Source organism: Eubalaena glacialis, chromosome 4, assembly GCF_028564815.1.
Source record: "Eubalaena glacialis isolate mEubGla1 chromosome 4, mEubGla1.1.hap2.+ XY, whole genome shotgun sequence".
Lineage (NCBI taxonomy): Eukaryota > Metazoa > Chordata > Mammalia > Artiodactyla > Balaenidae > Eubalaena > Eubalaena glacialis.
Genome location: NC_083719.1, coordinates 186,171,895 through 186,305,189, shown reverse-complemented (window position 1 = coordinate 186,305,189; position 133,295 = coordinate 186,171,895). Strand labels below are relative to the sequence as shown.

General features: G+C 59.6%; 9 protein-coding genes and 2 non-coding genes across 24 annotated transcripts; 7 read left to right on the top strand and 4 right to left on the bottom strand.

Annotated features, from left to right (window-relative positions):
• The first annotated feature begins 19,613 nt into the window (after positions 1-19,613).
• On the top strand, positions 19,614-38,050 carry PWWP3A (PWWP domain containing 3A, DNA repair factor). The gene is made up of 14 exons (XM_061190888.1): positions 19,614-19,699; positions 20,585-20,713; positions 21,291-21,376; positions 22,474-22,544; positions 24,143-24,874; positions 25,831-25,938; positions 27,610-27,680; positions 29,009-29,085; positions 29,558-29,618; positions 31,068-31,143; positions 31,482-31,532; positions 31,959-32,395; positions 33,576-33,664; positions 36,591-38,050. Exons 2-14 carry the CDS (start codon positions 20,657-20,659, stop codon positions 36,643-36,645), a joined length of 1,971 nt encoding a protein of 656 aa, XP_061046871.1. The 5' UTR covers positions 19,614-19,699; positions 20,585-20,656; the 3' UTR covers positions 36,646-38,050.
• Positions 38,051-40,497: 2,447 nt separating this feature from the next.
• TRNAF-GAA (transfer RNA phenylalanine (anticodon GAA)) lies at positions 40,498-40,570 on the bottom strand. Its single transcript has one exon. It is a non-coding gene; the product is annotated as a tRNA-Phe (tRNA).
• Positions 40,571-40,681: 111 nt separating this feature from the next.
• NDUFS7 (NADH:ubiquinone oxidoreductase core subunit S7) lies at positions 40,682-47,521 on the top strand. Of its 2 annotated transcripts, XM_061190915.1 has the most exons (8): positions 40,694-41,055; positions 42,731-42,764; positions 43,518-43,586; positions 44,107-44,224; positions 45,526-45,705; positions 45,848-45,894; positions 46,699-46,787; positions 47,351-47,521. In XM_061190915.1, the coding sequence occupies exons 1-8, from the start codon at positions 41,040-41,042 to the stop codon at positions 47,446-47,448; spliced, it is 651 nt and encodes a 216-aa protein (XP_061046898.1). In that variant the 5' UTR covers positions 40,694-41,039; the 3' UTR covers positions 47,449-47,521. The 2 variants fall into 2 exon arrangements, with proteins under 2 accessions (XP_061046896.1, XP_061046898.1); XM_061190913.1 differs by lacking the exons at positions 46,699-46,787; positions 47,351-47,521 and adding an exon at positions 46,299-46,590 and having other exon boundaries at positions 40,682-41,055.
• TRNAN-GUU (transfer RNA asparagine (anticodon GUU)) lies at positions 40,703-40,776 on the top strand. The gene has a single exon. It is a non-coding gene; the product is annotated as a tRNA-Asn (tRNA).
• A 614-nt stretch (positions 47,522-48,135) lies between the features above and the next one.
• Positions 48,136-51,417, bottom strand: GAMT (guanidinoacetate N-methyltransferase). Its single transcript, XM_061190916.1, has 6 exons — positions 51,169-51,417; positions 50,031-50,176; positions 49,758-49,821; positions 49,403-49,470; positions 49,104-49,214; positions 48,136-48,545 (listed from the first exon to the last, which is right to left on the bottom strand). Exons 1-6 carry the CDS (start codon positions 51,347-51,349, stop codon positions 48,405-48,407), a joined length of 711 nt encoding a protein of 236 aa, XP_061046899.1. The 5' UTR covers positions 51,350-51,417; the 3' UTR covers positions 48,136-48,404.
• Positions 51,418-57,128: 5,711 nt separating this feature from the next.
• On the top strand, positions 57,129-77,731 carry DAZAP1 (DAZ associated protein 1). 8 transcript variants are annotated; one of them, XM_061190896.1, is made up of 13 exons: positions 57,137-57,321; positions 63,727-63,967; positions 64,344-64,384; positions 64,862-65,028; positions 65,307-65,372; positions 66,820-66,930; positions 67,778-67,826; positions 70,795-70,877; positions 73,176-73,329; positions 74,230-74,259; positions 74,359-74,499; positions 75,298-75,474; positions 76,841-77,731. In XM_061190896.1, the coding sequence occupies exons 4-13, from the start codon at positions 64,915-64,917 to the stop codon at positions 77,011-77,013; spliced, it is 1,098 nt and encodes a 365-aa protein (XP_061046879.1). In that variant the 5' UTR covers positions 57,137-57,321; positions 63,727-63,967; positions 64,344-64,384; positions 64,862-64,914; the 3' UTR covers positions 77,014-77,731. The 8 variants fall into 8 exon arrangements, with proteins under 8 accessions (XP_061046877.1, XP_061046876.1, XP_061046875.1 ...); XM_061190891.1 differs by lacking the exons at positions 57,137-57,321; positions 63,727-63,967; positions 76,841-77,731 and adding exons at positions 60,399-60,836; positions 62,592-62,677; positions 76,062-76,165; XM_061190890.1 differs by lacking the exons at positions 57,137-57,321; positions 63,727-63,967 and adding exons at positions 60,402-60,836; positions 62,592-62,677 and having other exon boundaries at positions 66,823-66,930.
• A 2,990-nt stretch (positions 77,732-80,721) lies between these two features.
• On the top strand, positions 80,722-82,550 carry RPS15 (ribosomal protein S15). The gene is made up of 4 exons (XM_061190928.1): positions 80,722-80,801; positions 81,197-81,282; positions 82,085-82,319; positions 82,405-82,550. The coding sequence occupies exons 1-4, from the start codon at positions 80,799-80,801 to the stop codon at positions 82,516-82,518; spliced, it is 438 nt and encodes a 145-aa protein (XP_061046911.1). The 5' UTR covers positions 80,722-80,798; the 3' UTR covers positions 82,519-82,550.
• A 10,028-nt stretch (positions 82,551-92,578) lies between these two features.
• On the top strand, positions 92,579-109,252 carry APC2 (APC regulator of WNT signaling pathway 2). Of its 2 annotated transcripts, none has more exons than XM_061190869.1 (14): positions 92,579-92,734; positions 92,871-92,961; positions 93,086-93,266; positions 94,140-94,248; positions 94,385-94,501; positions 95,152-95,229; positions 95,431-95,529; positions 96,082-96,472; positions 96,981-97,076; positions 100,988-101,127; positions 101,488-101,565; positions 101,711-101,827; positions 102,152-102,366; positions 104,199-109,252. In XM_061190869.1, exons 1-14 carry the CDS (start codon positions 92,594-92,596, stop codon positions 109,078-109,080), a joined length of 6,735 nt encoding a protein of 2,244 aa, XP_061046852.1. In that variant the 5' UTR covers positions 92,579-92,593; the 3' UTR covers positions 109,081-109,252. The 2 variants fall into 2 exon arrangements, with proteins under 2 accessions (XP_061046852.1, XP_061046853.1); XM_061190870.1 differs by having other exon boundaries at positions 92,594-92,734; positions 94,388-94,501.
• A 2,170-nt stretch (positions 109,253-111,422) lies between these two features.
• On the bottom strand, positions 111,423-117,266 carry C4H19orf25 (chromosome 4 C19orf25 homolog). 4 transcript variants are annotated; one of them, XM_061190920.1, is made up of 5 exons: positions 117,213-117,266; positions 116,877-117,008; positions 113,217-113,291; positions 112,853-113,022; positions 111,423-111,901 (listed from the first exon to the last, which is right to left on the bottom strand). In XM_061190920.1, the coding sequence occupies exons 2-5, from the start codon at positions 117,004-117,006 to the stop codon at positions 111,647-111,649; spliced, it is 630 nt and encodes a 209-aa protein (XP_061046903.1). In that variant the 5' UTR covers positions 117,007-117,008; positions 117,213-117,266; the 3' UTR covers positions 111,423-111,646. The 4 variants fall into 4 exon arrangements, with proteins under 4 accessions (XP_061046903.1, XP_061046904.1, XP_061046905.1 ...); XM_061190921.1 differs by lacking the exon at positions 113,217-113,291; XM_061190922.1 differs by lacking the exon at positions 113,217-113,291 and having other exon boundaries at positions 111,813-113,022.
• A 3,548-nt stretch (positions 117,267-120,814) lies between these two features.
• On the bottom strand, positions 120,815-130,885 carry PCSK4 (proprotein convertase subtilisin/kexin type 4). The gene is made up of 13 exons (XM_061190932.1): positions 130,724-130,885; positions 125,464-125,568; positions 124,004-124,096; positions 123,802-123,930; positions 123,648-123,724; positions 123,463-123,551; positions 123,116-123,288; positions 122,816-123,028; positions 122,413-122,513; positions 122,231-122,334; positions 122,044-122,161; positions 121,607-121,828; positions 120,815-120,941 (listed from the first exon to the last, which is right to left on the bottom strand). The coding sequence occupies exons 1-13, from the start codon at positions 130,727-130,729 to the stop codon at positions 120,815-120,817; spliced, it is 1,557 nt and encodes a 518-aa protein (XP_061046915.1). The 5' UTR covers positions 130,730-130,885.
• REEP6 (receptor accessory protein 6) lies at positions 126,947-131,315 on the top strand. 2 transcript variants are annotated; one of them, XM_061190925.1, is made up of 5 exons: positions 126,947-127,151; positions 129,934-130,027; positions 130,109-130,247; positions 130,453-130,621; positions 131,178-131,315. In XM_061190925.1, the coding sequence occupies exons 1-5, from the start codon at positions 127,037-127,039 to the stop codon at positions 131,213-131,215; spliced, it is 555 nt and encodes a 184-aa protein (XP_061046908.1). In that variant the 5' UTR covers positions 126,947-127,036; the 3' UTR covers positions 131,216-131,315. The 2 variants fall into 2 exon arrangements, with proteins under 2 accessions (XP_061046908.1, XP_061046909.1); XM_061190926.1 differs by lacking the exon at positions 131,178-131,315 and adding an exon at positions 130,854-131,168.
• The last annotated feature ends 1,980 nt before the right edge of the window (positions 131,316-133,295 follow it).

The window sequence follows — 133,295 nt, the reverse complement described above, 5'->3', positions numbered from 1 at the left end:
GGCTGTTCCCACTGGGGGGCTGGGGAGGGGTTCCCTGTCTCTGTGAAGCCCGGGGTGGGGTGTCATGGCCCCGCCTATGGAGAACATCTTCCAACCAGCAGAGCAGGGCCCGTCGGATGCCCCGGCTTACGGGACAAATTCCCCCCGTGAAGTGGTCCCTGAAGTTCTTTTTTTTCCATTGAAGTGAAACTTGCATAAAGTGAAAGTAACCATTTTCAAGTGAACAGTTCAGTGGCATTTGTTGTTGTACAACTATCACCTCTATCTAATTCCAGAACATTCCATCACCCCAAAGGAAGGCCCCCCCCACCGCGTCCCCATCAGCAGTGACCCCCTCCCCCTCCCCAGCCCCTGACAACCAGGAACCCGCTCCCTGTCCCTGTGGATCTGCCTGTTCTGGACGTTTCCCATCAGTGGGGTCTCACGCTGGATGGCTGCAGATTCTCGGTAAGCAGGCCCCAGATGCTACGGCTCACGCTTTCACTAAAGTTACCGGTCGTCTCTCTGAAACCCCCTTTCGGCCGACAGCCTGGGTTCCTACTTGCTGCACCTGCAGCCTCTCCGGACAGGGCCCCTCTGGCACACATACACATCTGTGTGCAGCACTGCCGGCTGCAGGGGGTCATCTGCGCTCCTGCAGGGCCCAGCGAAAAGGCGCAGGTGAGGCTGCGGTGCGCGGGCGGGAGGGAGGGCTCGCCGCACCGGGAGACCCTGAGCCTGGGAGGCCAGACCCTGGAGCTGCTGCAGGCGTGGGAATCTCCGGACGTAGAGCAGAGCTTTTGCACAGGCCTGGGCGGGAAGGACCAGGCTCCTGGCCCCCAGGAGCGCACCAGGTACGCAAATTGCATCACAGAAACCTGCTTCCAAACACGAGTGAAATCCATCATCTGCCTGGAGGTGAAAACGTAAATAGTTTCAAAACTGCGTCAGGGCCGGGAGACGGAAGCCTCCGTGTGCCGCCTGGGGCTGGGGCGGGGTGGGAGTGGGGGCATGTGGATGCCTACGGGTACAGAGGGACCCCCGACTCCCAGCCCCAGGTCAGGGCGGGCCCTGGTCCAGGGCGGAAGGATTAGTGGCTCTATGGGACTGGATGTGCAGTGTGCAGCGCAGGCCTTAGCCGGGCGCCCACTGCCCATGCGAGAATGACCCCTTGGCCGCCCCCAGGACAAACCGGGCTGACTGCTTCACAGGCCAAGGAACGCCATGCTTGTAAAGAATTTTCTGGACCTTTTATTATTGTTCTCACTATTATTAATAGGCTTTATTTTTTCGGACAGTCTTAGAGTCACAGAAAAGCTGCAAAGACGGCGCACAGTTGCCATGTGCCCTGCCCCCAGTGCCTCCCAATGATAGACAGCATCTTACCGTGTCCTGGTACGTCACTCACAACTAACAATCCCACGCTGACTACTGTGTCAGGGTTCGTTGAAGCCCACATGCTCTCTGCCCCAGGACCCTGAAGGGTCCCCCGAGACGCCCAGGCCTCCCGTCTCCTGGGCCCCTCTGGGCTGTGATGGTTTCTCAGATGTGCCTTGTTTGGAGCCCTGGGCAGTTGTGAGGGGAACGGGTCAGGAGTTATGTGGACGCCCCTCTCTTGGTGTTTGCTGGTATGTTTTTCATGGTCAGACTGGGGTGATGGCTTTTTGGAAGGAAGATCAACACATCATACGTACCAAGGGCCCATAAAAGCAATTTTTTTCAAATTTATTTTTTATTGAAGTATAGTTGATTTACAATGTTGTGTTAATTTCTGCTGTACAGCAAAGTAATTCATTTATACACATATATACATTCTTTTCTTTATATTCTTTATATTCTTTTTTATATTCTATCACAGGATATTGAATATAGTTCCCTGTGCTATACAGTAGGACCTTGTTGTTTATCCATCCTATCTATAATAGTTTGCATCTGCTAACCCCAAACTTCCAAATCATCCCGCCCCCACACCCCTCCCCCTTGGCAACAACAAATCTGTTCTCCATGTCTGTGAGTCTATTTCTCTGTTGTAAATACGTTCATTTGTATCATATTTTAGATTCCACATATAAGTGATATCATATGGTATTTGTCTTTCTCTGTCTGACTTACTTCACTTAGTGATAATCTCTAGGTCCATCCATGTTGCTGCAAATGGCGTTATTTTGTTCTTTTTTATGGCTGAGTAGTATTCCATTGTGTGTATGTACCACATCTTCTTTATTTATTCATCTGTCAATGGACATTTGGGTTGTTTCCCTGTCTTGCCTACTGTAAATAGTGCTGCTATGAACATAGGGGTGCATATATCTTTTTTAAAAATTAATTTAATTAATTTATTTATTTATGGCTGCGTTGGGTCTTCGTTGCTGCGCATGGGCTTCCTCTAGTGGCGAGCGGGGGCTGCTCTTTGTTGCGGTGCGCGGGCTTCTCATTGCAGTGGCTTCTCTTGTTGCAGAGCACGGGCTCTAGGTGCACGGGCTTCAGTAGTTGTAGCATGCGGGCTCAGTAGTTGTGGTTCGCAGGCTCTAGAGCGCAGGCTCAGTAGTTGTGGCGCACGGGCTTAGTTGCTCCGTGGCATGTGGGATCTTCCTGGACCAGGGCTCGAACCCGTGTCCCCTGCATTGACAGGTGGATTCTTAACCACTGCGCCACCAGGGAAACCCCATATATCTTTTTGAATTAGAGTTTTCTCCAACTTACATTCCCACCAACAGTGTAGGAGGGTTCCCTTTTCTCCACACCCTCTCCAGCATTTGTTATTGTAGGTTTCATAAAAGCACTTTTTAAATTACAAAGTTTTTAAGTGGTAGAAATTTTGGAGAGAACTCAGAAAAGAGAGCAGAAAATATCCACTAAACTAATTACACATATACAAACATATGTGTAAAATATAAAATGTATATGTATATATTTTTAAAATAAAATATATAAATTAAAAGGTTGAGACCATAGCATAATACTGCTTTTAAAACAAAACAAAACAGCTTTATTGAGACATAATTCACATATCATACAATTCACGTATTTAGAGTGTACAATTCAATGGTTTCTGGAATATTACATTATCAATTTTTTTGAAAAGCGTGTCAAATATATTTAACATAAAATGTGCCATTTTAACCACTTGCGTCGGCACCAATTCTTGGTATTATTTTTTAAAATTGACTATTTGGAGTTAGTCCCTATTTTTAATTTCCCACGCAGGGTAACAATACCTTTCTCACGAGTTTATTAGCCATTTGTAATTCTTTTCTTATCGGCCTCCTGCTCATCTGTACGGAACACCCCTTTTTCTTGGGGACCTGCTGATTCTCTGCAATAGGGTGATGAAGCCTTTCCCAGCAAAGCTCTGCAAACACCCTTCCTGGGCGACAGCACTGCCTGTGTCTCCGTCCTCTGCACTGCAGCCTGGCTCCCGGTCCTGGGAAGTAGGTCAGGGTTTCAGTTCATGGTCTACTTCCAAAGACTCTGGGAGCTGTTGAGAGGATGGTTAAAAGAACAACTTGGGAACGGTTGAACAATAAGCATTGTTAGTTTCCTGTTGGGCTTAGAGCTACACCGGCTGGTGTGCGGCGGCCGCGTGGGAACCGGCCGGCTGGTGGTTCTCAGTCCCCCACCCGGGGTCCTGCACTCATGGTGTCCTCCTCAAATGGCTGCTCGGCACTTTTGCAGCACCTCCTGGTGCCCCTACTCAGGCAGGAACATGTAAAGCGTTTCGATAAGCAGACTGTGGTTTTATTGTTTAGGACAGGCTGTCATTGAAGCATTAGGTCCTTGGAGCCAGAGGGAGCTGTGCGTGACCCTGAGGCTGATTATCTGGGGCTTCTCACTGTAGGGCCCCCGCGTTTCCGACGGTGGCTGGAACAAATCACCACAATCTTGGTGGCTGAAAACCACACAGCTTGGTTCTCTGACAGTGCTGACGTCAGGAGTCTGACTTGGGTCTCACGGGGCTAAATCCAGGCGTGGGCAGGGCTGGTCCTTCCAGAGGCTCCAGGGGAGCATCGGTTCCCGCCTTTTCCAGCTTCTAGAGGCGCCGCATCCCTGGCTCACGGCCCCTCTGCCATCCTCACAGCCAGCAGTGCAACATCTCCCGTCTCTCTCGGCCTCAGACCCTCCCGCCTCCCTCTTATGAGGACCCTCACCATGTGAAATGACATGTCCACAGGTCCTGGGACCAGGGTAGGGACACCTCTGGGAGCTGTGTTCTAACACCTGCTCTGGAAATTGTGAATGTTCTTTCTGTCTGGGCTCTCAGCAGCCATCTCCGTGGCCTTGAGACAAACTGTATACAAAGCTTTTGTGAGCTGGGCAGGCCGAGGGTCTGGGGAATGCTGGGCGTGGCCAGGGGGCAGATACAGAGAGCCCCTCCACCCCTAAGCCTCCCCCAGGGACCCAGACCGAGGCCCTCAGAGTGTGGGCCCTGGGAGACTAGATGGGGCAGGGAGCCACCTGGGCCCCTGCAGGCTGGCTCTGAGAATCCTGCCGAGAGAGGGGCTGCATCCTGGTGCCCGAGTTGGAGGACCGGGGAGCGGGCACTGCAGCGGCGTCAGTCCCTGCAATGCAGGGCCTGGGGTTTGGGAGCCGCTGGGACCACGCAAGCCTCTCTCCTGGTCCTGGCGTGTGGTTCCAGGTCGATCTTTGAGCTGCCCCAGCCTCTCTGCCGTTTGGAAACGGGGTCATTGCCACAGAAGCTGACAACCAAGGGGCGGGACCCCTGGCTGGGCTCTGGGGGTCAAGCTGGACCCGGGGCCTCGGCATCACTGTTGTGCACACAGCCGGGGGTGGGGCCCCCATGGGAGAGCAAAGCTTCCCCAGCGGCGCCCCCACATCCCGCAGCGGAGCTCCCAGGGCCGCTGCGGGGGAGCAGGTGTGCAGCAGGTGTCCCCGCGCGGGAGGTGAGGGTGGGCGCCGGGCCAGGTCCAGGCAGCGGGAAGGAGCGCGCAGGTGCCCGGCCGGCCCTTGAGATCCCACGCGAGATGCCCTTGTGCCTCGTCCCGACGTGAGAGGTCACGTGGCCATGTGGGGCTGCCAGGACAACGGGGCCTCGTGCCGCGTGCCCAGGAAGGAGGGGAGAGAACGGTCTGGGCGCTGGCGCTGGCTTCGGTCGCATGTGGACTCGCGTCCTTAAGAGTTCAGGTTTTGTTATCGATTGAACTGTGCCCCCCCCAAAAAGCTCAGAAGTTGAAGTCCTGACCCGGCACCTCAGAGTGGGACCTGAGTGGGAACGGGGTCTTTGCAGGAGCAGTTAGTTAAGGGGAGGTCACACGGAAGCAGGTGGTCCTAATGCAGCAGGACTGGTGTCCTTATGAGAGGGGATGTTTGGACACAGACACACAGGGAGGCGCCGTGTCCCCCGGAAGCCGGGAGAGAGCGGGGGTGGGGGTGGGGTGCAGGTGGTCCCTCGGCAGGAGCCAGCCTGGGACCCCTGATCTCAGGTGTTGTTTAAGCCTCCCTGTTCGTGGTGCTTTGTTACGGCTGCCCTTTAACCAAACACAGGCATTGATTTTTACTATTATTGCAGAAGACATGCCCATTGTCCACGTCCCTCCCTCACCGGGTCAGGGGAGAGCCCGGGGTGGGCACTGTCATCGGCTCGGTGTGTGGCTTCCCCAGGTGGCCACGGGGCTGGGCTGCATGGGGGCTGGGACCTGGCCGTCCCCACGCCTGCTGCTGGCTCCTCCCCCCGCCCCCCGCAGTCGGGCCTTGTCCCTGCCCTGCGGGGTGCTAAACCCTCCCTGGGAGTGATGGCTCCCCCCGGCTGCAGTCACGAGGCATCATAAAGGCCACCACCCTCGGAAGGGCCAGGCGCTGGCTTGACCGGTTCCTGGAACAGAGAGCTGACCCCAGCCTCTCCCTGGTGCTCTGCCCTCGCACACAGGGCGCCTGGACACCGTCCTTCAGCCAGGGCCACCCAGTCTCCCCTTGGTCCCACTGTCCCCGCACCTCTGCGCCCATTTCTCAAAACCAAACTCACTTTCCTTGTCGCTTCGGAATAAGTTGTAGATTTCAGAGGGGTTTTAGATTTACGATAAAATAATGACAGGAGCTGGGAGCCCCACACCTGGTTCCCCTTGTGCGGTACATTTGTCACAAACAACAAACTCGAGATGTGATGAACTGACACCCATGCTTTGTTCAGATCTCCTCGGGTTCCCCTGATGTCCTCAGGGTCCCCCGTGATGTCCAGGCCTCCCGTCTCCTGGGCCCCTCTGGGCTGTCACGGTTTCTCAGTCGTGCCTCGTTTGGTGCCCTGGGCAGTTGTGAGGGGGACGGGTCAGGGGGTTTGTAGAACGAGCCCCACAACTGGGGTTCGTCTGGTGTTTTTCTCGTGGTTATTAGCCTGGGGAGGTGGCTTTGGGGAGGTGGCTTCGGGGAGGAGTCCTTGGTCCAGGCCCGCCTCCGCGGGGTCTCCTGTGAACTTGGGTCACATGTCCCCTGGACTCAGGTCCTGGGGGGAGACCTCAGGACACACACCCAGCACCTCTGGCATATTTCACGTCATTGATAACCGGCTCTTCTGTTTTCTAACATTATTTCATTTTGGCATTATGTATGTTTTACTCGTATTTTATGACCTTTAAAAATGAAAGGATACCACTTGTATCTGCAATCCTAAATGAAATGTCTACTTTGTCCTGCTTTTGAACTTTAAAGGGAATCATACGCTGAAAAAAAAAATTAAAGGAAAATCTCAGATCTCAGAATCTGAAAACAAAAAGGAACATTTTTGTGTCCTTAAAAAAAAATACTCAAGTGTTTGGTCATTCATATTAAAAAAAAAAGTATGTGCCCTTCCTTGGATTTCAGAAGGAAATACTTCTTTTAATCGCTGGTGGCGTCTCTCTAGGACCATTTTAAAGGAAACTGTATGTTCTTTTAAACTGAAAAAGGCAGCACATCAGCTGAGACACCTTTAATAGAGATTTACCCACAGTCATGGGTCTCACTGGAGCAGTCCCGCCCCCAGGGGACACTGGGCGACATCTGGGGACATCTGTGGCTGTCACACTGGGGGGCTCCTGGCATTGAGTGGGTGGAGGTCAGGGAGGCTGCTCCACACCCCACAGTGGCCAGGATGGTCCCCACAGAGGATGAGCAGCAGATGCAGCAGTGGTGGGGGGGAGACCCTGCCCTAAGCTGACAGAGCGCTCCCCTGTGTGCATCTGTGTCCACATATTCCCTTTTTGTAAGGACACCACTGTGTTGGATCAGGGCCCCCTGATTACACCTGCAACGACCTTATATACAAACAAGGTCTCGGTCTGAGGTCCTGAGGCTCAGGTCTTCACACGTGGACTTGGAGGTCCGATTCAAGCCCCACACCCGCTTTCTCTTTGTACACTGGATTCGCCACTGCTGAAGGGTGTCTTTATCTTGTCAAGGTCGTCGGGATTCCAGTCCTGTCCTTGCCGGCACCTTTGTGTTGGGACCGTTGGCTTCAGGAGACGGGAGCAGCACTTAAAAGCTTCCTTTCAACTCGCCACCTCCATCCTGGAGACAGGCACTGTTTTTGGAGAGCTCTGAGGGCACCGTCCCGCCGCGACAGCCTCCCCGATTCCCGAGACGGTGCCCCGATGGGACAGGCGCTTTCAGGGAGTCCTTGCAATTTCCAGGCACCCAGAGCCAGCATGGGGGTGTCGGGGTCACTGTGGCGGTGGGGCACTTCATTTTAAGCCACTGCCCTCCTGAGGGGCACAGCGGTGGCCTGCCTCTCACCTGGAGTCCCGTGGGTTCCACCATGGCTGCGTTTTCAGGACGGCGCTTTTCTGTTGCTTCCAGAACCTCCGGTTGCTAGTAGAATATTAACGCCCTCCTTTATCCTAACAAGGACACGCGCACTGTCTCCAAGTAGGGGACTCCGACCTTGACACGGGTTTGCAGAAACACAAAGCGCTACGGGGTGTTAGATGCATTACTGGGCTCTGTCCCCACGGAGCTGGGCCCCATCAGGGACACCCCACAGTCCGGGCCCTCTGAGCTGCCTGCTCGCGGGTCTGCGCACAGGCGGACATCCTGCGAGCGCTGAGGTCGGGAGGAACCTGGGGTGGGGGGTAGCCAGGGATGCTCAGAGGCCCCCAAGTCTCCTGGACAGGCCCTGACTTGAGTGTGAGGGGGACGCAGAATCAGGACAGTGCAGCCCCCAAGAGGAAGGACCTGCCCATATCCCCAGGCCTCCCGCTCCCCGCCCCGCCGTGCGGGCTCAAAGGCCTTCTCCATGGCGTGTTGTCACACAGGTGTCCACTTGCCTCTGTCCACCTGCAGCCCCGCCGGCCTGGGGAGAGAACTGATTTCTGGAGCACTGCCTTCATTTTTTTAAATGCAGTTTCAAACTTTTTACTTGAAGTAATTATAGAGTCACAGAAAGGTGCAAAGAAATGTACAGGCAGTTCTGTACGTACTAGAGCACCCTTACTCCAGCCTCCCCAGCGGTGACATCTTGTAACCATGGCACCGAGATACTACAGCACCTAGATACCAGAGCACCCAGAGAGTAGCTAGATACCAGAGTAAGCAGATAGTAACTAGATTAACTGGATACTACAGCACCCAGATAGTAACTAGATCCCAGACACCAGGGTAACCAGACAGCAGAGCATCAAAGCCAGGCCACTGCTGCCGGCACAACCCAGGAGCCCGTTCGGATCTTGCCAGTTCCACGTGTGCATCTGTCTGTGTTTCCCTGCCATTCGGTTACATGTGCAGATGTGAATCACGGCTCCTCAGGTCAAGTTACAGAAGGACACGGGCCCCCACCACAGGCCCGCCCTCGCCAGGCCGTCTCTCCATCCTGAGAGCTACTTCTGCCACCTCGCACGCCCCCGAGGATGAGGCAAATTACTGAGCGGGCGGCAGCATGATTGAGAATACAGCAAACGCACTCTGTATCCAAAAAAAAGTTTATTTTTATTATCTTTCCTCTGTTTCCCTCACTCCCTTATATTCTGATGTATGGCGCTGTTGAAAGCAGGTACCAGAGCCTAGAATTTTCATACAAAAAAAAAAAAAAAGAAAAGAAAGAACAAAAGGGAGTGTTTACGGAAACGTTCACAGCTATATTGTACCACCGAGGCAGTGCGTCCTGGTGAGCGCTGATGGGTGACGTGGGGCGGCTCAGGGGCCAGGCCGAGGGCGTCGGCGATTGATGTCCCAAACGGTGGGAGACACACAGACCTGGGCGGCCTGGGAGAGGGGTGCACTCGGGGGCGTGAACAGGGCAGCAGCGCGTCCATCTTCCAGATGTGCTCGTCATCAGCTGGAAACTCGACCGTTCTCCAGCTCTTGTCACTCTGACGTGCAGTCGTGGGGTTTTAAATTTTTTATTGATCAGTTTCACGTTCAGAGAATGAAATTCTGGATGGTAGGGAGACCGACACCTCCCGGCGTCGTCCCACTTTGTTTTAGTAAGATTGTACAGTGAAGTCGTCTGCTCCTTATCAAAAGAATTAAAAGCCTAAATATACCACGGTTCGTGTCGTAAGCTGACCCGTGAACCGTGGCGAATATAAAATATGACTCAACTGAAACACTAAATGCTTGCAGTTTTTATCTCTTAGCCAGATCCATGACGGCCTATTCTGTCCAACGACAGACGTGTATGGACATGGAAAGTTGAACCCAAGCTTCAAAACGGCCCCAGTGTCGCTGGCGGGGGTGGGGGACGGCAGTCAGGGTTTCATGGGGACGGGCTTTCGGTTTGGGAAGACGGAAGGTTCTGGGGATGGAGGGTGGGGATGGCTGCACAACGGTGTGAATGTCCTTAGTGCCACTGAGCTGTGCACTTAGACGGTAATTTTAGATTATGCGTGTTTTACCACAATTTTTGAAAACTGCCCCCGTGTGACAATTAGACACAGAAATAAACAATCCTTCGAATCCACACGGTGGAACTGAGGGGCACCCGCCCAGTGAGAGGCAGGCGACAGTCACCGTGCCTCTGGTGTGCAGCCCGATTCCCGCCGGGGCCCAGCCTGGAGCCAGGAGCCAGGAGCCAGCCCGGTGCTTCAGTTCTGGGTTCCTCCTGCAGCTGGCGGCCAGGAGTGGCTGCCGAGCTTCTCGGGGACTTAGAAAGGCAGAATCCTTATTTCCGCTCAGTGTGTCTTGGGTGGAACCGAAACGGGGTTGGGGTGACCCTGAGAAATTTGGGTTCTGGGTGCCACATTGAGTGCTGGTTTGGACCCTGGGGGGACTGGACGGGGGCGGTCAGCGCTGTGTCCGTGTGGAGGAGTTGCAGACAAAGCAGAAAGTTACTGCCTGGAACAATGTGAGATAATATGATAGAGGACCTTGAAGAAAACAAAAGACGGTTGTAGATTACTGATGTCTGGGAGAAGAACAAGGAAACAGAAAAAAGGAAGAAAACAAATCCTCACAGCGGCGCTTTTTTGAAATGCAGATGACACTGTGCAGCCTGCCCTGAAATGCCTAATAGTTAAAATGAAAGGCTTTTTTAAAAAAATCAAAGGCAAACAGGATGGAAACTCAACGGGGCCTAATCCTTGACTCTTTGTTGAAGAGACACTGCAGCGCACCGCCCTTTCCTGGTCTGGGGACGCCGGGGATCTCCGTGGAGTGGAGGACAGAGCGACGGGAGAACTGAAGCGGGGCCACGACGGGGTCATGTTCCTGGCGGGGTGTCTGTCGCCCTCTCATGCGAACAGTGAACACACCAGGAAGCATCCCACATGGTACGGGAAATGCTTGCTTGTAGGGATGAATTTAGAGGGAAAAAAATTTTATGTGGTAAAATATAAAATGTATCATTTTTAAGTGCACAGCTTGGTGGCATTAAGCACATTCACATTGTCGTGCGACTGTCCCCACCATCCATCTCCTGGAGTCTTCCATCTTCCCAAACTGAAGCTCTGTCCCCATGAAACACTGACTCCCCACCCCTCCCCCAGCCCCCACCATCTACTTCCTGTCTCTGTGGATGTGACTCCTCCAGGGACCTCATGTGAGTGGAATAGGACAGTATTTGTCCTTCTGTGTCTGCACGCCTCTCTGAGCATCACGTTCTCAAGGTTCATTCACGTTGTAGCAGGTGTCAGAATCTCCTTCTCTTTTTATTTAAATTTATTTTTATTTTTGGCCGCGTTGGGTCTTTGTTGCTGCGTGCGGGCTTTCTCTAGTTGCGGCGAGCGGGGGCTGCTCTTCGTTGTCGTGCGTGGGCTTCTCATTGCGGTGGCTTCTCGTTGTGGAGCACGGGCTCTAGGCGAGCGGGCTTCAGTAGTTGTGGCTCTCGGGCTCTAGAGCACAGGCTCAGTAGTTGTGGCGTACGGGCTTAGTTGCTCCGCGGCATGTGGGATCTTCCTGGACCAGGGATCGAACCCATGTCCCCTGCATTGGCAGGTGGATTCTTAACCACTGCGCCACCAGGGAAGTCCCTCCTTCTAAGGCGGAATAACATTCCAGTGTGTAGATGGACCACATTGTGTTTATCCATCATCCGTCCATGGACACTTGCGTTGTTTCTACCTTTTGGCTGTTGTGAATCATGCTGCTATGAACGTGCGTATGCAAATATCTCTGAGTCCCTAATTTCCCTTCTTTTGGGTATGTACCGAGGAGTGGGATTGCTGGAGCATATCGTGATCCTATGTTTAAATTTTTGAGGACCCTGCAGACTTTCCACAGCAGCTATACTTTTTTCATTCCTACCAGCCACGCAAGAGGGTTCCAATTTCCCCACATCCTCACCAATTCATTATTTCCTGTGTTTTTGTTGTTGTTTAGTATTTGCCATCCTAATGGGTGTGAGATGGTATGTGTTTTTGAATTGTGTTCTTAGTAGTATCACCATGCTTAATATTTTTGGTATTTATAAAGGTGGGTTGGAAATACATAAAATGGGGATTAGAAAGCATGGATAATTTTCTTCTTATTCCATTGTCCACAACTGCAATTTTTTTCAAAGGCTTAAAACTACACACATTGATTCTCTCACAGTCCTGGAAATCAGGAGTCTAACATGGGTCTCACGGGCTAAAATCCAGGTGTGGGCAGGGCTGCATTTCTTTCTTGAGGCTACAGGGGAGACTCTGGTTCCTGCCTTTTCCAGATTCTAGAGGGGCCGCATCCTTGTCTGGTGACACACTTTTCTCTCCAAGGCCAGGGGTAGCTGGAGCGCTCTACAGACGGGATCTATGTTCTGTTGGGATTCCCGGGCCAGGCACTCCAGCTGCTGCCCCGTTAGCATTTCATCTGAGGTGCTAGTCCTCTGCCAGCACAGCCCCCGTGGATGGCACCAAGTCCTGAGCCCCGAGAATAACCATGTGCCAAATGCACACGGCTGGTTACTGAGGTGCATGGCTGGACTGTCTCGGGTCTCAGGCAGGAAGGTTTTGCGTGAAGAGGAAAACCCAGTTCCGTTTGCCAAAATCAGGTTGGGAATGCCAGGAGATGGCGGAGGGAGAAAGATGGGGTGGGCTGACATGGGGAGCTGGTGAAGGATGTCCCGGGACAGGCCTCCTGACCCCTGGGCTCTCCCCTCCTCCTGCTGTGGCCCCCGCCCAAAGGGCAGCACTGACCTACACAGGGAAATTCTGGAGGAAATCTGCCTGCTGCGAGGGTTGCCTTTCCCTTCATTTGTTCAGACACCAGTTGTCAAGCACACCCTGGGTGCAGGTGCAGGGCTCGTCCTGAGGACACTGCAGGGAGCAAGCTGACCCAGGCGCGGCTACTTCCAGCACTGCTGGCAGGGATGCAATTAGTCTATGGCCGTGGGCCTCACCCGAGGGGGATTCTGCTCCCCTGGGACACTGGGCCATGTCTGGGGACATCTGTGGTTGTCACGACTGAGGGTGCCCCTGGCATCGAGTGGATGGGGGCCACGGATGCTGCTCTACACCCCACAGTGCCTGCGACCTCCCCCCCCACCCCAGAAAACGACTGGCCTCAGCATCAGCAGTCACAGGGGGAGACCCTACTCTGGCGTTAAAGCCGGTCAGTGCACAATGGGGTCAGTGCTGAGAAGGGCACACGGCTCCTTCACAGTGGTCAGCGGAGCCATGGATGAGGCCTGAAGGCCAAGTGAGGAGTCGGGGCTCCCGGGACAGCTGGCAGTGGGGCAGCTGTGGGGATGGGGGTCAACACGGTACGGCAAAGAGCAGTTAGCTCAGCAGCACTTGACCACCCCTTGGGGCCTAGACAGAGGCGGACACAGATCACAGAAGAGCTAGCATTATGTTGGTGGCCTTAAAATTTTTTACGTTTTTTTTTTAAAAAAAGAACAATACAGAAGTAATACAGGCCTAAGGCAGCCAGACAAAGCTAAAGAACACGATGGAACCCCGCCTGCCCTTCCTCCAGTTCGGCCGTGCGCCCACGTCTGGCTGACGTCAGTACCAGATGAGCTGGGCCTCGGCTCTATGGGGACCTGGGCACATTAGGCTTTCATTGTTTTAATTAGTAGCTTGGTTCTCCTTGGGTTTCTTGTGAATCACGGGCGTCTTACAACAACCACGTTAATATTCATCTTTGTCAGATGCGGTCGTGCTGCACGCCTACCAAGTGCTGGCCGGGGCGCCTGGCTGCTGGGCTCCAGCTGGCTGGTGGGCTGGGCCGTGCAGGCTACTTCTCTGCTTTAGCTTAGCTGGTCCAGCTCCGCAAGGGTCTGGCCAATCCTGCCTCGTGGCTCAAGGCCCGCGAACGGGACGTCGGAGGTCCCTGACCCCCACCTGCTCCGCCATCTCCCGCCGTCTCTCTGTCTCTTGATCTCCATGGGTCCCCACCTCTCACGGCTCCTTTCCCTCTCCTCCCGAATGCAGCTATTTTCTCATGCAGAGGAGTTTAGCTGTCTCCCTGTGGGCCCTTTCATCTCACGTCCTCAGGGCCTCGCTCACCGTCCCCTAGTACTAATTACGGTATTTTCCTAAACAAGCCCAGTTGGTCTCTAAAATGAGTTCTGATACCAGCTGGTAAAATTAATTTTTTCCCCAACCATCCTCTACGATACAGTAACGAAAGACACACAGTCTCTTGTCGGCAGGAGGTCAGCGTCTCGGGTAGACGAGTATGTAGACAAATAATTACATTACAGCGTAAATCAGCGAGGCTTCGCACGGTGGTGCTGCAGTGACAAACACCCCGCAGCTCAGCATCTATAAACAACTAAGGTTCATTTCTCACAGACACTAGTGGGACTTGGTTGAACATCACCCCCCCAAATTCAGGTCCACCCAGAACCTCAGAATGTGATCTTATTTGGAAATAGGGTCTGTGCCGACGTAATTAGTTGAGATGAAGCCGTACTGGATTAGGGTGGGCCCTAAATCCAACACCTGGTGTCCGTATAAGAGGAGACACAGGGACACCTGGCAGGGAGAAAAAGCCATGTGAAGATGGAGGCAGGGAGGGGAAGGATGTGCCTACAAGTCAAGGATTGCCAGAGCCCCTAGCAGCGGGGAGAGGGGTGTGGGGCAGATTCTCCCTCAAGCCCCCAGAAAGAACCAGCGCAGCCCACACCTCAGTCTCAGATATCTCCGGAAGTGTGGGGTCAGGGATGTCATTGTTTGCAGCCATGGGAACTCATCCACCAGCCATCCACCAGAGCTGGTGGCGCTCATCTGTGTATCACCATCCTCCTTACTCTTGGGCCCGGCTGGCGGGGCAGCCAGCATCAGGGGCAGAGCCGGTCCCCAGGGTGGACAGAAAGGGGATGAGGGGACATGCATGCTGGCCACGGTGCTCTGCTCACATTTCATCAGCCAAAGCAAGTGCCCTGACCACGTCTGCATCAAGTGGGCAGGATGCGCTCCATGGAGGAGAGAGAACCAAACAGACGGGAACAGTGCCAGTGACCACCATGCTTTAGGTTCAGACCGGCCGTGGGCTCAGAGGGAAACCTGCTCCCTGGGCTGGGCTCCCAGGGAGGGTTTCACGAAACTTGAGCTGGGCCAAGGGACGCCTGCACTGCAGCAGGTTACCACAAATGGCAGCTTAAAACAACACTATCTGAAAGCTTCTGTGGGTCAGGAGCCCGGGCACGTGTGGCTGGGTGTTCTGCTAGGGTCCCCTGGTGGTGATCCAGGTGTCACCTGGGGCTGTGTTGCATCTGAGGCTGGGGCCTCTTCCAAGTTCACAGGTTGTTGGCTGAGTTCCTTTCCTGGCAGCTGCATTAACGCATGGCATCTTCCTTCCCCATGGACCACAGGAGAGCCTCTGCAGCCTCCGGGGGAACCCAGTCTTCTCTTCTAAATGGCTCCTTCAATCTGGCCCGGCCCAGCCAGGATAATCTCCCTTTTAATTAACTACAGGTCAACTGATTAGGCACCTTCATTGCATCAGGAAAATCCCTTTGCCTTTGCCAGAGTATCATATGATCAGGATGTGACGCTCATCACATCGCAGGTTCTACCCACGCTCAAGGGCGTGAGCCATTGGGGACCAGCTTAGGATTCTGCCTGCCACCCAGTTAAAGACACTGACAGCAGGGGGGAGACTGGGTGGAGAACGGCCAACAGGAGGCCGCTGGCACAACAGCTTGAGGTGTGGCCATTGGCACCTGGGGTCTCGGCAGGAGTGATTCAGGACGTGCAGGTGCCTTTCTCAATGGGGTTTGTTCTCGGCCCCCCAGAGTCACAGCACCAGCCTCCCCTCTAATTTACATGCTATGGGTAAGGGTCCCAAGTAACAAAAATGCTCCTCTGAGTTACACAGGGGTGAGGTGTGGAAGGCTTCTCCTGTGACAGTTTGTCAGCTGCCCTCCAATATCCCTTCTCCCTCAAATAGAAGAACCCCATTCTTGATTAGGCATGTGGCCCCCAGAATAAGGGCAACTCTCCCAGCCGGCCTGCACCTAGGCATAGCTGGGTGGGTATGTTTGGACCCGTGGGACGTGGGGCAGACATGGTACATCCAAGGCCTAGGTGACTCAGGCCCCCCACTGACCCTCGATCCCTGCAGTGGGCAGATGGGCCCCAAAGATGTCCACACCCTCATCTCTGGAAACTCTGTATATATCATGTGAGATGGCAAAGGGGACTCTGCAGGTGGGACTGAGGTTAGGGACCTTAAGATAGGGAGATTATCCGGCACACGCACAGCATGGAATACTGCTCGGTAACAAAAAGGAAGGCAGTCCTGATACACTCGAGGGCTTGGAGGCATCTCCCGGGTGTTGCGCTGAGTAAGAGAGACGCAGCTCCAAAGGTTCCGTGCTGCACTGTCGCTTCTGTAGAACATTCTCAGGATGACGAAGATGGAGAAGAGTCCTGGTGCCCAGGGGTGAGGTGTGGCGGCGAGGTGGGGGTCTACCCAGGGTAGCTGGAGGGAGTTCTCTGTGGGGAGAGAAATGCCCTGTATCTTGACTGGTGGTTACACGAATCTACACAAGAGATACAATGACTCAGAAGTCTACACGCACTGTCCCCATGTCACTGTCCTGGTTTTGATACTATATTATAGTTACATAAGATAACCTTTGGAGGAAACTGGGTGACAGGTACAAGGGACCTCTCTGTACTACTTTTGCAAATTTCTATGAATCTATAATTATTTAAAAAATAATAAGATAGAAAAAAAATCTTCCTAGGGCACATCTAAGCCCCGAGGGACTCCTCTGTGTCACTCCACCTCCACCTTGGTCCTGGCCTCACTAGGCTTCACTTAGTTCCTCTGACGAGTTGGGCCTTCCGCCACCCCAGGGCCTTTGCACAGTTCCCTAAGCTCTGAAAGCTCTCTCCCAACCCATTCAGACGTCAGGTTTCAGGGTTAAACGTTATTTCCTTGATCCCCACCCACACCCCTGCTCCAGACAAGGTTGTCTCTTTGTAATTCTCAAAGCTCCCTGCGCTTCTCCTGTATTAACTTCTTCAGAACTTCTATTTATTTTTTGGTACAGTGGTTACCAATCTGGACTCTGGAGCGGGACTTCCTGTTTCAAGTCTTAGCTCTGCCTTAGACAGGTGACCTAACCTCTTTCTATCTCAATTTCCTTGAAAGTCCCCAACGAATCACATCTGCTGGTATAATCCTCTCCCCTTATATCTGAACTGGCCCTGTGAGTCGCCTTCACCAAGAGAACATGGTGGAAGTGAGGCCGTGCCAGCTCCAAGCCTACACCTTAAGAAGGGCTGGCAGCGTCCACCGTTGTGCTCTTGGGAACCCTGAGCAGCCGTGTAGGCAACAAGTCTGCTTCCCTGCTGAAGCGAGCATGTGGAGGGGCCGGGCGCTGAGAGCACGTGGAGAGGCAAACCTGACAGGCCCAGGCTCTGGCTGACTCGCCAGCTGAACACAAGCAGCCATGTGGCCACTGGCGAGACCAGCAGAAGAACCACGCAGCTGAACCCAGGCCAGACGGCACAACTGTGAGCAAACAACTCGGTTCTTTCAGCTCATGGGCTTCGCGGTCCTTTGTTGTACAGTGGTAACCAAAACAACTGGGCTGATTATTATTGTTTATCTTTAAATGCATCATACTAACGGTATGATTCTTTTTATTTATTTATTTATTTTTGGCTGCCTTGGGGCTTTGTTGATGCACGCGGGCTTTCTCTAGTTGCGGTGAGCAGGGGCTACTCTTCACTGCGGTCCGCGGGCTTCTCATTGCGGTGGCTTCTCTTGTTGTGGAGCACGGGCTCTAGGCACGTGGGCTCAGTAGTTGCGGCTCACGGGCTCAAGAGCGCAGGCTCAGTAGTTGTGGCGCACGGGCTTCGCTGCTCCGCGGCATGTGGGATCTTCCCGGACCAGGGCTCGAACCCGGGTCCCCTGCATGGGCAGGCGGATTCTTAACCACTGCGCCACCAGGGGAGTCCCGGGGCCGATTATTATACTAACGTTTTAGGGTTCTTGCGTTAAATAAAATTAATAATTATAAAGTGCTTATAGCAGTGGCAGCATAAAGTGTTTCAGTCTTAGTTGTGGTTTTATTAAATGTCTTCTCCAACAGGCTGCGTTCCCTGAGTGCTATTTTCCTCACCACTGTATGCCCAGTTCCTGTCACCAAGCAGTCACTCAAACATTCGTTTAAAGAATAAGCACACACCCCAAATCATCGAGACTCACAGTTGCACCAAAGAGTCTACTTCTGAAGCAGCACAAATGACGGGCAGAGTCAGTGAGGGAACATCCTTTGACAAGATCCACCCTTCTCAGAAGTCTGTTTGGCTTTCATTAAAAATTTTTCCCCTTCTACTGGAAATGCATCATAAATATTTCTTGTTACCGAAGACATTTCAAAAAATAACTTCCATCATATTTTAGCTAACCACACCTCTACTGTTGGACATCTCAGGGCCTCCCGATTTTTTCCACGATATACGTAACGCTGCAGAAAACATCACTGCACACCCATCTTTGTGCACATCTGATTATATCTTTCCGATAAATCTCTGGAAGTGGAAATTGCGGGGTTGGAGGGTCTGCAACGTTTTCGAGGCATTTGACAGATAACGTCAAGTCGTTTTCCAGAAAGGTACCAATTCACACGTCTCAGCAGCCCCGAATTACGGCTGCCCATCTCACATCCCGCGCTGGGGCCGGGCCTGAGGATTTCTCTCACCTTTGCTAATGGGATGATGGCAGAAAAAACGTATTATGTTTGTTACTGAACCATGAACCACGTCAAAGATGAAGACGTCTTTACACACACACCCCCCGAGTGAGCCAGCCTGCACCAGGGCGGAATCTGTATTTTCTCAAACGATGGAAATGGAGCATCCAAATGGCCCGTGGACTGAGACACCCCGCCGTGTTTCCATGCATTCGGGGCCCTAAGGAGGCCACGAAGGGACCCCACTCAACACCTTGATCTTGTGAACAGGGACTCCGACCCCCGCGTGACCGGGGCGAGCGGCCACCTGGCCCTGCGTGGGCTGCACCCGTGTCCACGGCCCCCTAGCGACCCGCCGCGTTTGACACAAAACTTCCTCGAACGAGGCGGGCCGAGCAGCACCGGCTCCCGAACGCGGCGCCACGAGACGCTGAACCCCGAATTCTGCCTTCGACCCAACAGACACTCTTTGAGTCCGGCCGGGGGCGGAGGGGACACACTCGCGTGTGCGGCCGTCCGTGGGGTCGCCACTTCGCACACCTGAACCCCACACTGTGTCTTCACACCGACCCCACGGCGACCACCGCACTGACGTGGCCGGCGCGGGGCCGGCAGGGTACCTGCTTCCTGGGTCATCGCCCACACAAGTGGGTCATGTGCGAAACGCACGACCACCCCTCTGGTGGGCGCGGGTCGGAACCGCCGCGACGCCTCACCTCTGGCGCCTCAGGCCGTGGAAGGTTCTGGAAGGCTCTCGAGGCTTTCCTCAGGGCCTCGGCGGGGAGGGGCCTCGAGGGCCGCGCGGGCCTGACAGGCGCAGGAAGGAGGCGGCGGGCGCCCGGGCCGGAAGATGGAGGTCGCCGCCGTCGCCGCCCACCTCGAGCCCGCACGCCCGCCCTCGCCCTTCAGTCAGCCTAGCGCGCGCTCGCCTGTCACTCTGCGACAAGCCCGGCGGAAGGGGCGGGGCCGTGGCGCGAACGTGGGCTCCCCATTGGTCGGCGGCGGGGGCGGGGCTTGGCCCCGCCGCCAGGCTGGCCCCGCCCCCGGCCCGCGGGAGCGGCGGCGGCGGCGGCGGCGGCGGCGGCGGCGGCGGCGGAGGTGGTGAGCGCGGGCGCGGACGGCCGCGCCTGGGGCGGCGCGGGTGCAACCGCCGTTGGACCGCCGCGGCCACCTCGCCCTCCGCGCTGGGCTCGGGGACGCCGTGCCGGGGAGGCGGGGCGCCCGGTGAGCCCGGCGGGCTGCGCCCCTCGGGTCGGCCTGGCGGGGGCTGAGGCGGCGGGGCCGGGCCTGGGGGAGGGGTGAACCCCGAAAGAGGCTCCCCAGGGCGGTAACCCGCCCTGCCGCGGGAGCCCCCGTCTCTGTTCATTGAACCCCTTTGCTCTCTGAACCCCTTTTCTCCCTGGACCCCACTTCTGCATCCTGAACCCCCATCTCTGCTTCCCGAACCCCTACCTCTGCTCCCTGAAGCCCCTCGTTTGCTGCCTGAACCCCTGTCTCTGCTGCCTGAAGCCCCACCTCTGCTCCCTGAAGCCCCCATCTTCTGCTAACTGGACCCACCCTCTCCTGCCGGGGTGAACCCCTCTTTGCACAAACGAACCCCCCCCACGTCCTTTTCTTTACTGTCACCGCCAGACCAGCCTTCCCCATTGATGTAATCAACGGTCTGCAGCTGTCCAGTCCTTTCAGGGACACGGCAGCCAAAAGAGCAGTCGTGTTCCTCTGATTTTATTTTTTTGCGCTGTGGTCAACTGTTAACTCCCCAAACATGGGAGGGTTGTAAGCTTTGATTGTTTTTAAGCTTTGATTGTTTACAACGCCTCTCCTGCCGACGTTGGAGGCAGGATGATTTATTCAGGAGCCTTTTAAAAATAATCTAGACGGGATCTTTGGGAGGGACTTTGGCTGTATTTTATTTATGAAAATCATCCAGGCGCCTCCCTAGGCACTGAGGCCAGTCACTTCTTTTTGGCATTGAGCCAACGCAGTGCAGGATGATGGAATTGAACCATCTTGAGGATCAGCCCCGCTAACCTTTGCCCTTGACGGTTGTGTCTGCGTTGAAATGGGAAGCAAACGATGTTATAAACCACCGTGCAAATTTTGTTGCAGGGCACATCGCGTCAGACCTTCAAGTACTTTGTTTGTGCCAAATCATTACTGCTTACCACATGAGTCTAAATCATGACGGATGCCAAGTATGTCCTCTGCAGATGGAAAAAGCGATTATGGCCTGCAAAGGTGACAGCTATTCTTCTGTAATTTCAGGAATTAGAAATGACTTTCGGGTGACAAGTAAAATCTTTATCAGGAGATATCTAGGAGTTGCTTCAGCGAAATAATTGAGTCTGAACAGTTGGCGCTCCTCTCCGTTGGCACCGATTCTCCCTCCTTCCCCGTCTAATGGGGTTTTGGTCGAGTGCTTGCAAGGTTATGCTGCCGGAAGTGTCTTTTTTTTCCCTCACACTGGGGGAAAAAAAAAAATTTAACAGAGTCAGCTATAAAAAGGCATGTAAGGCTGTAACTCAAGGAAATAGCTGGCCGGGAGCCCTGATAGTAAATAACGGGAGTATCTCGGGGAGACTTCCCAGCAGCGTAGTGGGAAGAGGGCCAGATAAAACCCTGGTTCTGGTCTGGGTCTGCTGCTGCACCTTGTGCCTCAGTTTCCCCGCCTCTGGAGTCCTTTGCTCCTTTAAGAATCATCTGTTGCCTTTGTATTTATGGGTCGCCACGGCTTCTTACATTGTGTTAGCTATTTGTTGTGTCTAAGTAACAAGGTTTTTTTTTTCTTTCTTCTTCTTTTTTTTTTCTAATGTAGGTCTTGGCCGGAACTGAGAAGTCAGCCAAAAATAAGAGAAAAAAGGGATTTTTTCTAAACGTTCAGATACTTTCCCTAGACAAAAAGTTAAGTGTTGTGTTTTTGTGATATTATCTTTTTTCCATATGAGATTTCTGATACCACCACTCCCTCCCCCAAAAAGTGAAGAGCACTCTTAAGGGCTTCTTATCTTTTTAGTTATAAATGGGGTCAAAATAACCCAAAGCGGAAAACAACTGATTTTATTTCACGTAAGTTTGGAAATTGAGGATGTATACGAGGTACTGATGTCCAGAGAGATCAGTACAAAAATGGAACGGATTTAAATTAAACGCGAGGTAAACGCTCGTTGAGGTTCAAGTAGGGCTGTTTCCTTCCCATAGATGTATTTGTGTGTCTTGTTTTCAGAAACTTGTGTGACAGCCCCCTGAGTTTTGGGATATTTGATGTTTGAGCCTGTGCCTCTGATAAGAAACTGTCGTTTAGCATTCAGAAGGCAAACGCACGGGTGTGGGGAAGCACGTTATGTTGTGTTCTTGATCGTCCGTGGTGGAAGGACGTAGATGACCGGGAATGATTAAAATGCCCAGGTCATGTGTGTCTGACGGGAGAATTCCCAATTCTAAATAGAGAATGAAACCAAGTCAGCTCCTGCTCCCGCCTCCCCGCGTCCCCGCGTCCCCATCCCTCTTTCTTCAGAGCCGCTCCTAAGCCTGCTTAGTCCACAGCTCACACTTTCCCCGAGGCTGGGAAGGTAATTGAATACTCGAGTTTGAAAGGAAAGTGCATCCTTTTAAACTAAAACACACCTGCTGGGCCGTAAACAGCTCTTAGTGACGTTATCCTCTACTCTGAAAGTCTAACAAAGGAGTTATTTGTGCAGTTGAAAGTGGGATTTGCCACATAAAAGCCACAATTTGAATTCATTTTTGCTCTTAAATCCAGCCAACCTTTTCTGTCTTAAAAGGGGAAAGGAAAAAACAAAACCAAAAACATTCACCAGGGTCCTTGCTGCCTCTCACCTCAGGTGCATGAATTCCCAGTTGGCCATGACTTTTGGTTTGAGTGGAAGGGTGCAAAGGAAGAAAATGAATCTAATTCTTTTGTCGTCTAAAGCAAAACATGTTTGAAACGTCTTGGTGGCATGGCTGGTGGCGTATAACGGCCGTTCCTGTCCCTGCAGAATTAAGGTGAAAAGCACGGGAGCCCAGATCCTGAAGAAGTCTCACATTGAAGGCATTGCTTCCTCGTTAGGTAAGAGCATGTTTTTGAGTAACTGTGAGGTTTTAATAAAGTAAGAGGCAGTTTGGGAGAAGATGGAGACTCAGGTCTGCAAAGCGACCCTGTTCAGGGTTTTCTCCTTCATACAAGGGAACGTGATTTCCCTGAGCTGGAGGAGATGGGTCTGCTTTCTTCACCCTTTCTAGAATTTGCCCCTCGAGCCCGTCCTGTTCTTGACTCCCAGGATGGCCAGTGGTGGCATCAGGGTCCACAGGCCACATCCGCGGCTCTGCAGGCCATGCAGAAGGGGCGCACCGCCCTGAAGAAAGGGGGAGAGGCTTTTCCTCTTTTTATGTGTTTTGCTTATCGCGTAGCAAGACTGAGGTGGTTCTGTTGCTGGTCTGGCCTCCGCCCAAGGTCTGAGAAGCAGTTGGATGTGTATTTAAATTCTATCGCTGAGCCCAGGGGAGAAAAAAGGGTGTGACTGGCACCAGCCTTGCTGCCACGGTGTCGGTGTCTGCGGGCTGTCGGGGCGGGGGGCAGTGCGAGGCGGGCTGGAAGTGGAGCCCGGACTCCGGCCTCCGGGAGGCCTCCTTGCGTCTCGTCGTAGGTCAGACAGACTTGGCCTGAGCCCGGCCCAGCTCTGCCCACGGTGCACACACGCCCTGGGAGACCGACCGGGCGCCGGCCTAGGCGCGCCCTTCCGCAGGCCCAGGTGCGGAAGCCTTCTCCCTGCTCAGACTGGGCGTGCTTGCTTCACGTGCGGAGAGCTTTCTGTCCTGTGTAAAGGTTGCCCAGGGTATCTTCCAGCGGTGACTGTGACGTAGGGTCCCTTTTCCTGCGTCTCTGGGGAAACTGCTCTCGTTCAGAGCACGATGCCCACCTCGGGCGGCGGCGACCAGCACCTCTCGGATGCCGTGACTGTTCGTGCAGCCCATGTTGGGGGGCCGCTTGCTTGTGGCCGCCTTTACCGTTAGACGGGCGAACACTGTGTTGATGGAGGCATCATTTATGCCTGCTGAGCTGTGGCGTCGCCTCCGTTCCCTCGTTCAGATAAAGAGCACGGCGCCTGCGCGTCGGAGTGAACGAGGAAAGCTGTTGCAGCGGGGAGGTCAGGCTGAAGTTTCCAGGCCCCTGGTGCCACTTGCTGGCTTGGAAATGCCCTTGCAGAGAAGTGTGGGCGACTTACCGGCCCACGAGGAGCCTCTTAGTCGTCTGTTTGTCACCCCCACCCCAGAGTACACTGCCCGCAGAGTTCTTTATTTAGTTGGTGTAGGTTTCTGTTGACCCTGATTGCATTTGAAACTGTGAGGCTGAGAGAGGATCGGAGAAACATCTGAATATGTTTTGCTGGGCGGCACTGTTTTGTAACCTGGAGGAATGTATCTTTGTAACCCAATCAGAGTAGGGTCAGTCAGTTTGCTTTTGGGAAAGGGAAGCCTTGCAGCCCTGAACTGTTTTTTTGTCGTCCGGGTCCCTCCTTTGGGAAGATGTAGGTGAGAAGCGTCAGCCTCCCTTCAGGTGCCGAGACCAGTGGTCCCAGTGAGACGCCCCAGCCGGTGGAGCGCCGCTCGGGTGCCGGTGCCGGCTGTCTGCCCATCACCAGGCTTTGTTCCTTTTCTGTCCTTCAGCCTTGCAGAACGAGGTTGCTGCCGCGCCCCTGGAGGAGCTGGCCTACAGGCGGTCGCTCCGCGTGGCTCTGGATGTTTTGAATGAGAGAACCCGTCCGCGTCAAGAAAGCTCTTCCGGGGAAGAGAGGACCACTCGGTCTCTGAGAGCGAAGCCCACGGAGCCGGCCTCCTCGCTCTGCGACCCCAGCCCTTCGCCTTTGCTCCACGAAGACGCGTCGGGCAGTCCTGGGCACACGAGGAGGGAACGTGCGCCCCAGAGGCTGTCCGGCCCGCCCGCTCGCGAGGAGGACCCTGGGTGCAGAGTGGACCACAAGAAGGGGCTCGGGAGAAGCGGAGGCCTGCGCGCCGCAGCCGTCTCCTTGGCCGGCAGTGGTGCTCAGGACGGACGGGGATCCAGAAAACACCGGGCAAACCGGACGGTGAACCGGACAACGACCCCGAGTAAACGGGAGAGGAACCCGGCACGGGGGCCCAGCTGGGGTCAGGAAGCGCCTCCGTCCTCAGAGGGAGCCGGGGAGGAAGAGAGTGAGACGGGGGCCAGCCCGGCAGCCCTGCGCTCGCCTCCCGGAAGCGGGGCCGAGGGTCCTCCGGGCGGCCCCAGTGCCCGTGGCCACCCTGCCCAGCACCTGTGCCCGGACGGCGGCCAGAGGCCGGGGCCCCGCATGGCTCCGCGCAGCCCCGCTCAGCTCGGCCCCGCAGAGGAGACCAGAGATGCCCGGCTCCTGGAGGGAGGTAAAAGCCCCGGAGAGGACAAGTGGTGTGCTGGGGAGGGGGCGGCGTCTGCTTCTCCCGTGGCCCATCCGGAGCCAGGCACCCGTGTATTTTTAACCAGATCCTGAATGAGATTGTTACCAAGATAGATCCCGAGCAGAGATCTCCTAAGTCCTTTTCGTCTGTCTCTCCCACTGGGCTATAATTACCTCAACAGCTCCCAAATACTTGTGTGTTTTTATTTTTGTTTTGAAGCGGAGGGAGGGAGTGGAGGGGCGCGGGGCGGAAGCATGTGGCTGTGATAATGCTGCATCTGCTCCCCGAGGATTAATTCCTTTCTTCTTCCCGTCGCAGAAGCCATGATGCACTCCCGTTAAATTGGCAGGAATCTCAAAAGTGATTAACTCACTTAAAAGGCTCCTGACTTTTTAAGGATTCCCGTGTCATGTATTTTTGTGTGGCTGCAGCCAGGCGCTATGATTCCGTCCGTTTGGACATTGTAGCATCCCACTTAGTTTTGAAATGCTAATTTGGAAATCCATTTCTGCACGGCTGGTACCTTGGCGCTCTGCCTGCCCCGCAGTCACTCCTGGGTTTCTGCCTTTCTTCGGCCCCTGAAAGGGGCCCTCTCCCCCGCGCTGGAGGCACGGGGATGGTTTCCCAAGGGGCTTGCCCCAGGGCCGCCCCCTCCCCGCGTGTCCGAGGGCGCCTGCGTGAAGGGACAAGCCACACGCGAGGACCCCTTGCCCAGTTCCTCCACCTTCCCTGCTTGCGCTCGCGGTCTCTCCTGCCCTCCTTTCTCTCTTATTCTGTTGAATGTGCTTTAACCGACGTGCCCTGCCTGAGCGAGGCCGCGGGGAAGTCTGCGTCGCGGCAGCTTTGCTCTCTGCGCCGATGCCCACGTATCAGGAGATGTTGTTCCTGGGGTGAGTCCCTAGGACCGTGACGGGGGAAGTCTGATCTACCCTTGTTGGCAGCCCGTCCACCTTCTGAAGAGTCAGTGGAGTTGAACGCCGTGAACTCTCTCCTGGCAGAAGACGAGGAGGAGGAGGATGAGGAGCCCCCAAGAATCCTCCTGTACCACGGTAAGTGAGTGGCGCCTTCCTAGGGGGAGGCCTGCGGCGCCTGACGTCGGGGGAAGGTCTCTCGCTGCGCTGCCTGGGTTTCGTCCTGAGCCGAGGGCTTACGGAGAGGGAGTCCGGGGTCCACTGTCCAGGACAACCATGTGAGGGGGGGCTCCCTGGGGCGCGACAGCCCAGCCTCCCTGCTGTCCCCTCAGAGGGGACGGAGGAGGGCAGCCGAGTGAATAGATGGGCTCTGTCGCCACCGCTTGGGTGCGGCCTGGCGCTGCCTCGCAGCCTTCCCGGATGGCGTCCCGAGAAGCAGGGGCTCGGCGCCCCCATGTGTGCACAGTGCCCCCACCCCCGGGCACCGGTCAGCTACCCCTGTCCTCCCCGGAAGGGGGTCAGACACAGGCCCAAAGGTCAGAACCGGCCAGGAACGGAAAACTAGTTTGCTTTCAGTATTAGACTCGCCCGTTAACCGTTAGTCTTAACGTGGTCTGGGGGTGGTTTTGGTTTGGGTTTTGGATCTTTTTATTGTGAAACATTTACGCGTTCATAGGCTGCAGCACGGGAGGCCTGGGGGCTTCTCCTGCACGGCCGGGGGGCTGGCCTGGAGCCCCCCCGTCCCCCGTCGTCCCCACGCAGCAGGCTCCCTGCCCTTTCTGTGTAAGCGAGTCTCGGGGGTTTTCCGCGGGCTCTGCCGATTGTTCCTGGTGGCGGCTGGTTACTGTGGTGTCTGGATGCTACCGCCTGGGCTGCAGTGCCTGGGCTCCTGGGGAGTCACTGGGGTCAGCTCCCCGCGGGCTCGCTGGGTGCAGGGGGGCCGCCGTGCCTTCTTGCAGAGGGCGCTTCCGTCCCTGTTGCCACACGGGGGTCAGTTACAGCCCCAGAAACCCGGGCGTTGGCTCTTTTCTCCTGGTTTTGTCTTCCATTTGGTTTTGGTTTGCTGGTGTTTTGGGCGGCCGGCCCGGGTTGGCTGTCTGCACCCGTGACCCGTCGTCCTGGGGGCCACGACGCTCCTCTCGCGGGTGACCAGCGCTCCGCGTGTGCCCCAGGAGGCTCCCTGTCCCCCAGGTCCCCTTTCTCTCACAGCCCTTCCTCCTGTCAGGCACCGCAGCGCGGCCGGTTTTTGAATATTTGAGTTATTTACACATTTTGGAACTTTTTTGGTTGAGGATGCAGTTAAATTTTGTTGAGAAGTTACTTGTAGTTATCTTAGGATTGTTTGAATAGTTCTCTTTTTTTTAACACTTTAAAGCCCCCAGTTTCCCAGACAGATGAGCTTCTCAGAAATTCAGTCCCCGTATGGGGTCTTCATTGTGTGCTGTGGTCTCCTTTCTGTTTATGTGCCATGCTCTTTAAAAAGTGCTTTATTCTGGAGTAACCTGAGGCTTACAGAGCAGTTGCAGAGGTGGCACCGAGCCCCCGCCCACCCCCGTCCCCACGAGCACGGCGCACGGTCACTGCTAGGAAACCAACTGTCACCCTGGCCGCGCTTGTGGTCGGCATTTGGGTTCCAGGGGCAGGAGTTACAAACCTGCCCCTCAGACTCTCGGGTCTGTTAGGGGAACTACGTCAACACTGGGCTTAAACAATGTCTCCGTGGTTGCGTTTTCTCCAACAGCTGCTTTTGGTGCCTTTTATAGATCTAACTTGTCTCTTTTTGTTTTCCTTTCTTTCTTTCAATTCTAGAACCACGTTCGTTTGAAGTAGGAATGCTAGTCTGGCTTAAATACCAAAAATACCCCTTCTGGCCCGCAGTGGTAAGAATCCTCCTCCGCCCCCTGCTCGCTCAGTTGGTCCGCCGAGCCTGAGGTCCAGCGTCCTCCATTCTTGACGCCGGGACCCGGGCAGGTGGTTCACTGTTCTGGTGTTACTGGGGAAACGCTGGGTCCGTGAGCATCGACGTGGACGTGTTTACCTAAGGAAAGGGGGTCTCAGCCTTCTGGCACAAAGGATTGTGAGGCTTATAGGTCAGGTTTTTATCAAGCAGGCTTAGAAAGCCCACCTCCAAAAAACGCCCATGGTTTGCTCATTTAAAATATTCTACATTTCAGCTTTTTAGCGTGCAGATTAGGGTGGGCATCCGTTGCACAGCAGGTGTTTGAGGTCCTGGCCGCGCCCCCAGTGCAGCGGACGCCCTTAAGTGTGGCTGACGTCCTGGCTGTGCCTCCTCCGCCTGCTTGGACGGTGCCCATGGTCAGTTGGAGAATTTGTGAGGCAGGGGCACCACCCGGTTGCCCTCGCCCCTGCCATTTCCACCTCAATTTCCCCCCCTTTGCCCTCTTCTGGCAGGGACAGGGTTCTGATGGTTCTAGGTGTAGTCCTTTAACTTTTAGGAAGAGGCAGTGGCGTGTAAATCCTAAAGATAGCTGCCACAGTGGAGCGGCTTTTGTTGTCACGATGAGTCTGAGCTCATCCAGGTCAGCACGGCCTCCTGGCACGTGACTGACCGTCCCGGGAAGGACAGAATGAAATCTGTGCGGCATCTGTAGATAGAGCGCAGACATGCAGGTGAACCGGGGTTGCCGTGCAGCTCCGTGGCAGGGTTTGGGGGGCTAATTATCGGGGACCCTCACTTCCCGAGGTTCCCGTGTCCTCCTGCGGTTGGCAGCCTTCTCCCCGCCTCTCCGCTTTCCCCAGTTCCCGGGGGCCCTGCTGGTTCATGGGTGCCAGCGGCGCAGATACCCGTGGCGTGCGGGCTCCATCCTCACCCACGGCGCTGGTGACGCCGAGAGGGGCCCCTCCGGGGTCCACAGCCTGCCGCCTCCCGCCTGACCTCTGCTGGGCCCTGCCAGGCCTCCCCGAGCTCGCTTTGCCTGTCCCCCAGAATGAGGAGGATCGCGCCCTGAGCCGGGTGGAAGTGCTGAAGGCAGCGGCCGTGATTCCTCTTGTTGTAGAGCCCCGGCTCTGCTCGGTCGGAACAGCGCTGAGGGCCACGCGGCGCTTTCTGAGCGTTTCCCGGTGTCGGCTGTCAGCCCGAGCCGGCTGCGTTCCTCGTCACATGCTTGACGAGGTGACATCAGGAAAGTGTCGAAAACCCACGACCTTCTGGGTCCTTGACACCTGGTTTTCTTGGATCTGCCAACAGGTCAAAAGCGTCAGGCGAAGAGATAAGAAAGCGAGTGTGCTTTTCATTGAAGGAAACATGAACCCCAAAGGGAGAGGGTAAACCCACTGTTTTCTGCTCTCGCTGAGTGCTTCTGGGTGGAGGCTCATGAACGGGGCCGGGGTGGGGTCCAGAGCCCCGGATGAGGGTCCCCGCAAAGGCTGTGTTCAGGGACACGGCCAGATGGTTGGGTTTTCCAGACTGCTTGTCGGCTTCCATCGTCAGCCCCGCCGGACACTCCTTGGGCCCCCATTTCCCACAAACTGCAGCAGAGTTGGCTCTCTGCAGGGGCTGTGAGCAACCCCCTGCCCAGTCACCCCCCCACCCCAGTCCTCGACTGGGGGCGGAAGCACCTCCGTCTTCCCGGAGCCGGCCTGGAAGCGTGGGCACACCTGGGCCCAGCTCCGAGGGGCTCCCTCCTCCACCCACGAGCCGGCGCTGGCAGAGGCCCCACGCTTTCCCAGAGGAAGGGCGCTTTTAGGTCGCGAGATGGGGCTGGTTCCCGTGAACCTCTGCTCTCTCTGCTTCCAGCATCACGGTGTCTCTCCGGCGATTGAAGCACTTTGATTGTAAAGAAAAGCAGGCGCTTCTGGTACGTGGATGGTTGTTTGCGCTGCTTTGAAGGGCTGGTTTGGTGGCTGGTAATGGTGTTCTCCACCACGAGGCCTTTCAGACAGCGGTAGTTGTGGGAGTGACGCCTGGCCCCGGCTGCTCCGCTGGGGGTCACTGCCCCTGGGGCGGCTGCTGGCCATTCCCCACTGAGCAGGTTTGGCGTGGAGGACAGGGCGCCCTGCGCAGAGGGGAGGTGGGAGAGCCCAGGGCCAAGGCCCACAACTTGCGGCTGCATCTGAGCCGCCCCCGGGAAGAGCACCGTAGACCCCGAGGCCGTGAGCCTGAGCACCACGTACGTCAGGGAGCACCATCGCCGTGGCCCTGTGACCGGCCCAGCCCATGAGTCCCCAGGAGCTGGTCCACACAGGGTGCTGTCTGTTAACTCTGAAACACCCACCACTTCGTTGTCCCAACTTTCAAAAACACAGACTGCGACTGGGTCGGGCAATGGGGCCCATGAGCCCCGCTCCGACGCGGGTGTCTGCTTGGCCCCCGGTCAGCGGGTTCTGGGCTCTGCGTGGGGTGACGCCTTCCCGTGTGGGAAGCAGCGTCTGAGCTGGTTCCCCGGGTGAGTGGGATGCGGTGGGGCTGTCAGGGCATCTTCTGCCGACCAGCTGTTCTCTGAGGGCAGCAGGCCACGGGCCTCAAGTGCGGACGCTGCTCAGAAGGTCGGCACCCACGCTGGACCCAGCCTTGGGCTCTTGGGACCGGAGGGCGGGGGCAGAGGGGAGGGGGGAATCGAGTTTGAGATTCGTGTGCCTCAAATACCTGAGGAATGGGTTTTATCGCAAGGACGCCTAGGTTCAAGAAGATGGCGTGTAGGCTTCGCGAGACCCGGATGCCTGGGCACGTCCCCTGGAAACGGGCCGTGGGAGCTCGGGCATGTGCCGGCGACACCCTGCTGTCCCAGGTGCTGGTCAGCGAGCCTGGCCGCGGCCCAAGCGCCCTCCTCCTCTGGAGCTGCCCGCCCCTCCCATCACACGCCTGTGGGTCTCAGGCTGGTCTCGCTGGTCATCCCAGCTCAGGGGTTCTCACCGGGGGTGACGGCCTTGGGTTGCTGTGAGGATCACACGCCAGGGGTCCCTCCCCCGGGGCAGCACTTCTTCCCACTGACCGTGTACAGTTGAGGGCCCAGAGGTGTCTCCCACGGGGTTCATCTCCTGCAGCCTCACGTCTTGTCCATCTGATGGCCCGTCAGCTGCCCTGCGGTGGGTTTTCGCCCTCCTGCTCTTAGGGTCTGTGGTGTCTCTCTCGGCCCCGAGGGCTCGGCTCACAGGTGACCGTTTTCTGAGCAGCCCTGGCCCCAGACATGCCTCGCAGGGAGCCCTGTGGGGGGGCGTCTGCAGGCCCCTTCCTGGACGAGGGGACTGAGGACACGGGACCTCGGAGGTGCTCCCAGCTGACGCCTGCCGTCTGGGTCTTGTTGCAGGATGAGGCCAAGGAGGACTTCGACCAGGCCATCGGCTGGTGCGTCTCCCTCATCACCGACTACAGGGTCCGGCTTGGTATGTGGGGCTCCGGCGCCCCTGCACGAAGTGACGGGGGGCAGCAGTGCGGGGCCTTCCCTGAGGGCCCCCGAGGGCGGAGGGTGGCCCGGTCCCCATAGCTGTCTGGCCCAGCCCCGAGCAGGCTTCTCCCCATCCCGGAGGACAGGCAGGCGCCTGGTGGAGGCTCATTCTGGGTCTGAACAGAACGGTTTCCTTTGAATCCGGGCTGGTTTCCATCCGTCCCAGGTCCGGCCGTGGGGGGGTCCTCGGGCTTGAGGTCAGGGCGCACACCGGCTGGACGACCCGGCAGAGTCCAGTCCTGTGTGTGACCTGACTTTCCTTCCGCCCCTGTGTAGGCTGTGGTTCCTTTGCTGGCTCTTTCCTGGAATACTACGCGGCTGATATAAGTAAGTCCGCCCGCAGCCCCTTTAAGGTGGGACCCGCTCTTTTGCCCGTTAGGAGTGGCAGTCTTCTTTGAGCTCTGGAGGGGTGTGTGCGGTGGGCAGCGCGCCCCAAGCCTGAGGCCTACGGTCCAGCCATGCCTGGGTCCACGGGGTCCCCTCGCTTCCCTCTGCTGTGGGGCCGGGAGGGCGGCTGCACACCCACACCTGCCGCCAGTGCCCAGGTCACCCGCCTGGGGCCGGGGCATCTGCGTGGCCCTTTCCCTGCCCTCCTGTCGCTGGCGTCTGCAGGGTGCCGCTGAAGCAGGGTGGAGGGCAGAGCTGGGGCGAGGGGCGGGGGTCCTATCGGAGGGAGAGCCCTCGGGGGCCGTCCCGGCGCAGCCTACGTGGTTGCCGAGGGCGCCCAGTCACGGGAGCGCGCTTCCTCCGCAGGCTCCCCCGTCCGCAAGTCCATCCAGCGGGACGTCCAGGGGACCAGGTTCCCCCCGCTGAGCAGGGTGGGCCCCGAGGAGGCCTCGGCAGGGAGCCCGCGGGGCAGAAGGCTGGCCTGCAGGAAGGTCCTCCCTGACCGCTCGCGGGCCGCCCGGGACCGGGCCAACCAGAAGCTGGTGGAGTACATCGTGAAGGCCCGGGGCGCCGAGAGCCACCTGCGGGCCATCCTGAAGAACAGGAAGCCGTCCCGGTGGCTGAAGACGTTCCTGAGCTCGGGTCAGTACGTGACCTGTGTGGAGACGTACCTGGAGGACGAGGAGCAGCTGGACCTGGTGGTGAAGTACCTGCAGGGGGTGTACCAAGAGGCGGGCAGCAGGCTGCTGGCGCGCGGGCACGGGGACGGGATCCGCTTCGTCCTGGATGTGCTTCTGCCCGAGGTGAGCGCCGGTGGGCCCCGCAGCACCCCGGGGGGTCGGGGCCTGGGCGTCATTCTCCAGAAGCCTTCCCGGGGTGGTGCCACCTGAGCCGTCCACGGGCAGGGCCCGGGGCCTGGGGGCCTGAGTCTCCCCAAGGTGCTGTGGGCTGGGCGCTGTGGCCTGGGCCTCTCGGGTGGTCCCTGGCCCAGGGGAAGGGGAGCTTCAGCTTTGCGAACGCGCTTCAGCTGGGGCGCGGGCAGTCGAGGAGCTGGTGCACAGCCCCTCGGCCGTTCTTCAGTTCAGGGAGGACACTGCTGGCCGTGAATGGAACGTGTGGGAAAATGTCACCAGGCTCTAAAGTGTTGAGCTTTATCGTTGTGGAAATTTCAAATATGTTAAGAAAAATTAAGTAGCGCCGTGAACCCTCACGTGTCCGTCACCCGCTGGAATAGTGCGGCCTTGCTCCACTTGCACCTCCAGCCCCTCCTTCTGGATTGGTTTTCATCCGTGCGTACTTTCATGTGTGTCTCTAAAAAGGGTGGTCTTGCCCCCTGGGGACACTGGGGGACGTCTGGGGTTGTCTGTGGTCGTCACGAGTGGGGGGCTCCTGCCGTCCTGTGGGTGGGGACCAGGATGCCGCTCCACACCCCACGGTCCAGGACGGCCCCTGTGTCAGCCGTGCCGAGGGGAGAGAGACCCTGCTCTGAACCAGAAGAACTCTTTAAAAATAAATAGCTACGATACTGTGATTTCACTCCAAAAAGTAACAGTGATCTTTTGATATCAGGCATCTATTGTGTATTCAGATTACTGCTTTGTGTTTTCTTGTTTTTTTCCTTTTTTTTTCTTTTTTTATGGCCACACCACACGGCTTGTGGGATCTTATTAGTTCCCCAACCAGGGATTGAACCCAGGCCTGGCAGTGAAAGCATGGAGTCCTAACCACTGGACCGCTAGGGAAGTCCCCAGGTTCTGCCTTTCTCTGCTTTTGGTGACATGAACTCTTATCTCATCCAAAAGAGAACGTTGTAGATTTAATTTGGAAACATCAGGAGCAGAGATTTCGCAGACTGTACGAGTGTGAGCTGGGAGGGCTCTGGCGGCCGGGGCATGGCTGGACCGCCCGCCCACGCGGCCTCCTCCGAGCTCGGTGCGAGCCGCCAGGCCTGGCCTGAGCCTGACGTGCGCTGCCCCCTTGCAGGCCATCATCTGCGCGATTTCCGCGGTGGACGCTGTGGACTACAAGACAGCCGAGGAGAAGTACATACGAGGACCTTCGCTCAGCTACCGGTAGGCAGGCCGCGCTGCGTCCTGAAGGGCTTCGTCTCCACGCGCCGGCGGCTGCGGTGGCTGGGCTGAGGGGCCCTGGTCCGAGCTGGCAGAGCTGGGCCCGCCGTGCCCGACGTACTTCGTGGGGCTGATGTTTGCCTCCCCGACGTTCTCCCCCGTTGCCTCGATGCCACGGCTATTTGAGGAAACAGTGAGATTAAGCAGCAGCCGCTGCCCGGACGTCCCTGGCTGGCGGGAAGAATGCGGTGATCAAGATGTTCCTCTCACGCTGGTGTGGTTAGCGCCCTGGACTGGCGGTCTGGAGCCCCTAATCCCGTCTCTGGGCGGGCTGCCAGGCCTTGCTGGGAGCAGGCGGGGCCGCGTGGCGGTGACAGGCTGAAGAGTCAACTAGGGTCTCGTGGTACAGACTCTCCCCAGCCTCAGCGGCTGCCCTGCACACCCGGTAAAGAGACGGTGCTCCCGGGAGAGTGAGGTCCGAGCGGCCCATCTCCAGCCGGCACCACCCTCCTGCTCGGGCTGCCGGTCGGAGGGCGTCCTGAGTTTCCCGCAGCCTCAGCCGGCTGCAGGCACCCCGGATGCCTGTGGAGGGCCGTGGGCTGTGCCCCGGCCGCGCCCTGCCGCCTCAGGGACGCGGTCTGAGCACCGAGCCTGGGCAGCCAGGGGTCCCTTGGGCCGGGTGTCAATCGGGCAGTGGGTCTGTCCCGGTGCGTCCACCTCCCGCTTCTTTTTACACCGTAGTTGCGTTTAGGTTCTTGTGCACAAACCATCGAGCCTCGGCACCACGACAGGGTTTGGGTCTCCTCGTGGAGTTCTTAGGCTGCTGTGTTGCGCTTACCTTTGGGTCGTCCCCCTCAGGATCATATTCCTTGTTGATCCTGAGAGGGGCAGCCAGTCAACTAACTGATCATGTAATTTTTTGTTAACAGATAGCCATTTAAAGGACAATTTGATATTTCATCATTTTTTCTTTGTAGTTTATTTTTCTTCATCGTGGTGAAATACCCATAACATAAAATTCACCATCTTAACCATTTTAAGCGCACAGCTCAGTGGCATTGAGCACATTCACACTGTCAGGCAACCATCCCCACCATCATCTCCAGAACTTTCTCATCTTCCCAAACTGAAACTCGGTCCCCGTGAAACACTCACTTCTTTGTTTATGGGGGTTTTTTTTGTTTGTTTTTAATTGAAGTATAATTGATTTACAATATTATGTTACTTTCAGGTGTACAGCACAGTGACTCAGTTATACGTATACATGTGTGTGTGTCTGTGTTCTTTTTTTTAGATTTTTTTCACTACAGTTTGTTACAAGATACGGAGTATAGTTCCCTGTGCTATATAGTAAATCCTTGATGTTCATCTATTTTATATATACCAGTGTGCATCTGTTAATCTCAAACTCCCACTTTATCCCTTCCCACCCTTCCCCTTTGGCAACCGTAAGTTTGTTTATGTCTGTGAGTCTGTGTCTGTTTTGTAAATAAGTTCATTTGTGTCATACTTTAGATTCCACATATCAGTGACATCGTATGGTATTTGTCTTTTGCTGCCTGATGTACTTCACTTAGTATGGGGATTTCCCTGGCGGTCCAGTGGTTAGGAGTTGGTGCTCTCACTGCCGCAGCCAGGTTCCATCCCTGGTTGGGGAACTAAGATCCTGCAAGCCGTGTGGCATGGCCAAAAAAAACTACAAATAATTCACTTAGTATGATAATCTCTAGGTCCATCTGTGTTGATGCAAATGGCATTATTTAGTTCTTTTTTATGGCTGAATAATATTCTGTTGTATACGTGTACCACATCTTCTTTATCTATTCATCGATGGACATTTCGGTTGTTTCCATGTCTTGGCTGTTGTGAAGAGTGCTGCAATGCACGTTGGGGTGCATGTATCTGTTTTTTTTTTTTAAGATTTTTTTTTTCAAGATTTTTTTGATGTGGACCATTTTTAAAGTCTTCATTAAATTTGTTACAATATTGCTTCTGTTTTGTGTTTTGGTTTTTTGGCCATGACGCATGTGGGATTTTAGCTCCCTGACCAGGGACGGAACCCACACCCCCTGCATTGGAAGGTGAAGTCCTAACCACTGGACCACCAGGGAAGTCCCTATCTTTTCGAATTAGAGTTTTGTCTGGGTATATGCCAGGAGTGGGATTGCTGGATCACATGGTAATTCTGTTTTTACTTTTTTGAGGCATCTCCGTACTGTTTTCCATACTGGCTGCACCAACTTAACATTCCCACCAACAGTGTAGGAGGAGGGTTCCCTCTTCTCCGCATCCTCTCCAGCATTTGTTATTTGTAGACTTTTTTTTTTTTTTTTAATATTTATTTATTTGGTTGCACCGGGTCTTAGTTGTGGCATGTGAACTCTTAGTTGTGGTATGCATGTGGGATCTAGTTCCCTGACCAGGGATCAGGTGATACCCCCTGCATTGGGAGCACGGAATCTTAACCACTGTGCTACCAGGGAAGTCCCCTGTTACTTGTAGACTTTATAACGATGGCCATTCCGACCAGTGTGAGGTGATACCTCATGGTAGTTTTGGTTTGCATTTCTCTAATAATTAGTGAGGTTGAGCATCTGTTCGTGTGCCTGTTGGCCATCTGTATGTCTTTGGAGAAATTTGGATTTAGGTCTTCGTCCCGTTTTTCGATTGGGTTGTTTGTTTTTTTGTTATTGAGTTGTATGAGCTGTTTGTATATTTTGGAAATCAAGCCCTCTTCAGTCACATCATTTGTAAATATTTTCTCCCAGTCCATAGGTTGATGGTTTCCTTTGCTGTGCACGAGCTTATAAGTTTGGTTAGGATCCCATTTGTTTATTTTTCTTTGATTTCTCTTGCCTTGGGAGAGGGTTTATGTTTATTAAAACAGAATTGCTGACTAAAACGAAGTGATCTCCTTTTGGTTTTGCAGGGAAAAAGAAATATTTGATACGCAGCTCCTGGAAGAAAGGAGCCGGCGAAGCTGAGGCCGGTGGAGGCAAGGCCCTGCGCTCTGGAGCACAGGCGGGCCGTCGGCCTCCCTGACGGCTGCCGCCTCTGTTTTCCTGGCTCTTGTGGAAGGTACAGCTCCTGAAAGGGTTTGAAAGGACAGAGACTTTTTTTTTTTTTTTAACTTTACGTCATTACCTGTGACTGTGCCGTGTAGGTTCACAGAAGGTGCACGTTTGTGTTTTATGTTGAAAAGCACTGTACGCAACGTTAAACAGGAGCTTTAAAGACTCTGATATGAACGTACGGCTCCCGCAAGATCAACGTATTTTTCCGTTTGTTTCCCTCCTGTGTGTGGCTCCTCTTATGATGGCTCCTGAGTTTGCTGTGCCTCTGTTACGTGTTTCTGAGGCAAACCCGTGTTTGTAAGAGGCAGGACCCGAGACCCGCTGCTTTCCCGTGCTCTAGCCTCTTCTGGGACTCGTGCAGGAGAGCAGACGGACCGGCAGTCTTTCCAGCCTCTTTCCGCACGGCCCCCATGTGGGTTTCCCCGCCCGGCCTTGTCACCGCGCAGCCAACTGCCCAGATAGCTGTGACGATCCCACCGGGCTGCTGCGCCCGCCCGGCCCGGCCAAGGTCATTGTGCGCACGGCCTGGGCCTGGGCCGTGGGGTTGTGGCCAGCCGCCCGTGGAAACCAGTCCTTTGTCTGGAAGCCCGAAGCACAGATGGGTCCCCCGATGCCTGAGGGTTCCAGGCTCAGGGCGCCCCCCCTCCACCTTTGGAGAGAGTTGTGTGAAGGCCCGGTCCTTGATGTGGTCACAGAAATTCTGTTCTGGTTTAAAGCCACACACGGTGGATTATTTATTCTAAGCTGACGCAAGGCTGCCTGTGGAAGGAAACAGCCAAGTCCCCACCGTGATGGCTGGGCCGCGGCGTCTGAGCACGGCCAGTCCTCCCCGAAGCCGGCACCGGCCAGCGAGCGGCCGCTGCAGAGGACAGTTGGGGAGAGGTTCTCGCGGGCACCGGGGACACGGGCCCTGACCCTGACGGGAGGCTGGGTCCCCACGGGAAGGAGGTGCAGAGATCACTGCGGGGACCTGCGTGTGGTGTCTCTGCTGGTTTTGCTGAAACCTAAGCAGAGGTGCAGACACGGCCCTGGAGGTCCCGCTGAGCTGCCCCCCAGGGCGGTCAGAGGGGCATCCCGTGTGGGCCAGGCTTGGGAGGACGGCCCTGCCAGCATCTCCGCCGTGGCCTCGCTCCCTTCTAGAAAGGTCTAGACAGCAAGCCTCCTTGAAGTGGGTCAGGATGGAGAACAGGGTGCTCTTGTGGGTGAGGCATCCACGCGGAATATTCCGTTATCGTGAAGTATTTTTATATATCTGTGTTCTGAGCTCTGGTTGTGGAATTGAACTATTCAGACTGGAATTAAATGCCGTTTTGCAGCCCTGCCTGTTTTTTCCTGGGCCCCACGCGCAGCCCACCTTGGGCACTCGGGCCGGCCACGCTGTCCCCGACGGCTGCTTCTGGAGGCTCCTTCCCCAGCCTGGCTGGGGAGGCGGTTTCCACATCAGCCGAGCAGAGCCGGTGTCTGTCAGGTGTGCCGGGTGCTGACCAGAAGTGCTGGAGGCTTCTGCCGCTCGGCGCCCAGCCCCATCCCAGTCCTGCGCCCCAGCAGGTGTGTTCAGCTCCTGACTCCCACTGTATTATGTTTTTGTTCGTCTTGAAACTTTGTCCCAGGGCCACTGGGGCAGGCAGTGCTGGGTGGGCGTCTGTTGATGTCCCAAATTGGCGCTGGGTAGTGGTTAGGAAGGCAGAGCCAGCTGACCAAGTGAGGAATGTTCCAGGAGGGGCTGTGAGGTGGCCCTGGCCCCCGGGAAGCCGGCGCACTGGGCTGCTGCTGCGTCAAGAAGAGAGACCCAGCACAACACGGGGTGCAGCCGGGGCCCCCACCGGCCGGCCCGTGGCCTCCTGCACCCCCGTCCACCACAGCCCCAGCTTCCCTGCACCCACCCTCACCCGGCATCCCCCCTCAGCTGTCTGGGCTCCGTCCAGCTGGCGTCTCAGCAGCCCGCACCTCTGCATGGCCACCCTGCTCCCCCCCCGTGTCCCATCCCCTCCCCGGGCGTCCACCCCTGCCCCTGTCACCTCCCACCACTCACAGCCACCCTTCCTGAACCTCTTTCAGCCAGACCCCTGACCCCAGACCCTGAGATGCTTGTCCTACAGTCTCTGTACCTTTCTCGCTCCAGCCCAGATGGCATGGGGGGACGATCAGACCCCTCAGTGCAAGGAGCAGTGCATCAACAAAACCGCTTCCTGGAAGGGGGAGTTTTCCTTGTGTTCACTTCAGCACCTCTTTTAAGTCTATCATTTATCTAGGAAATTGATTAAGACGAGGGATGCACACACACACACAATCTCAAATCAGACAGGCGTGTCTGTGCAGTGCGGTCAGTGCCCCTCCCCCCAGTGCATGGCTTCTACGGCCAGGCTTTCCTGACCTGGCTCCCCTCGCAGCCCCTGCTCCCCACATCCTCCTGCCCCTGCTCCACCCCTTCCAGGTCCTGCTCCCCACCTCCTCCAGCCCTGGCTCCCCCTCCTCTCCCCCCCACCTCCTCCCCACCTACCCATCTGCCCCTCACCCCCTCACTGACCCTCACTGTTCCTGGAATTATGGTGAACCCTCTGTTAACTCCCTGCCCTATCAGACCTGCTTCTCCGTTTCAGGGCTCTCCCTTGACGCCCCAGTTTCCTGATGCAGGCTCTTACCTCCCCTATCCACCTCCCCTCCCCATCCAATCCATCACCCTGACAGCTGATAGCCCCTCCTGTATTAGTTATCCATCCCTGCCTTAGCAGTGAACCAGCCCCTGGCGGCTGGAAGCAACATTCTCTCTTGACTGGGCTGTTCTGTGGTCTCAGGAGGTCGCAGTCAGATGTCTGAAGGCTCGAATGAGGCTGGGGGCTCGGCTCCCAGGTGCCTGGCTGACGGGACAAGGAACGTTAGGAGAAAACAGGAGCCTGAATAATGCCTGGACATGAGTTGGCGATGTATACACATTGGGTCATGAATTGTTAATGTCAGTATAAGATGTTAGCAGTAGGAGAGACTGGGTGATGAGTACAGCGAACTCTGTACTAGGTTTGCAACTTTTCTCTGAATCAAACTATTTGGAAGTACAAGGTTCATTTTAATTAAAAAATTCCAGCTCCACAACCTGGCCAGTTGTGGGAACTGAGGGCAAGGAGGTGTAGGATTCCCAACAGACCCGGCCCTCGGCCCAGCCCCGCTCTTTTCTCCTGTATGTCACCACCGGGATGGTGACACCAACCGGCGCCCCGCCTCCCCTTCCCGGGACCGCGCAGTCGGGCTCCAGGACACACCTGGCGTGGTCCTCCCTCGCCAGGAGCCAGCCCTGCTCCTCACCTGCGTTCCCCTGTTGGGAACGGGGGAACCTCAGTTTCCCCATATGTATTGTAAAATGGGCAGAATAGGTACCCAGCAGGACTGTCACAGTTAAATGACATCCGAGCAGAAGGTGTCTCTGCAAACTCCCTTTTGGCACTTTTGGTATTCAGTAGTGTTCCTTTTGACAATTACATTCGTTCTAATCCTGCCACTTAAAAAATATTGTAAATGGGAGTGGGGAAGGGGGTCATTTGGGCTGGGATCATAGTTTTGGGGGTGGACCGGGGTGGGTGGGGATGAGGCCTTGTTCTAAGCCCTCCCGCGTTGGCATGAGCCAGCAGCCCAGCTCCTCATCTGAAGAATGGAGAGTATTCTGGGGAGGAAAGGTCAAAATCGACACATTCTGGGTAAAAGTGCTGGGAGAAGCTGGATCAGCTTGGAGCAAAAAAGAACGCTGTTCGCTGGGGGCGCCAAAACGTCTGCCGAAACCCGGGATCGAACCAGGGACCTTTAGATCTTCAGTCTAACGCTCTCCCAACTGAGCTATTTCGGCTGCGCAGCAGGGGTTGCTCCCGCCACCGACTCCCCCCCCACGCTGAGCCGCTTGCGTGCAGGCGCAGCTCGGGCAGCCCCTGCGGGCCGCGCATGCCTCGTAGGGTCGCGCCTGGAAACAGGGCGCAGCACCGTCTCTGTGGCGCAATCGGTTAGCGCGTTCGGCTGTTAACCGAAAGGTTGGTGGTTCGAGCCCACCCAGGGACGGGCTTGCGCTTTTCCTTCCCTGGGTAACAAGAGAGTGGACGGCTCGCCTTCTTTTGCCACGACCCTCCCCGCGCACTTCCGTATCCTTCTACCCTGCGTGGGGCGTCCGGCGGCGCGCGGCGGGGTGGATTCCACAGAGGCGGAACGTCCCCGCCCGAGTTCCGGTTTCCGATCACGAGCCGAGGCACTTTGGGCGACGGCCCTGGGGACCCGGAGCTCTGAAGAGGACGGACCATAGAGGTTGTGTGAAGGCCGAGGCCGAGATGGCGGCGCTAGCGGGTGAGCGGGTCGGGGCGGCGGGGTCGGGGCTTGGGTCGCTCCGGGCGCCTTTCTGCCCGGCCGCTTGGGGAAGCGGAGGCCGAGGGCGACGCAGGCTCCCAGCCTCGGGAGGGGGCCGGGGCGGAAGCCGGAGGAACCCAGGCTCGGCCCGGGATGGTGCCCTTGAAGTTTCCGGGAGGAGGCGGCGAGGGGGCAGCAGCCCCGACATCCGAGGAAACTGAGGCCCAGAGAGCGGCTGGAACCGCTGGAGGTCACGCGGCCTGGCCGGGCAGGGACGCGACCCCGGGGCACCCTGCCACCCCGGGAAGGGGACGGTCACCCGCAGAGAAGGCGTCCAAACCCGGGCTGCTCCGGGGACCTTTTTTCCGATTAGCGGTTAAACGCATAGGATGGATTCACAGGGTTGCAAAGGAAAGCGGTTATACTGACAGTTGCCAGGATACTGTCTGGCAACCGGGGGTCAGTTCGCAGTCCGGGTGCTTCATTATTCATGCCTGGAAAGCCGAGGTCTAGTGGCGGATCTGCCTACTGCTGTGACTTTGAAGGAGTGAGAAGTGGACACGTTCCTTTACACAGAGTTGGCTGCAGCCTCTATGTCGGTGTTAGGAAACCACTGTCATCTCTGTTGGTGAAAAGCCTCGGTCTCGCTAATACTGCTGTGGTTTTGGCTACACTCAGATTTTAAGGAAAGGCCAATTTTCAGCAAGACGTTGGTGACAATAAAGAGGGTATTTTTCTTTCCCGTGCAAGCTCACCGGTCTGCTGAATCCTCACCAGCGGCCCCTTGCTAAGAATGTCTGGTCCAGAGGCTGGAATCCCCTCACCTTGGAGGTGAAGGGCATTTACTGTGCTGTGAGATTACCCAAAGCCCTACATTTTCAGGTGGGGGAGCTGAGGCTCAGAGAGGGGCAGCTTACACAAGAGTTCGGGGCTGGGCTGTTAGCCTGGACTCCTTGCCCAGCCTCTGAAACCCCGGAACTCCCAGCGCAGGGCTTGGAGCCTCGCTGATGTCTATGGGTTTGTTGACTTGACACATGCCTGTCAGGCTGAGCCAAGGCCGAGACAGACACTGGGGAACCCAGGGAGGCCCTAGCATCAGGGGGAGGCAGGCGCCACAGGAGGACATGTGGATAGAAATAGAACAGGGTGACAGGATCGAGAGGGCCTGGGGAGCTAGTGTAGACCCAGGCATTTGAGCTGAAAGCTGCCCCATGAGAGGGGTGCTCCAGGCAGAGGGGACAGCAAGTGCAAAGGCTCTGAGACAGGAGGGACACTGACATGCCTGAGGAAAGGAAAGGTGGCTCTTATGTGGAGTGTGCGGTTGGAAGCAGGGGAATGACACTGTCTGGTTCACATTCTGAAAGATCACCTTTTTTTTTTTTTTGGCTACACCTTGCGGTTTGCGGGATCTTAGCTCCCCAACCAGGGATCGAAGCCGGGACCCCTGCAGTGGAAGCATGGAGTCCTAACCACTGGACCACCAGGGAATTCCCCTGAAAGATTGCTCTTTATCAATTGTTTGTTAAATGGAATGTAGATAGACTGAGGGTGAGAGGGCGGGCGCACCACGTGGGGGGCCTGAAGGGCAAACACCTGGAGGCTGGACCCTCTGGGCCGTTTGTGGCCTCTGGTGCTGCCACAACTCACTGCCCTCACCCTGTGGTTCTTTCTGCAGCTCCCGGCCTGCTCCGCGGTATCCTTGCTCTTCGGTGAGTGCCTGCCTGCCTTCCTGCCTGCGTGTCTGCATCTCTGATCCTAACACCCCGCAGTGAGGCCCTGGCAGGGAGGGGCTCAGAGGGGGCTGTCAGGGGGCCTCAGATCCGGGCGGGCCCTCCATCAGCACCAGGCCAGGGGCCGCCTGGCATCCAGCCCCATGTCTCCCTGCCCTGGTACCCTCAGAGCCCAGTCGCTGCCTGGCGCACGAAAGGCATTCAGCACGTTTGCTCTGATGGCAGCCCCGTGCAGGCCTCCTTGGGACAGTAAGGCAGGTGGCTGCCAGGCCCTCGGATTTGGGCTGAGTTTGTTTTGATAAGGCCTTTTTCCTACGAATAAAATACACACTCACTGCAAAACAAAGGGAAGACGGGGAAAATGAGGGAAGTATCAAATGAAAACCAGGCACTCTCTAGACCAGGGATCAGCAGATTTTTTTTTTCTGTAAAGGGCCAAACGGTAAACGTTTTTGGCTCTGCCTCTGTAGAAACAGTCCCAGACACCAAGGAAGTGAATGGGTGTGGTTATGTGTCAATAAAACTTTATTTATAGCTCGCTCGCAGCAACGAAGACCCAACACAGCCAAAAATAAATAAATTTAAAAAAAAAAAAAACTTTATTTACGAAAACCGGTGGTGGGCTGGGTTTGACCCCCTGGTCAGTTTCCCCATCCTGGCCCCGGGGTAACCCTGTCACAGCGTGTTGGGGCGCCCCGGGCTCCTAGTCATGGGCTGTCTGTCTCCCCGCAGCTCCGGCGTGGGCGTGGCTCTGCAGGTGCGCGGGGTCCATCCGAGCTCGGCCGCTGACAGCCCGAGCAGGTGAGGCTGGCCTTCCCGGGAGCCCACACACCCTGAAGTCCCCCCATCCCCCCACCCCAGCACAGCAGCAGCCTGTGGCAACTCCGGGGCACTCCCACCACCCAGCGGGGTATGTGAGGGGGTCCCTGCCCTCAGAGTCCTGCCCAGCCCGCTCCTGTGGGCCCAGGCCAGTGGCTGCACAACTCCAGACCAGGAGGGCTCTCACTAAAGGGTATGTCAGCCGAGCCTGTTTTCCAGACGGGGAAACAGTCCCCGAGAGGACAGGGTCCTGCTGGGCCTCAGTGAGGCGGTAGAGGCCTGTCCACACCATCTTTCACTCCGGTGTTGAGCAGGCGTGTCCTGCCCCAGGCCGGGGCGCAGGGCTGCTGCAGACCTGGCCTCACGGCTACTCCCAGTGCTGCTCTGGGGACCCACCGTGACCACGGCTTTGTCCTGCCCTCTGAGAGGCTGCTCTGGGCTGGGCCTGGCCGGGGATACCTGCCTGGCTGACGCCTCCCCTTGCTGTGTGTCCCGTACCCAGCACCCACCCTGCCGTGTCCCAGGCCGGAGCCGTGGTCCCCAAACCCGCCGCCCTTCCCAGCAGCCGGGGCGAGTATGTGGTGGCCAAGCTGGACGACCTCATCAACTGGGCCCGCCGGGTGAGCCCCTCCCCGTCTGCGTCCGTGGGGCCCCCTCTGGCTGCTCAGCCACGCTCCCGTGGCTACGGAGTGGGCCGGACTCCCCCAGGGCCCCTCCGTGTGGGGACCTGTGGCTTTGATTCTGTCTCAGGACCCCTGCCCTGCCCCCAGCAGTTCCTGGCCTGACTTCCCTCGGTGCTCCCTGCCCCCCGCATCGGCCCCCAGAGGAGATGAGTCACCTCCCTCCTGTTCTTCTCCTTTCATCTTCTGTTCATTCCTCTCTTTTCTCTCTTAACGTAAAACCCATGTTTTTAACTGGAAATACACAATGGAAACAGTAGCTCGTTCCCAGCAAATATCCTAATCCCCCACCCCACCCCCACACTGGCCGTGGGACAGTCTGCGTGCTCACGTGTGTGTCCATGTCTCCCCCCGGACATGTGTCCTCTGTCCCAGGACAGTGGTTCCTTTCAGTGCTCTCGGGGCGCCCGGCTGGGTAACAATCCCCCATTGACGGGTGGGCTGGTGCTGTCCTGGTGTCTGTGTGTGACCAGCGAGTCCACAGCGAGTGTCCCTCCAGGCCCACAGCTCCAGGGCGGTGATGGTCGCTGTGGCCGTGCGCTGTGGAGTCATGGCCCTGCCGTGTTGGGCAGCCCTTGCCCGCTGTGTGACCCGAGCCCTGTCACCTGAATTGGGACATCCACAGGGCAGCAGGGACCTTGGCCAGATCCCAGACTGGACACAGACAAGCAGAGAAAGCTCTGGTGGAGAACAGCTTGTGGGTGGGGGCCGGGGCGATATCGGGCACCAAAGGATGGAGGGAAGTCAGAGGGCATCCAGGAGGGCTTCCTGGAGGAATTGGCACTTTGAGTCCAGGCGGTGTTGGGAACAAGACCCTCCAGGGTGCTGAGCCCCAGGGTCTAGATCTGTGCCGTGGGCGGCCACTGGGCACTCAGAGCAGCAAGTGCCCATGTTGGAGGCTGGGATTTAGGATATGCTGGGTTATGTGGACTATATTATTAAAGCTAATTGCACTTGGTTTTATTTTTGTCTGTTTTTCTTTTTGGTAATGTGGCTGCTGGGAAGTGTAGACCCACGGGCCTAACTCATTTGGCCCTCCTGTCACACAGTCCTGGGCTGGGGCATCAGGCTCAGGCCGATGACCAGTGTCCAGGGCAGCCTTCGGGGTCTGGAGGTCACATGGTTGCTGTGGGCAGGGCCCAGAAAAGGCTAGAAACAGATTTTTCTATGTGAAATCGTCCGATTTCTTTAAACACGGTGGGCCACTCGTCCACTCACGGGCCGACTGCCCCGCCCTGCAGAGCTCCCTGTGGCCCATGACCTTTGGCCTGGCCTGCTGCGCCGTGGAGATGATGCACATGGCAGCACCCCGCTACGACATGGACCGCTTTGGCGTGGTCTTCCGCGCCAGCCCCCGCCAGTCCGACGTGATGATCGTGGCTGGGACGCTCACCAACAAGATGGCCCCCGCGCTCCGCAAGGTGGGCCCCACCGTCAACCCCCCCTCCCCCCTCCCCCCTCCCCCCTCCCCCCTCCCCTCCCCTCCCCCTCCCCCAACCCCCCCCTCCCCAACCCCTCCCCCCCCCCAGGCTCGAGCTGCACGCAGACCCCTGTCTCTTCCAGGTCTACGACCAGATGCCAGAGCCTCGCTACGTCGTGTCTATGGGGAGGTGAGTGCCCGGCGGGGCGGGGGCTCCAGCAACAGACACGCCGGTGACACGCTGGCTTGTCTCTTCCAGTCTCGTTTCTGTGCTGCTTTCTGATCGGGGTCATCCAGAACGTCCCCTTCTGTCCTGTTACAGTCGCTCCCCCACCCCAACAGCCTGTCCATTTTCGTTCTGTTTCTCTGTGTTATGACCACAGGAAGGACGTCCTGCTGGGGGGGGCGTTGCAGCCTCCTCACCATCTAGCCAGCACCTCATTTCTCCATATCATTAAAAGCCATTTAGTCACCTGACTTTTTTGGTTGAGGTAGAATTCACATACTACAAAGTTCACCCTTTCAAAATGTACAATTTTGTGGATTTTAATGCATTCTTAGTGTTGTGTAATCATCACCTCTATCTAATTCCAGAGCATTCCATCACCCCAATAGAAGCCCCGTCCCCGTCAGCAGTCACTCCCCACCCCCTCCCCCAGCCCCTGACAACCAGGAACGCACTCTGTGTCTGTGGACTGGCCTGTTCTGGACGGTTCCCATCAATGGAATCACACGCTGCGTCCTTTCACGTCTGGCTCCTCTCGCTGAGCATCGTCTGTTCACAGCCCCACCATTTGTTTCTGTCCTACCCGGTCCCACAGAAGGTCTCAGGTGGCCGCTGTCTTTCCTGTGACTTGTGTCCCAGTCTTGCCCTTTCCTGACCGCCTGGCACCTGCTTGAGGTTGGAAGGGGCTGCGGGTTGGGGGCTGCGAGGAGGGACGGAGGCCGGGGTCGCTGGAGAGGCTCTCACGGCCGGCGCTCCCCTCCCCACCAGCTGCGCCAACGGAGGCGGCTACTACCACTACTCCTACTCTGTGGTGCGGGGCTGTGACCGTATTGTGCCCGTGGACATCTACGTCCCAGGTGAGCCCCCAGGTGGCGCCCACGCGGCCCTCACCCGATTCACAGAATCCCCACAGTCCCACTGAGACAGCTCGCCCCCTGTTAAGAATAAGCAGATTTGGGTACAAGAATAAGAGTGACACCGCAGCCTTTCCCCCCGCTGTCCCTGGAGGGTCTCCCGGTCTGAAGTCTGCCCCCATTCCTTTCCAAGGGTCCTCACCGGACGCCGGCATGGCCTGGGGGTTGGCAGGCAGCCCACATTGTCCTCCCGGGTCCCGAGCCGGGTCACGTGGCGGGAGGGCCAGGGACAGGGCAGCTCGGCCTGGGAGGGGTAGCCCAGGCCTCCCTCATCCTGGCTGGGAGGTCGGCCCTGGGGTCAGCAGCTGCCCACCCTGCTCCCCTCTGGCTCCTTTCCCGTGATGGGCCAAGCCCCCCGGCTCTCTTGGTGCAGACCTAACGGGCTGCTGGGGCAGAGCCCCGTCTTGCCCCTCCCCACCCTGGGAAGTGGCCTGGTTGCCCCCACCTGGAGCAGAGCGGAGGGGAGGGGGAAGGGCAGGGAGACTGAGGTGTCACCTGCCCCCCAGGCTGCCCGCCCACGGCCGAGGCCCTGCTCTATGGCATCCTGCAGCTGCAGAAGAAGATCAAGCGCGAGAAGAGGCTCCAGATCTGGTACCGCAGGTAGTGCCAGCCGCCTGGCCGCCCTGCGGCGTCTGCGCTGTTACTCCAGAGGCGGTCAATAAACCCGATAAACCTGCCTGGCTGCCCCTGCTCCACATGGTGTGTGGGCTGGGGGTGGGGGCCTGGGAGGTGGGCGGGGCGAGTGCTGCTTGGCGGGGTCAGGCCTGTCTCTCTTGTGCATGGAGATGCCGAGGCCCCTGGAGTGGACAGCCGGGCCCAGCGTGGCCCAGTGGGAGGCCCCACCCATGAAGGAGGGGAGTGGATGCGTCCAAGAGCGGGTCGGGGTGAAGTAGATGGCACCGCGGCGACCAGCTGGGCACCAGGGCCCAGGGCAGATGGAGCCAGGGTGTCCCTGCGCTGGGGCTGGAGGGGCGTTGACTCAGCGAGGCATCGTGGTGCAGCCTGACTGGGTGGGACCGGAGGGTCTGGGCCTTGGGGCTGCCGCCACCCGCTATGAGGTCCTGACCTAGTTCCACCTCCTCTGGGGACCCCAGCTGCCCACCAGAGGGAGGGCGGGAGGGGCCATGGGTGACTAATTGGCAGTGTCTGCAGTGGGCACGGGGGGGGGGGGTCAGAGGCAGGATCAGACACTTTGGAGTGGTATAGCCACTGTCTCGGTGGTGGTCAATTTAACAGGTTTCTTTCCTTTCACTTTTTTTTGGAGGGGCAGGAAGAGTAAAGCAAGCACACGTTTGTGTCCTCGTGCTGATTGGCTAAACCCAGTGTTAGTGTTTATTTCATTCTCAGGACCATGGTAGGATGGTAGTGGTCGTTCCCTTGCAGAGAAGGTTAGGGAAGCTTGCTGGTCATGCGGCTGGTGTGGGTCTGGACCAGGGCCGAGGGGCCAGAGCCTGCACTCCCGGCCACGAAGGCGCTCAGTAGGGGTCTGGGGGTTAGGGGTTCCTGAAGCCCAGAGCCCCCAGGGTGGCGTGGGCAGCTGAGCCGGTGGGCCCAGTGGGCTCAGTGCTTGGTGACCAGGGGCGTGATCATCTGCGGGAAGGCGTAATAGCGGCAGTCGGCCGGTGGGACCAGCTCCATGACCTGCGTGTGGATGTTCTCCGGCCGGAAGCCCGCTTCCAGCAGGGCTGGCACCTGTGTCTCCTGGCCAGAGGGAGGTGCCGAGTCACCTCAAGGGCCCTGGGGCCTCAGGAGACACCCTGCCAGCCTACAAGTGCCAAGGCCCTTGGGGGCTGGACGGGGCTGCTAAGAAAATGCTGAAGCCCAGGTCTGGGTGGGAATCTCCAGGTGTCCACACACAGCTTCCTGGCTGTCATGGGGTATCACCAGGCTGCTCACCTGCACGTCCTCACAGGCAGAGGGAACCGAGTGGGCAAAGGCCCAAGACAAGGGGTGGCTAGACCCATAAAGATGCACCCCGGGTGGAGGAGGGCAGAGTGAGGGGATGCCGCTGGGGACCTTGGGCTGAATCCCTGTATCCCGAGGGCACTGGGGAGCCATCTAAGGTCCTTGAGCTAGGGAGAAACCTCTCCTGATTTACAAGTGGAGGCTCAGAGTCCACCCAAGAGATGAGCCCCCAGGGCCAGAGGCAAGGGACCCTGCCCAGGTCACAGGTGACCCCAGCTGCCTCCCCACCCAAAGTCGCTGCCGGGGGTGTAGGGGGGGCGGGGGGCGGGGCAGGGAGCGCCCAGGCTGCGGCACCTCGAACATGGTGGTGATGTCCGAGTACTTGGACTTCATCAGCTCCCCCCAGGAGGTGAGGTTGCAGTAGGTAAGAACGCCCCCCGGCTTCAGCAGGCGGAAGGCATGTTCCTGGCGGGGCGGGGGGGGACAGTGGTCAGGAGGGGGTGGGGGTGGGCAGAGGCGTTCCCAGCGGGCCTCCCGCCAGGTCAGGGGAACAGCGGAAGGAGAGGTGCCTCCTGTGTGGACGGCAGGCGCGCCCACTGGGCTGACCCCCACCTTAAGTCTGGCAGACCCCGTCCCACCGCAAGCGATCCTACCCGAATGAAGTTGAACTGGTGCGTGTGCCAGGTCTCCTCAGACAGCGGGTACGTGTCGTACAGGATCCCTGCTCGGAAGGACAGAAGCCACGTGGTCAGGACGCTGGCTGCAAGTTGAGGCGGCCGGGAACCCAGAGTTTGCTATGCTGCAGCCGGCCCTACGAATTGTGTCTCATCTGGTCGTTCTTGAGATGTCCACGCACCTGAGTGCCAGGCTCCTGTATGTGTGTCCGTGCCTGCCCCCCGGGCTCTGCCACCCCAGTGACACATCAAGGCATGTGTGCTTCAGAAGCAGGCAAAGGAGGGGCTGGCAATCCAGGCAGAGGCCCCCCGCCCAGTGCCCAGAGCCCCTCACCATCGAAGTGACTGTCTGGCAGGGTGGGCGCCACCTCCTCCCACAGGCCTTTCAAGGGAACCACCTTGGCGCAGGGAGAAAGAAAGAGAAGGCTGAGGGTCAAAGGGGGCCCAGGACTTCACCACCTGTTGCAAGGGAGGGGGCAGAGGAACTCCCAAGAGAGAAGACCACCTCCCCCATGTCTGTGGCCACCCCAGGTCCCCAACCCACTCTGAGGGCAGGGCCTTTCCCCTGAGGAGCGTGAGGAGCGGGACCTCGGGCAGAGGCGGGCACCTTGTGCAGCTGCCGAGGGGCCCAGTCCTGGAGCCGCTGGAAGACGCCCTCGTTGCACTCGATGATCCAGTGCTCGTCGATGGGGGCCTCCTGCATCTTCGTAGCTGCGATGGCCATGCCAAAGCCCACCTCCAACACCCGGCCCCCTGGGCAGACAGAGAGCCCACGCCTTACACACTGGGTGGGGCTGGGGAGGCTGCCTGGAGGAGGGGGCGTGGGGGCAGGGCCTTGGCAGAGAGAAACGACTGCCACTAGGAGCGACCGGTTGGCAGAGCAAAGGTGGGGGGTGGGACAGAACACAGCAGCCCTGAGAGGGAACAGCGTGGGCCCGGGGCCAGCAGCCAGAGAGGGTGGCCTGCCAGGGAGGCCACGGACAGCGGCTTCTGGACTTTGAGCCCTGGCCCATGCTGTTTGCACTGAGGGCGCTTATCTCCTGATTTGGGCAGCGTCCCCTGTCCCCTCAACAAACAATGAAGTCTACAAAGTAAGGGCAAGGGAGGAACAGGATTCAAGGCCCAGGCCTGGAACAGTGGGGGGGGTGGTTGAGCCCCTTTGGGTCAAAGAGGAGGGGAGAAACGCCCTAACCATGCAGGGACACTGGCTGTGCCCATTTGCCAGATGGGAACACAGAGGCCCAGAGGTGGTGCGCCCAGCCTCGGGGGGTCGTGGGGAGCCCTCGGCACCCCGCGGGCTCTGACACCAGGTGCAGGGCCACCCCCGACAGCTGTCTCCAGGCCTCGGCTTTACCAGAGCTATTCTTAGTCAGGGCAGGGCCTCCCGCGACTCCTGGTCGGGAACATTACCCACGTGGGCCTGGGCAGCACCTTGCCAGGCCGCCACTCCCCTGTCCTCGATCTCTGGCGGGGGGCCGGCGGCTGAGTTCCGCGTCTGAGAACGCATCCCCCGACCCAGCCCGACCCCTTCTCGGGGTCGGGGCCTCGGTGCCCCCCGGAGAGGGGGTTCCCGGTACTCAGGGCGCCCGCAGCGCCCCAGGACTACCCCGCTGCCCTCGCGAGCGGCCCCGTTTTCCAGGCGAGGAGAGGAGCGCAGAGGTTCCGCCACGTCGCTGGAGAGCGGGCGGGCGCCGGGTCCCGGCGGCCCCGGCCTCGGTCGACCCCGCGCGCCCGTCGGGGGCTACCTCTGGAGGCGGCGGCGGCCGCCAGCGCGTGCATGTAGGGGGTCTCCCAGCGCTCCATCACCGGCTTGCCCAGGATCTGCAGGTGCGAGTCCGACGCGTCGTAAGCCGCGGGCGCCGCCCGCCACGCGGGGCTGCAGTTCTCGCCGGGTGCGAAGATAGGGGTCGCGGCGGGGGCGCTCATGCTGCGGGCTGGACGGCGCGCCCCGGGAGCTGGGGAGAGGAACGCCCGCGTCCCTGCAGGGCCTTCTGGGCAGGGGGCGGACGGGAGGCGGGGCGGGGGCGGGGCACGAGCCACTGCCCGGCGGCCCGCGCGGCCCCTAGCGGCCGCGGTGGGGAAGGCGGCCCCCACTGACTCCCGGACCCCCGCGACGCCCCTGCCTCCCGGGCCGCCAGCGCCTGGCGGGCGGACTCGGCACCAGAGCAGCGAGCCCTCGGAGTCCTCACCCAGTCGCTTTTCTGCTTCGGTTTCCTCGTCTGTCACCACCGCGTCAATAGCCCCCTCCTTGCCGGGGTGTGAGGGTCTAAGGATTTTCCAGACACGGTTGGAAGTGCCTTAAGTATATAAAATCACTTAGGGAATTCCCTAGCGGTCCAGTGGTTAGGACGCTGCGTCTTTCACCGCCCAGGGCGCGGGTCCGGCAACTAAGATGCCACAAGCTGCATGGCGCGGCCAAAATAAATAGAATGAATAAATACAATCACTTAATCGTCAGAAGCGCTGCAGTGGTTTCTTCTATCGTCCTCATTTTACAGGTGGGGAAACTGAGGCTCCAGAGGCAAAGCTGGAAATCTCATGGCCGGGAGGGCGGGGTGTGGGAACCCCTGATGAACCCCACTCTGACGTCTGTGCGGGGCTGCCTCTCCCCTTTCCTGAGCTCACCTCAGACCCCAGGGGCCTGATGAGGGGCTCAGCGCACAGGGGCCTCCAGTGCTGGGACTGAAATGCCCACCTCAGCGGTCCCCGGGCCCTCCAGCCCAGGAAGGCAGGCAGGGCAGCCCTGCAGCGCCCACCCCTAAAGCCTTGCCCCAGGGCAACCCTGGGGGTCAGCTGTGTCCTCTGCTGGCCACGCTGAGACCGGCCCCCAAGGCGAGCTGGGGTTTCCTCCGGGTTCTGAAACATGCCTTCCCCTTCCCATCTATCTGCACACAGGGGGCCACCGGCTGTGAGCCTGGAACACCCCATCTGGGCCAAGTGTTTTGCACATCCCAGTGAACACGTGGGGAAACTGAGGCCACAGAGTTTGAACCCAGGCAGCCCTGCCCTTCTGTGTCCACCTCTGGATGGCTGCTCACAGCCTTAACGTGGCTCCAGAGTCCTCCCCGTGGCCCTTCCCACCCCCTGCAGAGCTCCTGTGTCCCTCCTGCCCCTGGGCCTTTGCATATGCTCTCCCCTCTGCCTGGACAGCTTCTCCTCTCTCCTGGCCTGGTCTCCTTCTCTTTCTGCTTCATGCCCGAGCCCACACCTCCTCTGGGAGGCCCCCTGGGTCCCCCCAGGCTGGGTATGGCCCATTTGAAGCTGTTTCATCTCTCAGTACCTCTCTTTGGTATTTCACTCACCGAAGGTATTTCTTCATGGTTATATTGTCTGTCCGAGCCGCCTGGCACACAGAAAATGCTTGATGACTCCTGAGGGCACATTGGGTCTAATGTGGTCTGGATGGGACAGCACGGATTCCACGAGACCCTCAGGTGGAAGCGGGATGAGTAGATGTCACCAGGCACCAGGGCTGGGCTCACGCTGAATTCGTGAGCCCATGTGATTTCGTGTTGTCTAGTTTCTTTACGGCTGTCCTGGTTACTGTGGCAGGGGCTTTGCGGGCATCCTTATGCCAGCATCCTTGGGCCACCCACGTAAACAGGTGGCACTCAATACTGTCACCCAACTCAAGCAATGCCCTGGAATGCCCGGCCTGAGACAGAAGGCAGGCTGTATTCATTAGCTACCGCTATGTAACAAATTGCCCCAAATGTAGCCACTTAAAGCAACACATGTTTATCATTTTTCGGTGGGTCAGGAATCCAGGTGCAGCTTAGCCTAGCCGGGTCCTGTGTTTCACAACCTCTGGCAAGGCTGCAGTCAAGGTGTCGCACAGAGCTGGGGAAGGCGTCCGCTTCCAGGCTTGTTCACTGGCTGTTGATTCCACTCAGTCCCTGGCCATGCGGGCCTCCCTGAAGTGACAACTTGCTTCTAGCAAGACGGAAGTCAGAACCGTTTGCCATCTGATCACAGAAGGACATCCCCTCACCCTGGCCGTATCCTACAGGTTAGAAGCCAGGTACACAAGGGTAGGGAATCCCAGGAGGCTATGAATATCAAGAAGTAGGGGTCAGTCTCAGAGGCTACTGCCCACACAGACACTAAGAGGAAGCCGAGGCAGTGGTCAACTGGGAGCCTTTCCTGCAGCTTTGGTGCCCAGGAGATAAGGAACCGCCCGTGTCTGGCCAAGCTGCCACCTCCCAGTGGTCACTTACATGCAGCCTGGACTCTATCCCCAAGAGTGGCTGAGGGCATGGCGCAATCTGGCTGGCGACTCAGCCAAGGGGTCTCTGTTCCAGCCTTGGCTGGGGTCCTCTTCTCTCAATGGAGTGACCACTCTTGCCCAGCTGATGTCCTTAAATGAATTACTGACACGTGGTCATTCATTGTGTCCACTTTTCTCAAGAGAGTCTAGTGTGCGTGTGCTGCAGTTATCTGCAGTTTGCAGACCCGGACTCAGAGAGGGAAGGTGGCTTTCTCAAGGACACACAGCAAATCAGTGGCAGAGGGGATGGGAACAGGGGTGTGCCTGACTCCAGACCACAGTCTTAAAAGATGTTTTAAAAGAAGGAAAATATTTATTTTCTGATTAGAAAAGGGACACAGTTGATCAAAACATTCTAACATTATAGAGTTGGCAAACTCCGGCCTGCAGGTCACATCCCCCTTCTGTGGTTTTGATACAGCCTGTGAGCTAAGAATGTTTTTTACATTTTTATTTATTTATTTATTTTTTGGCCGTGCTGCGAGGCTTGCGGGATCTTAGTTCCCTGACCAGGGTTTGAACCCATGTCCCCTGCAGGGGAAGCAGGAAGTCTTAACCACTGGGCCACCAAGGAAGTCCTGCTTTTTACATTTTTAAATGGTTGAAAAAATCAAAAGACTATTTCGAGACACGTGAAAATTATACAACAGTCACACTGGCATGTCTGTAAATAAAGTTTATAGTCAGGACCACTTGTTTACATATGGACTCTGGCACTTTCCAATTACAACAGCACAGAGTCATTGCCACGGAGACCCGACGGCTGGCAAAGCCAAACATATTTACTGTGTGGCCCTGAGCAGAAAGCTTGCCAGCCCCCCTTACAGAGCAGCCCGCAGCTCTTTCCTGGGAAGTGAAAGTCACCCATTTATTCAGCAATACTGAATTCCTCACCACAGGGGGCCCAGCCCTGACTCCTCTGGAGCTCATAGCCTACTGGTGGGATGGACAAAAATAAGTAATAAGTACATGACATTTTTACAAGTCACATGGCAGCTATGACAGAACAAGGTCCCCATGACCCCTACCCTCTGCCCAGGTCTCTCCTCTACCAGGCAATGTCCATGTAGCTGTATGTTTTCTGTGTATACAGTGTTAAATGTAGTTACGTTTTAAAGTAAAAGGGACCAAATGGGCATATATTTGTACATCCACGTTCTTAGCAGTATTATGCACAATAGCCAAAGGGTAGAAACAACCAAAGTGTCTATCAACGGATGATGAATAAACGCTATGTGGTCCCTCCATGCACGGGACCATCACTCAGCCATGAAAAGGGGTGAAGCACTGACACTCGCTACAACGTGAATGGACCTTGAGAACACGATGCTCAGTGAAATAAGCTAGATGAAAAAGGACAAATACTGTCTGATTCCGCTCACAGGGGGTCCCTGGAGGAGTCACATCCACAGAGACAGGAAGTAGATGGTGGGGGCCAGGGGCTGGGGGAGGGGCTGGGGAGTCAAACTTCCCAAGTTTCAGTTTGGGAAGATGAGAAAGTTCTGGAGATGATGGTGGGGATGGTTGCACAGCAATGTGAATGTGCTTAATGCCACCAAGCTGTGCATTTAAAAAGGGTTACAACGATAACTTGTATGTTACATGTATTTTACCACAATGAAAAAAAGAACCAAAACTATATTCTGTGTATTGGGTATGCCTGAACCCACGTTAGGAGTAAATTCAGGAAAGTGTGCACATACCCGTTTTTGTCCCACCGTTTGCCCTGGGGTGGGAGGAAGGAAGTGAACGGGGAGGAGGGAAAAGCAAACCGTCAATTTCATTTTTTTAAAAAGATCTGAAGCAAACGTGACAAAAACGCTAACGTGTTCGTTTCAGTGGCAGGTACATAGCTGCTTGTTGTTTTATCCCTGGTAGGTGTCTGTATTTTTAAAAGTATTTTCTTTTTAACAGTTTGTGTCTGCCTTCCTTCATTTGACCACATCCTGTGCATGTTATTCACGCCCTTCGTGGTTTATTTATCCTGTCACCAGTGGATGGACATGGGGGTTGCTTCCAATTTTCTGCTCTTCTAATAGTGCACTGTGAGTAACCTAGGGCGTGTCTGTTTGACTGAGCACTTGGGTCGTGCTCCCCCCACACCCCCCCCAGTGGGGAGCCAGCCCCCCTCCCCCCCCACAAGTGTTACCGGTTTCTTCTGACCAGAAAAACTTCACAGAGCCCCCGGGGCGAAGACAGAACACCTGCCCAATGCCACCTGAGGCCACTCCTTTCCCCTCTGCTGAGCCTCTGCTTCTCACCTGCGAATGGGGACTAATGAGTTACTCTCCTCTGGTGGAACTGATGATGCCAATGTGCTTTGCAAACTATAAAGTGGCCAAAGTGAGGTGTATTTTAAATGTTTTATGTTGTACTGTTTGCCTGTGACCTGGTTCCTTGATTCCTCACATTGTGTCATTTTATGGTGAATCAGTTATATTGTCAGGCTACCAAGAGGCTGAGAAAGTGAGTGGAAAGTCACCACGCAGCACAAACCACCATCTAACAACACCATTCAGGTCAGCTTTTATTATGGTCCGTGTAGACCTGGGTTTCTCCACCTTCCGTGTTGACGTGTTGGGCAGATTATTCTTTGCTGGAGGGACTGTCCTGCCCATTGTAGGATATTTAGCAGCATCCCCAGCCTCCACCCACTAGATGCCAGTAGCACCCACCTCCAGTGGTGACAACCAAAACCGTATCTCCAGACATGGCTCATTGTCCCCCGGGGGGAGAAGGAGGCTGAATCACTCTGGGTGAAAACCACCGGTGTGGACAAATGAGGGCAGGACAATCCTTGGCACAAGGCAGGGACTCAATGTGTTTTCATAATCATTGGATCTACAGCCAACTGTTGGATTTGATTCCAGTCCTTTCCCTGAGTAAGTGACCTTGGGCAGGTGAATGAGCCTCTCTGACCGTCGGTATCGTCTTCTGGGGGCAGTGGGAGCACTCGACGCGCAGGAGCCGAACGTGGCGCCGAAGCCTCCCGCGGCCTGGCGGGGTGCGGGCGTGGCCTCTTCCCACGGCAGACCCGACTCGCGCCCCCGCCCCGCACTCAAGACCGAACAAGGAAGCCACAGCCGCGCCTGCGCCCCGCGGTGCCTAGCCCCGAGCGCCCGGCCGCGCACGCGCCCCGCGCCGCCGCGCACGCACGTACGTTCGCAGCACGCGCACGCGCACGCACGCGGCTCGATCCGCGCGCTCCCCTCCTCGGGGCGGGGCCGGCGCCGGCGCCGGCGCGCGGGACTCCACTTCCCAACGTGCCCCGCGGCGACGCTTGCAGTCGCCGAGGAGGAAGACCGACGCGCAGCGGCCAAGTGGCGGCGGCGCGGGCCCCGCCGCACGCACGCACGCACGCGCACCCCTGGCTCCGCCCCCGGAGGCCCCGTGCGGGAGCGCGCCCGGGCGTGCGCAGGGCGGCGGCGCGGGCGCGAGGGCGCGCGGTGACCGTTGGCGCTGAGGGGAGGAGGCAGCGCGGCCGCCGCCGTTGCGCAGATCCGGGCCGCGGCTGTGGGGAGGGTGCCGGGGCCAGTGACCTTCCGGAGGCGGGAGCGAGCCAGGGGGCCCGGACGTCGAGCGCCTTCGCCGCCGCCGCCGCCATGAACAACTCGGGCGCCGACGAGATCGGGTGAGGACGCGCCGGCCCGCGCCGCCGCCTCGGCCGGCCCCCGCCCAGACCCGCCCGGCCCGTCAAGGTCACGCCGCGGGGCCGTGCCGAGCCGGCGGCCGGGAACACGGGGGCGCGACGGGCCGGGGGCCCCTGGCGGGACCTGGGGGTCCGGACGCCCCGCCGCCTCGTGGCCGGGGACCCCGAGCGGGAACCGGGGGTCCGGGGAGTTCTGTGGGTCCGGGCGCCCCGCCGCCTCGTGGCCGGGACCCCGAGCCTCAACCGGGGGATCCGGGGAGTCCTGGGGGTCCGGGGGTCCCGCCGCCTCGTGGTCGGCGACCCCGAACCTCCACCGGGGGATCCGGGGAGTCTTGGGGGTTCCTGGGGGTCCCTGCTGTTTCCTGCCTGGGGGAGACCCCGCCGCCGAGCCGGAGTTTACCGCAGGGAGACCCTCGATCGGGAACCCGGGGTGGGGGGTGGGTCCGGGGCACTCTGTCTGCCCCCGCGCCTGGATTTCTCGCTGGCCGGGCGGGGGGGGGGGGCGGAACCGTCCCCGTGCTCGTGCTTTTCCTCGGGGACCTCGAACAGGAACCTGTGGGGTCAGGAACCTAGGGAGCCCCTAGCCCGTGCACGAACTTGGCGGGTCAGCGCACGTGGCGGCCCGGTCGGGGCCGGGGGGGGGGGTTCCAGTTCTGCCACCGCCCCGCTTCTCCCACCCGGGACTCAGCGAGTGCCCACTCCACCATCTACTCTCCTCCCAAGTGTAGTTTCGCAAACCGAAGGCCCGAGGGCCAAGGTCATGGGGGGCCGTCCCCGGTCTGCAAGCAGCGCACCCCGCAGTGTCCACCATCTCAGCGCCTCCGCGCCACCTGATGGGGTGTCTGCAACTGTTGTTTTTATGTTGCTGGAGCCCCTTCCTGCTCAGCCCCCACCTAACCCCCATGGGCGGGTTTAAGATAAAGAGAAAGAGAAACTTGGGCGGTGGACAGACAGGCGTGCTCCTGAGGTCTTTCTCCTTGGTGCAACTATTAGTGAGAGAAGGTTTGTTATAGCTAAGTTTCCCTTTTAATTATAGCCTTGCCTAATGTTAAACGAGCTGGAGAGAAGAGTGATCCCCGAGGAGCTAGGAAATCCCATTCTGCCCTAGTCTAGGGGTTTGGTCTAGTTTTCTTTGCAGAGACTGGTTTCTACAGCATCAGCGTAATTTTACAGTTAAATTCTTTTTGCGGAGATGGCAGAACAGCCTGGGCTGGGTTTCCGTGGCCTTGTGTACATTTCTCCATGCACTTAGCTTTGAACAGATGTGGTGTTTACAAAACGCTTGATTTGGTGAGTAAGTCATTGTTGGCTGGTGGGTGGCTGGCCTCACTGAGCCCCCGCCAGGTTCCAGCAGCCAGGTTCCAGCAGCACGTTACATCATAGGACATAAAGTGTGTTTTGTGGGCTCCCCCCTCCAGAACCCCACAGCGTTTAGAGGACCAGAAAGAAGGCGTGTAGCTCCTAGCCTGCTTTGTTTAGGAAAGACGTACAGGCACTGGAAGTCTGAGCTGTGTGTCGGGTAAGTGAAAAGTTGCAGCGCTTCCGCTGGGAAACTAGGATGTGGGCAGAAAGAAAGTTGCTGCCGAAAGGGGCAGGACCTGAGGGAGCGGCAGCAGGTCTTCCACAGCCACATGGGCCTCTTTTCCTGACAGCCAAGCCTTCTGCGGCCAAGAGGCTGACTTCTTTAGGCCTGGGCTGCCTTTCCTCTCGCCTGGGAAGGCAGGGAGCCTCCAGATCCAAGAGGCCTGCCCCTCTGTGTGCCCTCGAAGAGACGGCCAGACAGGGGTCCCTGGCAGTTCACCCCGACAGCTTGTACCAACCCCTGGGCGAGGGTGGAGCCAGGATCCAAGGCTGGGTCTGGAGGGTCCCACCCTCGGCACCGCAGACCCACCCCAGACCCATAGGCAGCTTGGGGAGGCCGCAGAGCAAGTAGCAGAACCAGGATCGGGATGAGGGACCTGCCTCGCCGCGCTCCCCTCGCCACCCTGCTGAATGCGCCCAGGTTACCTGAGTTCTAAAGTCGTAGGCGTCAGGTGTCCCCGGAACTTTATTGCTTTGCCCCAAAACATTGGTCAGTTTCTGTTTTCTGTGGGAGCCTTGTTTCCGTTTGTTGTGGGAAGTCTGGGTCCACCTTGACTTCCTTGCTCTGTGTGGTGTTCTAGTTCAGTGCTCGTGACCCCATCTGGGTCCCTGGTGATGGGCCCTCTTGGAGTTTCCCGTGGGGGGACCACCGTTGCCCACTTTGGGTGGTCACCGTGTGGGAGCGCGCGTCATGCTCAGACGAGGTGGTAGCCATGTTACGGGGATGTGACAGTCTCACTGATCGCTGACGACACCCACTCTCCCCTCAGACCTCCTTCGCTTTGGTGTCTGGTCAGCCGCTGCCGAGCAGCTCCCAGGCCAGAGGGGCAGCTGCACTGTCGGGGACGGTACCTGCGTCCTCAGGAAGTGGGTGGATGCCTGGGGTGCCGCCCCATCGGGGATCTGCACTTTTGAGTTTGAGCCTTTGAAGGCAAAGCTTCCCCGCGTCTGGACTGTACAGGGGCTGGTGAGGCCACTGCTTTTAGTTCATGTTTTCGTCATCTTGGTTGTCACAGTGGCCCGAGCAGAGCCGGGGCGGGTCTTGAGGGCAGAGGCCCAATAGGAGCAGCAGGTGTCACGTGTGGCCTCGTGGAGCCCGGGTGCCAGGGGCGGATGTCCTCCCTCCTGGGCCGCCCGGCGGGACAGGCGCTCACCTTGCTGAGGGCCGGGGAGCGGTCAGGGTTGTGTCCCGGTCTCCTCCGTGGCCTTGGAGAGTCAGCTTAAAGAGGGGTCCCCGGACTGAGGTTCTGGGGACTGACGTGTCATGGAGCCGGAGAGGAGTTTGAGGGGGGTTTTATCTGGCAGATGAGGTTCTGCTGGCGTTCCCCGGGGCTGGTGAGACAGGGACCCTTGGATGTGACTGAGGGGAGGGGAGGGTCCCAGGGCGAGGAGGGACCTGGGGGAGGGGAGGGAAAGCGGCAGTGGGTCTCTGGAGAGAGGCGTGGGCACGCGCTGCTCAGGGCGGAAACTCGGGAGGTGGGTGATGGGGGGGCACATGAGGGCTCAGGTGACTTAGCACCGGAGTAGTCCTGGGGTGGAGCCTGTGGGTCCCTCATGGGCGCGGCTCTTTCTGGAATGGTTACTTGCGGAGGCTTTGGACGCAGAGAGCCTTCCGTTGAGCTCTGGCTGGCCCCGTGGGTGTAGACCGGGAGCACGCAGGGCCGAGCGAGCTTCCTGAGGCCTGTGGGCGTGAGCGCCCTATGGGGGGGCCGCTGTGTGGTGGGGGAAGAGGTGTTTCCTGCCCTGTAGGGGTGGGGGTGGAGGGCCTTTTCTCTGGGGCTTCTCTCTTGCATTTTGGAGCTGTCTTGGGCTCTGCAGGGTGTGGAACAGCATCCCTGGCCCCCACCCCCTCGATGCCAGAAGCCACAGATGTCCCCAGACGTGGTCCAGTGTCCCCTGGGGGCAGGATTGTCCAGGTGAGACCCCTGTTTGGGAGCATTTGCTCTTTGAGGCCTGGTTCCCAGTATGTCCATGCCGCTCGCTCCCGTGGGTTGGGACGTGTGTCCCAGGGCTGGTTGGACGCCTGTACAGTTGGCTGTGATGCTGGGGGCTGCTCCGCTTGACTCCCTTCTGGTTCCGGCCGTTGCAGTGGGCCCCAGCACCTGGACCTGGTGGCATGCTGCCCTCTGTGCGGGGCCCCTCCTCAGAGCCCCTGCCCTGGGCTGCGCTGGACCTCTGTAGCTTCAGCTCTGACCCCTCCCTCGGCGGGGCACACCGAGGCTTAGAAGGGTCAGGGGACTCGGCCAAGGTCACTCCCAGGGTGGCCAGGCTAGAATTGGGTGCACCCCTGCAGGCGAGCGGGGCTGTGTTTCAGCGGAGGTCATTGTCTGGGGGGCTCTGGCCGGCGGGGGTCGGTGGGCTGTGGTGTCTGTCGGGAGCTGGCGCGCCTCCCACGTGCTCAGCGAAGGTCGGCCCAGGCTTTCCATGTGTTGTGCGGCCCCATAGTTTGTGAGAGGTGATCTCACCGGCCAGCGGAGGGAAGCCCGGTCTGCGGGGTGAGACCCCTGCCCCGACCACTGTCTTTGGGGTGTCTAGTCTGTCACAGCAGAAGGGCTGAAAGTGGGGTGGCTCCCTGGCTGCAGAAAGGCGTGAACACAGGCTGTCGAGGAGAGGGCTGCCTGCCGGACCGTGTGAGGGGTCCTGGCCTCGGCCCCCTGCCCTCCTGGGCGCGGCCTGTGGTGCCTGCCGTGGGCAGCCTGGGCCGGGGAAGCCACCGGAGCCTGACTTCCTGGCGTACGTACCACACAGTTGCCCTAAAGTACCCAGAGCAAGAACAGGGGAGTCATCCAGAGCAGGGGAGTCATCCAGAGCAGTTTTCCATTCAGCAGCCGGAAGAGGGTGAGTGTTTCCCGGATCCCAGCACCCAGTCACTTGTGCCGAACCCCTTCCTGGAGGAAGGCAGCGACCGCACCCCGGCAGTCAGGGTGCAGGCCCCGGGAGCCAGCGCTGACTGCAGGCCTCCTCTCGGGTCTCCAGGGATGGAGGGGTGTGACAGAGCCAGGAGGTCCCCTGGGGGTGGGGCGGGGTCTGTGGGAGGGCCCCCCAGTTTCCATCTTCAGCTGAGTGATGACTCTGGCACCCTTCAGAGCAGGGAAGGGCTGGAGAGAGGCTGCCACGCGGGGTCAGCTGACCCTTCATCTGCTGAGTTGTGTGTAAGCGCCCAGAAAGGCCTGAGGTCATCTGGTGCCAGCAAGTCTGTCTGGGCCACCCCCCGACGGCGGCAGGGCGGGCAGAGCCTGGCGCCCTGTGCAGGTGTGTTGACTGCGATACCGGCGATGGCGCCAAGTCTGCCTAGAGCCCCCGAGTCCCTGCCACCGCGGGTCAGTGAGGTCTCCCTGGGCCTTCCGGAACCTTCCATCTGCAGACAGGGAGCAGGAGGAAAGGAAATATATAGAGCACCCAGCACAGCGCTGGCATGGGGTCTCCGGTCACATAGAGCTCTCTCCTGTGCCAGCTGTGCTCCTGGCATCTTCTCAGGAGTGAGCAGCTTTCGCCTCCTAGTTTATATAACTTGGGACTCGCAGAGCAGTGACAGGAACAGGGGCACAGTCGCCACGACCTCCTCACGCCGGCCCCGCTGCATGCTTTCCGTGCCGCGTTCCAGCCCTGTGCGCCTCTGGACGCTCCTGTGTGTCCTGTTTTCCAAGAACAGAAACATTTTCTAAATACAGCACAGTGATAGAATCAGGAAGCACATATCAACACCATATCATCGTCTAATCCACGGGGCAGATTCCGGTTTTGTCAATTTGCACAGGTGATGGCCTTTCTCTCTCTTTTCTCCTTAACGTCTGATTTTGAAATTTAAACGAGGGCTAGAACCTGGACTGGTCAGACCAGTTCCTTCCTCCTCAGCGCATGGGGGTTGGGTTGCTTGGAGGGGCTGGCTGACAACCTTCCTGTCCTGGCCACGTGCAGGCTAAACAGAGGTGGGTATTCCTCTAAGTGAGTTGGCGTTTGTCTCAGGTTTTTTGAGACTGCTCCAGGTCCTTTGTTTCTTCAAGCTGCTTTTCCACAACAAACCCATTTGTGCTTGTGCCCAAGGCCTGGGCACAGAGGCGGTCCATGCCGGCCTCAGGGCCCTTCGGTCATCGCCCACCTGGGTGCCAGGCCCTGGGGCAGTGGGGCACAGCTGTGGGCTGTACTCCCCAGGGTCTCTAGGAGGCAGGAGGAGCCTGGCCTGACCTCACAGGGGTGCGTAGGGGACAGGACAGGAAGGTCATGAGGCCCGGGTGAGAGCTCCTGGCCTCCCCATCCAGGAACGTGCTCTGTGTTGGGGGGACGGGGGCATGTTGAGGATGGCAGGGGCCACCTGTCTGGGGCGGGGAAATTGTTTCTTCCACGCTGAGTTTCTCTCCCCCAGGCAGAAAGCCGCAGTGGGAGGGACCCCTGAGTGCGGCTAGGGCCACTGCCATGCAAGGGTCTGTCCTTGCATCCCGGCTGCCGGTTCTTGGGCGCATGGGGGCTCAGCGCGCTCAGCCTCGGGGGGCCGTTTTGTCTTTAAGCCAAGCAAGGTGAGGTTGGCTGTGGACAGGGACAGTGCCTGGGTGCCGTTCCGAGGGTGACGGGGTCAGTCCTTTCCCCGGGGCAGCAGGCGGGATGGAGAGCCCCGTCCCCTGCCTGCCCTATCACACCTGCCCAGGATCGGGTTGGGAGCCCGCAGCACAGGGCACCTCTCCGTTCACTTAGGCCCAGCCAGCCTGAGAGTGGTGGGCAGTGGAAGGCTCCTGGGTTCTGGACCCGCCCCGGGACCTCGTGGACACTAGGCAGGGAGGCCACCGGAAGTTTTCCTCTCAAACATTCTAGGGCACCTGTCCGAAAGGACAGCCCGGGCCACCCTGCCACGTCTGAGCTCCAGGGACCTCCCCAGTGATTTGTGGGTCCTTACTTGTGACCACGTGCTGCATATCCCAGCTTTGTCCTAAAGCCCTCACCCCCGCTGTCGTCCGAGTTTGTGGCGTGGGATCTCAGCTCTGGACTTGGAAACCTTTGGTGTTTGCTGAGCAGTTGGGAAGCTGCCCCGTGATCCTGCTCCCAAACTGGCACGGTAGGGGGTGTCGTCGGTCTCTCTTTTCTTACTGTGGTTGAGGTTAGCGTGTACATGCGACTTGGGACGTTCTAACTCTCACGCCCGCCCTGTGGGCAGATCTTGGAGGCCTCTTTCATGCCTTTGACTGATGAGGCTGGGCCATGGCCGTGCCCCGGGTTACCACCTTAGGCTAGGCCAGATGGTCGGCACCTTGGGCAGAACCCTCTTTTTTTGCGGGGGGCGCTGTGCCATGCAGCCTGCGGGATCTTAGTTCCCCGACCAGGGCTTTGAACCCAGGCCACGGCAGTGAGCACCGAGTCCTAACCGCTGGATCACTAGGGAGTTCCCAGGGCAGAACCCTCTTGACCCTGAATGTTTTCTCATTGCATTGCAGGAAGCTCTTCGTGGGCGGTCTTGACTGGAGCACCACCCAAGGTAGGTGCGAGTGGACCTCGGTCTTTGGATTGTGTGAATTGTCTTTAATTCCTGACTTATTTGTTGTCTTGGTTTCTGGGAAGGGGCACTTGATCAGGAGTTGATGGGGGCAGAGATGAATGATCGTGGGCTTTGGAACTTGATCTCGTCCTGGTGCTTCATGGTCATGGTCACGGTCGGGGAGGGTGGCCGGCTCTGAAGGCAGAGGCTGTTGGCATGTGGAGGTGGAGCCAGGAGGGCTAGGGATCCGCTGGCTCTGCCTACTCAGCTGTGGCCTTTCTCCTTCCCGCGGAGATGGGGTGCACCTTCCCTTCCCTGGCGCCCCGTCCTTCACCCTCTCCGCTGCCCCCACGTCAGTGGATCAGCCAGTTTAAAGGTTCCTAGTTGCACACTTTCCAGGTCAGGCTGACTGGCTGGGAGCGTGTGACCTGCCTAATGCCCTGCTGTGCATGTACGTATGTCCCGATCTCTGAGCAGAGACGCTGCGCAGCTACTTTTCCCAGTATGGAGAGGTTGTGGACTGCGTGATCATGAAAGACAAGACAACCAACCAGTCTCGAGGGTTTGGGTTCGTCAAATTCAAAGACCCAAACTGCGTGGGCACAGTACTGGCCAGCAGACCACACACCCTCGATGGCCGAAACGTGAGTGCCGGTCCCTGAAGAAAGCTCTTCGTCTTGTTGTGTGTGGCTCCTGGGCGTGCCTCTGTGCCCGAGCTGTGGTGTGTGTGTGTGTGTCGAGGACTGCTTTCCCGTGGGATTGGTTTGAAGGGGTTAAGGCTCCGAGCTTAGACCGGGCGCTGGGCCAGGATGCGGCCCGGGCCACCTGATGGGCCCTGTGCCCCTGGCCCTGCTGCTCACACCTTCTCTTCTGGGGGAAACAAGCCTCCTGTTCACCACTGCTCCTTTGAAACTTCCAACAGATCGACCCAAAGCCATGTACGCCGCGGGGGATGCAGCCGGAGAGGACGCGGCCGAAGGAAGGCTGGGTAAGGGGCTGGGGGCTCCTCCTGGGTGTCCCGCAGCCGCTGATGCGAGGGGAGCCGTGTCTCCGACCTGGGTCCTTGCTCACTCCGACTGAGCAACAGGAGGGCTTCCGGCATGAGGTTGAGCAGCTGAGAACTGCTCGGGTCAATTCAGTGTTGGAAGTTTTTTATCTTGTAGCCCAGAAGTTTCTTATTAGTCTTCCTTGCAAACGACGGCTCACAGCCATCTGTCGTTAGGAACCTTCCGCTGTATCCGCGCCGACTGCTCCCGGCCGCCCCCCGCCCTGCTCAGCGCTCCGCTGACTGCTCCCCTCCAGGGAGGAGGCCTGCTGCGTTCAGAACCCACCTTGGGACTCTTGTGAGCCGCGTGTGGCCCCCGGCGCCAGGCCAGCCGTCACCCAGAGTGCCCTGTCCTCGAGGAAAGCCCTGCTGGACGGGCTGGCCTGGGGGCTGTGCGGGGCTAGGGCCCGGGCACCTGCATTTCCATCAGGGGCCTCAGACCAAGGGCGTATTTTTCCCGCTTTCCGTTAGGAAATATCAAATACAGAAAAAGAGTGGTACAGTGAACACCTAAATAAAACACTGCCCAGATTCATCAGTGGTCAGCATCAGTGATCTACACAGCCGTCCCTCGGTGGGATCTGCGGGGACTGCTTCCAGGACCCCCGAGGTGACCAGAATCCACAGACGCTCAAGTCCCTTACGTAAAATGGCCTGTAACCTACGCACGTCCTCCTGTGCACTTTAAACCATCTCTGGATGACTCATGATACCTGATACAGTGTAAATAGTTGGCTGGCGTGCGGCAAATTCAAGTTTTGCTTTGTGGAACTTTGTGGAATTTTTTTTTCCGAATATTTTTGATCCACGGTTGGTCGAATCGAAGGACGCGGAACCTGTGGCTGCGGAGGCCGGCCGTGTGTGTACCCACCTCCGCACCTGCCCCTGCCGCTGGCACCCCACCCCCACGCCCAAAAGTGCAGCCTTTGCGTCCCCAGCTGCTGGTGTCGGGGGGGGTGGGAGGAGGTGGCAGCGCGGGGTGTCCACAGAGAGCGGGGTCCAGGCCAGAAGGCGGAAGAGGTGGCAACTGAACCTCAGTTACCAGAACTTTCCACCGTCCTTGCGTCACCAGCTTACACACTGCCCCTGGAAGCGAGCCTGGTCTGCCAGTTTGGTTTGTGCAGGCCACCCTGGTACTCGTTCTCCTCCCCTAAAGCCCTGGGTTCCACACCGCAGAGCTGGCAGGCGCCGTGGGTGGGCGCGCTTGGGGCGCCCCGGCCTCTGTCGGCGGGTGGACGCGTTTGTTCGTACAGCGGCCGTTGCGGTTTTCTGGACTCACTGGGCTCCTGGGGTGTCTGGTCTGACCTTCAGAGGCCACGCCGTGCACAACAGCGGGGAGTGTTAGGAAGTTTCCCCACGTGAACTAACGATCTTCTCTTCCTTGAAACAGCAGAAAGGACCCAGGAGTGATAACAGTAAATCAAATAAGATATTTGTCGGTGGAATTCCTCACAATTGTGGTGAGACAGAGCTCAGGGAATACTTCAAGAAATTCGGAGTGGTGAGTTCTCCCCGCGCCAGCAGCAGGTCGGTCAGGGCGGGAGTGGCGGAGCCCTGTGTCCTGGGGAGGCTGAGCCTGGCACAAAGCAGACCAAAGCCCCATCCATTCCCTGCGTGGCCAGTTACCATCCTAGGAGAGGACTTACTGTAAATGGGACAGACTGACCTCCTGGAAGGCCCTCGGGTCGGTTGTAGCCACCGCAGTGGAAAGCGCTAGATGGTGTCAGGGAGAAGGGGCTGGGCTTGGGTGAGGCTTCCGCCCCCTCCCATAGGATGGGGGGCGGGTGGGTTTGTTTTCTGGAAGAGGCTAAAAAACGTCAGAATCTTACGGGGGCTCCTATGGGGAGCTGAGTTCTAGCAGGGCAGACAGGACACAGGCAGGGCTTAGGGGGCCAGTGGGCGGGGAGGCTGTCCCCTCATCCGAAGCAGAGACACGAAGTCCCCCCAGGCTTCCACCGGCCACGCATGCCCTGGCTGCAGCGTGCTTGCCTGGTGGTGCCTGTGTGTGCCCAGGGCCTGGCAGGAACTTGCGCAGAGCGGACGAGGAGGGGAGCGTGGTGGCCCAGCCAGGCCGGGGACTCTGATCCCGGGTGGGAGGTCCTGGCTCTCGTCTCCCCACTGGAGCGTGGGGCCTGGGCCCCTGGTGACCCGCCGCCCACCCTGCCCCGTGAGCACCCCTCGACCTGCTCTCGGCCCCGTGGGTCTCAGAGCCCAGGAAGCTGGCCTTTTGCCTTGGGACTTCCTGCACTCGGCAGCCAGTCCCAGGCAGCGGGGGCCGGGAGTGTTGTAGGCAGATGTGCCCGTGCCACCTGCAGACCTGGGCCCTCAGACGCCCATCTCCCTTCCAGGTCACGGAAGTGGTCATGATCTACGACGCGGAAAAGCAGAGGCCTCGAGGTAAAAGAGATGGAGTTTGTCCCTGGCCTTCCCCTCAGATGGCAAACTATCTCACAATTAGGTGGTGGTTGTAGCGAGCCTTGCCTCAGGAGAGGGTGGTTTGGAGACTGAAGTCCCTTCCCACGCAGCCCCAGCCTGTCTGCTTCCCAAGGGCAGGCGGTACAACCTTTTTTTTTTTTTTTTTTTTAGCTCGTTCTTTTGAAGTTTTTACAACTTGGAATGAATTTCAACATGGTTTCTGTTTTTAAGGGTGTCCTGAAAGATCAGTCTTTCTTTTAAATTGTGAACTTCCTCAATTACGACCGTCTCCTGTTTTAAGTTCACTCCAGCGAAGTCAGGAGTCTCATTTCATGTCGTCAGGCTAGGTCTGCCCCAGCTCGGCTTGAACGTGGAGTTCCCTTGATCCATCCCATGCTTTTTTCTTCTTTTCTTATTCTTTTTCCCCTAAGTCGGCGGGGCAGGTGGGAGGAGGGCAAGGAGCCGTCCCAGCGTGTCCCCACCAGGCTCCCCCAGCCGCCCACCTGCACGTCCACTTTGGTTTGCGGGGCTGGGATACTGGGCGCCCAATTTCCGTGCCCTTTGTTTTTCTTTCTTTCCTTTTTTTTTTTTCCCCCCCTGGCTGCTGCTATTTGTCCCTGCCTCTGTGTTTTGGTTCCTGAACCGCTTTTGGACTGGCCTTGTGAGCTAGGTGCGCCAGGCCCTACGGCCCCTGCCCAGCCCCTCGAGGCATCCAAGCGTGGCCGGCGCCGCCCGCAGCATGCGCCCGCCATGCTGGAGAATAGTTTGCCATTTGAACCTCATCCTCCTCTTCCTCCATGATTAAGTAACGTATCCTCACTTCATGTCGATTAAGCTGTTAAGTCTTAGTCTTAATTTTAATGTAGACGTACATGCTTAGTGACATACTTAAGTGTTTCATAGTAAAGTACAGTAATGTTAAGTAAGTTGTTTTTCCTTTTCTCTCTGTGAATTGTTTGTGATTAACGATATCTCTTTAGATTTCTCTTCTCCAGGTGCTAAATTATATCACACAGGTACAGGCCAGTCCCGCAGTCAGAGGAGGGAGCGGGCTTTGCTCCAGTGGGGTGTAAACGAAGTTTCAGTGTGTTTCTGTTCCGCTTCCTCAGCGGTGATGTCGCCTCTTGACAGACAGACGCGTCCCTAGAAGCCCCGCCCCGGGGCTCCTTCCCCACGACTCACCGCCTCTTGCACTCTAAGGACCGCGAGCCCTGTGGCTTCAGACACTCCTGCACTTGGAGAAAACGTTCACTTTTTCACATGCTGTTCATCACCCATGTTGTGTTAACACCATTTGCCTCCGATCTTGGGACGCCTCGGGACGCGGGGGTCCCGAGGCTGCTCTTAGACACCCCGTGGGCCGCCTGTGGTCCTCAGCCCGGGCCCAGGGGCGCCGGGCAGCCTGGGCGGGGTCTGGGCAGGAGGGGCTGCGGGAGAGCGCTCGGGGCTCGCCCCTCGGCCCCGTTCCCGTGTGGCTCCTGACACCCTCCTCCGCCGTGGGGCTTGGCGAGTCCCCGCGCGGCCCCCAGTGCTAGGCGGGTGGAGGGCGGGAGCTGCGCCAGAGCCAGCAGTTGGTCAGCAGGCGCCCCGAGAGCTCGTCCCTACTTTCTCTCCTTCCTGAGCTTTCTCCAAAGCCTCCCTCCCTCCCTCCCTCCCTGTCCCTCGGTCCATCTGAGCCTCCCCGTCCCCGCCCGGTGCTCAGTCCCCACACACCCCGGCCGCCGCCTTTGCTCCCTCACGCCCTCCCGCGTGCCCGTGCCCGCCACTGCGGCCCGTCTCCTCCAGTCTGTTCATGGTTCCTCCCCACGCCGTGTGCAGGTTCTGTGTGCGTGTGTGTCACGCTCAGGCACGCGCGTGTGCGGAGAGAACGGGCCTCCCTGCGAGGCTGCTGCCCACCGTTCTGAGCTGCCTTCCTTCCTCCATCCTTCTCCCACCACAGTTTTGCCAGGAGTCTTTCCACGTGGTCTGTACGACTGTGCTCCCGCATCCTTCTTTGCTCAGCTTGAGAGGCCTGGAGGCAGCTGCTCTTTCCTGGGCGCTCCCTCCCCTGCCACCCAGGGCTGCCCCCCGCCCCGTGCATCCACCTCCCGCGGTGCTCCGTGCCCCTCCCCCCACACCCATCTTCCGCCCCTTCTCGGCCCTGGCCCTTCCCCTGGCCTGTCCTTTGTTGTTCAGGGTCTTCCGGCAGCCAGCTGCCGTGGGGGACCTGTAGTGCTCAGCGCAGATGGGCCCTGGGGAGCCAGAGCAGCAGCCTGAGGGCTGGACACTCCACGCTAGCCAGGCGGCCGAGCTCACCAGACCAGCAAACTTCGTTTATACTGCACTCTCTTGTGTTTGGGAAACGCTAAATTGTTTTTCCCTTTGAAATTGTCCTTTTGATGACATGGTGCCTCTTGCTCTTGCTGCCGACAGCAGTGTTTGACCTGCTGGAACCCACTGTGGCCTGTATCTCTGTGTATTTATTTATGTAGCTACGTATAGATAGACACCTGTATACATACGTACGTTACCTTGGCAGGACTCCTCGGGCTTACCCAACAGTGTTGGGCAAGCTTGGCGAGGCTCTAACTGGTAGAGACGTACCTCTGTTAAGGCGCTAGAACAATGTACGGCTGCTGTCAGCACTAGCTGCAAAGCGACTGCCAGCCGAGGGGGAGGACCCTGGGTTTCAGAAAGGCAGAAGCACACCCATGACACGCTCGGGGCTGCCCGCCAGCCGGGCCCTCGCCGCCCTGCTGTTCGGGCTGCTGCTGAGACGCGCCCCGGTGGTTCCAAGGTCACCTCTGGAGGAAGCGGCGTCGGGGCTGAGACGTGCTCATGCCCCACAGCCTTGCACACTTGCTTCGCTGAAACCCTTGGTCGATCCCTCGGCCCGTCCCTAATACTGTTCATCATCCTGTTTTGTGTCACAACACCCTGCTACCTTGATTCACTCTTCGTCGTTGGCTAGGTTTTGGATTTATTACTTTCGAGGACGAACAATCAGTGGACCAGGCTGTCAACATGCATTTTCACGACATCATGGGCAAAAAAGTGTGTAGTTGTAGTTTTATTTTACCTTAAGACCAAACTAAGTCTTAGGCAACCTAGGGATTTCACTGGAGAGGAAATCCCTTGACAGGAGGAGGGCCGGGCTAGTCATCCTGGGACCCCGTGCTGGGGGTCGGACCCGGTTCTGGGAGCCCCTGGCTCTAGAGCCCCTGGGGGGCGGCCGGCGGGGCGGGCAGGCTGGCGTCCAGTGAAGTCACGGGTTGCCTCAGGCTTGGTTTCAGTGACCACTCCTTCAGATGTGTGTCCCCTCCCCTCCCATCCCACGCCGGCCTGTAAAGTGCCGGGCCGTGAACCTTTGAGAACAGGTTCCGTGTAAAACTGAAGGCAACGTAAACATCCTGAAGGATTGGTTTTCAAATTGGGTCACTTACTGTGAACTCGGTACCGACCACATGCTCCTGATAGTTCTTAACTCCATGCAGTCAAGTGACCTCTGGTTGTTTCATCTTCATACTGTGTTGCTGCCACGGAGGGAACCTCTCGGGAGGTGGCCAGACCCCTCATTTTCCGGCCCTGAGCTTGCTGAGAACTCAGCTCTCACCTGAGTAGCTGGTGGGCGGCTGTGCAGTCGGCCAGGCTGCCGTCCCTCCCAGGCCCTCGGCTTGTCCTCGTCCCCTCGGCAAGCCCAGCCCTTCTGCCGGAGCCCTGGCCAACTCGTCGGCTGAGACGTGGAGGGAATCTGGCCCCATGGGTACCCCCCCGCCCCCTCACTTTACAGATGGGCGGCTGACTCAGCTCCACCCGAACCTGACTGTGCAGGAGACACAGTCATGCTCTCAGTTTGAGACGTTCATTGATGCTCCTAGTTTAAGGTTAGCGTGCAGATTCCGAGGGTGTGCGCTGTTACGAACACACGTTCAGAGGAGCCCGTGTCCCATGTTTTAAGGTCCTGTGGCGTTTACGACTGGGGAGAAGTGAGGTCCTCCTTCAGGGACAGAGAGGCCCGCGCAGTGCACGGATCTGCTCCCGGGGCAGAGTCCAGCTCCAGCCCCATCTCGAAGGGCTGGGGCCCACTTGTAATTAAAAGCTAAGGGCAGAATAGGAAGACTAAAAGAATATGTATACTTTTTAAATCACAGGGCTGCTTTGCTTTGTAAGCAGGAACCAAATTCCCTTAAGGAAAGTGTGAAGACTCATTAATTTGAGTTCTTTGAAATGGGTCCTCTGGTCCTGCTTTCACACCGCCCTGAGCTACTGGGGATTTTGTTCCTGTCCATGGAGCATCCTCGGGGCATCGGAAGGTGGGGTCTTTGTGCCTCTTTCCCCCGCCTGTCTGTTCTCTCCCAGGAACGCCTTTAGGCAGAATTGATGGGATTCTGAATACACGATGCTTGGCGCACCAGGCTGTGAGACCCCAAGGACGACTCCAAGTGAATTCATTGTCTCTTTCTCCTCACTAAAATTTATCCTACAAACAAGAATAACTGGGGATTCTAGAACGCTAACGCAGCCCTGGAATCGGGGGTCTTTGCTGTCAGTTGGCCCACATTGGAAAGGCTGTGTAGGCGGGGCTAGGCCTGGTGGGATGGGTACCTCGGTCCCCTTGTCCCGCCCTCCACATGCTGTGGCTCCTGGCACGTCCAAAAGCGGAAGGGTCCTGGGCTGCTGACCTAACACAGTATGAAGATTGCTTACTGATTCAAATGTCCATTTTATTGCATGTTTGTTTACTTTTTTTGTTAGATGTAATGTAAGATTCTCTTATCACATCCATTCCCTCTGACATTATTTTGAGTTAATTGAGATTCTTTAAGCGTTAGCCTGGGGAAGGTAAGTCTTTATCTTCCATTAGACATTTTAAATAAAAAACCTAAGTAAACCAACTGTGTTTCTCAGGTATGAGCTGAAGGGCGCAGGCAGGGCGGGGGCTTTGGAGAGGGCCTGCACGGCCGGGGAGGCCAAGAGGAGGGCTGCGATGGTTGGCACGAGCCTGGCCTGCGTGACCCTGGGTTGACACTGCCCCTTAACTTGACTGAAAGCCCCCTGTCACGCACAGAACTCTCTGCGGACTCTTGGCCCTCAGCCCTGCTCTGCAGTGGGTGGGGCTTCATGTGTCTTACAGTTGGATCTGTTGTACCTGAGAAACATTTTTTAGACAAAAGAATTTAAAAACTTTTTTAAGAAAAAAAAAGTTACTGGCCTAAATAAGGTTTATAGTTAAGTATTTAGTTTTAAGTCATAAGATGCTAAGTGTAGTTGTAAGTTATCTGAGGGTGTGTCTGAAGGGAAGGGGGTCTGAGACCCTCAGCGTCTCCCTAAACCAGAGCTCGATTTGTCTAGGTGGAAGTTAAACGGGCCGAGCCACGGGACAGCAAAAGCCAAGCTCCGGGCCAGCCGGGGGCCAGCCAGTGGGGCAGCCGGGTCGTGCCCAGTGCCGCCAACGGCTGGGCAGGTCAGCCCCCACCCACGTGGCAGCAGGGGTATGGCCCGCAAGGTAAGGCTGGCGCCCCTCCCGACGGGCCCATCCACAGCTGGGACGCGCCCACTGGCACGCGTGCGGGCCGTGGGGGCTGGAACCCGCGCCAGGGCCCCTCCCTGTCCAGGGCTGGGTGGGTCTGTCCCCTCTGCCGCCTGCGGGCGCTGGGAGTGCTGGGCTTGTGCCTCCGGTGGAGGTCGGAGGTGTGTCCCCAAGGGCAGGTGCCACGAGGCCGGAGTGGGAGATGGACGTGGCCTGACTGTCTCGCAGGCTCTGGTCGGAGGCTCTGGGGAGAGCAGGGTTTCCACCCAGGCCCTTTGGGTCTATTCCAGCTCCCCGGGCTGCGGGCCCTCCATGTGGCGCTGGCAGAGCTTTTACGGACAGCTTGGGGGAGGCTTGGGGTGGCCAGGGGCCCCGAGCCAGGATCCAGGAGCCTCCATTCCCTTTAGAAACCCAGAGAAGGGACACTGTCCAGGGAAGGGCACCAGGCGCCCCCAAGCTCATAGACCCGTTTCTGCATGGCTCCAGGCTTCATTCCTGGTCTCTCCAGGGCTGGCTTTTAGAATGTTTTTTATTGCAAAACAAGCCACGGCTGTAGGGGACCATCTAGTGAGACCAGATGCCCTCACACCCACAAGCAGGGGAAGAACCAGTGCTTGGCCGGAGGCCGCCCTGGCTTCCTGCCTCCCAGCCTGAGTCCCACACGTGCGACTGAGTCCCTGCTCTGTGGGCGTCCCCGCCCTCCCGTCTGAGGGGCTGCTTGGAAGAGCTGGGTCTATGTGACCCAAGGAAGGCTCCCCTCTGACGCCTCCCCTGCACCCGTGATGCGTCAGGACACCAGGTCCCGCGGGGGGCGGGGGTCCCCAGTCCACGCCATGGCGCTGACGCGGCACCCACCCTTCTCTGTTTTCCCCGCAGGGATGTGGGTGCCAGCAGGACAGGCGATCGGTGAGTCCCTGTTGGGAGGAGATGGAGAGAACAGGGTGTGAAACTGGCGGGTGGGGCTGGGGGCTTCTGCCCGCCCTCAGCCTGCTTGCTGTGTTCCAGGTGGCTACGGACCGCCCCCCGCGGGAAGAGGAGCCCCGCCGCCGCCCCCGCCCTTCACTTCTTACATCGTGTCCACCCCTCCCGGAGGGTTCCCCCCTCCCCAGGGCTTCCCCCAGGGCTACGGCGCGCCCCCGCAGTTCAGTAAGTGGCCGCGGACCCTGTTGGGGGGGGTGGGGGGGCTGGGAGTTGTTGGGCACAGAGGACCCCCCCCCCGCCCCCCGCTCTTGCTCACCTCAATCCCTCGGGACCTGCTCTCCGTGCTTCACTTGAGGGGGCTTGATTCATTTGCTCTGCCCAGCTGTAATTGAAGAGGCATCAGATGGTCAGCGCCCCTGGAGGGCTGGGGCGGGCCTTCCGTCCCCCAGCACCGTGGGTAGAGGGGGTGCGGCCACACCTGGTGACCGTGTGTCCATCGGGAAAGAGAAGTGCCTCACCTGAACTTGTAGGGCCGACAGGCAGCCACTTGAGTGTGTCGTTCGGCCGGCGGGAAGTGTCTTCCGCCTTCCTTCCCTCGTGGTCCTTGGGGCGGCGTGCTCAGCGGCCCCCTGTGGCCAGTGACCCAGGACCGGGCAGTGCAGCCCTGTAGCCTGGACCAGGGCCTGCGGGCCACCTGATGACCGTGTGCCCTTACAGGAGGGGCGCCTGCTCCCTGCCCAGCCCCCGGCCAGTTTCATTTCTGACGAGAAAGAGTGGGGCACCCTTCATGGACGGCTCACAACTTCCCAGTTTCCCAAGGCCATCCGGGCTGCGGCCCCGCCCCGCTAGGCATGTGCTGCCAGGCTGGCGGCCGGTCGGGCTCTGCCCGGCGGGGGCCGTTTCCTCGGCTGTGGGCCCGGCCTGTGGGCGTCCTCGAGGCCTGGCTGCTGGGGTGGAGGTGGTCCGGGCGGCTCCCCGAGGGCGAGCACCGCGTCTGTGTCTGTCTTTACTGTCTGTCTGCAGGTTTTGGTTACGGGCCTCCACCTCCCCCACCGGATCAGTTTGCCCCCCCGGGGGTCCCCCCGCCACCGGCCACTCCAGGGGCTGCGCCTCTGGCCTTCCCGCCACCTCCGTCTCAGGCCACCCCGGACATGAGCAAACCGCCGTCGGCGCAGCCCGACTTCCCGTACAGCCAGTACGGTGAGTGCCTCGCTCCCTGCATCCACGCGCCGCGGGGAGAGCTCGAGAGACCCAGGCTCGAGCGGGCCTGAAGCAGGCGCTTGGTTTCTGGGGTCTCGGCCAGGGCGCTGGCGCAGAGGAGCATCCGCGGCTGGCAGACGTCCGGGGCCTGTGCCTGGGGCGCCCCGGCGGGCCCTGCCGCCTTGGGTGTCTGGGTTTGTAGGGCGCAAGGAGGGTGTGAGGGCGGTGCGACGTCAGCATTGTGCGTCCCCAAGGGTGCTCGCCAGGTAGCTGCTGGAGCCCGGGGTCCGCACCCATCAGAGGAGCTCCTGTGGGGACAGGGTGGGCCTGGGGCTCTGCTGGCGCTGAACAGACGCCCCCAGCACCCCTACATCGCACACTCTTGTTCCCCTGGGGGCCTTGCCCAGCCGCGGTCCCTGAGCATGTGGGTTCTCGCCTCACCCGGAGCAGGACGCAGCGGCGGTGGCGGGTGTGGGGTCGCCGGCCCCCGGTGGGGGTGTGCGAGCGACAGCGCGTGTGCCCCTCCCCGCCCCCGCTCCTCTGCCGAGGCCGCCTGGGGCAGTCAGCCTGGTCTCGTCTCTTGCCAGGCCTGGGTACCTCTTCTCCAGAGCCGCCAGGCTTCGGCCCTCACTTTGTTTACACTCTTATGGTCAGGCTGAGCAGTGATGTGGCCTAGGTAGGTGGCGCCTCCTCCTCCACGGTCCCCACTGCCTGCGCCCGGGCCACGATGTCGCCTCCTCTGCCATCCTGGGCGGGGGTGGACTCGGCGGTGCCCTCGGGGACGGGCCCTTGCCGGGGCAAGGATCTCGGCCGGCCACCGCCCCGCTGACCCCGAGCTCTCCTTCCATGGGGCAGCACGGTGGGCGTCTGGGCCCCCGGGACAGCCTCCTCTGCCGCGCATGGTGCGGGTCTGCTCCTGCTTGGAGGAGGGGCTGCCCGACCTGGACGGGCTGTGCAGGCAGCACCGTCAGGGCCAAGCTCTGTACCTGTACCTCAGGCTGGCCTGTCACATTTCCTCCCGTCCTGAAATCTGTGCTGAGTCCACCCTGTGTTCCACCCGAGGACAAACTTTCTAGAAGCCTGTGGTCCACCAAGGCAGGCCAGATAATCTGTGTCTCCAGGCTCAAGGGCCATGAGGGCAGGGCAGTGATTGGGGAAAGGGGCTGAGAACAGATGGGACAGACGAGGGGTCTGAGGGGTCTCGGAGCTGCTTTTCTTTCTGTGCAAGACAGCTGCCCAGGGTCCTGCCGAGGCTCCCAGGTGGGCCCTCCACCCTCCGGGTCCACGCCCTGCCCCACACAGGGCCCTGGCCGTGGGTGCCAGTGGGAGCGGAAGCGGTCCCAGCTCACTGGGCTCTTCCCCGCAGGTTACGGACAGGACTTGGCGGGCTTCGGACAGGGCTTCTCAGACCCCAGCCAGCAGCCCCCCTCCTACGGGGGCCCCTCGGTGCCCGGCTCGGGGGGTCCCCCCGCCGGCGGAAGTGGCTTTGGACGCGGTCAGAACCACAACGTACAAGGATTCCACCCCTACCGACGCTAGCCGCAGCACCTAGAGGATGTCAGACGGCTGAGGCCAGGATTCAAACTTGTGAACTCGTGACAATCACAAACTTGGGGAAAATACCAACTGGAGCGTGGGGGGCTTCTGGCGGTAGCTGTGGGCATCTGGACCGAAGTTTTTAAACGTATTCTTTCTCTAACCCATCAGCTCAATAAAAAAGTCACTGGTTCAACAACAGGGTTAAAAAAATTCTTCAGCTTTAATTCAAAACTTCAGGTTTCTTTTTCTTCCTTTTTTTTGAAATTATTTTCCTGAGCCTTTATTTTACCGTATATTGTAAACTTTTATGTTAAAGAAAAAAATATACATTTACAAATTGTGAGATTTTTAAGAGAAATTTTCTACAATGTATACTCGCTTATTTTTTAATTTAAAACAGGGTTTCTGTCGGCACTGGTGGAGGTGAGGGGCGTTTTTAGTCCCTCACTCCTGGCTTTGAGGGTTGGGACTCGTTGGTCCAGAAACTCTGGGAGCTTAAAGAAGAAATCTACTGAGTGTGTTTTGTTTTTTGTTTATTCTTTGCTTTTGTCGACTGGCGTGCCTGGCCACGTCTGCAGGTGCGCCGTGGGGCCGTGCTCGCCTGCGTCCGCCCTGGCGTCAAGGACCAGGAGGCCGGGCCAGCCCATCTCCCGCGCTTGGGGCTTCAGGGCATCCCCGCTGACCGGTTTGAATAAAGAAAGTGCGTTTGGATTAGAAACCCACGCTGTGTCCGTTATTCCCTCTGCTGGGAGGAGCCCCTTTCCGTGCGGGGAGCCCGGGCCCTCCTCGGCAGGTCTGGGGCTTTGGGGGATGTGGTCTCGGGGGCGGGCCTGGTCAGAGCTGCAGACCCACTGTGAGGGACCCTGGGTCCCAGGGTTCAGAGGCCACTTGCCGGGCTCCGAGGAAGAGACGTCTGCACGCACGTGGGTGGGGCTGGCTAGGCCTCCCCCGCCCCTGCGGGAGTGACACCTGGACTGTGGCCTCGGGCAGGCCGCTCATCTTTCCACGAAGTGGGCCGTGGACATGGGTGGGGGGGCTGTCGGTACCCCCAGTTCAGGGCCGGTGGGGTGCAGCTCAGGGAGCTGAAGGTCGTCATGGTGGGCACTTGGTGGGGCACAGCTGCTGCTCACAGGGACCGAGAGGCAGGGCCAGGCCTGGGCAGTGGAGCAGCTCGAGTCCCAGCAAAGGGGGATCCCAGAGATGCAGAGGGAACCTGGGGGCTAGGGAGGCGGGGTGGGACGAGTTCCCACCTGCAGAGTGCCCTCTGCCACGTGAAGTGACGGGGCCGTTCTGTCATCGTAAAAACGACAATCGAGATTTCAGAACATAAATCCTGGATGGCTCCAGTGTGCCAGCCTTGAGAATGCGGTGAACTAGACAGCTGGAGAGCCCCAGCCCAGCACACTTTGCAGGGGAAGGGAAGCTTGGCTCAGCCCAGAAAGCCAGTGAAACGGCATCTTCTCCCCCAGACCCAAGATGACCCTCCAAGACTGCACCCCTCCTCTTCCCGTCCCTCCGGTTCACAGAAGCAGCAGGATCAGGCAGAGCGGGGGACCTCGTGCCCGCACCCTGCAGTCCCCACCACGTGTCGCTGCATTGTTAAAAGTCAGCTCCTTACATCAGCAAGATGAATTCTCTGCAAAATTAGTCTCTTGGCCAAAGGGTGCCGTGCAATCATTGAAGGGCCTTCCAGCCAGCCAGGAGCTCCCAGGACCGCGTTTGCCTCCATAAACTTGGGCAAGCCTGCTTCGCACCTTCACACCCTGATAGACACTTCCTGCAGTCCCAAACACAGTGCTTGTGCCCCACTGGGGCACGGAGGGACGTCCCCTCCTTCACGTGAAGCCTAATTGGCTACCTCCCCCCCCACCCCGCCCCGTTGTGGAAATGGCTGAGGAGGGCTCAGACTTCCCGTCCCCTCCAGGCCAGCCCCAGCTCCCCACAAAGCCACTTGGCCAAGCCTAGTCGGTAGGGGGCTGGAGACGGTCACCTCGTGCCCCACACGCAAACTGGGTGAGGCGCGGTGGAGTCATGTGGCGGGGGGAGGGGAGGGCATTGGCCTTTTCTCTTGTTTTAGCTTCTCATTCCTACCTCAGGGCCGTTGCACATTCACTCCCTCTTCCAGGACCTCAGCCTCCCTGCAGCGCTGGTTGCATCCTCGATCCATTCATGGGGCTTACCCCTGCCAAACGTTTAACTGTTTTCTATGTATCACGTCTTTTTGTTCTTGTATGCCTCTGTTACGGCTTTCTTTTGCATTCAGTGACTATTTTCTAGTGTAGCTAGAAAATTAATTCTTTTAACTTTTTTCATTGTGCTTTTTGAGTTTTCTAGGGGTTGTTCTATAGTTTACCACACACATCTGTTGGGTTGTTTTTTACTGTGACAAAATATAAGATTGGTAGGGGACTTTCCTGGTGGTCCAGTGGCTAAGACTCCACACTTTCACTGCAGGGGGCACAGGTTTGATCCCTGGTCAGGGAACTAAGATCCACATGCCACGCAGCCAAAAAAAAAAAAATTAAAAAAATACAAGATTGGCCATTTTTAACCATTTTTTAAGTGCACAGCTCAGTGGCATTAAGTACATACACATTGTTGTGCAACCACCCCCCCCCCATCCATCTCCAGAACTTTCTCTTCCCAAACTGAAACTCTTAACTCCCCATCCTCCTCCCCTAGCCCCTGACCTCCACCATCTACTTCCTGCCTCTATGGATTTGGGTCCTCTGGGGACCTCACATGGGTGGGAGTATGCAGTATTTTGTCCTTCTATGTCTGGATTCTCTCACTGATGTCCTCAAGGTCCGTCCACATTGTAGCATGTGTCAAAATTTCCTTCCTTTTTAAGGCTCAATTATATTTCACTGTGTGGGTGGACCTCATTGTGTTTATCCCTCATTCATGGATGGACACTTGGGTTGTTTCCATCTTTTGGCTACTGTGAATCATGCTGCTGTGAACATGGGTGTGCAAATCTGTTGGAGTCCCTGCTTTCAGTTCTTTGGGGTATGCACGCAGGAGTGGGATTGCTGGGCCACATGGGACCACATACATCTTAATGTACCAGAATCGCCTTCAGATGGACACCTTGTTCCAGTGACTATTGAAAGCGTACTCCTATATAGCTCTCATCCCTCGGCCCGTCCTTGCTCTTCTTGTTAGACATATTACATGCTTATGTGTTGCAAACCTAGCACTGCAATGTTGCAGTTGTTACTTTATATCGATGTAAGTTCGTCTGTTAAAGGCTGGCTGGTCCCTATCAGGGAAGCCTTTTCTGAGCATCTGTGCAAAGCCAGTGTCCCAACCCCCCGAGTTTCCTTTTGGCTCAGATATCTGTATGACCTTGTTTCTTACGGGTCTGTCTCGCCCACTGGGACGCGACCTCCCTAGGGGAGGGCCAGTCCCGAACCCAGACAGCGCGCTTACTGCAAACAGGCACTCCATGAACACTTTTTTACGTGGATTTCATTATGGAGATTACGGAGAACGAATATGAGTTGCCAAAGCGGGCGGCGACGCGTCCCACGTCCCCCAGTTGAGGAAGGGGCTCCAAAATACTAGGCGGCCGGCCCCAGCCTGGGGTGTCCGAGCACCCAAGGTTGGCAGAGGCTCCTGTATTCCTCGCAGCCAGCGCTCTGGCCTCCGGACAGCAGAGGGCGCGCGTCCTCCGCTGGGAAAGCGGAAGCGCGCGCGCGCAGCCCTGGGGCGGGGGCACGTGAGAGGCCTCGCGATAACTGCGCAGGCGCAGAAAATACGATCTTTTCTGAAGCGCCGACAAGATGGTGAGTGTCGCGGTTACCGTGTCTGTTCCGGGCCCATCCGGCGCCATCCGAGCTCTGGCCGCGCAGTGGAGGCCGGGGTCAGGCCGCGCGGCTGCGGCAGCCTCCTGAAGGCCTCCGGAACCGCCGCCGGACATGGGGGCGCGGGGCGGGCCTGCTGGGTGTCGGGACGACCCGGGGCAGGGAAGGCCTGTGTCGGCCCGCTTGTCCCAGCCGAGTCCCCGTAGCCCCGGGCCGCCCGGGCCGCCCCGGGACGGGCCCGAGGTGGTGCGTCCCCGTGGGCTTCCGTACCCGGGAGGGCCGCACGTTTTTCGGCGGGAGCCGCGGGCCCGGTGATGCCGCCGCAGGCTGGGAGGTGGGTCTCGGGGTTCGGCTCACCCGCATCCCGGCCCGCGCAGGCGGAAGTTGAGCAGAAGAAGAAGCGGACCTTTCGCAAGTTCACCTACCGCGGCGTGGACCTCGACCAGCTGCTGGACATGTCCTAGTAAGTGGCGGCCGGGCGGGGGGGATGGCGGCGGGTTGGGGGCCCCGAGGGCTGGGGGCTGCAGCCTGACCTGCGGCCGCGGCCGTAGACCGTGTGTAAAGGAGAGGGCGGGGCTGCGTGCGGATAAAACTCCACGTGGAGACGTTGAGGATCGAATTTAAGAGGATTTCTACGTGTTCCCTTTGGACGTGTTTTCGTCCACTCGGAAATGTAAACGCTATCCTAGCTCGTGAGCCTCTTGAGCTCGGGTATCTGCAGGCTGGGATTTGGTACGTGGGCGGGAGTTTGCCGATCCCTGGTCTAAGGTTTGGCTGGAGGAGCTGGAAGCTTTTAGGCAGGGTGAGTGCGACGCCCTGGCCCCCAGATGGGGAGGGAGGCTTGCTGACAGCCAGGGACGCCTTTTTTCCTGGAGGTGTGCGCGGGTCTGGCTCGGAGGGGCCGGCTTTCTGGGGGCACAGCACAGGGTCTTCGTTGGCTGTGGGTTTCTCAGGGTGGCCCCGCTCCTGGGTTCTTGAGGCCTTCGGGGCAGAGCAGTTTGCCCGCGAAGTTCGGCTCTTCCGCCTCCTTACCTGAGCTACCTCTTTTCCTGGCTCGGCGTCCTCGTTTGTAGACAGCGGGGGCGGGGGGGGGGCGGTTCTTGAACCGGAGGGCTTTATCCCGAACATTCGGCGCGGGTGCCGTGGGCCCTGGCCGGGCTGCGAGTGTTGCTTTGGGGGCTCTACGGGAAGCGGGAATGTCAGTGGGCGGGCGGTGGGGGGTGAGCCGGGGTTCAGGCCGCCCGCACTGTGCGCTTTGCCTGCAGTGAGCAGCTGATGCAGCTGTACAGCGCGCGGCAGCGGCGGCGGCTGAACCGCGGCCTCCGGAGGAAGCAGCACTCGCTGCTGAAGCGGCTGCGCAAGGCCAAGAAGGAGGCGCCACCCATGGAGAAGCCCGAGGTGGTGAAGACGCACCTGCGCGACATGATCATCCTGCCCGAGATGGTGGGCAGCATGGTGGGCGTCTACAATGGCAAGACTTTCAATCAGGTGGAAATCAAGGTGCGTGTGGGCTGTGCTGGCCCGGGTGGGGGGCAGGGCCTGGCCACCCACGCCCGCCTGACCACCCTGCTTCCTTCCTCCTCAGCCTGAGATGATCGGCCACTACCTAGGCGAGTTCTCCATCACCTACAAGCCTGTGAAGCACGGCCGGCCCGGTATTGGGGCCACCCACTCCTCCCGCTTCATCCCCCTCAAGTAGCCTGCTGGCCAATAAAGGTAGAGACTTGTGTAGCCCCGAGTGCGACCAGTCCTTCCCACGTGTGGTGCTTCCGTCCACCCCCCTGGGAAGGGGGCTGGGCCTGGTCACAAAACCTGGAGGCTCAGGTGGGTCATGGGCCATTGTTGGACAGCGTGTGGCCCTGGGTTTCCTGCTGTAGACACAGCCCCTCTTGAGTAGGCTGAGGCTAGGGAACGGGTGGGTTGGGCTCTGTGATAAGTCCCGGGATGTCCAGGGGCCTGCGCTGCCTGCCTGCATCGGTGCCTCCTCTTGGCTCTCCCTGTGCTCCTGATCAGCTTCCAAAAACCTTCCACAGTAACCCCGGGGCCCCGAGCCTTGGATTGAGCCTTCCTGGGGTGTCCTGTGGGTGGGGTCTCCACCATGTTCCCTAAAGTCTTCCTGGTCAGATCTTGTTTCCTTCACGATGGGAAAGATGGCAGATGCCCCAGTGGATGGACAGGCACGGTGACTGTCCAAGCAGCAGTGAGGCCCTGAGGGGTCCCTGCGACTTGCTGGTGGGATGTGGAAGAAAGTGGATGGGACTCCCAGGTTCTGGCCTGAGCTACTGGAAGGCTGGAGTTGCCATCAGCCAAGGTGGGGAGCAGGGGGGTGTCCTGCAGGTGGCCTTTAGGCACCCAAGTCTGCACCTCAGCGTAGAATGTGAGGGGCGGCCACAGTCCAGCATGGAGGCGGGGAGGGGACGGTTGAAAGGAGCTTCTCCCTCTATGACTGCTGCTCTGGGTTCCTTTTCCAGAACTTCAGTTTTAACATAATTTGCTCGTATTGTTATATCTTGATCTGGAGTTAAACTGAACAGAAAGCACAGCTCATCGTGGGTAACCTCGAGTGGAGAAGGCAGGAGACAGATTGTGTGACAGGATTAAGCACTCGGGTTGGCCCAGTTTGGCAGAAGGACCCAAGTGCTGAGACTAGATTCTCTGCAGTCTGTCTCGTGTCCCTGATTCATGGAGGGCTCCTAGAAACCCTTAAGGAGAAGAGAGCAACCCGTTAGGAACAGGGCTGATGTATAAACAGACAGACGTCAAAATGCTGCTGGACCTCTAGTTCCTAACACAAGCGCACATGCCAGGAGCCAGAGCCCTGCAGAAACCGTGAGCTTCCATGGGCCGAGAAAGGACAGGTGGGCCTGACCTACACCTGGCAGGAGGGAAGGATGAGTGGGGAAGGCAGCTTGTGGGTCCAGCGCACTAGATAGGACACGTGGGTGATGGCAAAGGTGAGAAGTGAGGGGCTGGCAGCCCATTCAGTGGATAGAACACTGACACACTTGTGGATGGCCCCCTGAACCTGATCGGGCTTCAGAAGAACAAGCTAGAAACTTGAATCCATCATGTGAGGCTTGGGTGTCAGGTGAGATTAGCTTTGTGCCTCGCAGTGAGTTTAAAGGCCTTTGTGAGGGCTGCCATGGAAGGTCTCTGGGCAACATGGACCAGATTCACTTTAATCAGAACAGGACCTGCCTGCCCGGCCCCACAACTAGAAAGGAAGTAGGTAGCCTCCCTCTACTGTAGCCTCAATTGTCTTTTTGGAAATTTCATAATTTAAAAGAGCAATTGGGCTTCCTTGGTGGCACAGTGGTTAAGAATCCGCCTGCCAACGCAGGGGACACCGGTTACAGCCCTGGTGGGGAAAGATCCCACATACCGCGGAGCAACTAAGCCCCGCGCCACAACTACTGAGCCCGTGCGCCTAGAGCCTGTGCTCCACAACGAGAGAAGCCACCACAATGAGAAGCCCGCGCACCGCAACGAAGAGCAGCCCCTGCTCGCCACAACTGGAGAAAGCCTGCGCCGTAACAAAGACCCAACGCAGCCAAAATAACATTTTAAAAAAAAAGGACTTCCCTGGTGGTGCAGTGTTTAAGAACCCGCCTGCCAATGCAGGGGACACGGGTTCGAGCCCTGGTCCAGGAAGATCCCACATGCCGTGGAGCAACTAAGCCCATGTGCCACAACTACTGAAGCCCGGGAGTCCTAGAGCCTGTGCTCTGCAACAAGAGGAGCCACCGCAACGAGAAGCCCATGCGCCGCAACTAGAGAAAGCCCGCGTGCAGCAACAAAGACCAACACAGCCATAAGTAAATAAATCAATAAATGTACTTTAAAAACAAGGAAAGATAAAGCAATTGCTGAAGTAAACATGTTTTTTACATTGGATTGGAAGAGTAGAGAGGATTGCCCTGGGCAAATCCGACCCTTTGCAGGGAGGTGGTTTTTGACCCTGAACATGAAAAGCTGTACAAACGTGCGTAACTTTGGAGCTGCTAGGCCCTCCTGCAGGAGCAAAATGCACGTGCCAGGGGTGTGAGCCCCTCCATCTTGCGGAGTGGAGCGGTGCTGGTGGAAGTGGGGATGGGTGCTGGCCAGGGTGTGCAAACATTGCCATCTGTTTTGTAAATAAAGTGTTATTGGCACACAGACATGCCCATTCATATTCGTTCCGGTGCTTTCCTGGCCTGCGGAGTCAAAATTATTGACTGAACCTTTAGCACAGTTTCTTGTTTTGTAAAAATGAGCAGGACCCTCCCTAGTACAGCAGCATTGGTGTAACCCCTCATCAGGCCCCGCATAACCAGGGTCACCTTTTGAGCCTTCACAGGGAGCTTCCAGCCTGGCCACCACGGGTCACCTCGGTGAGCTTAGGGCAGGAGTGGCAGTGATCATCACTTTAATTTTCTGCAGTTTGTATAATTACGTATGATTAGGAGACTGCATATTAGTATTGTATGCGAAACCCCGTCTTATCCAGACTGCGGCGCACACTGTGGCCGCCAGGTGGCGCCCGAATCTTGGAGCACTGTCGGGGCGGTCCAGGGGGCGAGGCAGGAGTCCTTGTAGACCCAGACGTCCCCGCCCAGCCCTTCTGTCTGGTGGCAGCCCGGGCTCCGCCTTCAGGCCGCGCTACGTTCCTGCTTCTTTGTCCCGTCCCTCCTGAATCTGTCCTGGGCTCCCCAAGCCTGCGCGCCATATCCACCATCTCAGAGGCCACTGCTTTGCTGGGACTCGGGGCTCTACACCACTCCCCCACCCCCGTCGGTCAGCTAGCTTCAGAACCTAACTTGGATCTGCTGCTTCCCACCGCCCCACTGCTACCACCCTGGCCAGCCCTCCACCAGCTCCCACCTGGACGTCAATTTAATGCGTGTCATGCTCCTGGGACCTCCCCAGGCTCCAGAAGAACGCCCAGGGTCCGCCGTGGCCCGGGAAGCCCCGTCCCCCCGCTGTTCCTCGGCCTCTCCCAACCAGTTCCCACCTCCCAGCCTTCGCACGGGCTCCGCTCTCACCCGGACGCCCTTCCCGCTGATTCCCGGCACCTGCTTGCGGAGGCCGGCTCTCACCATCCCGGCCACAGTAGCGCCCCTTTCTCCTCTCGCCGCTTGTTCTCTACTCCCCAGGACTTAGCAGAGCTCGTGATAACGCCCCCTCCACCACCCCCACCGTCCCTTTCCATCCCCCCTCCCCCATCCCTCCCCACCCCACACCATCCTCCCCATCTCCCCCACCCCACCCCGCCCTCAGTCGCCTCGGACCCCGCCTCGTCTCCCGTCACCTCCCACGGCCTGTTCTCCCCGAAGCCGCCAGAGGGCGCGTGTGAGCAGCGAGTGGGGCGCGTCCCTGCTCTGCCCGCCGCCCTGGGGGCTGGCTCCCTCGTCCCCCCACCCTGGCGCTGCACGGCCTGACCCGCCCAGTCCCCTCCTCGCCCTCACCTCCTGCCCCCTCGCTTTGCGCTAGCGGTTGATTCTGCCGGGATGCTCTTCTCTCTTGGGTCACCCCTCAGGTCTCCACTCAAGTGCCCTTCCCAGTAGCCCCCCACGCCCCCCACCTCCCCTGCTGTTTCCTCCTCAGCGCCCACTTTTAGTCAACATGTTCTCCTGTTGACTATCGGTCCCTCTCCCCCCAGTGTCAGCTTCCCACGGGCAGGGGTTTTGACTATTTTGTTCACTGCATAGGGCCCAGCACGCAGTAGGTGTTTAATAAGTGTTTGGTAAATGACTGAAAATTGGTTTACGTGTGGTGTCGCCCACCAGTCCCCCGCGTGCCCAGCGCCCAGTTCAGAGCCCGGCAAACAGCAGGCGCGCAGCCAACGTTTGCTGAATGACTAATGAACGGAACGCGCGGCCCCGGCCACTGCGGGGACACTGTCCAAGCGGGGCAGCCGACTGAGGGCGAAGGGCGGCGCCCCCCTCCGTCCCTTCGAGATCTCCGTCCTCTAGGGGACCCCTCCTACCCCGGGCCCACTTCCCAACACCGGACCGCCTCTCCAGCTCCCGTGAGAGCCCCTCCCTGCTCTTCCCTCGCCCCCAGGGACCCCTCCCGCACCTCTCTAGGGCTCCCCAACCCCGTTGGACCCCCGCCCCTCCCCCCGCCTTCTCCGCTCACGCTGGTCCCCGCCCCCATCTCCCTCACTCGGGATCTCCTCACGCCGCCCCTCCCAAGTCCTCAGTCCCTCGAGACTCCCTTCCCCCGCCCGGGCGGGCCCCCCAGTCCCCCCCTCTTTCGCCCCCTTCGCGTTAGAGTCCCCGCCTGCCCCGCCGTGTGACCCCCCCTCTCCGTCCCTTGCTCCGCGCAGGCGCACGCTTCCCGGCCCGTCCCTCCCATCCCCACCCCCGGCGGCCGAGAGGCGGGGCGCAGACTGATTGAGGCGGCCGCGGCTCCATGGGGCTCCTGGGGCTGCTGAGCCTGCTGCACTCGGCCTTCTTCGGGGACCAGGTAGGGCGCGGGGGTCCCGGCCGCGGGGGGTGGGGTCTGGCCGTGGGCGCGGCTGGGGCGGGAGAGCCGCAGCCCGGAATGGGGTGAGGACCGCGAGAACGGTGGTCGCGGCAGCGGGAGGCGCAAGGGCACGCGCAGGGAATCGCCAAGGGTCTGGGGTCTCGCGCAGTCGCTGTGGAGACCGTTGCCAGGGAAACCGCCTCAGGTTGTTCTCAGGGCTGGCAGCCCCTCCCCCGCGCCGCAGCCACAACCCCCCCCCCCTCCGGGTTTGCGCAGGCGCGGCCACGCCGGGCCCAGCCTTCTGCCTCCGAGACAGACCCCCGGACCCCTCCTCATTGCGCAGACCAGAAGACTGGCTGCGGCGGGAGGGCTGCGGCGGGGGGGCTGCAGCGGGGACTCGCTCTGCCGAGGCTCCGCCGTGCGCAGGCGGGTGAGGGACCGTGCCACGCCCTACACCTCTCCAGGCCTCAGTTTCCCCTTCTGGCCGCAGAGCGTAGGGCTGACTTAGATGTTCGCCCACGCGGATGTTCAAAGTAATATCCATCCCACCGGGCCCGAGCGCTTTGCTGGCCTCCGAAATCTGAATTCTGGGGCTATAACATCCCCTCTTTAAGAGAAACTGAGGCTGGGAGGGTGCAGCGGGGAGCCCAAGGTCACCCCTCGAGCTGGGCTGGAGCCTGAGCGCGGGGCGGAGGCGCCCGCAGAGGACACAGCCCAGAGGCCGGCGGGAGCTGTCCGCGGTGCTGAAGGGGCCGCGAGCCCGCCCGCTACACGCCCGGGAAACTGAGGCCCAGAACCGTGGTCAGGCGACCCATCCCGGGTCGGGATTCGGGGACGCGGCCTGGACCAGCCGGCCCCACCCCTCCCTCACCTCCAGTGGCATTCTCTCCTCACCTGTCAGGGCCCTGCCCGGTCACCCAGCCTGAGCCCGTCTCTGTGATCTCATGACCACCTGCTGCCTTCCTGCTACCCTGTCCCCCACCCCGATCCAGCTCCGAGTCGGGGGACGCTCCTGGTTCCGCCCCCAGCCCCTGACACGGCGGAGGCTCAGTGGGGAAGGGGGGGGTGTAATCAAGGGGGCAGAGATGCCTGGGGTCAGGCTCAGAAGGCCCAAGAGTGAACCTGGCTGTGTGCCAGGCTCGGGGGGGCATTGTTTTATGGTGGGGATGGGGAGAATCGAGCCCTGTGCGGTAGAGGGAGCAGACGATACCAGGGAGGGAGACTGGGAAGAGGCCCCCCACTAGGCCTGGGCACTCCGAGATTGGGCCTGGGGTCCTGGGAGGCTCTGAGGGTTCCGAAGGCTCTTGTCTTTCTAGAATTTACAGTGATGCCCGATTCTGGCTGTGGCTCAAAGATCTACAGGGTCAAGGATTTGGGGTGGTGTCAGGGACGTGATGTTCCAGAGGCTTGGGGACAAGGGCATTTTGCCTTGGGGTCTCAGCCCTCATGTGCCCTCAACCTTCCAGGCCCCAGCCCCACCCAGAGTGGTGAGGAACGCCCAGGGAGGGCCTGGTGGGGCTTGTGCATGAACACAGAGGCAGGCCCCAAACCCATGTCTCCTTCGTCCTTTGGGCAGCAGGCGGCCTGAGCTGCAGCTGCAGATTCGGCCTCTGGGTGTTAAACCCTCAAGTGGCCTCCAGGGACCCATTGACAATCTGAGACAGCTGGGGACGGGTACTCCTGGGAGCCCAGCCCCCTCTCTCCTCTGGCTTCCCTTGTGCGACGGTGAATTATGGGTCCCACATGGGGCAGAGACACAGAGTCAGAGATTCAGAGAATGTAGGAAGGGCCATGGTGTCACGGAGGCGCTGACACTCTGCCAGGCAGGGTGACAGGGAGGGATGTAGGGTCCCAGGTGCTCCCCAGCGTGTCTGCCCATCCCCCACGCTCACCCCCCATGCCAGCCAGGACGCTCGACGGGGTGGTCCAGCTGGATCCCCAACCCTGGCCTGCCATGACCCATCGGATCCAGGCCAGGCCGGATCCGTGGGGAGGGGCTTCCTGCCCCGCCCCTGGAGCTTCCCTCCCTCCACCCTAAGGTTCTGATGTAACACCCAAGACTGGATGGCTTACACTCAAATTCTGCAGATCCAGCCATTGCAGGTTCTGAAAGGCCATTTCACCCCGGAATGGAGTGGAGGACACAAGGTCATGGTCATTGGGACGCTCCCTTCCCTAAGGGGGATTCACCCATACACACACGCACGCGCACACACACACACACACACACACACACACACAACCCCCGCCGAACCCGCTCAGAGGCCCGAAACCCCGCAGCCGCCGGCGGTCTCCGCCCCGGGCCGCCATTGGCTGTTGCCATGGCACCAGCCCATCTTCCCGTGCCGCCATTGGCCGCCGCGCCTGCATCCCGCATCCTCCCCCGCTCGCGGTGGTCTCGCCCAGCGCCCGGAGCGGCGGCGCCGCCTGGCGAGGCCCGGACTGGGCTTTGTCTAACGCGGAGCCCTCGTCCGCCCCGCCGAAACCCCGGAGCCCTGGAGCCCGCGCCCCGCGGCCGCCCCAGCCCCGGAGGACTGGGAACTTGGACGGGGCCGGCGTAGCTGCGCGGAGGGAGGAACCCCCAGGCCCTCGGCACCGCAGCCGGCCCAACCCCAGTGAGGTAAAGTAAGCGGGCGCCTTCCCTGGGTGGAGGGCAGCGCGCGTGCGGCCTCCGCCTCGCCGGAGTCTCCGTCCTTTTCTCTCTGCCACGCCTGTAAGCACACAGGCTGGAGCCTCCGTTTCTTCAGGGCGGAGCCAGAGGAGAAACTGTGTCCCAGGGAGGTGGGCGTCTGCGTCGCTGCAGTTGATCCCATGCAAACACCCACTCACAGGTTTCAATACCCAGACCTCCCAGAGTCTTCGGACAAGCCACTGTGTGTCTTGGGGAATGGTGCTGCACCTCTCTGGGTGGCAGCTTAACTAGAGGACGTGCGGCCCCTCACTGTCATTCAGACAAACCCCTAGCTATTGGTGCTTTCCTATCGGTGCACACATCTCGGATGCGGTCCCCCGAGGCAGCCTGGGGGTGAGGGGCAGGCAGGAGGGAGGAGGTGGCCTTGTGACGATGGCAGGAGTTAGGAGAGGTGTGCATGTGGAATGGCCTGGGGGAAAGAGAGCTGCCGGTGGCAGTGATGCGGGCTGTATGCAGAGGGCTCACAGCTTATGCTGAGGGCACTGGGGAGCCGTGGAGGCATTGGCGCAGGGGAGAAATGGAATCCAACTTGCAACTTTCCCTCTATCTGTGCATGAAAAGGGGATCGTGGGAAGCCGGGAAGAGGCTGTCGAGGCTGCCCTGGGAGGGGCCAGCTGGGTAGAGCTTGAGGGGCTGGTGGGAGTGTGGCGTTGGGGACCCAGTTTGGAATGGGAGGGAGCCTGATGTGTGGCCCTGCTACCAAGTTCAGTCTGATGGGGACGCAGGAGTGACCACTGGGTGTGGGGGGAGTGAAATGTCTGAGGCTCGGTCTGGGCCATTCCAGAAGAGCCCCTTGGGGGCAGCCTGGGGAGAGGGCCCCAGGAGGGGTCTGGGTTTGCCGAGTGGGAGGCACATGCACGGGACTAGTGCTTCCCCCTGGCTGGGCATGGCATGGTGGCCTCAGCCAGGACACAGGGCCTCAGCCGGACCCCAGGGATCTTGCCGCAGCGCCAGTGGGTCCTGATCCCCAGCTGGGATCCTCGACTGAGCCTTGGGCGGGATCAGTATCAGGGTGAGAGGGGGGACTGTGGCCCTCAGGCGCCAGCCTCCCCCACCTGACACGCTGTCACCCATGGGACTGTCCTGTCTGCTCCATGACCACCATCCCACCTGGCCCTCTAGTTGGCCCATAAGACAAGCCTGGTAGACCGAGTTCTCCCCATTTCTCAGATGTGCAAACCGAGGCCTGCAGCGGGGGCGGGGCTTGTGTGCTTCCAGCACTGCCTGGACTTGTGAGCACTTCCAGGGCAGTGTCTGGGTTCCAGTCATGCCTGGTGCGTCCCCCCAGGCTCAGTTTCTCTCTCTGGGAACAGTCGAATGGTGATCCCTGAGGCTCAAGGCTCAGGACTGTGACAAGGCGTCAGATGACAAGGCCAGGCACGCAGTAGGTCCTCTGAGTGGTTAGAATGGACTGACTCCTCCTTGGGGCCGAGCCCCCCCACCCCTACTCCAGGCCCAGCTGTGCCCACAGTGGGTGGGGGGCTCCTGGGGGGAGGAGAGAGAGAATGAGTGAGCGAGTGAAGGAATGGGTGCGCCCCGGTGGTGGAGGGAGAGGGAAGGGGCAGGTGCCCCCCTGTGGGGAGGGATGGCTGACTGATTTGGGGAGGGGGCTCAGGCGGGTAGGGGGAGGGGGCTCCCAGGGAGGAGGTGGCGGAGGGGATGGGCTGCCATTGGTGCATCTCAGACAAAGGCAGAGGGAGGGGGTGAGGGCTGATGGGAAGGGAACAAAGAGGAAAGGGGGGCCGGTGGTGGGGCGGCTCGGTCAAGAGGGCCAAGCCAGGGAGGAGACACCGGCTAGCTGGACAGAGGGAGGAGGCTGGGCTGGAGCAAGAAGGGCACCCAGACACACAAAGAGCAAGCGGCAGTGGCGGTTCCAGGGGATGGGGCAGGGGCCCCCGGGGGCTCTAGGGACAGACAGAGGGCTGACTGGAGGGGCACCAGGGCCGAGCAGGTAGCTACTCCAGATCCAACCGCTGCTGGAGGGGGTGTCCGGGCTGCAGACCCCCAGGATGACCGCGGTGGGTTAGGGTCTGGCTGGCTGGCTGTCCAGCTGCTGGGGCCACCATCAGCCCGTCCATCGCTTTCTTAGAACCTTCACGGCATTCTTATTGTCCAGCATCTGGGCCAGCTGGCAGTCTGTCCACCCAGCCTCTGGGTGGCTGTGCTCATTCAGGAGAGGGTCTTGGCTGTCCGTCCATCTGTCTGTTTGTCTCTTTCTCTCTGGCTGTGTGTCTCTGAGCCTGGTGGCATTGGGCTGGCGAGTCCCCCTGCCAGTTTCAACTGTCTGGCTGTCCGTCTGTCTAGCCAGCTGTCCGTCTGTGTGTCTAAAAGCCTCACAGTGAGGGCCAGTGTCTGGCTGTGTCTTGTCTGTTGGTCAGTTCAGCTGTCTGAACACCTCTCCGACAGTTCTGTCCCTCTGTCTCCCGTTGTCCCTGCCTATGTCTGTCACTCCACCTGCCAGGCCGTCTGTCCCCCGGATTCCCTGGGCCAGCACCATCCCGCCTGCAGCAGTCCACGCCAGCCACCCCTGCCTGAGACCCAACCCAGGGCTGGAACTTAGGTCAAGGGCCGCCCCCTACCCAGACCCTCGGATGATCCCTCTCTCCCGTGGGCCCAGGCGCTTCAGGAGCTGAAGATGACGAGCTCCGTGGCGCCCTACGAACAGCTGGTGTGGCAGGTGGAGGCCTTGAAGGCCGAGAACAGTCACCTGAGGCAGGAGCTTCGGGATAACTCAAGCCACTTGTCCAAGCTGGAGACAGAAACGTCGGGCATGAAGGTGCGAGGGGAGGCTGGGTGGACCCGGGTCACGGGGACAAACACCAGGGCGCTGGCCCAGGGATGGGCAGGCAGGACAGGGGCATCTCACAGGGGGCTGGACCACCGACCGCTCTCTTTCCGGCCTCCATGTTCAGGAGGTCCTGAAGCACTTGCAGGGCAAGCTGGAGCAGGAGGCCCGCGTGCTGGTGTCCTCGGGGCAGACCGAGGTGCTGGAGCAGCTGAAAGGTGAGGAGCTGGCCTGGGGACCCCCCCCCCACGTTGGGGCCAACCCTGGTCCGCTTCCTGAGGGAGCTGGGGGGGGGGAGCAGGGGGCATGCTGACCTCAGCCTCTCCCTCTGCGCCCACCCAGCCCTGCAGATGGACATCACCAGCCTGTACAACCTCAAGTTCCAACCCCCGGCTCTGGCCCCCAAGCCCACTGCCCGGACCCCCGAGGGAAGCCCGGTGCACAGCTCTGGGCCCTCCAAGGACAGCTTTGGGGAGCTGAGCCGGGCCACCATCCAGCTGCTGGAGGAACTGGACCGGGAACGGTGAGATGGCGGGGAACCTTGCCACAGGCAGTGGTCACAAGGCTCCACCCACCTCATGAGCCCCCCTGCCTGCTCCCTGCCCCATCCCCATGTGGCGCCTCAGCCCCCTTTCCTGGCCCAACTGACCTCAGCTGGAGGACAAGGGCGGGGGGGTGGTGGTGGCATTCCTGGCAGAGGGGAAGGCTCCTGGGAGATGTCCCCAGGGGTCCTGGACACACAGGCGTCACCAGGGACAGGGCTGTGTCCAGTGCCAGGGCTCAGAGTCAGGCCTGGAGCCAGAGAGACTCAAGGCAGCCTTTGTGGAGAAAGGGCTGCGGCCCAAGAAACCTGGGCCTGAGGCCAGAAGAAGGAGGCAGGGTCTGGGTGCCTAGCTCAGCTCGGCTGCGTTGTGTGGGGTCAGACAGGGAAGTTCTGGAGCGTGGAGTTAAGTCCATGCTTTGCTGTCTGACCTCAAGCAAGAACCCTAGCCCCTGCCAGCCTCAGACTTCTGCTCTGTAAAATGGGAAAAGCAGTGTCTCCTCACAGGGTGTGAAGAGGGAGACTCTACTGCACCTGGAGCAATCCGAGCCTGAAGTTTGCCCTGTGTAGGCTAGAGGGAGATTAGCCGGTGTTCAAGAGGTGTTAGCCTCCTCAGAGCCTTTCTCCGAAGACCAAGATTTACAAAGGAGTTACCTTTTTTACTTTCAAATAATTTCTGCACTCCATCCCCACCCCAGTGCCAGGGGCACCACGGGCGAGACTTTGCCACACTACCTATCAAACTTGGCACCCAGTAAGCACCCCACAAGTGATTACAAAAATCAGGGTAAACAAACACATATGGCAACGGCTCCCGCTCTGTGAGCCCGCGTCCACCGACCGGCCCTCCGCCAGGTGTTTCCTGTTGAATGAGATTGAGAAGGAGGAGAAGGAGAAGCTCTGGTACTACTCGCAGCTGCAGGGCCTATCCAAGCGCCTGGACGAACTCCCGCACGTGGAGACGGTGAGCGCGCGGAGCTGCCCGGGGTTTTGCAGTGCCCCGCCCCGCCCCGCCCATGGCGGGGGGCGGAGCGGAGGCCCAGCCCTCGCCCGGGTATCGCCCCACCCCCAACTCACCGAGGCCCGCCCGCCCCTCCCAGCAGTTCTCGATGCAGATGGATCTGATCCGCCAGCAGCTGGAGTTCGAAGCCCAGCACATCCGCTCGCTGATGGAGGAGCGCTTCGGCACCTCGGACGAGATGGTGCAGCGGGCGCAGGTGCGGCTGGGGCGGAGCCTGCGCGGAGCCATGCACCAGCGGGCGGATCAGAGCGCAGATGTTGTTGTGGGAGGAGCGCAGATATTGTTAATGGGCGGGGTTACATGCCTGCGGGCGAATCAGAGGACAGAGACTCCTGCGGGTGGGGCCTGACGCAGGAAGCGGGAGCCATAGTTAGAGCTGGGTGTGAGCGGAGCCAGAGGGGCTTAGCACAGAGCCCGGCTCAGAGGACAGAGTCCCAGAACGATAGGGACGGGGCGATTAGTACGAGGAACCGAGTCTGAACAAGACTTGGGCGTTGACAGTCAAATGGCGGGACCAAGTCAGAAAATAGGTGGGTCCGGAGGGATGGCCTGGGGATTAAGCTGTGGGCGGGGCCAGAGCCTGGGCTTGAGGGTTGGACCTTGGGTGGGACCAGGAAGTGAATGGAGTCAGATAACGGGGGGGGGGGTTGAGAGTGGGTGGGCGATATCAAGGAGGAGGCGGGGTCAGACCCCAGGGTGGGGTTTGGGCAATGGATGGGGCCAAACCAGGGACTGGGCGGAGTCAGCATGGGGCAGGATTTGGACTGGGGACGGGGCCGTATTGGGAGTGTGGGCGGAGTCGGAGCCGGGGTGGGATTTCCTCAGTGTACCCTTTCTCCCACGCAGATCCGTGCTTCCCGCCTGGAGCAGATCGACAAGGAATTGCTGTCGGCGCAGGACCGGGTGCAACAGACCGAGCCCCAGGTACCAGGAGGGGCGGAGTCAGGGCCCTAGTGGGTGGTGACAGCCCCAGGCAGCAGGGAGACCTCCGGGCCCTGCCCAGGGTTCAGGAATCCGCCTGCGGCCCACGCCACATCGTCATGGGGGTAGGGCAGGCATCAGCAGGCTGGGCGCTTTGTGGGGTGCCCCTGGGCGGAACCCGCAGGCCTGGCGTTCTCCCCACAGGCCTTGCTGGCAGTGAAGTCGATGCCGATGGATGAGGACCCCGAGGCTGAGGTCCCCACGCACCCTGAGGATGGTGCCCCTCAGCCGGGCAACAGCAAGGTGAGGGGAGTCCGGGCGGGGGGGGGGATGCTGAGAGGCGGGGTGGGGGCAGTGGCGGCCGGCTGGGTTGGGATACACAGTGAAGTGGGTCCTGCATCCCTGCTGCATTTGAAGGCCCCTCCCTCTCCAGGCCTCCATAAAGCATCCCCAGGTGTGGGAGGGTCACCCTGAGTTGGAGTGAGTCGGGAGGTTGGGTTGTGGTGCGGAGCCTGGCGTGGGTGTGGATACCTGTTCTGTATATTTGGGGGGCACTCTGGGCTTAGATATAGGGGGCCACCCCTAGGAGTACCGGTGAGGCTGATGGGGTGGACATTTGGCTCTCATGGGCTGGGGGCATCTCTGCAGTGGGTGTGTGTGTGTGTGTGTGTGTGTGTGTGTGTGTGTGTGTTGCTCCCCGGGAGGATGCAGGGTGAGGGTAGTGGGGTGAGCAAGAGATTCTCCTGGGCTGAGGTCATAGGACTCCCATCCGTTTAGGGGGAGTGCAGGTGGGCCCGGCTGGGGCCAAGTGAGCCAGGCGGGGCTCCCCACCCTGACATCTCCTGCCCCTCGCAGGTGGAGGTGGTCTTCTGGCTGCTGTCCATGCTGGCGACGCGTGACCAGGAGGACACGGCACGGACGCTGCTCGCCATGTCGAGCTCACCTGAGAGCTGCGTGGCCATGCGCCGCTCGGGCTGCCTGCCGCTGCTGCTGCAGATCCTGCACGGCACCGAGGCCGGGGCTGGGGGTCGCAACGGGACCCCAGGGGCGCCGGGAGCCAAGGATGCGCGCATGCGCGCCAACGCAGCGCTGCACAACATCGTCTTCTCGCAGCCGGACCAGGGTCTGGCGCGCAAGGAAATGCGCGTTCTGCACGTGCTCGAGCAGATCCGTGCCTACTGTGAGACCTGCTGGGACTGGCTGCAGGCCCGGGACGGCGGGCCCGAGGGCGGCGGCGCCGGCGGCGGTGAGTGAGTGAGCAGCTTCTGTGCGCTGGGCGGCAGCCTGGGCTCCTCGGGTGCCAGGGCAGCACCGCTGGCAGTAACAGCGGCCTCTGGCTTTTGCCGGGCACCTGCTCTGTGCCACGCGCCGGCTGAGGCCTCCTGGGAACCTGTGAAGACAGACTGGCAAAGGGATAGCCACAAGGTAGATGCTCAAGAAACGGTCGTTGATTGAAAGGATCGATTGTAGTTAACCCTCGAAAGGCGGGGGCAGAGTTTGAGATTCCTAGCTGTTGGGCCGTCCACAAAGTTAGTATCAGATGCTAAGCACCAGGCTGGGTGAGGCAGGCCCCTCCTTGTTCACTTCAGAGGGGCCGATGCTCTAGGGGTAACCCCGCACGCCCGGCGGGCAGCACTTTGTAAAGCTCCAGGTCTTGGCAGGTCTGCAGGGTGGAGACTGCAGGGAGGGGCGGAGACCCACCAGGCGACATTTCCTGCAGTGGAAGGGCTCTGACCCGGTCCCCTTGCCCACAGCCCCGGTCCCCATCGAGCCACAGATCTGCCAGGCCACCTGCGCCGTGATGAAGCTGTCCTTCGACGAGGAATACCGCCGCGCCATGAACGAGCTGGGTGAGTGCCCCTCGCTGCCCCCGCGAGCTGGAGCTACCCCCGATCTGGACGGCCTCTGGGCCTCACTCAGCGCAGGGCAGGTTCTCGGCACTAGTGGTCCTGGGGCTTAGAGAACAGGGGAGAGGCCGGAAAGCCAGGAGAAAAGGTGAATCGGAGCTACTGGGTGGTCGAGGCGGAGCGACCCTGTGAAGTTTTAGGTTTGGGAGTACTACAGCATCTTTTCCGCATAAAAGTAATCAAAACATGGGGAAAGGAAATATCAAGGGCCAAACGAGGCACTACTTCTCACCTGGCAGATGGTCAAAGCACTCAAAGGTTCTGTAAGGTCTCACGTGGTCCGGCCACATAGACTCGGGCGCTCGAAACCCAATGGCGGGGTGAGGGGGAGCGCCCAGGCGCAGCCTTTCCGGGGGGGTGGGCATCTGGAGTGGCGGACATTTTACAAGAGGGCACAGGTCTGGAGTCCTTCCTCCGCCAGCTGGTCCAGGGACCCCTGGAGGTTACCAAGCTCCTTCCAAGAGGCCTGCACACTCACTGCTATGTTGATAATTCCACGAAGATGCAATCTGCCTTTTTCACTCTCGTGCGCATGTGTGTTCAGAGGGGTTTTCCAGGCACTCCTACTCTGAGGACTGCTGGGCTGTGCGTTCTGGGGTTAAAATATTTCTCCGTTTTCATTTCTAGTGTGGTAAATATTTTTTGTTTATTGAAGTATAGTTGATTTACAATATTGTGTTAGTTTCAGATGTAAAGGGATGCAGTTATATATACATTCCTTTTTTATATTCTTTCCCATTATGGTTTATCACAGGATATTGAATATAGTTCCCTGTGCTATACAGTAGGACCTTGTTGTTTATCCATCCTGTCTATAATGGCTTACATCTGCTAACCCCAGCCTCCGACTCCATCCCTTCCCCCTTGGCAACCATAAGTCTGTTCTCTGTGTCCATGAGTCTGTGTCTGTTCTGTAGATAAGTTCATTTGTGTCATATTTTAGATGCCACATAAAAGTGATATCATATGGTATTTGTCTTTGTCTGACTTACTTTACTTAGTATGATAATCTCTGGGTTCATCCATGTTGCTGCAAATGGCATTATTTCATTCTTTTTTAAGGCCGAGTAATATTCCATTGTATCTATATATACCACATTTTCTTTATCCATTCATCTGTCAATGGATATTTAGGTTGCTTCCATGTCTTGGCTATTGTAAATGGTGCTGCTATGAACACAGGGGCGCATGTATCTTTTCAAATTATAGTTTTGTCCAGGTATATGCTCAGGAGTGGGATTGCTGGATCATATAGTAGTCCTATTTTTAGTTGTTTAAGTATCCTCCATACTGTTCTCCATAATGGCTGCACCAACTTACATCCCCAACAGTGCAGGAGGGTTCCCTTTTCTCCACACCCTCTCCAGCATTTGTTATTTGTAGACGTTTTAACGATGGCCATTCCGATGGGTGTGAGGTGGTAGCTCGTTGTAGTTTTGATTTGCATTTCTCTAATAATTAGTGATGTCGAGCATCTTTTCACGTGCCTGTTGGCCATCTGTATGTCTTCTTTGGAGAAATGTCTATTTAGGTCTTCTGCCCATTTTTCGATTGGGATGTTTGTTTTGTTGTTGGTGGCAGTATGATAAATATTGAGCTGTAACCCAAGTGAACTCTTTGGGGTCCTCAAAAAAATGTGCAGCGTGTACAGGGGTCCCGAGATGAAAATGCTGGCATGTCACTGGTGTCCGTCAGTCAGGCAAGGGATGCATGATGAGCTGAGTGGCCCCTTAGTTCCAGTGAAAGTGCCCCACGCACAGTTCAGTTCAACCTCTTTTTCCCTATTGTTATTTTTTTCCTTTGTGTGGGTTCCCGGGAGTGGAGTTTCCAGATTAAGAAGTAAAAAGGCTTTGGAAGCTCCCCACTCCAACTTCTAATTACGTATTTAAACATTTTAAAATTTTATTTTAATTTTTTTTTGGCCACGCTGCAGAGCTTATGGGATCTTAGTTCCCCAACCAGGGATTGAACCCGGGCCCTCAGCAGTGAAAGCACCGAGTCCTAACCACTGGACCGCCAGGGAATTCCCTAAACATTTTTTTAAATTGTGGTAAATCATATGTAACATAAAATTTACTGTCTTAACCATTTTTAATCTTATCTTCCCAAACTGAAACTGTCCCCATAAACCACTCAGTGCCCCTCCCCCTCCCCAGCCCCTGGCAACCACGAACCCACGCTCCGTGTCTGTGGATCTGCCTGTTCTGGACGTTTCCCCTCAATGGAATCACACACTCTGTGTCTGGCTTCTCTCACTGAGCATTGTGTTCTCAGGGTCCATCCATGTGGTAGCGAGGGTCAGGGCTTCACCCCTTTTCGTGGCTGAGGGATGTCCCCGTGTGTGGAGAGACACGGTGTGTTTCTCCATCATCTGGTGATGGACACTCAGGCTGTTTCCACCTTCTGGCTGTTGTGACTTGTGCTGCTGTGCACACACACGTACAGGTTCGCTTTGGAAGTTTGTAGGTTTGTGTTGCTAAGCCCCTTCCCCAGGGTGGTTCCCACTGGCGTGCTCTTCAGCAAAACTGCCTCATCGGTCCCGGGTCCCGAGGACGATCCTGTTGCTGAACGAGGGGAAGGGCTGCGTGTGTTTGGGTTCCTGCAGGTTCTTTCCCTTCTACTCCCGCTGACCATTTACTCTTTAAAAAAAAAAAATTATTTATTTGGCTGCACCAGGTCTTAGTTGCAGCATGCAGTATCTTTTTTTTTTTAACTAAAAAAATTTTTTTGGCTGTGTTGGGGGTCTTCGTTGCTGTGTGCGGGCTTTCTCTAGTGCGGCAAGCAGGGGCTGCTTTTCGTCGTGGTGCATGGGCTTCTTGTTGCGGTGGCTTCTCTTGTTGCGGAGCACGGGCTCTAGGCGTGCGGGCTTCAGTAGTTGTGGCGCACGGGCTTAGTTGCTCCGCAGCATGTGGGATCTTCCCGGACCAGGGCTCGAACCCGTGTCCCCTGCATTGGCAGGTGGATTCTTAACCACTGCGCCACCAGGTAAGTCGCCATGCAGAATCTTTTAGTTGGGGCATGCAGGCTTTTAGTTGCAGCATGTGGGATCTAGTTCCCTGACCAGGAATCGAACCCCAGGCGCCCCTTGCTTTGGAAGCACGGAGTCTTAATCGCTGGACCACCAGGGAAGTCCCGACCATTTACTCTTCGTAAAGTGAGAACCCAGTTGTCCTAGTGAGTAAAGAACTGTGTGTGCAGGAACCTCCCTGGCGGTCCAGTGGTTAAGACTCCATGCTTCCACTGCAGGGGCCGCGGGTTTGATCCCTGGTCAGGGAACTAAGATCCCACATGCTGCGTGGCATGGCCAAAAAATTAAAAAAGAAAAAAAAGGAAAAAAAAATCGTGTGTGTGGGCCATCAGCAGTGGCTCCTGAGCACACGCCGTCCGGTCCGCCACGGGGACGCAGCGGGGCAGCCGCCAGCCCTGCCCTCAGTGGCTTGCTGGCTAATGGTTTGGGAGCTTCTCATCTGGGGAGTTGGGGGCTTCCCTGAGGAAGTCACTCTTGAGCAGAAGGGGACCCAGGAAACTGGGCGAACAGTGGGGAAGAGCATCCCGGGCAGAGGGAACAGCATGTGCAAAGGCCCGGCAGCCGGACGAAGTGTGACTGGGGGCTGAGGGCAGAAAAGAGGCGGGCGTGAAGGCGCAGGGCACCCAGGGGAATGGGCCAGCCAGGCAGCAGGCTGCCTGGAGGAGGTGTCCTCAGAGTTGGGCTTCAAAGGTGGGCTTAAGGAGAGCAGATCGGAGGGAGGGGAGGGCGTACAGGTAGAGTGAGCTGTGCGGGCAGAGGCTGGGAGGTGGGCAGGCGGGGTGGTGGGGGGCGCCCACCTGCCCCCAGCCCTGCCGTGTCCCCACAGGTGGGCTGCAGGCTGTGGCGGAGTTACTGCAGGTCGACTACGAGATGCACAAGATGACCCGGGACCCTCTCAACCTGGCCCTGCGCCGATACGCCGGCATGACCCTCACCAACCTAACCTTCGGGGACGTCGCCAACAAGGTGCCTGGGTGGGCCGGCGGGCGGGCCAGCATCGCCCAGGCTAAGCCCCGCTGGCCTCCTCCCCGCCTCGAAGCAGCACTGAGAGGCGGGGACAGGCGGGGAGACTGAGGCCCGGGGTCCAGGCCGCCATCCTCTTGGCCCCTCTGCTGCTGCCCCTGTGGAGCGGGGGGCCTCTGGCCCTGGGCGGGGTGTCTGCGCCTGCGTGAGCCTCAGTCTCCTCATCAGAGCAACAGGGCGAGTGCTCTCCCTCCCCTGTGGTGGTGAAGATGGGGGGTGGGGTTCGAGCTCTAGCACATAGTAGGTGCTCAGTCAACGCGGGAGGTGCCCCCGCCATGGCGTGACTCCCGTGTCACCCCACAGGCCGCACTGTGCGCCCGCCGGGGCTGCATGGAGGCCATCGTGGCCCAGCTGGCGTCCGAGAGTGAGGAGCTGCACCAGGTACCCGGGAGGCTGCGGTGCTGCCGGGGGGTGGGGGGCGTCCCCTGGGCTCTGCCACCTGCCGCCGTGGGGCTTGCGGGTGGGCCCTGCGAGGCACCCTGGAAGCCGGGCCCGGGCCCACATGGCCTGCCCTGCACTCGCCCAGGTGGTGTCCAGCATCCTGCGTAACCTGTCCTGGAGGGCGGACATCAACAGCAAGAAGGTGCTGAGGGAGGTGGGCAGCATGACGGCCCTGATGCAGTGCGTCCTGCGAGCCTCCAAGGTGGGCACCGGGCGGGGTGGCGGGGGCCACGGCTGCGGAGTGCCAGCCACGTGGCCGGGAGGCACTGGCAGCAGGTGGTGAGTTCGCCACCTTGGGGGGAAGTCAAGCCAGACGGACAACCTGCCACCTGGCAGCGGGTCCAGGCCAGGGGCTTCCAACCCGGCAACTCAAAAGATCTTGCCGTGGCCGGCTGTGTTACTTTTGACTTCTACTCGAAAAGGCATTTGGGTGCCTTGTGTTGGCGCCTCGAGGGAGAGGGCCCGTGGGTGGGGCGGGGCTGGGGCCCCCACAGCTGACCCCCTCCTGCTCCTGCCCCACGCCCAGGAGTCCACCCTGAAGAGCGTGCTCAGCGCCCTGTGGAACCTCTCAGCGCACAGCACGGAGAACAAGGCTGCCATCTGCCAGGTGGACGGCGCCCTGGGCTTCCTGGTCAGCACACTGACCTACAAGTGCCAGAGCAACTCGCTGGCCATCATCGAGAGCGGAGGCGGCATCCTGCGCAATGTGTCCAGCCTCATCGCCACCCGTGAGGACTACAGGTCAGCCGGGGGCGCGGGGGAGGGCGCTGGGCAGGTGGAGCCCGGGAGCAGCTGGGGTGGGGGTGGCGGCTCCCCCTCTGCGGTGCACCACGGAGAGCCGAGCCTCGTCCTCCTGCGAATGGGTCGGCCCGATGCATCCCCGGTCGCTGACTGTTTTTAGTATAAATACACCCCAAATACTGCCTGGGATATACTCGTACCACATTTTAAATTAACTTAGTAAAAATATACGTAGCATTCTAAGTCATATTAATAATGCTTGTTCTTTTTCAAACTATTATGCACTAAGTAGTAAACAATGCTTATTCTTCATTAACATAAATATTTACTTCTTACTAGGTAACGTTAACAGTAAGTAATGCTTCTAACGTATGAAAATACGTAACCTTTTAAAAGTATAAGTATATCCCAAATAATGCATGGGATATACTTGCGCTAAAGATTTTACCAATTAAAATAAAACATTAATTTATTAATAATGCTAATAACTAACAAACAATATTGAGATTTCTGTTTACTTTAAAAGTACTATCTTCAGTATAAATACATCCCAAACACTGCACGGGATATACTTGTACTAAATTTTAAATTAACTTAGTAAAAATATGCATAATTTTCTAAATAATATTAATAATAAATACTTGTTCTTTATTAAAATATTATTCACTAAGCAATATTAATAAATAAAACAATGCTTATTCTTCATTAGCATAAATACTTATTACCTACTAGGTAACATTAATAATAAGTAATACTTCTAATGTATGAAAATACATAGCTATTAAAAAGTATAAGTATATCCCAAATATTGTGTGGGATATACTGAATTTTAAATTAATTTATTAAAATAAAAATGCATTATTTTCTAAATAATAGTAAAAATGAGTTCTTTATTAAAATAAATAAAATTATTTGTTAATACTACTAATAAATAATGCTTCAGATGTATGAAAACACATAACTTTTAAAAAGCATATCCTAAATACTGCATGGGATATGCTTGTGCTAAAGACTTTATCAATTAAAATAAAACATTAATTTACTAATAATGCTAATAATTAACAAACAATACTTAGATTTTTGTCTTCTTTTAAAAATACTATCTTTAGTATATTCCTGAATGTTGCATGGGAGATACTTGTGCTAAAGATCTTACCATGTAAAATAAAACATTTATTTACTAGTAAGGCCAATAATTAAGAAACAATACTTAGTATTTTTAAAAGCAAACAGAAATATGTCTTTAGTATATCCCAAATATCACAAGATTTAGGTGCCCTAAAATAAGTTATACTCTACAGTACTATACATAAAATAGGTAATCAACAGGACCTACTGTGTAGCACAGGGAACTCCAATCAATAGTCTGTAATAACCTAAATGGGAAAAGAATCTGAAAAAGAACGGATATATGTATATGTATAACTGAATCACTTAGCTGTACACCTGAAAGTAACACAACACTGTAAATCAGCTGTACTCCAATGTAAAATAAAAATTAAAGAAATAAAATGAGATGGTTTTAATGCAATTTCATTTTAAATAATAAGTAATATTAATACATTAGTATTGTTTCATAAATAGTTTGTTGCCATCAATGAATGAAAGCTTTCACGTAAGTACAGCGCATTCAATATTTGGGATATGCTTTTACTAAAAATGTATCCCTTCCTTTGAAATTCAAAGTTACCTGGGCACCTTCTGTTCTGACTTGCCCCACGCGGCCACAGTCCTGCCGGCGGCGGGCGGGCGGGCGGGCGGGCTGGGGTCCGAGCTGGGCGGGGGGCCTGACGCGCCCCTCCCGCCCCGCCTCGCCCCGCGGGCCCCCGTAGGCAGGTGCTGCGGGACCACAGCTGCCTGCAGACGCTGCTGCAGCACCTGACGTCGCACAGCCTGACCATCGTGAGCAACGCGTGCGGCACGCTCTGGAACCTGTCGGCCCGCAGCGCCGGCGACCAGGAGCTGCTGTGGGACCTGGGCGCCGTGGGCATGCTGCGCAGCCTGGTGCACTCCAAGCACAAGATGATCGCCATGGGCAGCGCCGCCGCCCTGCGCAACCTGCTGGCCCACCGGCCCGCCAAGTACCAGGCGGCGGCCACCGCCGTCTCCCCCGGCGCCTGTGCGCCCAGCCTGTACGTGCGCAAGCAGCGGGCGCTGGAGGCCGCGCTGGACGCGCGGCACCTGGCGCAGGCGCTCGACCACCTGGAGACGCAGGGCCTGCCCGAGGCCGAGGCTGCCTCCAAGAAGCCGCTGCCGCCCCTGCGCCACCTGGACGGCCTGGCCCAGGACTACGCTTCTGACTCGGGCTGCTTCGATGATGACGACGCACCCTCCCTGGCCACCGCTGCTGCCGCCACCGCCGAGCCCGCCAGCCCCGCCGTGCTGCCCCTCTTCCTGGGCAGCCCCTTCCTGCAGGGCCAGGCGCTGGCCCGCGCCCCGCCCGCCCGCCGGGGCGGCCTGGAGTCCGAGAAGGAGGCCGGCGGGGAGGCAGCTGTGGCAGCCAGGGCCAAGGCCAAGCTGGCACTGGCAGTGGCGCGCATCGACCGGCTGGTGGAGGACATCTCGGCCCTGCACACCTCGTCCGACGACAGCTTCAGCCTCAGCTCTGGGGATCCCGGGCAGGAGGCCCCGCGGGAGGGCCGCGCGCACTCCTGCTCCCCTTGCCGGGGGCCCGAGGCGGGGCGGCGAGAGGCCGGTGGCCGGGCTCACCCGCTGCTGCGGCTCAAGGCGGCCCACGCCAGCCTCTCCAACGACAGTCTTAACAGCGGCAGCACCAGCGACGGGCACTGTCCCCGCGAGCACTCGCGGCCCTACCCGCTGGCCGCACTGGCCGAGCATTGCGAGGGACCCCTGTGCGGCCAGGCGCGGCCCAGCCAGCTTGACCTCAACCTGCCCAGCGGCCAGGTTGAGCCCAAGGCCCGGGACGCCGCCGCCACAGATGCCCGCGTGTGCACCATCAAGCTGTCGCCCATCTACCAGCATGTGCCGCTGCTTGAGGGCACCGCCAGGGGGGGCGCGGGGTCCCTGGCCCCCAGGGCCCGGAAACAGCCCTGGCTGCCCGCAGAGGACCTGAGCAAGGTGCCCGAGAAGCTGGCGGCGGAGAAGGTACCCCTCTGCCTGTCGCGCTGCAGCTCCCTGTCCTCACTGTCCTCGGCCGGCCGCCCAGGGCCCAGTGAGGCCGGGGACCTGGACGACAGCGACTCGTCCCTGGAGGGGCTGGAGGAGGCCGGCCCCAGTGAGGCCGGGCTGGACGGGGCCTGGCAGGGGCCAGGGGCCGCCTCCCTGCCCATGGCCATCCCGGTGCCTCAGCGGGGCCGGGGCCTGGGGGTGGAGGACGCCACGCCGTCCAGCTCGTCCGAGAACTGCGTGCAGGAGACGCCGCTGGTGCTGAGCCGCTGCAGCTCGGTCAGCTCGCTGGGCAGCTTCGAGAGCCCATCCATCGCCAGCTCCGTTGCCAGCGACCCGTGCAGCGGGCTGGGCAGCGGCACAGTCAGCCCCAGCGAGCTTCCTGACAGCCCTGGGCAGACCATGCCACCGAGCCGCAGCAAGACGCCCCCGCCGGCCCCCGCGCCGCCGGGCGAGCGTGAGGCCACCCAGTTCAGCCTGCAGTGGGAGAGCTACGTGAAGCGCTTCCTGGACATCGCCGACTGCCGGGAGCGCTGCCGGCTGCCGTCCGAGCTGGACGCGGGCAGCGTGCGCTTCACTGTGGAGAAGCCCGACGAGAACTTCTCATGTGCTTCCAGCCTGAGTGCGCTGGCTCTGCACGAGCTCTACGTGCAGAAGGACGTGGAGCTGCGGCTGCTGCCCCCGGCCTGCCCCGAGCGCAGCAGTGGGGGAGGCGTGGGCCCCGGGCACCGCCGGCGGGACGAGGCCGGCGGCCGCCTCGAAGGGCCAACATCCACCGACCGGGACCTGGAGCTGCTGCGCGAGTGCCTGGGTGGGGCAGTGCCCGCCCGGCTCCGCAAGGTGGCCTCGGCGCTGGTGCCTGGCCGCCGCACCCTGCCCGTGCCCGTCTACATGCTGGTGCCCGCCCCGGCCCGGGAGGATGAGTCCTGCACCGACTCGGCCGAGGGCACGCCGGTCACCTTCTCCAGCGCCACATCCCTCAGCGAGGAGACACTGCAGGGACCCCCCGGGGATGGCGGGCCTGCGCAGGGGCAGAAGGCTGCGGGCCGTGCCGCCCCCACCAGGCAGACCGCCGGGCACCGGCACAGGGCGGGGGGCACGGGCCGGAGCACAGAGCAGCCCCGGGGGGCTGGCAGGAGCCGCGCAGGGCTGGAGCTGCCCCTCTGCCGGCCCCCAAGTGCCTGCAGGGACAGGGACAGCTCCCGCCCGGGCCGGGCGCGTGGGGACGGGGCCCTGCAATCTCTGTGCCTCACGACGCCCACCGAGGAGGCTGTGTACTGCTTCTACGGCAACGACTCAGACGAGGAGCCGTCCGCGGCAGCGGCGGTGGCACCCCCGCGGCGGGCATCTGCGATCCCCCGCGCGGTGAAGAGGGAATCCCTGGCTGGTGGCAGGAAGGAGGTGCAGGCCGTGTCCAAGGTCGCGCCGCCCAAGGTTGCTGCTCCCAAGGTCGTGCCGCCCGCCAGGGGCCAGCCCAGCCTCATCGCCGATGAGACGCCACCATGCTACTCCCTGAGCTCCTCCGCCAGCTCCCTGAGCGAGCCTGAACCCTTTGACCACACGGCCAGCCGGCCCCGAGCCCGCGAGCCAGGGGTCAAAAAGGACCCAGGCCCCGGGGGCAGGCGGGATGGCGCCCCCCGCCCGCGGGCCGAGGCAGAGCTGCTCCGGCGCTGCACTGGCTCAGCCGTGCCCAGGCGCCGGCCCCAGGTGTCTGGCCCAGGGTGCCGCCAGTCCCGAGCAGCGCAGCAGGAGAAGAGGCCAGCAGAGGGGCCCCGGGAACACAGTGAAGAGGCGGCGGGCTCGGACCACGCCTCAGACCTGGACAGCGTCGAGTGGCGCGCCATCCAGGAGGGGGCCAACTCCATCGTCACGTGGCTACACCAGGCAGCGGCAGCAGCCACCCACGAGGCCTCCTCTGAGTCCGACTCCGTTCTGTCCTTTGCCTCAGGGCAGTCGGTGGGCTCCACCCTGCAGCCTCCCCTGCACAGGAAGGGGCGACGGCCAAGGGCAGAGGGCCAGGCGGGCAGTGCCATGCGGCCAGAGAAACGGGACAGGGCTCTGGCCCAGCGCAGCGGCGACCTGGAGAAGCCACGTGGCACTCAGAAGGCCACGTCCGGGGTGCCAGCCGTGCTCCGGGGACGGACGGTGATCTACATGCCCAGCCCAGCCACCCGGGCCCAGCCCAAAGGTGCTCCTGGGCCCCGCAATGTGCCGAGAAAGACGGGAGCCCCAAGCCCAGTGCAGCCAGCAGCCCCCGCCAAAACCCCCGGCCCTGGGCAGCAGCGGTCTCGAAGCCTGCACCGACCTGGCAAGATCTCGGAGCTGGCGGCGCTGAGCCCCCCTCAGAGGAGTGCCACGCCACCCGCCCGCCTCGCCAAGACCCCCTCGTCGAGCTCCTCCCAGACCTCCCCGGCCTCCCAGCCTCTGACGAGGAGGTCACCCCCGGCCGTCCAGGCTGCAGGACCCCTGCCTGGCCCCAGGGCCTCCCCCGCAACCAAGACTCCCGCCCGGGCCCTGCTGGCCAAGCAGCACAAGACACAGAAGTCGCCCGTGCGGATCCCCTTCATGCAGAGGCCCGCGAGGCGGGGGCCGCCACCCCTGGCCAGGGCAGCCCCGGAGCCAGGTCCAAGGGCCCGAGGGGGCCGCCCGGGGCTGGTGCGTGTGGCCTCCGCCCACTCCAGCGGCAGCGAGGCCTCCGACCGCTCCGGTTTCCGGCGGCAGCTGACCTTCATCAAGGAGTCGCCGGGCCTGCTGCGCCGCCGACGCTCCGAACTGTCCGCCGCCGAGGCCGCCACCCCAGCTGCCCAGGCCAGCCTGCCCCGCCGCGGCCGGCCCGCACTACCCGCCGTCTTCCTATGCTCCTCGCGCTGTGATGAGCTGCGGGCGGCCCCCCGGCAGGCTCCGGCCCCCCAGCGGCCCCCCATGGCCCGGCCCGGCCCGGGCGAGCGGCTGCCCCGGCGCACCAGCTCTGAGAGCCCGTCTCGCCTGCCGGTCCGCACGCCAGCCGCGCGGCCCGAGACGGTCAAGCGCTACGCCTCCCTGCCTCACATCAGTGTGGCCCGCGGGCCCGACGCCCCCGCCCCTGGGCCTGTGGCGGACAACGCGTCCCGCAGCAGCACTGGGGAGGCCGCGCCGGGCACCACGTGGCGTCGCATCCGGGACGAGGACGTCCCGCACATCCTGCGGAGCACGCTGCCCCCCCGCGCCCTGCCCCTGCTGGGCTCCTCACCCGAGGACGGCCCCACAGGCCCTCCGCAGCGCAAGACCAGCGACGCCGTGGTCCAGACCGAGGACTTCGCGGCTGCCAAGACCAACTCGAGCACGTCGCCGAGCCTGGAGAGCTGGGCGACCCCACAGGCCACGACCGGCGGCCCCCCCTCCCTCCTCCTCGGCAGCGACGTGGACGGTCCGGGCCCCGCCAAGGCGCCCACCCCCGGCCCCTTCGTCCCCGCCAGCCGACACGGCTCCCCCAGCCGCTCCGCCCGCGTCCCCCCCTTCAACTACGTGCCCAGCCCCATGGTGGCAGCCACCACTGACTCTGCCATGGAGAAAGCCCCCGCCCCCGTCCCTACCGGCCTCCTGGGATAGTGGCCGGGGCTGGCCTTCAAGAACGTCCTCTCCCGGCCCAGGGCCGTCTGGCTGCCCCGAGGGTGGTCCTAGCACCCGCCTGCCCACCCGGGCCCCCGCCCTCTGAGCCTCTGCCCTGCCCGTACGGGCCCCACACTCACTGCGTAGACGCTTGCTTCCGTGCCCAGGGAGCTCCGCAAGGAAAGTGAGCTGCAGGGCGGACCTTACGTCCCCGCCAGGGGGCGCCCACGAGGGCGCCGTCCCAGCCTGGCCCCCACGCGGAGACCACCCTCCTGGCTGGGGCTGTCCTCGGCAGTGCCCTCCTGGGCTCCTGACCCCACCGGGCCCAGCATCAGCACCACACCCCCTCCCCTCCCCTCCCCTCCGGGGAGCCGCAGGGAGGTGACAGTGCCCGCCCGCCGACGTGGGGGACGGGAGCCTGCCAGCTGGGGGCAGCGGCAGGCAACCGTGGCAGAGCAGGCGCAGCAGGAAGCCTGTAATTACCGGCAAGGCTGAGTAACTTGTTCACGAGGGCTTAGCCGGTTCGTCTGCCTGTTCAGCCTCAGCGTGGGGCACGGGGGAGGGGCGTGGCTGAGCCCCACAGAAAGGCAGCCCCACCGGAGACGGCGAGTGTAGGGAGCCTGAAGCACCCCGGGACTGGCCGGGGGTGGTCTGGACACAGCACCCCCGCAACCCTCCTAAGGAACACGGAGAGGCAGGCGTGCCGCGAGGGCTCTGGCCGAGGCGGGCGGGGCACCGAGGGGAGGCCGGGGCCCGGCTGACCGCCCCGCCGCCGGGCCTGGACTGCACTCTAAGGGAGGACGTCCCGGCAGGCGCCCGCCCGGCCCCCGGCCTTTCCCTTTTCGATCTCAATCTCCTTTGCGACGCGGGAAGCCCTGGATCTGTGGGCTCCGTGCGGGCACGGCCTCCTCCCTGAGATCCAGCACAGCTGTGGGACTCGGAGGGGGAGGGCCTGGAGCCCACAGGTGCTGGAGGGAGCTGGTCCCAGAGGAGGCAGAGGGGGAGCCCCGGCACACCTGCAGGAAGAGCCGCCCACCGCCTCCCTGCAGAACCCGGCTCTGGGCGGGGCTGCTCTCGGCCGCCCCGCGGATATGCAGTCACAGTCGCCCTGCAGAGCTGCTCCTGGGGCCAGGGGACCCTGTGCCGGCGTCCGTCCCTTCTCTGGGAGGAGGGGGAGCAGGGCTGAGTCAAGAGGAGGTGCTGGAGGGGCCCCATCTCCACCCCGGGCGCCACCGACTGCCCCTCCCCTCCCTCGGACACCGTGCCGCCGCTGAGACACACAGACTCGCTGCAACCTCTCCCTCACACCCGACACCCGTCCTGCAGGACAGGCGCCAGGACTCTGCCTGAGGGCCTGGACGCAGCACGCAGGAAGGGCTGCACCACGTGCCCCTCCTGTGGAGGGCCAGCCGGCGGCAGCAGCGGAGGAGGCCAGGGGCTGAGCAGGGTGCCAGGAACCCGGCCCCCGGGCGGATCAGGATCAGACGCGTCTCAGAAACCGGCCGCCCCCGGCCCCCAGTCCCCGTCAGTAGCCAGAAGGGCGGGGCTGGGGGGTCTTCCGAGCGCCTTCTCAGATATGGGGGCTGAAGGATGCTGCCCCCCACCACCACGGGCCAGCCTCCCCTGGAAAAGGGGGACCCACCCCAGCTCGCCCCGCCGTGAGGGCTGGGGTGGGAGCCCCCCGCACTGGGAGACCCAGGTGGCGCTCTGGCCGCTGTGTGCCTGTCTCCCCACGTGGGCCGTGGGGCGAACTCTCAGAGCTACCTCTCAGCGAGCAGCACGGCCACCGTGACTAGGGGCAGAGGACCCTCCCCGGCCGCCTCCGCTGCCCTCTGTCTGGCCCAGGCGTTCTCTCCCCAGGCCGGGGCCATCCTGTCAGGGCCACCTCTGCCTTGTCCAACCCCTGCAGCGGGGCCAGCCACACCTCATCACCCAGCCCAGCAGGCCAGTGGGGGCCCAGGGCCCTGAGAAGATGGGCTTCCTGGAGGAAGGCAGTGGCGGTTGCTGGACAGTCGTCTGAGGCAGGAGCTGGAGCGCCACAGTCTGAAGCCCTCAGGATGCCGCCCGGCCACCTGCTGAGGGGACACAGGGCACCCACTCCCGGACCTCGGCCCAGGGGCAGACGGACGCCACGAGCTGGGTTCTGGATTTGGTGCATCACCTGACCCCTGCCACCCTGCCGGCTGCAGCCCGAGCCCAGCGGTCTAGGCTCCCCCTCCACCGTGCGTCTCCCTCCTGGGTCTGCAGTGCCACCGGACACGTGTAAATACGTACAGCCCCGTCCCATCCCATCCCCCCAACCGTAAAGCCATCATCTGGCGGAAGGAGGCCGGAACCAGGCGTCTCACGTGCACCTTTAATAAACAGCTGTTGAGTTGCGCTCCACAGTGCCTGCGCCCGTCTCCAGAGGGGACAAGCCGGGGTGGGGGTCCACATGCCGCCTGCAGAGCCTCGCTCCCCACAACCGCAAGGACGCGAGGGGATGCCCGAGGGCTGAGCCCCAGTGTGACCCGGGGGTGCAGGGAGAGCGCTCAAGACAGGCGCAGGGGGAGGCACCCGGCAGGAGTCAGTGGAGTGTCTCTGCCTGATGCCGGGGGGATCCGGAGGGTGGACAGTGCCCCAAAGACAGGCGGCCCCACCTGGAGGCCAGGCCGGGCAGGGAGAGGGGAAGCAGCTCACCCCAAGGGCCTCCAAGGTCAAGTCTCCAGTTTTGGGGTTTCTCAGGGTGAAGCAGACACTCTTTCTTCCTGGGATGCGCAGGGTCTCCCTTGTCAGGGCCCTGTGTGCTGGGTCCCAGCACTGCCCCGAGCTTCCGGGGACCCTGCAAAGGAGTGGTCCATCGGGGCACTGTTCAGGCAGCTACACACGGGGATTTCATCGGAGGGACTCGGGCTCATCCATGACGGGCCTGGCCCCAGGGCCACCTTCCGCCGGCCTACTGCTTCTCTGGTCTTCATGGGATGGGTTTTTTAGGGTGATGCCCTTTTCAAGATCCTCTCCTGCCCCACCACCCACCTGTCCGCAGACGAAGGTGCACGGACAGGAGGGCAGCTGGGTGATGGCCCGGGGCAGTGGACTGACCACCACGTCCTCTCATGGCGCCCCCGTGTGACAGAACCCCACAGCTGACGGACAGACAAGTGCCCTGAGGGAGCGCCCAAGCCCTGGGTTGGGGTGCCGGGGCCCTGAGGGGTGGCACCCACCGCGAGGCCCCATCTCAGATCTGGGCCCTGGGGGGGCCACAGCTCCTCACATAACCTCAGCCACCACGCGTCAGGGAGGACACTGAACTCCCCACCCTCTTCTGGGACCCCTGGGACCCCCAGTTCACACGGAGACGGCAGAACCGGAGGGGTGGGTCCCACCAGCTCAGCTTGATGGGGGCGCAGTGAAGCAGGGTCGCCAGAGGACGGAAGGGAGGATGGACGGAGGGCCCTCGGGGGCTGGGCCCCGCAGGAAGTCCAGTCGGGGCTCCTCAGGGCGAGGGGCATGCGCATAACCCGGACCCCACCCTCGGGGAGGGGCCTGTGCCTGGCTGAGGCAGCCCCACCCCCTGGGCAGGCTGTGTCCCCCGGGGTCTCTGGGTGCCAGGCGTGCCTAGGCCGCGGAACAGAGAGCCTGGACCCTGGTTCCGGGACCCAGGGGCAAGGTGTCAGGTGAGGTGCGCCAGGCCAGGTGTCGAGCGGAGGACCCGAGGCCCCGGGGAGCCGGGTCAGCCCAAGCAGGTGGCGGCCGCGGCGCCCGGTAGAGCCACCTGGCCCACGTGGCTGACCTCCTGCTCCAGCTCCTCGCGTGCCCGCCGCAGCTCCTCACGTTGCTGCTTCAGCTGGGCGCCCACGTGCCACAGCCGCTGGTTCGTGGCCACGTAGACCCGGCTCTGCTGGTAGAGCTGCTCCCGCTCGGCCTCAGTGTCCTCGGCCCTCCCAGAGGGGGCTGGGGGGTCTGGGGACAGGACACGGCAGCATCACTGCCCACTGGCCACACAGGGGACTCAGTTTACCCCCCAAAGAAAGCAGTGGACCGAAGGGGACAGGTCACAGAAAAGGCCGGACTCCACCGTCCCTCCGCCCCGCCTGGGGGTGGGCTCCAGCTCCTGGAAAGGGCCTTGACCCTGACCATGAGCCAGGCGGCCTCACCTGTGCTCTCAGCAATCAGGGAGGTGGGAGGAGGCCAGGAGGGCGTGGACGCACGTTTCCCAATGACCACGCTTCCTAAAGGGCGTGGCGGGGGGGGCGGGGGGGACCAGGGCAGGAAAAGCACAGGTTTCAGGGCCACCTGGAGAAACGTCAAGGTCCTCTCCGCGCTGCCTGGTCCCCTTGTCTACAAACAGGCCCAGAAACGCTGGCATTTAATTAAAAATCACTTTATCTGCTTTAGTAACAAGGTGGGAAAGGCCAGACAGTGCACACGGAGGCCAGGTATGGTCCTAGACGTGAACACAGGCCGGCAGGGGAAGCCCCTCGCCCTCGAGTGGCCCCGGCACTGCTCATGGGGGAACTGGGCCCAGGATCCTTAAGTTGGGGCTCAAGTGGCCTCTGAAGACCCAGCCGCGGGCCAGGGATAAATACAGCTCCTGATCCTGGGGCTGCCCCGTCCAACACGACGTTCCAAGTGATGGAAACGCCCTCCAGCTGAGCCACCAGGGACTCCTGAGCCCTTGAAATGTGGCCACATGGAACAAAGAACAGAATTTTTTTTCTTTTACTATTAAGAAAAATAATAATTGTCCCACAGCCGCGTGTAAATCAGTGAAGTTAGAACACTCCCTCACACCATACACAAAAATAAACTCAACATGGCTCAAAGACTTAAATGTAACATATGACACCATACAACTTCAAGAAGAGAGCACAGGCAAAACATTCTCTGACATAAATGGTACCGATATTTCCTTAGGTCAGTTTCCCAAGGCAACAGAAATAAAAGCAAAACTGGGACTTCCCTGGTGGTCCAGTGGTAAAGAATCCGCCTTCCAATGCAGGGAATGAGGGTTTGATCCCTGGTGGGGGAACTAAGATCCCACATGCCGCAAACTACTGAGCTCGTGCGCTTCAACTAGAGCCCGTGTGCCACAAACTACAGAGCCCACGCACCCTGGAGCCCATGCGCCACAACTAGAGAGAAGCCCGCGTGCCTCAGCGAAGATCCCATGTGGCACAACAAAGACCGAACGCAGCCAAAAATATATAAATAAATGAATAATAGAAATAAAAGCAAAAATAAACAGATGGGACCTCATCAAACTCACAAGCTTTTGTACAGCAAAGGAAACCATCAAAGCGAAAAGTCAACCTATGGAATGGGAGAAAATATTTGCAAATGATGCAACTGACAAGGGTTTAATCTCCAAAATATACAAACAGCTCATACAACTCAATCAAAAAAAACAAAACAGCCCAATCGAAAAATGAGCAGAAGACCTAAACAGACATGTCTTCAAAGAAGACATACAGATGGCCAACAGGCACATGAAAAGATGCTCAACATCACTAATTATTAGAGAACTGCAAATCAAAACTGCAATGAGGTATCAACTCACACCAGTCAGAATGGCCATCATTAAAAAGTCTACAAACGGGGCTTCCCTGGTGGCGCAGTTGTTAAGAATCCGCCTGTCAATACAGGGGACACAGGTTCGAGCCCTGGTCCGGGAAGATCCCACATGCCACGGAGCAACTAAGCCCGTGCGCCACAACTACTGAGCCTGCAAGGCACAACTACTGAAGCCCGCGTGCCTAGAGCCCGTGCCACTGCAATGAGAAGCCCATGCACTGCAACGAAGAGTAGCCCCCGCTCGCCACAACTAGAGAAGGCCCGCGCAGAGCAATGAAGACCCAATGCAGCCAAAAAAAAAAAAAGTCTACAAACAATAAATGCTGGAGAGGGTGTGGAGAAGAGGGAACCCTCCTACACTGTTGGTGGGAATGTAAGTTGGTGTAGCCACTGTGGAAAACACTATGGAGGCTCCTCAAAAAACTAAAAATAGAGCTACCATATGATCCAGCAATCCCATTCCCGGGCATATAGCCAGACAAAACTCTAATTCAAAAAGACACATGCACCCCAGTGTTCACAGCAGCACTATTTACAATAGCCAAGACATGGAAACAACCTAAATGTCCATCAACAGATGAATGGATAAAGAAGATATGGTGTGTGTGTGTGTACACACACACACATACACAATGGAATACTACTCAGCCATAAAAAGGATGAAATAATGCCATTTGCAGCAACATGGATGGACCTAGAGATGATCATACTAAGTGAAGTAAATCAGAAAAAGAAAGACAGAAACTATATATCACTTATATGTGGAATCTAAAATATGACCCAGGGCTTCCCTGGTGGCACAGTGGTTAAGAATCTGCCTGCCAATGCAGGGGACACGAGTTTGGGCCCTGGTCCAGGAAGATCCCACACGCCATGGAGCGGCTGGGCCCGTGCACCACAACTACTGAGCCCGCGCGTCTAGAGCCCATGCTCTGCAACAAGAGAAGCCACCTCGGTGAGAAGCCCGCGCACCACAGCGAGGAGTGGCCCCCACTTGCTGCAACTAGAGAGAGGCTCGCATGTAGCAACGGAGACGCAGTGCAGCCAAAAATAAAATAAATAAATTGAAAAAAAAACACAAAACACCATTCACTTTATAGCAGTACACCATATATCCTCAATAAATATTTGTTAATCAATAAATATTAAAAAAAATTAAAAAAATAAAATATGACCCAAATTGGACTTCCCTGGTGGCCCTGTGGTTAAGACTCCACACTTTCACTGCAGAGGGCATGGGTTCGATCCCTGGTCAGGGAACTAAGATCCCACATGCCGAACAGCGAGGCCAAAAAAAAAAAGAAAAAAAACAACCCAAATGAACTTATCTACGAAACAGAAACAGACTCACAGACATAGAGAGCAGAACTGTGCTTGCCAAAGGGGGGGGGGGCGAGGAAGGGATGAATTGGGAGCTTGGGATTAGCAGATGTAAACTATTATATACAGAATGTATAAACAACAAGGTCCTACTCTAGAGCACAGGGAACCATATTCAATATCCTGTGATAAACCATAATGGGAAAGAATATGAAGAAGAATGTATATGTATGTATAACTGAGTCACTTTGCTGTACATCAGGAGTTAACAAAACATTGTAAATCAACTATACTTCAACTTTAAAAAAAGACACAAAAACAAACCAAAAACAAACAACAAAAAAAAACAAAGCCCCAAAGCGTTTCTCACTTTCTATCGTCCCACAAGCCTTACATATTGAATGTCTCTACCCACTAGAATGGCCCGAGGGCAGGCACTTTTTTTTTTCCCCCCATGGCCGCGCCGCGCAGCAGAAGGGATCTGAGTTCCCCAATCCGGGAGCGAACCCGTGGCGCCTGCAGTGGAAGCGCCGAGTCTTCACCACTCGACCGCCAGGGAAGTCCCAGGCATTTCCACCTTTTTTGATCACCTATCCACCTCAGTGCTTAGACTAGAACCTGGCCCACAACAGGTTCTCAATGAAGGTTTGTTGAATGAATAAACACACCACACAGAGTGGAACACAAAATTCACCCTACAACTGTATGCCACTCATCTGCTTCCACCTTCTGAACAAGGGGTGGACACACGTTTTCTGCAAAAGGCCAGACCTACGTATTTTTGGCACTGCAGGGCCAGACAGTCTCCGTCCTGACTACTTAACTCTGCCAGTATGTCTTAAAGGCAGCCAGGCGCTTCCCCCGCCCCTTCCTGCTGGGGTCTCTGGGCCGCCTCTCCCCTGCCCGACCTGGGCTCCCCCTACCTTCCCGGGCCAGGGCGGTGAAGACTAGGTCGTCGGCGGGCGCCCCCCGCACGTCCTCCAGGATCTGCTCCACCGTGGGGGGCGCCGGGCGGGTGGGCAGCACCACGCGCTTCTTGGCCTTGGAGCCCATCCCTGCAGGTGGGAGAAGGGAGCGTGGACCGGGTCGTTCCTGCCGCCCAGCGAACACCTACACGCGCTCCGGAACCCCGCTCCCGGCGAAACGCGCCCTGCCCCGCTCCTCCCAGGGCCGAACAGCACAGGGCCAGGGAGCTCAGGCTCCGTCTCCACCCAGGCCCCAGCTTCCCGCTGAAGCTCCCAGGGCGACCGCCGCCTCACCTGGGAGCAAACCTTCACCCGCCACCGCGGCCCAGCGGCCACTTCCGCTTCCGGTTGGCACGCGGACCCGCCCTACAGGCCCGTGACGCGCACTTCCGGCCTCCTCCGGCTCCCGCCGGCCGCGAAGCCACGCCCCTCTTAAAGGGGCCGGGCCCGCGAGAGTCCGGGTACCATCCGAGCAGCTAAGTTGACTGGACCGGAACTAGGAAGGACGCGACATCATCCTCCCCGCGCCGGGCCTGGAAGCCCAAGGGGTGGGCGTAGGGTCCAATCCCGGCTCTTCTCGCTGCCTAACAAGGCATCCGAAGCCCGGTTTTCTGCAAAAGGGGGACACGGCCCCCAACCCACGTGGCTGTCGTGGGAACAAAGTTACCGTGCAGCCCACGCCAGGTGGCGGGCGAACAGCGAGCGCTCCGTGAATGCTAGCTGCGCCAGCCCCAGCGAGGTGGCCAGGGGCGTAGCACGCGCGTCTGGTCCGGCCTCCCAGATCCCCGTCAGGGTCGCCTCTCCTGTCTCTAAAACCCCCTCCCCACCGGGGCGGGGGCGTAGCGCTGGACGGTGATCTTGGCCCCTCCCCTCTTGGGTAGCATGGGAAGACAGGCTCAGAGCCCAGGGAGGTTTTTGCGTTTCTAAACAACTTTATAAAAAGTAATTTACAGGGAATTCCCTGGCGGTCCAGTGGTTAGGACTCCGCGCTCTCACTGCCGAGGACTTGGGTTCAATCACTGGTGGGGGAACTAAACTCCCACAATCCAGAAGCCGCAAGGCGCGGCCAAAAAAAAAAAAAAAGCAATTTACATACCATAAAGTCCACCTGTTTAAAGTGTACAAGTCAATGGTTTGGGAATATATAGAGAGACCTGTTCTGGACGTTTCACATCAGTGGAACCACACACCGTGTGTCCTTTTATGCCTGGCTTCTCTCACTGAGCATCGTGTTCTCCAGGTCCATCCATGTCGTAAGGAGTGTCAGTGCTTCACTCCTTTTCATGGCTGAGTGATGTTCCCATGTGTGGATGGACCACACTCCATCTATTCATTCACCTGTTAATGGACATTTAGGCTGTTCCCACGTTTTGGCCGCTGTGAATCATGCTGCTGTGAACATCCTTGCACAGGTTTTTGTGTGAATGTGTCTTTAGTTTTCTTGGGCACGTACCTGGCAGCAGAATTGCTGAGTCCTACAGTAACTCTATGTTTAATTGTCTGTGGAACTATTTCCCAAAGTGGCTGCCCCAAGATGGCACGTTTCGGGCACTTACTATGTGCCAGGCGGGAAAACTACCTCTTTGGATCCTTGAGAGTATTTGGTGAGGCAGGTGCCAGGCTTAATGCTGTTGCACGGGTGCAGCCACCGAGGCTCTGAGAGGGAGGCCAGGTGCCTCTGGACACACAGACTGGACCTAACTTCAGAACTAGGGGCTGAGCTGGGTGGGACTCTGGGGGGCGTGGGCAGGACTCGGAGAGCAGCTGGCTGTCTCCCCTCCCTCACTAGCCACCTGCTTCCATTGGTCCAGCTGCAGCCCTAGACAGAGACTCATTCCCTTCACGGCTTGAGGCTGGCCAACCTGGGCCTGGTGGCCAAGCAGATACTCAGGGGCCCAGGGCCACTGGACACTGGGGCTGTCTCTGGGGCTCCTGAAACAAACCAGGACCACCCCTTGGAGTTCAAGTGAAGCCCATGGTCAAGGCACAACCAGCCTTCACTTCCTTGTGGAAATCGCCTCCCCGCCCTGAAAATCAGGAGGAACATGTCCCCACCCCACCGGTGTGTGTGAGGACAGAGGAGGGACTCTTACTAACTCCATCCATGCCCTACCCCATCCCCATCCCCACTCCCCTGCACCTCAGGATCCTCCTGTTCCAGAGAGGTGGAGAACCCATTTTCCAGATGAGGAGGTCGAGGCCTGAAGGAATGAGATCAATGTACCTCCAGCTCATAATTCCCTCAGCCTCCTGACGATCTCAGAAAATAGACAAAGGTGTAATTACTGGAAGCTGGTAGACAGGCTGAGTGGATGGAACGCTGCGTGAATTGTCATTTGCAAATTGCACTTCTGTTAGTTCTCGGTGTTAAAGGGAAACTCACGCATATAGATGGAAGAGGAGGGCTTCCCTGGTGGTGCAGTGGTTAAGAACCCGCCTGCCAATGCAGGGGACATGGGTTCGAGCCCTGGTCCGGGAAGATCCCACATGCCGCGGAGAAACTAAGCCCGTGCGCCACAACTACTGAGCCTGCGTTCTAGAGCCCGCGAGCCACAACTACTGAAGCCCGCGCGCCGCAACGAAGAGCAGCTCCCACTTGCCGCAACTAGAGAAAACTCACATGCAGCAACGAAGACCCAACACAGCCAAAAATAAATTAAAAAAAAAAAAAAGATGGAAGAGGAACCAGAGCCACAGGGGGCCAGGCCGCGTCGTGGGGCCTCAGAAGCTTTGCAGCACATGGGCGGGTATCACTTGGGACCCTACCCCACCCCACCCCCACCCCCAGAACCCCAGCTGACCCCTTCTCCAGGAACAGACGCCCAGGGGAAGGCAGATTCCACATGATACGCAGGGGACTCCTGCAATCATGCCATGGAGAAGGGGCCGGTGCCCCAAAGGAGCCCACAGACTTGCACCTCCTATTCAACCTTTATTTGCAAACTCTGAGGTCGCACGTGGTACCCGAGACTCTGGACAGTGTCATCTGCTCTCCTTCCCGCTTCCCCCATTCCGGGAAGGGAAGGGATGGTGGTCACTGCCGGGCTCTGCCCCATCCTACCCTCTCCCGACCCAAACTGTGCAACGAGACTTCTCTCTCTCTCTCCCCTTCTTTCACCTGGACCTGCCAAGTCCGGGGTGCAGGATCCCACGCGGCCGCCCCTGGCCCGCGGCCTCGGTGGCAGCCAGGGCCTTCCCGGGGCAGGTTCCCACAGGGCGCCCGTCTGGACAGCAGGGCAGCAGTGCCCAGCAGGGACCTGGGTGGAGGCGCACGCTGGCTGTCCTTGTCAACCAGCTCCGGGTTCCAGCTTGCAGCGGGGTCTGGAGTGGTGACGGGAGTGGTCCCCCGCGCCGGGGTGTCCCACCCATGATGGCGGGCGGCCCACGAGGAGGATGCGGCAGAGGAGGGGGCTCCCGAAGGCCACGGCCAGCAGGGCCAGCACCACGGCCTGGGCCGGGCCGCGGTGGCAGGGGCAGGCGGTCGCGGTGGGCTGGGGGGGGCCCTCAGGGGGGTCGGGTCCCGAGCAGGAGCCCCGCTGCGCGTCCAGCATGGACGGCGGGGGGCAAGCGGTACAGTCCAGCGGGGAGCTGCCGCGGCAGGTGTAACAGGACGAGTGGCAGCTGGAGCAGACCCGCAGGGCAGGCGCGGCTGGGCGCCCAGGTTCAGCCGTCACCGCCTGCTGGGTGTGGTTGAAGTACCTCGGTGGGCAGTAGGCGAGGCAGAGGTGGCCCAGGATGTAGGTGGGGCTCTGGCATTCTGCACGAGGGCGGGACATGTCCACGGGGCTGTGAGGCCGTGACCTGCTGCCCCGGCCCGCCCGCCCCCTGCCCCAGGCCGCACATGCACACTGCCCGCCTGCCGCCTCCCAGCAGGTGGGCCATGCGGCGCCGGGCACTCACCCTGGCACGGCCCCTCTGTGTCCCGCCGCACACACGCGCTGCTGGTCACCTGGGGGCTCGAGGGCCGTGCCGTCATGTCCTCGGCTGTCCCATAGAGCAGCAGCGTGTAGCGGTACAGCGTCCCTGGGCAGGGGTCGTGGTGGGCACGGGGAGAGGAGGGAAAGGCTGTCGGCAGCCTCGTCCTGCCATTCTGGGCCCCCACCCTCCCCAGATCCCCAGACTCAGACGGTGCCCAGGGTCGCCCAGTACCCTCTGTGCACTGGTAACTGGACACCTCCTGCTCCCTAATACCTGAACCCCTACTGTGCACTGGTAACCAGACACCTACTACATGCCAGCCCTGTGTGCTCAGTCTCTCAGAGGAGACCAGCGGGAGCCCTGTGCCTTGGGCTTGGGGGCAGTAAGGAGGCCGCCAGCTCCAGAGCATGGGGCGGGTGGGGCTCGAGCCCCAGCCTGTGCCCGGCTCTCACCTGTGTTGAAATAGTAGCCCTTGTTCTCCAGGACCAGGGTCCACAAGCCGCGCGGGTCCTCGTCCCAGAAGTGGGTGGACATGAAGATCCAGTTGTTGTAGCCTTGGCCACTGACGTCAAAGGGTCTGGGACAGACAGGCAGGCGGGGGAGGAGGGGGGCTTCACAACCACAGTCCTGACCGGCTGCGAGCACAGTAAGTGTCTGTGATGCCAAGGGGTGGGGTCCAGCCCGCCTGACCCCACGGGGCACTTGGCTCCTCCTCGTGGGGTCGCTCAGGAAAGAGAGTTTGTGGCCCGGCCGGTCCCCTGCCCCCGCACCTGATGGCCACAAGCGTGGAGCGGGTGCCCATGGGGCTGGTGAGCGAGATCTCCAAGTCCCCACGGCGGCTGTAGGACAGGGACAGCTGCACCTGCACGTGCTCCAGCGAGCGGATGTAGTTGGCGTGGCCGATGCAGGCTGACACGTTCTTCCTCACGTGCATCACCCGCAGGATGGGGCTGGGGGCTGCGGCACGCGAGGCGAGGGCCCCTCCTGCTGGCCTGCTGGGGGATGGGCGGCCAGCAGGCAGGGTCTGGGCTCACATCCTGCCCTCTCCTTGTACAGATGGCTGAACTGAGACCTCGGGGCCTGCCTCCACATGTCCACCCCCCAGGGTGGTAATGACAGGTGTGGGGGGAGAGGTCTGGGGACGTGGCAGTGGGGACGTGGCTGGGGTTAGATGTGGGCGTGCAGGTGGGCAGAGGAGGGCGCTCACGTGGGGGTGTGCACGATGCGGATAATGCATTTCTTCTGGGGTTGTGTGGGCAGCCACGAGCGAGCCAAGTCCACCAGCAGCCCGGCGTCCAGCAGCCCGTAGCCATAGTGGTGGCTCACTGCGTGGAGGGGCGGTGGTCATCACCCTGTGGGCGTGGCGTCCCCAACCCCGCCCGGTCCTGCCTCACCTTGGCGTCCCACACCGTTGGTCCTCCAGTCCTCGGCCTGGAGCTGCGCTGGCCTGGATGCCCGGACCACCAGATGCTGCATGTCCCTCCACGTCAAGAACGGGCTGGGGGTGGGTGAGGGAGGGTGAGCCGGGGCCACGCTGGGGAGCTCCAGCAGTAGGCGAGACCCCTCCGTCACCTACTTGGCCTCCAGAGCCAGGGCGATCATGCCCGCAGCCAGCGGGGCGGAGGCCGAGGTGCCCGTGTGCTTGTCCGTGCACCGGTGGTGCAGGTCTGTGGTGACCTGGGGGCACAGAGAGGGACTCAGGCGCCTGGTGCACAGGAAAACCCGGCCCTTGTTCAAAACGTCCCAAGCGCTCCAAGAAAGAGGCACCTCAGAGCACGACAGCAGGTCTGGGGCCCTGAACACAGCCGCCCAGCTGCCAGCCACGCCTGGGAGACACGAGGGCGTGTGAAGGGGCGCCAACCGTGGGGCCTGGTCCCCGGACCCCAGTCTGTGTGTCAGATGCCAACCGGGCAGCCCTGGGAGGAGGCAAGGTGGGGGACAGGAGGGAAGGCAGGGCACCGGGCGGGGCGGGCGCTCACGATTTGGGGGTCGGCAGCAACGCCGCTGCTGTAGGTAGTGGTGAGCGTGGAGGCGCAGGCCTCGCTGTACCAGGGCACGTGGCCCTGCTGGGTGGTGCTGCCCACCGAGAGCGTGTGGATGCTGTTGGTGTAGCCGTCACAGTTGCAGTTGTCATAGTGCAGGCCGCCGTTGCCTGACGCCCAGATGAAGAGGGTGCCCAGCCCGCCTCGGCCCTGCAGATGGAGAGCCAGGCCAGAGACGGGGACGGGGTGTGGGCCTCGCATGCTGGCCCAGGCCCTCCATGCCCCATACCGGCTCACCTGGGTCACGCCGCGCCTGAAGGCCTCTCGGGTGAGGATGCCCGGGCCGTCCACTGTGCGGCCGTCGTCCTCGGGGCCCCAGCTGGCGCTGTAGATGTGGATGTGCTGCGGCTGCAGGCTCAGCGACTGGGCCTCGATCACGTCGGTGATAGTGCCGTCCAGCATGCGCACCCCTGCACAGGCGGCCTCGGTGAACACCCCGTCTGCGCCCCGCACTCTCCCCGCCCTGGGGGTGGAGGTGTCTGTGGGGGGCTCAGCTCTCCCCGACCCTGAGCCTGGGGCCCTGACATGGCCCAGTGGCTAGTGTGGGGCCGAGAGGCGCCCCGCCACCCTCCTGGCCTGAGTACCTCCGATTCGGGCATTGTAGGCGACGCCAGCACCACAGAACCTGTTGTTTGCCATCGCTGCCACTTCCCCGGCACAGCGGGTCCCATGCCTGGCGCCAGGGCAGAGACAGGTGCCCGTCACAGCCTCTTGGCCCCTTGTAGGGTAGCAGGGGCTGCCCCCATGCACTGTGGGATGCCGGGCTCACCGGTTCTCATCGCTGGGTGTGTATCGCGGCTGGGGGTCCGGGTCATAGTCATTGAAGTCGTAGCTGGCTAGGGGATCCTGGGGGGTGGAGACATGAGGGGCTGCGACCAGCCGTGGGACCTGGGGCAGCCCCCACCCCAGCCCCACAGGCTCACATAGTTGGCCCAGAGGTCTGGGTGGTCCTTCTCGATGCCGTCGTCCAGGACAGAGACCACGATGCCCTGGCCAGACAGCCCCTGGCTCCAGACCTGCAGGATGTTCAGGTCTGGCTGCACCTCCTTGTTCTGTGCAAGGCGGGGCCGGGGTCAGTGGGGCTCTGGCCTGGCCTGGCCCCGCCGCCCAGCCCGGCCCGCTCACCAGGTACCACTGCTTGGAGAACCAGGGGTCCGTGGGCACCACCAAGGAGCGTTTCACCCGCCGCTGTACCGTCTGCTGCTGGAACCACTGCACCTGGGGGCGGAGACCACACCATGGGAGGGGCTGGACCCACGAGCAGCCCACCCTCCTCCCAGCTTCCTGCCCTCACACCAGGCTGCTTTAGAGGGTCCTGCCCCTCAGCCCTTCCGCCAATTCCTGGTCAAAGGGCCCAAATCTGCTTCCAGGGTCTGGCGTCGGCCTCTTCCCTGGATCTGCCAAGGGGCAGCAGTGTGGGGCTGAGGCTTAGTGTGTCTGGGCTGTCACCTACTTGTCCTGGGGCCCACGTTGTGTGCGATGGGGCCAGGGACCCCGTGTTTGCTGGGGCTGCTCTTGGGGGTCCCCGTGTGCCTGAGGCTCTGCCTCCGGAGGGGACTGAAGCCCTCAGAGCACCCATCTCCTGTGGCCCACAGACATGTGGTGGCTGCTATTCAGGGTGGCTGCGGCTCCTGGGGTCCCAACCCTGCCCCCTCCCCATCCCTGTTCTAGAATCCCTCTCCCCAAGACATGCCCATATCCCCTTGCAGTGTTCACTTCTCTCGACCGCACCCTCCCCGGTGCAGGACACCCCTGTATGGCCACACCCACCTCCTCCCTGGTCCTCCAGAAGCCCTGCCCTGCTGCCTCTCTACAACCCATTCTTGGCTCACTGCAGCATTACTCTCTGTGGAACCCTCTCTGTGAAACCCGTGCCTGTCCACCACCTCTCCAAAGCCCACAAGGCCCCCTGCCTGTCTGGCCCCCAGCAGCCTTCCTCTGCTGCAGCCACAGTGGCTGCCTCACCCCAGGGCCTTTGCACATGCCCTTCTGCCTGCCCCAGGCCGCCCTTTCTCAGACCTTTGCCCTTTCCCCCTTTTCCTTGTTCTGCTCCCAATAGCCCCCCCAACCTGGTTCATGTTCCCCCGTCCCCTTTTCAGCAATCAGGGCCATCTTCTCCCCGTTTGCTCAGCTCCAGATCCTGATTTCTCTCTGTCCCACACATCCAATCCATCAGCAAGCCCTGGCCTCTGTCCTGCAAACCACGTCTTGAACCAAACACTTCTCTCTGTCCCAGTGCTCCTGGTGGGGTTTCCAGCTGTCATGCTTCTTGCCTCCTTGCCAATCAGCCCCCCCTCCCCCAGCCCAGCCTCTTTATGGGGTACCTGGGAACTTTGATCTTTCAGGGTGAGATAGAGGAGGGAAGGGGAGGTGACAAGAAATTGCTGACAGTGCACCTGCCCTGGGGTGAGTGCTCTGCACAGGTCTTCCCCATTTGGCTCCCCACTGTATAGACTACGGGGCCAAATGGACACCAAGACTCAGAGCTGGTGACTTGCCGAAGGTCACACAGACATTTATTACAATTACAAGAATAACGAGAGGTGCTGACACCCCTCAGGGCGCAGCCTCAAGGCCAGGCTCACCTTGGGGTCTTTCTTCAGGCGCAGGCGGTGGCCCCAGTGTGGGGTCAGGGACTGCTGGACCACGCCCCGGTGCCGCAGATGGAAATACTGCCCGTCAGGGAAGATCTGGGAATAAAGGGGAGCAACTGCATGGCTGGGACCTGGTTCCCGATGGAGCCCCTCCCAGGACAGGGGCCAGCCCCCCTTCCTTACGTTTCCCCCAACCAGGTGCCCAGGTGGGAGCTTCAGATGCCCTCTGAGGGTCCCAGGATCTGGAGATGGTCTAGGCAGTAGTGAGCTGGGGGGTCCTTGATATCTGGGGAACCTAGCGAGGGACCCTCTCATCTGCCGGGGTCTGGGGTCGTCCAGCCCCCGCCCCCTCCCGTCAGTCCGGGTCCCACCCACCGGCCCCAGGTTGACGAAGCCGAATTTGCGCGCCAGGCGCTCGATTTCCTGGTAACCCTGGGACACCCGCACGGCCCAGCTGCTGACATAGATGGGAGCCCGGGGTGAGGCCCAACCCACAGCCATGGGGCCAACGAGTGCCAGGCCCAAGGCCAAGGTCAGGCGCAGCCAGAGCGCACTCCGGGAGGGCCGCATGCCGGCGGGGGCGGGGCCGGGGGCGGGGCCTCATAAAGCCCCTCCTCCTGGCCAAACCGCCGAGATGGCCCAAGCGCCCGCCCCACCCCGGCGCCATAGCAACCCCTGAAAGCCTTCAACTCCCAGGGGGCCTTGCGGCTCCCCAACTTGATGGGCGCGAAGATCTGACAGCAGGGTGGGGCAGAGACATGCCCACCCTGTTCTTCCGCAGACTCGAACCCTCTGGAGCCTCAGTCTCCCCATTTGTACCATGATTCCCCAATTCTTCTGTCCCAGAGGTGCGGGTTCACTGTTGCTATAATTGACCTCGCCCCTTATTTTGCCCCGCCCACTTTCCTATACACCTCCGCCCCCTAGAATAAGCCTTGCCTCCTCCTCGGTCCAATCAGAATTGCTCTTTCGAATAAGTCCCACTTCCTCAGTTTAGCTCCACCCCATCCCTGCCTTTCAGATTCCGTCCCTCCTCCTTCACGTTCAGCCCCGCCCCCTCTGTTTTCGCTAATGAATCTCTTCTCGTTTCTCCAATCAGCTCTGGCCTTTCTCCAGCCCCTCCCACCAGCTCCGCCTCCCCAGCACTCTTCTCTCCTCACCCAGCTCCACCCACAACGGCTCAGCCAATAATCCCCGGACATGACCCCGCCCCTCCAATCAGCTACGTCCCGCTCCCGCTGGGCCAATCGGAGCCCTCAGCCCCCGCGCCCCGCTCCTTCCTCCAAAGTCGCGGCTGCGGCAGCCGTGGTCGGCCCTGGGGCAATGCGGCGGCGGAGGAGAAGGGGCAGGCCCCACCTCCTTTGTCCGCCCTGCCCTCCCACTGGCCAGAGCGGGGGGCAGGAGGCGGAGACCAGCCCGGGGGCGGAGACCAGCCCGGGGGCGGAGAGTGGCCCCGGGGTCCGGCGGTGCGGCTCGCGTGGAGGGAAGGCAGCGCGCACGCTCTACGGCAGGTGCGCGGGGTGGCGGTCAAGTTCAACCTGCCAGCCCCGGGCCCGCCGGTGCCATGGATGGCCTGCGCCAGCGCTTCGAGCGCTTTCTGGAACAGAGGAATTTGGCCACCGAAGCGCTAGGGGCGCTCGAAGCCAAGACCGGTGTCGACAAGCGGTACTTGGCCGCGGGTGAGCCGTCGGGGGGGCTCTCGGGGCCGCCTCTCCATTTCGCCGACGGGCACACTGAGGCCCTGGGCCACCGGGGCCTCGGACCTGCACCCTCCGGCCAGCTCCGGCTGCGGGGTCCAGCTCAGGCGGCGGGGCGCGCCCACAGTTCAGGGAGGAGACTGAGATCCTGGGGAGAGGTCGTGGACCGGGACCTCAGGTCTACCCGCAGCCCCTCCCCGCCCCCGCTGTGCGACCTCGGTCGAGGACCACCCCCTCCTTCGGCCCCGCAGCCGTCCTCTGCCCCCTCCCTCCGGGCCCTGGGTGCCCGCCAGGCAGAAGTCCGGTTCTTCCAGTTGTCCTGCTGGCCCCGGGGGAGGACGGGGCAGGTAGGCAGCCAGTGCCCTGCCAGTCTTGCCACCCTCTTCCCGGATGGGCTCCAGCATGGAAGCAAGTGTAGAGATCTTCCCGTTTTCCCAGGGGATGCTCCAGACCTGGAGGGGAAGGGTCACTCCCACCTCCCCTCAGGTTGTTTTCCTGCTAATATCACCTCCCACCCCCCGCCCTTGGCCTGCCCTCTCCCCTCCCCCGTCCGGAGTTGGGTTGTTTGACTGCTGTGGTGGGGTTGCAGAAAGGTTGGATGGGGCCCACGGAGAGGGAGGTCCAGCCACCCCGATTGTCACTTCCATTCCAGTCCCTCCTCTGCCTTTCTTCCTCAATGACCTTGGGTGGCCCCTGCCACCCTCTGAAACTGTCCAGTAAGTGTCCCTTAAGTGCCTCCCCTCTTTTTTGGTGCTTCAGACCCGACTGCCCTCTGCCACCTCTTCCTGGAAGCCCCCCTGGAATGAATCACAGGACCCTTTGTTCGGACACTGGGGGGCAGCTCTGGCTGAGGACATGCCACATGTTTTGAGCACCTGTGTACAGATCCTTGGAGTCCACTTTCCTCCCATTTCCCTGCCAGCTGGGGGATTCCCATGCCAGACAGCCCAAGGAAGGTCCAAAACCTGTCCCCCCAGGTTCCTGGTGCCCAATCTGTGTCGGGTCAGCCAGGGACCTGCCCCTGGGAGCAAGCCCTTGACCTCCTGCCTGGTTTTCAACATCCCTGATACCAGTGGGCGGGGAATTTAGGTCATAGAACACAGGGGAGGGGCCCATTGGGAGGGGCCTGCTGGGTAGGCTGGGGGGTCACAGGGAGGAAACTGAGGCCTGGAGTGGAAGGCTGCCCCTGCTGCCTGCCCTGTCTGGAGCATCCACCCCCACCCCACCCCCGCCCCATCTGCTGCTGATTGGACTGTCCTCGCCCATGTCCAAGGTCATCCTCCCTTTGCTGAGGCTGCAGGAATAGGGATTGAGGGGAGAGGGGCCCTGGGAGAGCTGCTTCTCCCCAACTAGCAGCAATCGCCAGGGAAGGGGTGCCATTTCCCCCACCCCCTCTCCCAGATGTCGGAACCCTTGGGCCCCACCGGCCTGAGACGGCCAAAATACCCGCTCCCAGGTAACCGAGGAGGAAACCCAGAAGAGGCAGTGACCAGGCCTCCTAAGGCCAGCTGGGGATTCCCCTCCCTCTCCTGACCCCAGACCGCCGGGATAAAGGCTAATGCAGGTGGAGGGGAGGGTGGAGGGGACTCTGCCCTTTGGACCACTAGTGGCCTCTGTCTCTCTCTGCAGATAACAGCCTGGAGGTGGGGGAAGAGGCTGTAAATGCTCCCAGGAGCCAGAGGCTCCCCGAGTGACCGAGCATGAGCCTCTTCCGCCACCCCTATCCCCAGCTTCCGTTTCGTCCTGGCTGTTGAATGAGACAGAGCAGGGAGGGACAGAGCCTTGCACACAAGAAGTGCTTCATAAATGCAGCAGCGACCATTATGATTTCAGAGTGGCTAACGCTCCTGGCCCCCATCCCGCACACCGTTCTCCTCTGAGCCCTCATTGCTGGGAGTGTGCTTGGCCCGCCGGAAGGGGTTCCCTAGACGTGTAGGGCAGGGTCCCTTCTACTGAGTCTTGTTTAGCTAACCCCACAGCAGCCCTAGGAGACAGGGCCACTACCCGCCCCACTGACAGTTGGGGAAACAGGCTGCAAGCAGAGAGACACTTGCTAGGTGTCTCGTAGTGGGTGAGAGCTCTCCTCAGCCAGGGGTACTCTCATTACGGCGCTTTGCATCCTCCCACTAAGACAAGGGCTCTCAGAGGGGGCCGTGCAGCCCCCAGGAGACACCGGCGATGTCTGGGGACATCTGATGGTCACGACTGTGGGGGGCTCCTGGCATCAAGTGGGTGGGGACCAGGGATGCTGTTCCACACCCCAGATGCAGTGCCCAGGGTGGTTCCCCCCGCCCCAGAGTCAGCACTGGTGAGGGTAAGAGACCCTGGACTAAGAAAACAGTTAGAAATTGTTGCCTTTCTCCACTCTCCAGGAATCACGTCTTGGTTTTTCTCCCATTTACTTATATTCAAACTCTAGCCTCTTGTGCTCAGCCCCTCCTATAGGACCCAGAGTGAGGCGGTTATAATTGCAGAGATCACATATTCATTCAACAAACACGGGGCAGCCACTCGGTACAGACCAGGCCTGAGGTGCCGGCCTGCCCTTGGGGAGTTCACAGTCCCGCGGCGGAGACTGACATGTTAGTGGGGTTCAGGGCCATGATGAGGGTTGCCCAGGTGCTGTGGGGCAATAACCCCTCCTAGAGGGGCCGCCGAGGCTTCTGGGAGGAGTGATGGATGCAGGCTGCATGGGCCAGGCCAAGGGGGCTCTGGAGACTGGGCTCAGCACGTGCAGCCCACACCCAGCCCCCTCTCTCCGCAGGAGCCGCCACTCTGCTAAGCCTGTATCTTCTGTTCGGGTACGGGGCGTCTCTGCTGTGCAATCTCATCGGCTTTGCATACCCCGCATATGCTTCGTGAGTGCCCGCTGGTTTGGGGGCGCGGGGGGGGGCGTCTGGGGCTCCGAGCAGCCCCTGACCCTGCCTCGCCTCCCCCAGGATCAAAGCTATCGAGAGCCCAAGCAAAGAGGACGACACTGTGTGGCTCACCTACTGGGTGGTATACGGCCTGTTTGGGCTGGCCGAGTTCTTCAGCGATCTACTCCTGTCCTGGTTCCCTTTCTACTACGCGGGCAAGGTGGGCACCACCCGGGACACACTGTGGCGGCTGGGGTTCCCAGGGGCGGGTACCCAGGGGTGTCTGACGGGGGAGGCCAGGCCCATCCCCAGGGCTGTCTGACGAGTGTGGCCAGGTCCAGCCCAGCCCAGCGTCTGATGGAGGAGACGCCCCAAGCCGAGGCACAGAGTTGGGGCCGAGTGTAACTCCTGCCCTGTGTCCGCAGTGCGTCTTCCTGTTGTTCTGCATGCTTCCCGGCCCCTGGAACGGGGCTCACATGCTGTATCATCGCGTCATACGTCCACTGTTTCTAAAGCATCACGAGGCCGTGGACAGCATCACGAGCGACCTCAGCGGGCGGGCCCTGGACGTGGCAGCCGGAATAACGAGGGACAGTGCGTGCTCGCGGGGCGAGGGGTGTCTGTCTCTCCGGTCTCTGTCTGTCTGTCTCTCCGGTCTCTGTCTGTCTGTCTCCCGGCTCCCCCTGCCCCACTCACCTGCATTCCTGCCTGCTGTCCTCCTGACTCTGACTGGCCTCTGTCTGGCGTCTGGACCGCCTCCGCTGGGTGCTCGCTAAATCTTCCCCTCTCACTGTCCGCCTCTCTCTCCTACGCTCTCCGGAACCAGTCCTGCAGGCCCTGGCCCGCAGCCGGGCTCTCATCACCCCGGCGGCTGCGGCAGTGGGCCCCTCACTGCCCTCGGAGCCGACTGTACGTAATGCCCGCCCCTGGGAGGTAGGGAGGGCCCACACATGTGTGCGCACGTGCGTGTGTGTGAGTGCCTGCACCTGCCTCTCTCCCTGCCAAGGCTGGCTGCTGGCCACTCAAGTGAAGCTGGCCCCCGGCAGTTCCCGGCAGCCTCTGTCCCAGTCTCCACCGGCTTAGCGCAGCCCTTGGGCCCCTGGACACAGCCAGACCCACCTCACTCACCCCCAGGGCGCTCTCTCCACAGCCAAAGCAAGCGTGACTCAGCTCTGGAAGGACAGGTGAAGTCCCTGCCCAGCCCCTGTGCAGAAAAGCCGGCCGGCCAGTTACACTCCAAGGCCTCCGCGGATTCCCCAGCCGACCCCCCAGTGGAGTCCACCACCAGCCCCTCGTCCCCAAGCAAGCCAGCCCTCAGGAGCTCCACCAACTTGGGCCACTCCCAGCCTCAATCCCCCGCCACTGGCTCTGCCAATGGCACCCAGCTGCCTGGCAGGCTCCGGGGTGGGCTTCGGTCTCGAGCCAACTCCTCCAGCCAGCCCCAGGCCCCAGGGCAGCCCCAGGCTCGCGGGCAGTCCCAGCCCCCCCGACAGCCCCAGGTCCACGGTTGGCAGCGCGCCCGGCCCTCCATCACTGCCTCAGGCCCTTCCCAGACGGCCCACCAGTCCTCAGGCTCCGCGCAGCATCCCAGCACCTCCCCCAGCCAGGGACCCCCCCTTGTGAAGTCTCCCAGTGGCACCACCATCCCCCCTCAGCCCCCCAACAAGACCCCCGATGGACCAGGGGCCTCAGCCCCCAATTCCAGCAGACGGCATCAGAAACGGCCCACAACAAAAGCCACCAGCAGCACCTCGGTGCCCAAGCTGCCCGCCTCCTGCCAATCCGAGTCCTCCCTGGAGTACTCCTCAGAGTCCACCACTGAGGCCACCTGCAGCTGGCCCCACCACAGACACGGGTTCCGCTACCTGCAGCACTGCTGGCGGCTGAAGCACCTGGCCTGCTAGGGAGGGCTCAGTAAAGCTCATCTGGACCAGCCTTATCTCACCGTCTGTCCGCCGGGCTCCAGGGGGTGGGGCTTCATGGGCACAGGGTCTCTTCCAACCGGGGCAGGTGCTGGGCAGCCCCACTTTACAGATGAGAAAACCGAGGCTCAGAATGGAGGTGTCACCAAGTGGCTGAGAAGGACACGAGCCTGGGCAATCCTTGTCCTCACGCTTTCTCTCTCCCCTCCTGGGGTAGCTCTCAGGCCCACTCACAACAATCCCCTTCTTTTTTTTTTGGCTGTGCCGTGCGGCATGCGGGATCTTAGTTCCCTGCCCAGGGATCGAACCCATGCCCCCTGCAGTGGAAGCACGGAGTCTTAACTACTGGACCAACAGGGAAGTCCCCACAATCCCCTTGTTTTGAAAACTCTTCCAGACAAGCAAGCTAGAGGCAATAGCCCCACCTCACTTGCGTTCCCTCTAGAAGCAGATGGCGGGGCAAGAATTTGAGTACAAGTCCTTTACGTGGGAGGGATCCCAGGAAGAGCCAAGAGGGAGAAGATTGAGGTGGGAGGGGAAAGAAGCTAATAAAGCAGGCGTGGCTAAACCCAGCACACCTGCCAGCACGTGGCTCTCCCTCCCATGTTGAATGCACACCTGAGACTTATCCTGTCCAGGTGCTGAGGGGCTGGATCCACCACCCTGCCGGTCACTGGGGGGAGCGGTGGCCATTCACTCCAGCCAGCACCCCCGCAGGCAGCGCAGGGTCCAGGGCCAGGCAGCCTTCAGCAAAGAGGCCCCGGGAGGCTGGCCATGGACGTCAGCCTGGCCTTCATGGAAACTGGGAGGCGGGAGCTGGGTGGGCATGGACAGGACCTCCTAGGTCCTGCCGTTGCTTTCCTTTGTCAGGCCAGCACAACCCTGATTGTAAAAACAGGCAGAGACAGAACAAGTAAGGAATGTGATGCACCTGTCATGTGGATATAGACGCAAAAACATCTAAGCAAAAAATAGCAAATCCAACCCAACAGGATATGAAAAACCAGAACACTCTCCCCTCACTGCCCCGTTCAACTTCACGTCCCTGGAAGCACAGCCTGAGTTGGAAGCCGGAGGGTGGGGGGAGCTGAGTGAAGCAGTGGTGGTGGTGGGGGGTCTGGAGCTGGTACTGCACCTGAAATCGGCCCCCCTGGAGCCCAGGGGCCCGTGTTTTGTGCCTCCACATCTGTCAGTCACTGGTTTCAGCCCACCCCCGGGGAGGGGGCCTTAACCCCACGGGCATCTCCGAGTGGCAGCTACTGTCGCCCAGAGACAAGTCTCCCGCGAGGCATCTGCAGCCACAGCTGGGAGGACCCTGCAGCACCCATCACAGTCTGCCCGCCCAC

What these genes read in the sequence shown, in the direction of transcription:
- PWWP3A (XM_061190888.1), top strand. Translation starts at nt 20,657, where the DNA reads ATGACGGATGCCAAGTATGTCCTCTGCAGATGGAAAAAGCGATTATGG. An exon ending in AAGAAAAGCAGGCGCTTCTG is followed by an intron (nt 29,619 to 31,067) that starts GTACGTGGATGG and finishes GTCTTGTTGCAG; the next exon opens with GATGAGGCCAAGGAGGACTT. An exon ending in TGGATGTGCTTCTGCCCGAG is followed by an intron (nt 32,396 to 33,575) that starts GTGAGCGCCGGT and finishes GCCCCCTTGCAG; the next exon opens with GCCATCATCTGCGCGATTTC.
- NDUFS7 (XM_061190913.1), top strand. An exon ending in TCATCAACTGGGCCCGCCGG is followed by an intron (nt 44,225 to 45,525) that starts GTGAGCCCCTCC and finishes CCCGCCCTGCAG; the next exon opens with AGCTCCCTGTGGCCCATGAC. An exon ending in TACGTCGTGTCTATGGGGAG is followed by an intron (nt 45,895 to 46,298) that starts GTGAGTGCCCGG and finishes ATCTAATTCCAG; the next exon opens with AGCATTCCATCACCCCAATA.
- GAMT (XM_061190916.1), bottom strand. Translation starts at nt 51,349, where the DNA reads ATGAGCGCCCCCGCCGCGACCCCTATCTTCGCACCCGGCGAGAACTGC. An exon ending in GGCCGCCGCCGCCTCCAGAG is followed by an intron (nt 50,177 to 51,168) that starts GTAGCCCCCGAC and finishes CTGTCTGCCCAG; the next exon opens with GGGGCCGGGTGTTGGAGGTG. An exon ending in CCCCTCGGCAGCTGCACAAG is followed by an intron (nt 49,822 to 50,030) that starts GTGCCCGCCTCT and finishes CCCTGCGCCAAG; the next exon opens with GTGGTTCCCTTGAAAGGCCT.
- DAZAP1 (XM_061190889.1), top strand. Translation starts at nt 60,621, where the DNA reads ATGGGGGGGCCGCTGTGTGGTGGGGGAAGAGGTGTTTCCTGCCCTGTA. An exon ending in GGAAAAGCAGAGGCCTCGAG is followed by an intron (nt 67,827 to 70,794) that starts GTAAAAGAGATG and finishes GTCGTTGGCTAG; the next exon opens with GTTTTGGATTTATTACTTTC. An exon ending in ACGACATCATGGGCAAAAAA is followed by an intron (nt 70,878 to 73,175) that starts GTGTGTAGTTGT and finishes CGATTTGTCTAG; the next exon opens with GTGGAAGTTAAACGGGCCGA.
- RPS15 (XM_061190928.1), top strand. An exon ending in CAGCTGCTGGACATGTCCTA is followed by an intron (nt 81,283 to 82,084) that starts GTAAGTGGCGGC and finishes CTTTGCCTGCAG; the next exon opens with TGAGCAGCTGATGCAGCTGT. An exon ending in TCAATCAGGTGGAAATCAAG is followed by an intron (nt 82,320 to 82,404) that starts GTGCGTGTGGGC and finishes CTTCCTCCTCAG; the next exon opens with CCTGAGATGATCGGCCACTA.
- APC2 (XM_061190869.1), top strand. Translation starts at nt 92,594, where the DNA reads ATGACGAGCTCCGTGGCGCCCTACGAACAGCTGGTGTGGCAGGTGGAG. An exon ending in TCGGGGACGTCGCCAACAAG is followed by an intron (nt 101,128 to 101,487) that starts GTGCCTGGGTGG and finishes GTCACCCCACAG; the next exon opens with GCCGCACTGTGCGCCCGCCG. An exon ending in GCCACCCGTGAGGACTACAG is followed by an intron (nt 102,367 to 104,198) that starts GTCAGCCGGGGG and finishes GGGCCCCCGTAG; the next exon opens with GCAGGTGCTGCGGGACCACA.
- C4H19orf25 (XM_061190920.1), bottom strand. Translation starts at nt 117,006, where the DNA reads ATGGGCTCCAAGGCCAAGAAGCGCGTGGTGCTGCCCACCCGCCCGGCG. An exon ending in CCTGATTGCTGAGAGCACAG is followed by an intron (nt 113,023 to 113,216) that starts GTGAGGCCGCCT and finishes TCCTGTCCCCAG; the next exon opens with ACCCCCCAGCCCCCTCTGGG. An exon ending in GCGAGGAGCTGGAGCAGGAG is followed by an intron (nt 111,902 to 112,852) that starts GTCAGCCACGTG and finishes ACTCCTTTGCAG; the next exon opens with GGTCCCCGGAAGCTCGGGGC.
- REEP6 (XM_061190926.1), top strand. Translation starts at nt 127,037, where the DNA reads ATGGATGGCCTGCGCCAGCGCTTCGAGCGCTTTCTGGAACAGAGGAAT. An exon ending in GCATACCCCGCATATGCTTC is followed by an intron (nt 130,028 to 130,108) that starts GTGAGTGCCCGC and finishes CGCCTCCCCCAG; the next exon opens with GATCAAAGCTATCGAGAGCC. An exon ending in AGCCGGAATAACGAGGGACA is followed by an intron (nt 130,622 to 130,853) that starts GTGCGTGCTCGC and finishes CTCCGGAACCAG; the next exon opens with TCCTGCAGGCCCTGGCCCGC.
- PCSK4 (XM_061190932.1), bottom strand. An exon ending in TTGCTGCCGACCCCCAAATC is followed by an intron (nt 122,514 to 122,815) that starts GTGAGCGCCCGC and finishes CTGTGCCCCCAG; the next exon opens with GTCACCACAGACCTGCACCA. An exon ending in TCCACGCTTGTGGCCATCAG is followed by an intron (nt 120,942 to 121,606) that starts GTGCGGGGGCAG and finishes ACCCCTGCCCAG; the next exon opens with GGACGCTGTACCGCTACACG.